The 105,866-nt window shown below is 44.7% G+C and overlaps 4 protein-coding genes and 3 long non-coding RNA genes across 18 annotated transcripts; 3 read left to right on the top strand and 4 right to left on the bottom strand.

The window, feature by feature from the left end:
- Positions 1-19,692: 19,692 nt before the first annotated feature.
- LOC118560226 lies at positions 19,693-21,280 on the bottom strand. Of its 6 annotated transcripts, none has more exons than XM_036131128.1 (5): positions 20,889-21,280; positions 20,672-20,790; positions 20,456-20,546; positions 20,200-20,338; positions 19,693-20,111 (listed from the first exon to the last, which is right to left on the bottom strand). In XM_036131128.1, exons 1-5 carry the CDS (start codon positions 21,030-21,032, stop codon positions 19,888-19,890), a joined length of 717 nt encoding a protein of 238 aa, XP_035987021.1. In that variant the 5' UTR covers positions 21,033-21,280; the 3' UTR covers positions 19,693-19,887. The 6 variants fall into 6 exon arrangements, with proteins under 6 accessions (XP_035987021.1, XP_035987022.1, XP_035987019.1 ...); XM_036131129.1 differs by having other exon boundaries at positions 20,200-20,546; positions 20,878-20,997; positions 21,077-21,279; XM_036131126.1 differs by having other exon boundaries at positions 20,200-20,285; positions 20,456-20,790.
- A 2,738-nt stretch (positions 21,281-24,018) lies between these two features.
- Positions 24,019-25,047, bottom strand: LOC118560240. Its single transcript, XR_004929204.1, has 3 exons — positions 25,025-25,047; positions 24,175-24,349; positions 24,019-24,093 (listed from the first exon to the last, which is right to left on the bottom strand). It is a non-coding gene; the product is annotated as an uncharacterized LOC118560240 (long non-coding RNA).
- Positions 25,048-29,418: 4,371 nt separating this feature from the next.
- On the bottom strand, positions 29,419-48,839 carry LOC105924396 (2-acylglycerol O-acyltransferase 2-A-like). 2 transcript variants are annotated; one of them, XM_036131112.1, is made up of 9 exons: positions 48,372-48,465; positions 44,581-44,759; positions 44,449-44,509; positions 40,759-40,902; positions 31,976-32,106; positions 31,786-31,829; positions 31,612-31,702; positions 31,272-31,380; positions 29,419-29,909 (listed from the first exon to the last, which is right to left on the bottom strand). In XM_036131112.1, exons 1-9 carry the CDS (start codon positions 48,463-48,465, stop codon positions 29,755-29,757), a joined length of 1,008 nt encoding a protein of 335 aa, XP_035987005.1. In that variant the 3' UTR covers positions 29,419-29,754. The 2 variants fall into 2 exon arrangements, with proteins under 2 accessions (XP_035987005.1, XP_035987006.1); XM_036131113.1 differs by lacking the exon at positions 40,759-40,902 and having other exon boundaries at positions 48,372-48,839.
- A 6,054-nt stretch (positions 48,840-54,893) lies between these two features.
- LOC118556310 lies at positions 54,894-65,287 on the top strand. 4 transcript variants are annotated; one of them, XM_036131094.1, is made up of 8 exons: positions 54,897-55,144; positions 55,444-55,608; positions 57,208-57,633; positions 58,858-59,406; positions 59,484-59,883; positions 59,955-60,023; positions 62,974-63,048; positions 63,131-65,287. In XM_036131094.1, exons 3-8 carry the CDS (start codon positions 57,214-57,216, stop codon positions 63,976-63,978), a joined length of 2,361 nt encoding a protein of 786 aa, XP_035986987.1. In that variant the 5' UTR covers positions 54,897-55,144; positions 55,444-55,608; positions 57,208-57,213; the 3' UTR covers positions 63,979-65,287. The 4 variants fall into 4 exon arrangements, with proteins under 4 accessions (XP_035986988.1, XP_035986989.1, XP_035986987.1 ...); XM_036131095.1 differs by lacking the exon at positions 55,444-55,608 and having other exon boundaries at positions 54,894-55,144; positions 59,958-60,023; XM_036131093.1 differs by lacking the exon at positions 55,444-55,608.
- Position 65,288: 1 nt separating this feature from the next.
- LOC118560248 lies at positions 65,289-67,194 on the bottom strand. Its single transcript, XR_004929214.1, has 2 exons — positions 67,017-67,194; positions 65,289-66,904 (listed from the first exon to the last, which is right to left on the bottom strand). It is a non-coding gene; the product is annotated as an uncharacterized LOC118560248 (long non-coding RNA).
- Positions 67,195-70,071: 2,877 nt separating this feature from the next.
- Positions 70,072-91,199, top strand: LOC118556311 (sodium/potassium-transporting ATPase subunit beta-2-like). The gene is made up of 8 exons (XM_036131119.1): positions 70,072-70,177; positions 75,560-75,688; positions 80,331-80,435; positions 80,729-80,808; positions 83,016-83,141; positions 83,855-83,914; positions 87,312-87,407; positions 89,069-91,199. The coding sequence occupies exons 1-8, from the start codon at positions 70,072-70,074 to the stop codon at positions 89,231-89,233; spliced, it is 867 nt and encodes a 288-aa protein (XP_035987012.1). The 3' UTR covers positions 89,234-91,199.
- LOC118560233 lies at positions 84,511-87,302 on the top strand. Of its 3 annotated transcripts, none has more exons than XR_004929190.1 (3): positions 84,511-85,363; positions 85,398-86,357; positions 86,531-87,302. It is a non-coding gene; the product is annotated as an uncharacterized LOC118560233 (long non-coding RNA). The 3 variants fall into 3 exon arrangements; XR_004929191.1 differs by having other exon boundaries at positions 84,511-86,357; positions 86,531-86,643; positions 86,978-87,302; XR_004929189.1 differs by having other exon boundaries at positions 84,511-86,357; positions 86,531-86,852; positions 86,897-87,302.
- Positions 91,200-105,866: the final 14,667 nt, after the last annotated feature.

The raw sequence follows: 105,866 nt of genomic DNA, 5'->3' as shown, positions 1-105,866 counted from the left end.
CCTAACCCTAAACCCTACCTAACCCTAACCCCACCCTAACCCTAACCCTAACCCTAACCCTAACCCTAACCCTAACCCTAAACCTAACCCTAACCCTAACCCTAACCCTAATCCGGCTTGAGGAGAGGATTACAAAGAACCAAGTTTGAGCTGGCTGCCACCTTCCTACAAGGACTTATCACCTTTTTGTCTCGTCAAATTTTGACAATTTTTGCATATCTCGAGAACCGTAAATCCTAGAGAGATGGGGACACTTCCAGCGTGTCCAGAGACCCCAAAAATGGGGAGGCGGAGCTTACTTCCATCCCTCTATCTCCTTTTGTTTTTTAAGAAAAATTCATTTTGTCTCGTCAGGACATGGTTGTTATCCTATAACCTAACCCTAACCCTAACCCTAACCCTAAACCCTAACCCTAACCCCTAACCCTAACCCTAACCCTAACCCTAACCCTAACCCTAACCCTACTGACTCAGGACACTCTGAAACGCACTCTGGTAAGGTTCCCACAAGCACCTCAAACCAAAACACTTAGCGCAAATTTTCAATCTGGCCTGGTTGAGACCATGTTACAGATTGACACATGTGCCTTGACTGGACACATTCTCACTTACAGACTGACCCAGACCCTATCCAGACCTTAACCACTCCCACCTGTGACGTCATCCAGGACCTGTTCCAAACGACTCAGGACACTCCAAAACGCACTCCAGTAAAGTTCCTCAAACCACCCTCCAACCACCCACACTTAGTCAAAAAAATGACCCAAGTCTCACCATGTTAAATTCTTTTTGTCATGAAAGTGGGGCATGTTGGGTATCTGGGAATCCGGCTTGAGGAGAGGATTACAAAGAACCAAGTTTGAGCTGGCTGCCACCTTCCTACAAGGACTTATCACCTTTTTGTCTCGTCAAATTTTGACAATTTTTGCATATCTCGAGAACCGTAAATCCTAGAGAGATGGGGACACTTCCAGCGTGTCCAGAGACCCCCAAAAATGGGGAGGCGGAGCTTACTTCCATCCCTCTATCTCCTTTTGTTTTTTAAGAAAATTCATTTTGTCTCGTCAGGACATGGTTGTTATCCTATAACCTAACCCTAACCCTAACCCTAACCCAATGAATGGGAGTCAATGGCAGCTATGTCTTAGGAATCAGCCACACCCACCAAACTTACAAGCGTTTGTGGGTCCCCTCAGACAGACTCTCTGGCCCAAGTATGGACCCTGTACCTCTTATACTTTTGACTTATTTTGAATGATCGCTTGACTTTTCTGGTTTTCATCCCTTATCCTAGTCTGAGACATGAAAATGACCCAAAATTCTGCCACCCAGGAATACTTTCTACTGACTCAGGACACTCTGAAACGCACTCTGGTAAGGTTCCCACAAGCACCTCAAACCAAAACACTTAGCGCATATTTTCAATCTGGCCTGGTTGAGACCATGTTACAGATTGACACATGTGCCTTGACTGGACACATTCTCACTTACAGACTGACCCAGACCCTATCCAGACCTTAACCACTCCCACCTGTGACGTCATCCAGGACCTGTTCCAAACGACTCAGGACACTCCAAAACGCACTCCAGTAAAGTTCCTCAAACCACCTCCAACCACCCACACTTAGTCAAAAAAATGACCCAAGTCTCACCATGTTAAATTCTTTTTGTCATGAAAGTGGGGCATGTTGGGTATCTGGGAATCCGGCTTGAGGAGAGGATTACAAAGAACCAAGTTTGAGCTGGCTGCCACCTTCCTACAAGGACTTATCACCTTTTTGTCTCGTCAAATTTTGACAATTTTTGCATATCTCGAGAACCGTAAATCCTAGAGAGATGGGGACACTTCCAGCGTGTCCAGAGACCCCAAAAATGGGGAGGCGGAGCTTACTTTCCATCCCTCTATCTCCTTTTGTTTTTTAAGAAAATTCATTTTGTCTCGTCAGGACATGGTTGTTATCCTATAACCTAACCCTAACCCTAACCCAATGAATGGGAGTCAATGGCAGCTATGTCTTAGGAATCAGCCACACCCACCAAACTTACAGCGTTTGTGGGTCCCCTCAGACAGACTCTCTGGCCCAAGTATGGACCCTGTACCTCTTATACTTTTTGACTTATTTTGAATGATCGCTTGACTTTTCTGGTTTTCATCCCTTATCCTAGTCTGAGACATGAAAATGACCCAAAATTCTGCCACCCAGGAATACTTTCTACTGACTCAGGACACTCTGAAACGCACTCTGGTAAGGTTCCCACAAGCACCTCAAACCAAAACACTTAGCGCATATTTTCAATCTGGCCTGGTTGAGACCATGTTACAGATTGACACATGTGCCTTGACTGGACACATTCTCACTTACAGACTGACCCAGACCCTATCCAGACCTTAACCACTCCCACCTGTGACGTCATCCAGGACCTGTTCCAAACGACTCAGGACACTCCAAAACGCACTCCAGTAAAGTTCCTCAAACCACCTCCAACCACCCACACTTAGTCAAAAAAATGACCCAAGTCTCACCATGTTAAATTCTTTTTGTCATGAAAGTGGGGCATGTTGGGTATCTGGGAATCCGGCTTGAGGAGAGGATTACAAAGAACCAAGTTTGAGCTGGCTGCCACCTTCCTACAAGGACTTATCACCTTTTTGTCTCGTCAAATTTTGACAATTTTTGCATATCTCGAGAACCGTAAATCCTAGAGAGATGGGGACACTTCCAGCGTGTCCAGAGACCCCAAAAATGGGGAGGCGGAGCTTACTTCCATCCCTCTATCTCCTTTTGTTTTTTAAGAAAATTCATTTTGTCTCGTCAGGACATGGTTGTTATCCTATAACCTAACCCTAACCCTAACCCTAACCCTAACCCTAACCCTAACCCTAACCCTAACCCTAACCCTAACCCTAACCCTAACCCTAACCCTAACCCTAACCCTAACCCTAACCCTAACCCTGACCCAAAATTCTGCCACCCAGGAATACTTTCTACTGACTCAGGACACTCTGAAACGCACTCTGGTAAGGTTCCCACAAGCACCTCAAACCAAAACACTTAGCGCATATTTTCAATCTGGCCTGGTTGAGACCATGTTACAGATTGACACATGTGCCTTGACTGGACACATTCTCACTTACAGACTGACCCAGACCCTATCCAGACCTTAACCACTCCCACCTGTGACGTCATCCAGGACCTGTTCCAAACGACTCAGGACACTCCAAAACGCACTCCAGTAAAGTTCCTCAAACCACCTCCAACCACCCACACTTAGTCAAAAAAATGACCCAAGTCTCACCATGTTAAATTCTTTTTGTCATGAAAGTGGGGCATGTTGGGTATCTGGGAATCCGGCTTGAGGAGAGGATTACAAAGAACCAAGTTTGAGCTGGCTGCCACCTTCCTACAAGGACTTATCACCTTTTTGTCTCGTCAAATTTTGACAATTTTTGCATATCTCGAGAACCGTAAATCCTAGAGAGATGGGGACACTTCCAGCGTGTCCAGAGACCCCAAAAATGGGGAGGCGGAGCTTACTTCCATCCCTCTATCTCCTTTTGTTTTTTAAGAAAATTCATTTTGTCTCGTCAGGACATGGTTGTTATCCTATAACCTAACCCTAACCCTAACCCAATGAATGGGAGTCAATGGCAGCTATGTCTTAGGAATCAGCCACACCCACCAAACTTACAGCGTTTGTGGGTCCCCTCAGACAGACTCTCTGGCCCAAGTATGGACCCTGTACCTCTTATACTTTTTGACTTATTTTGAATGATCGCTTGACTTTTCTGGTTTTCATCCCTTATCCTAGTCTGAGACATGAAAATGACCCAAAATTCTGCCACCCAGGAATACTTTCTACTGACTCAGGACACTCTGAAACGCACTCTGGTAAGGTTCCCACAAGCACCTCAAACCAAAACACTTAGCGCATATTTTCAATCTGGCCTGGTTGAGACCATGTTACAGATTGACACATGTGCCTTGACTGGACACATTCTCACTTACAGACTGACCCAGACCCTATCCAGACCTTAACCACTCCCACCTGTGACGTCATCCAGGACCTGTTCCAAACGACTCAGGACACTCCAAAACGCACTCCAGTAAAGTTCCTCAAACCACCTCCAACCACCCACACTTAGTCAAAAAAATGACCCAAGTCTCACCATGTTAAATTCTTTTTGTCATGAAAGTGGGGCATGTTGGGTATCTGGGAATCCGGCTTGAGGAGAGGATTACAAAGAACCAAGTTTGAGCTGGCTGCCACCTTCCTACAAGGACTTATCACCTTTTTGTCTCGTCAAATTTTGACAATTTTTGCATATCTCGAGAACCGTAAATCCTAGAGAGATGGGGACACTTCCAGCGTGTCCAGAGACCCCAAAAATGGGGAGGCGGAGCTTACTTCCATCCCTCTATCTCCTTTTGTTTTTTAAGAAAATTCATTTTGTCTCGTCAGGACATGGTTGTTATCCTATAACCTAACCCTAACCCTAACCCTAACCCTAACCCTAACCCTAACCCCTAACCCTAACCCTAACCCTAACCCTAACCCTAACCCTAACCCTCAGGACACTCTGAAACGCACTCTGGTAAGGTTCCCACAAGCACCTCAAACCAAAACACTTAGCGCATATTTTCAATCTGGCCTGGTTGAGACCATGTTACAGATTGACACATGTGCCTTGACTGGACACATTCTCACTTACAGACTGACCCAGACCCTATCCAGACCTTAACCACTCCCACCTGTGACGTCATCCAGGACCTGTTCCAAACGACTCAGGACACTCCAAACGCACTCCAGTAAAGTTCCTCAAACCACCTCCAACCACCCACACTTAGTCAAAAAAATGACCCAAGTCTCACCATGTTAAATTCTTTTTGTCATGAAAGTGGGGCATGTTGGGTATCTGGGAATCCGGCTTGAGGAGAGGATTACAAAGAACCAAGTTTGAGCTGGCTGCCACCTTCCTACAAGGACTTATCACCTTTTTGTCTCGTCAAATTTTGACAATTTTTGCATATCTCGAGAACCGTAAATCCTAGAGAGATGGGGACACTTCCAGCGTGTCCAGAGACCCCAAAAATGGGGAGGCGGAGCTTACTTCCATCCCTCTATCTCCTTTTGTTTTTTAAGAAAATTCATTTTGTCTCGTCAGGACATGGTTGTTATCCTATAACCTAACCCTAACCCTAACCCTAACCCAATGAATGGGAGTCAATGGCAGCTATGTCTTAGGAATCAGCCACACCCACCAAACTTACAGCGTTTGTGGGTCCCCTCAGACAGACTCTCTGGCCCAAGTATGGACCCTGTACCTCTTATACTTTTTGACTTATTTTGAATGATCGCTTGACTTTTCTGGTTTTCATCCCTTATCCTAGTCTGAGACATGAAAATGACCCAAAATTCTGCCACCCAGGAATACTTTCTACTGACTCAGGACACTCTGAAACGCACTCTGGTAAGGTTCCCACAAGCACCTCAAACCAAAACACTTAGCGCATATTTTCAATCTGGCCTGGTTGAGACCATGTTACAGATTGACACATGTGCCTTGACTGGACACATTCTCACTTACAGACTGACCCAGACCCTATCCAGACCTTAACCACTCCCACCTGTGACGTCATCCAGGACCTGTTCCAAACGACTCAGGACACTCCAAAACGCACTCCAGTAAAGTTCCTCAAACCACCTCCAACCACCCACACTTAGTCAAAAAAATGACCCAAGTCTCACCATGTTAAATTCTTTTTGTCATGAAAGTGGGGCATGTTGGGTATCTGGGAATCCGGCTTGAGGAGAGGATTACAAAGAACCAAGTTTGAGCTGGCTGCCACCTTCCTACAAGGACTTATCACCTTTTTGTCTCGTCAAATTTTGACAATTTTTGCATATCTCGAGAACCGTAAATCCTAGAGAGATGGGGACACTTCCAGCGTGTCCAGAGACCCCAAAAATGGGGAGGCGGAGCTTACTTCCATCCCTCTATCTCCTTTTGTTTTTTAAGAAAATTCATTTTGTCTCGTCAGGACATGGTTGTTATCCTATAACCTAACCCTAACCCTAACCCAATGAATGGGAGTCAATGGCAGCTATGTCTTAGGAATCAGCCACACCCACCAAACTTACAGCGTTTGTGGGTCCCCTCAGACAGACTCTCTGGCCCAAGTATGGACCCTGTACCTCTTATACTTTTTGACTTATTTTGAATGATCGCTTGACTTTTCTGGTTTTCATCCCTTATCCTAGTCTGAGACATGAAAATGACCCAAAATTCTGCCACCCAGGAATACTTTCTACTGACTCAGGACACTCTGAAACGCACTCTGGTAAGGTTCCCACAAGCACCTCAAACCAAAACACTTAGCGCATATTTTCAATCTGGCCTGGTTGAGACCATGTTACAGATTGACACATGTGCCTTGACTGGACACATTCTCACTTACAGACTGACCCAGACCCTATCCAGACCTTAACCACTCCCACCTGTGACGTCATCCAGGACCTGTTCCAAACGACTCAGGACACTCCAAAACGCACTCCAGTAAAGTTCCTCAAACCACCTCCAACCACCCACACTTAGTCAAAAAAATGACCCAAGTCTCACCATGTTAAATTCTTTTTGTCATGAAAGTGGGGCATGTTGGGTATCTGGGAATCCGGCTTGAGGAGAGGATTACAAAGAACCAAGTTTGAGCTGGCTGCCACCTTCCTACAAGGACTTATCACCTTTTTGTCTCGTCAAATTTTGACAATTTTTGCATATCTCGAGAACCGTAAATCCTAGAGAGATGGGGACACTTCCAGCGTGTCCAGAGACCCCAAAAATGGGGAGGCGGAGCTTACTTCCATCCCTCTATCTCCTTTTGTTTTTTAAGAAAATTCATTTTGTCTCGTCAGGACATGGTTGTTATCCTATAACCTAACCCTAACCCTAACCCTAACCCTAACCCTAACCCTAACCCTAACCCTAACCCTAACCCTAACCCTAACCCTAACCCTAACCCTAACCCTAACCCTAACCCTGACCCAAAATTCTGCCACCCAGGAATACTTTCTACTGACTCAGGACACTCTGAAACGCACTCTGGTAAGGTTCCCACAAGCACCTCAAACCAAAACACTTAGCGCATATTTTCAATCTGGCCTGGTTGAGACCATGTTACAGATTGACACATGTGCCTTGACTGGACACATTCTCACTTACAGACTGACCCAGACCCTATCCAGACCTTAACCACTCCCACCTGTGACGTCATCCAGGACCTGTTCCAAACGACTCAGGACACTCCAAAACGCACTCCAGTAAAGTTCCTCAAACCACCTCCAACCACCCACACTTAGTCAAAAAAATGACCCAAGTCTCACCATGTTAAATTCTTTTTGTCATGAAAGTGGGGCATGTTGGGTATCTGGGAATCCGGCTTGAGGAGAGGATTACAAAGAACCAAGTTTGAGCTGGCTGCCACCTTCCTACAAGGACTTATCACCTTTTTGTCTCGTCAAATTTTGACAATTTTTGCATATCTCGAGAACCGTAAATCCTAGAGAGATGGGGACACTTCCAGCGTGTCCAGAGACCCCAAAAATGGGGAGGCGGAGCTTACTTCCATCCCTCTATCTCCTTTTGTTTTTTAAGAAAATTCATTTTGTCTCGTCAGGACATGGTTGTTATCCTATAACCTAACCCTAACCCTAACCCAATGAATGGGAGTCAATGGCAGCTATGTCTTAGGAATCAGCCACACCCACCAAACTTACAGCGTTTGTGGGTCCCCTCAGACAGACTCTCTGGCCCAAGTATGGACCCTGTACCTCTTATACTTTTTGACTTATTTTGAATGATCGCTTGACTTTTCTGGTTTTCATCCCTTATCCTAGTCTGAGACATGAAAATGACCCAAAATTCTGCCACCCAGGAATACTTTCTACTGACTCAGGACACTCTGAAACGCACTCTGGTAAGGTTCCCACAAGCACCTCAAACCAAAACACTTAGCGCATATTTTCAATCTGGCCTGGTTGAGACCATGTTACAGATTGACACATGTGCCTTGACTGGACACATTCTCACTTACAGACTGACCCAGACCCTATCCAGACCTTAACCACTCCCACCTGTGACGTCATCCAGGACCTGTTCCAAACGACTCAGGACACTCCAAAACGCACTCCAGTAAAGTTCCTCAAACCACCTCCAACCACCCACACTTAGTCAAAAAAATGACCCAAGTCTCACCATGTTAAATTCTTTTTGTCATGAAAGTGGGGCATGTTGGGTATCTGGGAATCCGGCTTGAGGAGAGGATTACAAAGAACCAAGTTTGAGCTGGCTGCCACCTTCCTACAAGGACTTATCACCTTTTTGTCTCGTCAAATTTTGACAATTTTTGCATATCTCGAGAACCGTAAATCCTAGAGAGATGGGGACACTTCCAGCGTGTCCAGAGACCCCAAAAATGGGGAGGCGGAGCTTACTTCCATCCCTCTATCTCCTTTTGTTTTTTAAGAAAATTCATTTTGTCTCGTCAGGACATGGTTGTTATCCTATAACCTAACCCTAACCCTAACCCTAACCCTAACCCTAACCCTAACCCCTAACCCTAACCCTAACCCTAACCCTAACCCTAACCCTAACCCTCAGGACACTCTGAAACGCACTCTGGTAAGGTTCCCACAAGCACCTCAAACCAAAACACTTAGCGCATATTTTCAATCTGGCCTGGTTGAGACCATGTTACAGATTGACACATGTGCCTTGACTGGACACATTCTCACTTACAGACTGACCCAGACCCTATCCAGACCTTAACCACTCCCACCTGTGACGTCATCCAGGACCTGTTCCAAACGACTCAGGACACTCCAAAACGCACTCCAGTAAAGTTCCTCAAACCACCTCCAACCACCCACACTTAGTCAAAAAAATGACCCAAGTCTCACCATGTTAAATTCTTTTTGTCATGAAAGTGGGGCATGTTGGGTATCTGGGAATCCGGCTTGAGGAGAGGATTACAAAGAACCAAGTTTGAGCTGGCTGCCACCTTCCTACAAGGACTTATCACCTTTTTGTCTCGTCAAATTTTGACAATTTTTGCATATCTCGAGAACCGTAAATCCTAGAGAGATGGGGACACTTCCAGCGTGTCCAGAGACCCCAAAAATGGGGAGGCGGAGCTTACTTCCATCCCTCTATCTCCTTTTGTTTTTTAAGAAAATTCATTTTGTCTCGTCAGGACATGGTTGTTATCCTATAACCTAACCCTAACCCTAACCCTAACCCTAACCCTAACCCTAACCCCTAACCCTAACCCTAACCCTAACCCTAACCCTAACCCTAACCCTCAGGACACTCTGAAACGCACTCTGGTAAGGTTCCCACAAGCACCTCAAACCAAAACACTTAGCGCATATTTTCAATCTGGCCTGGTTGAGACCATGTTACAGATTGACACATGTGCCTTGACTGGACACATTCTCACTTACAGACTGACCCAGACCCTATCCAGACCTTAACCACTCCCACCTGTGACGTCATCCAGGACCTGTTCCAAACGACTCAGGACACTCCAAAACGCACTCCAGTAAAGTTCCTCAAACCACCTCCAACCACCCACACTTAGTCAAAAAAATGACCCAAGTCTCACCATGTTAAATTCTTTTTGTCATGAAAGTGGGGCATGTTGGGTATCTGGGAATCCGGCTTGAGGAGAGGATTACAAAGAACCAAGTTTGAGCTGGCTGCCACCTTCCTACAAGGACTTATCACCTTTTTGTCTCGTCAAATTTTGACAATTTTTGCATATCTCGAGAACCGTAAATCCTAGAGAGATGGGGACACTTCCAGCGTGTCCAGAGACCCCAAAAATGGGGAGGCGGAGCTTACTTCCATCCCTCTATCTCCTTTTGTTTTTTAAGAAAATTCATTTTGTCTCGTCAGGACATGGTTGTTATCCTATAACCTAACCCTAACCCTAACCCTAACCCAATGAATGGGAGTCAATGGCAGCTATGTCTTAGGAATCAGCCACACCCACCAAACTTACAGCGTTTGTGGGTCCCCTCAGACAGACTCTCTGGCCCAAGTATGGACCCTGTACCTCTTATACTTTTTGACTTATTTTGAATGATCGCTTGACTTTTCTGGTTTTCATCCCTTATCCTAGTCTGAGACATGAAAATGACCCAAAATTCTGCCACCCAGGAATACTTTCTACTGACTCAGGACACTCTGAAACGCACTCTGGTAAGGTTCCCACAAGCACCTCAAACCAAAACACTTAGCGCATATTTTCAATCTGGCCTGGTTGAGACCATGTTACAGATTGACACATGTGCCTTGACTGGACACATTCTCACTTACAGACTGACCCAGACCCTATCCAGACCTTAACCACTCCCACCTGTGACGTCATCCAGGACCTGTTCCAAACGACTCAGGACACTCCAAAACGCACTCCAGTAAAGTTCCTCAAACCACCTCCAACCACCCACACTTAGTCAAAAAAATGACCCAAGTCTCACCATGTTAAATTCTTTTTGTCATGAAAGTGGGGCATGTTGGGTATCTGGGAATCCGGCTTGAGGAGAGGATTACAAAGAACCAAGTTTGAGCTGGCTGCCACCTTCCTACAAGGACTTATCACCTTTTTGTCTCGTCAAATTTTGACAATTTTTGCATATCTCGAGAACCGTAAATCCTAGAGAGATGGGGACACTTCCAGCGTGTCCAGAGACCCCAAAAATGGGGAGGCGGAGCTTACTTCCATCCCTCTATCTCCTTTTGTTTTTTAAGAAAATTCATTTTGTCTCGTCAGGACATGGTTGTTATCCTATAACCTAACCCTAACCCTAACCCAATGAATGGGAGTCAATGGCAGCTATGTCTTAGGAATCAGCCACACCCACCAAACTTACAGCGTTTGTGGGTCCCCTCAGACAGACTCTCTGGCCCAAGTATGGACCCTGTACCTCTTATACTTTTTGACTTATTTTGAATGATCGCTTGACTTTTCTGGTTTTCATCCCTTATCCTAGTCTGAGACATGAAAATGACCCAAAATTCTGCCACCCAGGAATACTTTCTACTGACTCAGGACACTCTGAAACGCACTCTGGTAAGGTTCCCACAAGCACCTCAAACCAAAACACTTAGCGCATATTTTCAATCTGGCCTGGTTGAGACCATGTTACAGATTGACACATGTGCCTTGACTGGACACATTCTCACTTACAGACTGACCCAGACCCTATCCAGACCTTAACCACTCCCACCTGTGACGTCATCCAGGACCTGTTCCAAACGACTCAGGACACTCCAAAACGCACTCCAGTAAAGTTCCTCAAACCACCTCCAACCACCCACACTTAGTCAAAAAAATGACCCAAGTCTCACCATGTTAAATTCTTTTTGTCATGAAAGTGGGGCATGTTGGGTATCTGGGAATCCGGCTTGAGGAGAGGATTACAAAGAACCAAGTTTGAGCTGGCTGCCACCTTCCTACAAGGACTTATCACCTTTTTGTCTCGTCAAATTTTGACAATTTTTGCATATCTCGAGAACCGTAAATCCTAGAGAGATGGGGACACTTCCAGCGTGTCCAGAGACCCCAAAAATGGGGAGGCGGAGCTTACTTCCATCCCTCTATCTCCTTTTGTTTTTTAAGAAAATTCATTTTGTCTCGTCAGGACATGGTTGTTATCCTATAACCTAACCCTAACCCTAACCCAATGAATGGGAGTCAATGGCAGCTATGTCTTAGGAATCAGCCACACCCACCAAACTTACAGCGTTTGTGGGTCCCCTCAGACAGACTCTCTGGCCCAAGTATGGACCCTGTACCTCTTATACTTTTTGACTTATTTTGAATGATCGCTTGACTTTTCTGGTTTTCATCCCTTATCCTAGTCTGAGACATGAAAATGACCCAAAATTCTGCCACCCAGGAATACTTTCTACTGACTCAGGACACTCTGAAACGCACTCTGGTAAGGTTCCCACAAGCACCTCAAACCAAAACACTTAGCGCATATTTTCAATCTGGCCTGGTTGAGACCATGTTACAGATTGACACATGTGCCTTGACTGGACACATTCTCACTTACAGACTGACCCAGACCCTATCCAGACCTTAACCACTCCCACCTGTGACGTCATCCAGGACCTGTTCCAAACGACTCAGGACACTCCAAAACGCACTCCAGTAAAGTTCCTCAAACCACCTCCAACCACCCACACTTAGTCAAAAAAATGACCCAAGTCTCACCATGTTAAATTCTTTTTGTCATGAAAGTGGGGCATGTTGGGTATCTGGGAATCCGGCTTGAGGAGAGGATTACAAAGAACCAAGTTTGAGCTGGCTGCCACCTTCCTACAAGGACTTATCACCTTTTTGTCTCGTCAAATTTTGACAATTTTTGCATATCTCGAGAACCGTAAATCCTAGAGAGATGGGGACACTTCCAGCGTGTCCAGAGACCCCAAAAATGGGGAGGCGGAGCTTACTTCCATCCCTCTATCTCCTTTTGTTTTTTAAGAAAATTCATTTTGTCTCGTCAGGACATGGTTGTTATCCTATAACCTAACCCTAACCCTAACCCAATGAATGGGAGTCAATGGCAGCTATGTCTTAGGAATCAGCCACACCCACCAAACTTACAGCGTTTGTGGGTCCCCTCAGACAGACTCTCTGGCCCAAGTATGGACCCTGTACCTCTTATACTTTTTGACTTATTTTGAATGATCGCTTGACTTTTCTGGTTTTCATCCCTTATCCTAGTCTGAGACATGAAAATGACCCAAAATTCTGCCACCCAGGAATACTTTCTACTGACTCAGGACACTCTGAAACGCACTCTGGTAAGGTTCCCACAAGCACCTCAAACCAAAACACTTAGCGCATATTTTCAATCTGGCCTGGTTGAGACCATGTTACAGATTGACACATGTGCCTTGACTGGACACATTCTCACTTACAGACTGACCCAGACCCTATCCAGACCTTAACCACTCCCACCTGTGACGTCATCCAGGACCTGTTCCAAACGACTCAGGACACTCCAAAACGCACTCCAGTAAAGTTCCTCAAACCACCTCCAACCACCCACACTTAGTCAAAAAAATGACCCAAGTCTCACCATGTTAAATTCTTTTTGTCATGAAAGTGGGGCATGTTGGGTATCTGGGAATCCGGCTTGAGGAGAGGATTACAAAGAACCAAGTTTGAGCTGGCTGCCACCTTCCTACAAGGACTTATCACCTTTTTGTCTCGTCAAATTTTGACAATTTTTGCATATCTCGAGAACCGTAAATCCTAGAGAGATGGGGACACTTCCAGCGTGTCCAGAGACCCCAAAAATGGGGAGGCGGAGCTTACTTCCATCCCTCTATCTCCTTTTGTTTTTTAAGAAAATTCATTTTGTCTCGTCAGGACATGGTTGTTATCCTATAACCTAACCCTAACCCTAACCCAATGAATGGGAGTCAATGGCAGCTATGTCTTAGGAATCAGCCACACCCACCAAACTTACAGCGTTTGTGGGTCCCCTCAGACAGACTCTCTGGCCCAAGTATGGACCCTGTACCTCTTATACTTTTTGACTTATTTTGAATGATCGCTTGACTTTTCTGGTTTTCATCCCTTATCCTAGTCTGAGACATGAAAATGACCCAAAATTCTGCCACCCAGGAATACTTTCTACTGACTCAGGACACTCTGAAACGCACTCTGGTAAGGTTCCCACAAGCACCTCAAACCAAAACACTTAGCGCATATTTTCAATCTGGCCTGGTTGAGACCATGTTACAGATTGACACATGTGCCTTGACTGGACACATTCTCACTTACAGACTGACCCAGACCCTATCCAGACCTTAACCACTCCCACCTGTGACGTCATCCAGGACCTGTTCCAAACGACTCAGGACACTCCAAAACGCACTCCAGTAAAGTTCCTCAAACCACCTCCAACCACCCACACTTAGTCAAAAAAATGACCCAAGTCTCACCATGTTAAATTCTTTTTGTCATGAAAGTGGGGCATGTTGGGTATCTGGGAATCCGGCTTGAGGAGAGGATTACAAAGAACCAAGTTTGAGCTGGCTGCCACCTTCCTACAAGGACTTATCACCTTTTTGTCTCGTCAAATTTTGACAATTTTTGCATATCTCGAGAACCGTAAATCCTAGAGAGATGGGGACACTTCCAGCGTGTCCAGAGACCCCAAAAATGGGGAGGCGGAGCTTACTTCCATCCCTCTATCTCCTTTTGTTTTTTAAGAAAATTCATTTTGTCTCGTCAGGACATGGTTGTTATCCTATAACCTAACCCTAACCCTAACCCTAACCCAATGAATGGGAGTCAATGGCAGCTATGTCTTAGGAATCAGCCACACCCACCAAACTTACAGCGTTTGTGGGTCCCCTCAGACAGACTCTCTGGCCCAAGTATGGACCCTGTACCTCTTATACTTTTTGACTTATTTTGAATGATCGCTTGACTTTTCTGGTTTTCATCCCTTATCCTAGTCTGAGACATGAAAATGACCCAAAATTCTGCCACCCAGGAATACTTTCTACTGACTCAGGACACTCTGAAACGCACTCTGGTAAGGTTCCCACAAGCACCTCAAACCAAAACACTTAGCGCATATTTTCAATCTGGCCTGGTTGAGACCATGTTACAGATTGACACATGTGCCTTGACTGGACACATTCTCACTTACAGACTGACCCAGACCCTATCCAGACCTTAACCACTCCCACCTGTGACGTCATCCAGGACCTGTTCCAAACGACTCAGGACACTCCAAAACGCACTCCAGTAAAGTTCCTCAAACCACCTCCAACCACCCACACTTAGTCAAAAAAATGACCCAAGTCTCACCATGTTAAATTCTTTTTGTCATGAAAGTGGGGCATGTTGGGTATCTGGGAATCCGGCTTGAGGAGAGGATTACAAAGAACCAAGTTTGAGCTGGCTGCCACCTTCCTACAAGGACTTATCACCTTTTTGTCTCGTCAAATTTTGACAATTTTTGCATATCTCGAGAACCGTAAATCCTAGAGAGATGGGGACACTTCCAGCGTGTCCAGAGACCCCAAAAATGGGGAGGCGGAGCTTACTTCCATCCCTCTATCTCCTTTTGTTTTTTAAGAAAATTCATTTTGTCTCGTCAGGACATGGTTGTTATCCTATAACCTAACCCTAACCCTAACCCAATGAATGGGAGTCAATGGCAGCTATGTCTTAGGAATCAGCCACACCCACCAAACTTACAGCGTTTGTGGGTCCCCTCAGACAGACTCTCTGGCCCAAGTATGGACCCTGTACCTCTTATACTTTTTGACTTATTTTGAATGATCGCTTGACTTTTCTGGTTTTCATCCCTTATCCTAGTCTGAGACATGAAAATGACCCAAAATTCTGCCACCCAGGAATACTTTCTACTGACTCAGGACACTCTGAAACGCACTCTGGTAAGGTTCCCACAAGCACCTCAAACCAAAACACTTAGCGCATATTTTCAATCTGGCCTGGTTGAGACCATGTTACAGATTGACACATGTGCCTTGACTGGACACATTCTCACTTACAGACTGACCCAGACCCTATCCAGACCTTAACCACTCCCACCTGTGACGTCATCCAGGACCTGTTCCAAACGACTCAGGACACTCCAAAACGCACTCCAGTAAAGTTCCTCAAACCACCTCCAACCACCCACACTTAGTCAAAAAAATGACCCAAGTCTCACCATGTTAAATTCTTTTTGTCATGAAAGTGGGGCATGTTGGGTATCTGGGAATCCGGCTTGAGGAGAGGATTACAAAGAACCAAGTTTGAGCTGGCTGCCACCTTCCTACAAGGACTTATCACCTTTTTGTCTCGTCAAATTTTGACAATTTTTGCATATCTCGAGAACCGTAAATCCTAGAGAGATGGGGACACTTCCAGCGTGTCCAGAGACCCCAAAAATGGGGAGGCGGAGCTTACTTCCATCCCTCTATCTCCTTTTGTTTTTTAAGAAAATTCATTTTGTCTCGTCAGGACATGGTTGTTATCCTATAACCTAACCCTAACCCTAACCCAATGAATGGGAGTCAATGGCAGCTATGTCTTAGGAATCAGCCACACCCACCAAACTTACAGCGTTTGTGGGTCCCCTCAGACAGACTCTCTGGCCCAAGTATGGACCCTGTACCTCTTATACTTTTTGACTTATTTTGAATGATCGCTTGACTTTTCTGGTTTTCATCCCTTATCCTAGTCTGAGACATGAAAATGACCCAAAATTCTGCCACCCAGGAATACTTTCTACTGACTCAGGACACTCTGAAACGCACTCTGGTAAGGTTCCCACAAGCACCTCAAACCAAAACACTTAGCGCATATTTTCAATCTGGCCTGGTTGAGACCATGTTACAGATTGACACATGTGCCTTGACTGGACACATTCTCACTTACAGACTGACCCAGACCCTATCCAGACCTTAACCACTCCCACCTGTGACGTCATCCAGGACCTGTTCCAAACGACTCAGGACACTCCAAAACGCACTCCAGTAAAGTTCCTCAAACCACCTCCAACCACCCACACTTAGTCAAAAAAATGACCCAAGTCTCACCATGTTAAATTCTTTTTGTCATGAAAGTGGGGCATGTTGGGTATCTGGGAATCCGGCTTGAGGAGAGGATTACAAAGAACCAAGTTTGAGCTGGCTGCCACCTTCCTACAAGGACTTATCACCTTTTTGTCTCGTCAAATTTTGACAATTTTTGCATATCTCGAGAACCGTAAATCCTAGAGAGATGGGGACACTTCCAGCGTGTCCAGAGACCCCAAAAATGGGGAGGCGGAGCTTACTTCCATCCCTCTATCTCCTTTTGTTTTTTAAGAAAATTCATTTTGTCTCGTCAGGACATGGTTGTTATCCTATAACCTAACCCTAACCCTAACCCTAACCCTAACCCTAACCCTAACCCTAACCCTAACCCTAACCCTAACCCTAACCCTACCCTAACCCTACCCTAACCCTAACCCTAACCCTAACCCGTTTTACTCAGCATAGATATAACATTCAAAAACAAAAAAACACACAGCGTCCCCTAGTGCAGCATTTCATAGACCACGGCTGGGATGCACTCTCAGCACTTGTGCTGGAGTGTAACCCAGCCTGGTCTGCAGCCCAGAGGAGAAGGGCTGAAAGGATTTGGATCCACAGGTTGGACACGCTCCTCCCAAGAGGTCTGAACGAGAGGTAGGCTCCACGGGAGATGCTCCTGACAGGACGTGCCCGTGCACTGGGGGGAGGGAGGGGTCGAGGGGGAGGGGGGAAGAGGGTTTGGGCCCTCTGACCTCTGACCTCTGACCCTAACCCAAAACCCCAACCCTAACCCGAATCCTAACCCTAACCCTAACAGAACCACATATAAGGAAGAACAGAACAGAACAGGGGGTGCCTAATCTAAATTAAAGACGCTACAGAAAGGAAAAGACCTGAAGAAGACTAAAACAAGTCGAAACGTCGTCAAAGGGGAAACAGAAACCCAGGGGAAAACAGAAACGAGATGAAACGGAAACCCCAAGAAACAAAGCGCAACAAAAACAGAAGGAAAAACAGAAAACTAAGAAAAGGAAAGCAACCTAAAGAAAGAGTGCACACAAACCAAATTAGGAAAACATACCAATTAAAGGAAAGTAAGGGACGCTGAAGGTAGACAGAAAAAAACATTTATTACTTATATAGCCAAGGCGAACCCAAGCATATATAAGAGAGTCCGGGCCCTCAGATGAACGGCAGGGTGGAGCGTGCACCTCAGTCTCCCCTAGTGGGAGACTGCTCATATCCCCTCACCTAACCCTTAACCTAACTTCCTAGGGACTATATGCCTAAACCTAACTTCCTAGGGGCTACATGCCTAAACTCAACCTAGGAATCCTTGGCCAAACCCAATTTCACCGGTTTAAGGCCTCATCCTGAACCCTGTTGATCCAGCCCATCCTTGGATTTTTAGAATAAATAAATAAATAAATAAATAAATAAATAATAGATAAATAAATTAATTAATACACAATTGAATAAATACTATACATTTGAATAAATAAATAAATAAATACTGTACAAATACATATACAAATTAATAAAATATATACACTATTAAAGAAAAAATGTGCATCACTAAAGCAAAAAATGATATAAGGGCCACTCACAGCCTATTCTGTATTGTATACACTTGTAAATATTGTAAATTCTGTAAATACTGTACATAGTCCATCATTTCCGACGTTATCACGGATGTTTACGACTGTGTTTTCGACATCTTGGTGCAATGGACGGCACCAACACGACTTGTTGTTGTAGTCCCTGAAATGGTCACTAGATGGCAGCAGCAGTGGTCAAGCAGAACCAGCTGTCCGGACTGTAGTGGTCACTGCGCAGGCCAGCAAATTGTATCTTTTTTTGACCAATAGTGGACTGTTTATTGTAACGGCTACTGATTTCAAAAAATGTTCAAAACATGCTGCTATATAAAGCCGATTTTGTATTTCTGTCAGTTGAGACAGCAAGCAGCCTGATGAAGGTCCATTCCGGACCGAAACGTTGCTTCATGTTTGCTGTCTTGCTAGCTTGCTATTAAAAGGCCATAAGGCCAAAAAAAGAAGCTGAGTCAGTTTTTTATTTTTATTACTTATATAGCAGTCTTTTACAGTCAGCCTAGATAAATAAATAGTTTATTTGATGAGTTCGGGATGGCTTGGGAACGTTACCCGGATCCAGATGATGGATGGACCACCGTCCAACACCGCCGGGGCAGACAGCGCCGATGGCAGCCGGCGAACCGTGAACGCCCCGCCCGCGGAGACGTGCCGGACAACCGGGGTCCTCCACCGCAGCACTGGAGGCGAAGCTACGCTTCCGTGACCCGGGGCCGCCCCGCAAGCCGCAGCAGGAGCTTCCGTCCACCGCGGAACCGCTACCAACCGCACCGGCAGCCCCGCCCACGCTCCCGCAGCCGGAACTGGAACTCGGCACCACGGAGGGGGCGTCACCAGCAGCAGCGGCAGCGACAGCAGCGGAACCGGTACGTGCCCCGGGGACAAAATTACGGCCCGAACCGTAACAATTACCGGCAGTCTGTGGACCCGAACTTCAGCGAAAAGGTCCGAGCCCTCCACAGACTGCTGAAGGCGACACACCATCTTAATAATGTGTCGCGGGATGACCGTGATCCGCCTGCCATCCAACGCATCACGGACAGTCTGGCTTCCACCATCAAGCCAGCTCATCCCAGCCAAAAAAACCCTGGATTTGATCGAGGGAAACGCCAGGAACTGGGCGTTTAACACGATCACAATCCTGAGGAACCATTACGCGGAGGTCCGCGCGGCGGAGAAGCGGACGCTCCTCAACCTCGGTGGCGATCTCCTGGCTCCGCTGGAAGTGGCTGTCAGATGGGCGCAGCGGAACCTGGGCAGGAGGTTCAACCTGGGGACGGCGGATGAGGTCCAATTATTCCTGGTTGAAGAGGAGCAGGGGGCAGCTTCTCCATCATCCTCCTCACGATCGCCCGCCGCTTCGCCCGCCGCCTCCCCCGCCGCCCACGTCGCCCCATCGCCGTCTTCCTCCTCTTCCTCCAGCACGTCCCCAGCACGCCAGACGGAACCGCGGGACCAGGACGGATCACCGCGCCACCCACAGCCTCCACCGCGCTCACCATCTCCTCCATCCGCTGAGGCGCGCGGCCTTCCTGCGCCTCCCGGTCCCGTGATGACCACCCCAGCGACCGGGGCGACGCCTCCTCACAGCGGCTGGACCCCGCCAGCAGCGATCGACGAGGGGAGCGACGGAGGGACAGCACCCCCTCCTCTTCCTCAGCGCCAGCAGAGATCCTGCAGCTCATGCAGGAGGGCCTGCCCTGCTCCGGGGACGCCGCAGACGGCTCCTCCTCTTCCTCCTCTTCCTCCTGGGACGACAGCGTCCCCCACAGCTGACGGGGACCTCTGCAGCACCTCTGATGTCCGCCAGGGGGAGTTGAGCAGCCAGGAGGCTGCAGAGGCAGCCACAGCCTCCCCTGCACAGTCGCAGGCCTCCAGCTCTGCAGAATTTAAGAGGGGGTCTTTATTGGGACCCAGGTCGACTGCCCTGCACCGGAGACTACAGATCAGCACCCAGAGGAGACTCACCTTTGGCTCTAGGATGCGGACCCCGGTCCCAGCTGCGTCTTCCTCCAACGGTGAGACCTCTGCTCCATCGGATGCTCAGGTAATGGCTGCAGCCAAACATATAGTGACCCTGAATAAAACCCGGGACTGGTCTCTTAACCTGCATAAGAAATATGCTGTGGTTGGGGATTCTAATGTGGGCAGGCTGCCCGCCATGAATAACCCTGATGTGCAGGTTGACAGTTTTCCGGGTGCTAGGTGGAAGCACCTGACCCACCTGCTGCAGAGGACACCGGTGGCTGAGCACGTGGAACGACTCATCCTGTCCCTGGGCATCAACCACAGGGCCCAGCGGGACAAAAAGGCGGCTGTGAAAGAGATGAGGGCCGCACTTAGAGCAGCCAGGATCACCTGTCCTAATGCGGAAATCTTTGTGCCGGTTATTAACTTCTCCCCGCAGCTGCCGCTCCAAGAACAGGTAACCCTCACGTACCTGAACAGCCGCATTTCACAGCGCAGCCACCACATCCCGGCGCTGGAGAAGAGGGCCTTCACAGTGACCGGGGACAACGTCCACTGGTCCAAGGCCACGGCGTCTCGTATCAAGAAGCACTGGAGTGAGTGGTTAAATTAGATGGCCCCAAGAGCCTGCAAAGGCAGGAGGGGCACTCTAATATTGTAAATAAGAATGTGTGTAACCTCTCTAAAACCTTTGCTTTGAGTGATGCACAGTGTTCCCTCTTAAACAGGGGTTTAACCTTTATTCCCACCCAGGCGAACAATAACAGGGATAAAATCAAAACGTTGATGAGGTATGACCTGCAAAAATACCACAGAAGGGTTAAATTGGCCATCTACTATAAGGATAATATTGATAAGAATAAAAATGAACACTTACCTTTTATGCCGGAGTCAGACTGGTCTCCTCCAATGGGCTCTCTCCCCCCTGAGGTGGAGAAATTGATTTCCCAGGACCTAAAATATTTGGACAAAAAATTCAAATTTATTAAACCCATACCTAACCTAAATATAGAAGAAACAGAAGCTCTCAAAGAACTTATGAATAATAATAATATTGTCATTAAACCTGCTGATAAAGGCAGCGCCATTGTTATTATGGACAGAGAGCAATATCTATGGGAGGGATACAAACAGCTATATAATGAGACATATTATAAGAAATTAGACACCCCTATTTATATAGATACACCCCCACTAATTAATAAAATCCTGGAGACCCTGCACAAAAAGAAATTCATTAATGCAAAGCAGAAATCTTACCTGCGGGGCTCCTCTGAACCCAGGGCAAGGAGGTTCTATCTGCTCCCTAAGATCCATAAGGAACCTGAAAAGTGGAGCAAACCATTTCAGATCCCGCCTGGGAGGCCCATAGTTTCAGACTGCGATAGCGAATCATATCGAACGGCAGAATTCATTGATCATTATTTGTACCCTCTCTCAATTCGGCACCAAAGTTACATCAAGGACACTTATGATTTTGTGGAAAAAATCAAATCAATCTCTTTACCTCAGGACTCTATTCTATTTACCATTGACATTGACAGTTTGTACACAAATATTGATATAGATGAAGGAATTGGCTGCATTAAAAACATATTTTTGAAATATCCCAATTCGAGGAGGCCAGACAGAGAACTCATTCAATTGTTAGAGATTAATTTAAAAAGAAATGACTTTATATTCGATGGCCAATTTTTCCTCCAAATCAAGGGTACTGCCATGGGCAAAAAGTTTGCACCGGCCTATGCAAACATCTTCATGGCCGAGTGGGAGGCCGGGGCCCTGGAGTCTTGCAGGAAGGCCCCCCTGCATTACTACAGGTACCTGGATGACATCTGGGGGGTCTGGACCCATTCGGAAGCAGAATTTCAAGAATTCCTCCAGCACCTAAACACTTACAATCCATCCATCAAGGTTAAGTCCACCACCAGCGTTAAAGCGGTCGACTTCCTGGACACCACCACCTACAAAGGAGAACAATTTGATACAACACATAAATTAGATTTAAAGGTTTTCTTTAAACCCACAGACACACATGCTCTTTTATTCAAAACCAGTTACCATCCAAAACACACATATGCGGGCCTTATTAAATCCCAGCTCCTCCGATTTCACAGAATTTGCACACAAAAATCAGACTTTGAGGAGGCAGCTAGGACGCTATTTTCAGCGCTTTATAAGAGAGGATATTCCAGATCCTTCCTGAGAGCATGCAGGAAGAGCTTCCTAGACTCCAGACCCCCCGATTCATCACCGATGATCCCCCTGATCACTCAATTCTCCTCTTCAGCAGGACGCTTTGTTCATGGTGTCAAACAGAATTTCACCAAATTCCAATCTGACACATCCTTGCTACCAAACCACAGGATAATTGCGGCCTACAAAAGAAATAAAAACCTGAGGGATTTCCTCGTCCGTGCTGAGGTAAGGCCTCTAAAGACACCAAAGGCCAGAGGTCAGGGTGGATTCTTCAAACAGCTGCACTGGGTTAGGAACAGATTTAACAACACAATTTTCAAATCAGACCGATCAGGACACCCTAAATCAAAAAATTGTGTTTATTTGATAACATGCCAAATCTGTAAGATCCAGTATGTGGGTGAAACGGGAAACAGCCTCTTGACCCGTTTTACTCAGCATAGATATAACATCCAAAAACAAAAAAACACACAGCGTCCCCTAGTGCAGCATTTCATAGACCACGGCTGGGATGCACTCTCAGCACTTGTGCTGGAGTGTAACCCAGCCTGGTCTGCAGCCCAGAGGAGAAGGGCTGAAAGGATTTGGATCCACAGGCTGGACACGCTCCTCCCAAGAGGTCTGAACGAGAGGTAGGCTCCACGGGAGATGCTCCTGACAGGACGTGCCCGTGCACTGGGGGGAGGGAGGGGTCGAGGGGGAGGGGGGAAGAGGGTTTGGGCCCTCTGACCTCTGACCTCTGACCCTAACCCAAAACCCCAACCCGAACCCTAACCCAAAAACAGGGTCTGGCATGGAGAGGTGTGGAATGATGACGGCCCAGTGCTGAACTGAAGACAGAGGGAGGTTTAAATAGAGCACTTTACAGGTGAAACAAGGGTCTGACTAATTACCTGGTAAATGATATCAGGTGTGACTGACTGCTGAGGAGGTGAAGTGAAAATTGACAGAAAATAACTGATGACTGAAAACTAACAATAAATAAAGTCAAACCTAACCCAAAAGAGATGAAAAAATGAAAACAGAAAAACAAAGCCAAACCAAAACTCAACCATAACAAATATTCTTATCTGTAATATGAATTTGTGAAATGTAATATATGAATTTGTAAAACATAATATGCTTTCTTTGGGGCATAACCAAAATGTACCACTGACAAAAAACACTGCTATGATGTAATTTTAACTGTATTGAAATGTTTTTGGTATTATATTTTGTCTATGTTTAAACTTCAATAATCTGTAAATTCTCCAAAAAGTATGTTTTTTTTAACAAATTCTTACTGTCAAATTAAGAGTTGGATTTGGTTCGGCGTTTTACAACATATAAATGTACATTTTAACACTGCTATGATGTCATTTTAACTGTATTGTAATGTTTTTTGTATTACAATTTATCAGTGTTAAAACTACAGTAATTTGTAAATTCTCCCAAAAAGTATGATTTTTTTTAACATATTCTTACTGTCAAATTAACAGTTGGATTTGGTTCAGATTTTTACAACATATTAATGTAAATTACACATGGCTTCATTGTTTTTGTATTTACAGTTTTTTTATGTCACGATTTTACAGTGATTCACTGTTAATTCCACGGACATTTTTTACAGTGTAGGCCAGAAACTGGGACAAATTCACCAGGTAGGTCTTCACTGTGTTCTCCGCTTTTCCACCATTCTGCAGATGCTCTGGCCACCTGCACAGAAATAAATAATTTGAATCTTTTTTTACATGGGGACATTTTATCTTACCTAAAAGGCATCACAGACATGCTTACTGGTATATCCTGGACATATTGGGAAGGAAAGTCCAATTCTGGAGGATTGGCTGGCCCTTGGTTATAAACGAAAGGAAAGCCATGATTCTACCCACTTTGGATCTTTGATTTTCGATCCTTTTCCTCAGACCACGGGAGCCTTTGAGGTGCTGCCAATATTCGGCGATGTATTCCACTGAAAAACAAACAAAAAAAAAGGTTTCATAATGAAGTTTGATTCTCAACACTTAGAAAGTATTTTTTACAGTTTGCGCAGACTTCCAGAAGGAACACCGGGTAATTTCGTTCAGTAAGACCCAGACAGAGGCCCCTATATTCGGATCCAAACGTTAAAACTCCCCCTTACGCTTCCCTGGTTCCATAAACACTTAGAAAATATTTTTAAAAGTTTGCGCAGACTTCCAGAAGGAACACCGGGTAATTTCGTTTATTAAGACCCAGTGAGAGGCCCCTATATTCGGATCCAAACATTAAAACTCCCCCTTACGCATCTCTGGTTCCATCAACACTTAGAAAATATTTTTTAAATTTTGCGCAGACATCCAGAAGGAACACCGGGTAATTTCGTTTATTAAGACCCAGTGAGAGGCCCCTATATTCGGATCCAAACATTAAAAAAAAAACCTTGTGCGTCCCTGGTTCCATAAACACTTAAAAATTATTTTTAAATTTTGCGCACACGGTATAGCAGACATCCAGAAGGACAGGGGGGGGGGGTCCCGCTGCTGCAGCCCCGGCCCGAGGCACTGTCCTCGGACAACTCTGACAGCGCCCCCTTGTGTGCGCCTGGTTCTCAACACTTTGAATTTTTTTATATAGAAAAAATACAGCAATCAGTGACATTACTTACAGATGCTTGGTGGGAATTTTGGGGAAAGCCCTTTGACTTCTGTTGATGTGCTGCTGTTCTTCATCAGGAGAGAAAGATTCACTCCTCACCAGAGCATCAACGTCCACACTTGGAACCGGGGCTGTGGATGCCTTTTGGCGGACCTGTTAAATAAAGGTTTAGTGCTAAGTTTTCTGGTTCTGCCGGTACAACCAGGCCTAAGCTATGGAGCTATCCTGCCCAGCACATGTGCTCTGATCCTGGGTAAAAGTCATCCGCATCTACCCGCTGGTTCTGCCGGTACAACCAGGCCTAAGCTATGGAGCTATCCTGCCCAGCACATGTGCTCTGATCCTGGGTAAAGGTCATCCGCATCTACCCGCTGGTTCTGCCGGTACAACCAGGCCTAAGCTATGGAGCTATCCTGCCCAGCACATGTGCTCTGATCCTGGGTAAAGGTCATCCGCATCTACCCGCTGGTTCTGCCGGTACAACCAGGCCTAAGCTATGGAGCTATCCTGCCCAGCACATGTGCTCTGATCCTGGGTAAAGGTGCTGCTAGGTAATAAACATTTTACATATCTCTTCCAGTCGTTTGTTTTTTTTGCCCTTTCAGCCCATCTGTGCTGGTACAGCAATTTCTTTCTTAGTTGCCCCAAGTCGGATGTAAGCTGGAGGTTCTTTGCCTCAAGCTGTTTGCACGAGATGCAGGATGAAGGCGATGGTTGGTCATCAAGGGGTTCTGATGTTGGATGATACCGATTTGCTTCCTCTCTTGCTATTGGGTCCATGTGTAAACGTGAGACCATCGGAGGGCTCGGGTTTGTGGCGCTCAAAGCTCGCAGCATGTGCACCGTTACCTGGTACTTCAAATCGGTTATCACCTGGGCTTTCCTCTCCCCCTCCATCTCCGGGTGAGCTTGAGCAATATGCCTGTCCAGCCTTGTGCTAGCATAACTGCAGCCCTCCACTGGACAGGGCATTTTTCTAATATCGACCCTCCCACTACTGTACTTGATCAATATTTCTCGCTCTTCTGAATTTTTAATGCCATGACTATTTCTTAGGTGCCTGCCTATATAGGTAAATTCAGAACGGCAGAGTGGGCAACAAACATTATGCTTTGGGGGCGCCATGTTGATATGAGAATCTGAAAAATAAGATAAGACAACACGAGCTGTGTTAATATCTCAAAGCCAGGAACAGAGCCCCATTTCCCAGCGTGATGCATAAGAGCTTCACAACTTACCGTGTGAACAGTGGAGGGGAAAGAAGTCCACTCTGGTCCTGGGCTGTTAAGTACTGCTCCTCAGTCATTCGTTGATTGGCATGTTAGGTACCTACAGCTGCCTTCTGCTCATGCAATCAAGAGTGCAGCAAGTGGCTGCAGGTGTACCAAGTAAAGCCTCCTGAGAACCGGGGGAAACACTGAGTCTCCACATCAGACCCTGCACCCACCCCTGCTACCAGCAACCAAGCCCGGGCACCAGCGCACACACACACACCCATGGACCATGGAGCGCCAACCTCCATAGACTTCACATCCAGCCTAATCCTACACCGAAATGTCAAAATCCGCTCTCCCTGATATTTTGCTGCAATGCTTGACAATCCATGGGATTTAACATGTGATATTTGGGTAAAAGGGGCCAAATCGCCTAACCCAAGAGCGCCGCAAGCGGCCACTGTAGGCCACCCGTACTCCCAAGCCCCTCCCAGATGGGAGCAACAGACCCTGGAGTCAGACCCACCAAGCGCCCTACTCCAAGTGCCCCCAGAGCCCCAGGAACCCCTCCATCCAGCCACTGCGCCCTGCAGGACGCAACCCACCGCCCCCCATTCCACTAAGTGACGGTGTTGATCAAAGGAGCCCAAAGAGATCGATCAGATGTGGATGCAGATGCTGTCTCTAGATTAATATGATCCAACAAAAGATCTCTATACTGATTGATACTGAGATTCTCCTTACTTTTCCAATTCATGAGGATAGTTTTCTTTGAGATACATAATGCAGTGAAAACCATGTAAACTATTTCTTTTTTCAGAGGACTTTCCTCAAAATTACCGAGCAAGCAAACTGATGGGGAAGGGCACCTTGATAAGTCCTTACATATCTGTGTCCAGAACCTCTGGACTGGTGTGCATAACCATAACGCATGAAAATAATTATCAGGATGATTGCCTATGCAGTGTGGGCAGATATTAGATTGTGCCAGACCCATCTTGAATAATCTTTGTCCTGTGTAGTGTACTCTGTGAAGGATTTTGTATTGTATTGGTTGTAAGTTGGTGTTTCTAGTCAATTTGAAAGTTCTTAGACAAATCTGAGCCCAGAAATTTTGTTCAAAGCTGACTGATAAATCCTCTTCCCATTTCGTAATAGGAAGAGATATTGAATCATCTATTTTAGTCAGTGTCCTGTATGATTTAGACAGTAGTTTGGGGGGGGGGGTGGTGGGGGTTAAATCTAGGAACTCTAATATATTAGTTGGGATTTGTAAACCACCTTTAAAATGCTTAAATTTTTTTCTAATTATAGATTTAAGTTGTTCATATTCCAAGAATTTATTTTTACTAATGCCATATTGCATATTTAGGTTAGCAAAATTTATGAACTTGGTTCCGTCAAGTAGATGTTTCAGATATTTAATACCTTTATTCTTCCAGTATGTAAAGTTTATCATTTTATTATTTTGTAGGATATCAGGGTTATTCCAGATAGGTGTACGACTGCATGGGATAAGGGATGACTTTGTCATTTTAAGGAACTCCCACCATGCTGTCAGAGTAGAACTAATGTTGATATATTTGAAGCATTTATGCCGTTTTATATTTGAGCTAATAAACAGCAAATCTGAAATCATGATATTATTGCATATTTTCTGTTCTATATCTATCCAGGGCTCGTCTACTTATGGAAGTTAGGCAAATCTAGTCCCCCTCTGTCTTTAGTTTTCTGTAGCGTCTTTAAGCTAATACGGGGTGGTTTATCTTTCCAAAGAAATTTAGAGATTGGAGAGTCTAGAGATTTAAACCAGTCAGATGATGGTTTATTGGGGATCATTGAAAATAAGTAATTAATTCTAGGTAAGACCATCATTTTAATTGAAGCTACCCTACCCATAAGTGAATTTGGAAGCGATTTCCATCTATCCAGGTCTTCTTCTATCTTTTTTAAAAGGGGGATGTGGTTAAATTTTACTAAATCCGCTAGTTTAGACGACACAGTAATACCCAAATATTTAATATTTCCTGATTGCAAATGTAAATCTAGGGGGTTTTGGAAAGAGCAATTAATTGGCAGTACCGTAGATTTAGACCAATTTATAGAGTAATCAGAAACTTTTGAGAAGGATTCTAGTAATCTAATTACTTGAGAAAGGGAAGAGTTTGAGTGCTGAAGATAGAGTAATACATCATCAGCATAAAGACTAATCTTATGCTCTGTATTCATGCATTTTATACCTTTAAAAACATTTGTTTGTCTAATTGTTGCTGCTAGAGGTTCAATTAAAAATGGCAAAAAGTGAGGGGGAAAGCGGGCATCTTTGCCTAGTAAAACTGTTCTACTGAAACAGCATTAGTTAAACTCTTTTAGTCCAACTGTTTTTAATGTTCTATTTTATTTCCACATTTTATTCCCACTTGCTTTAATTCTGTTTTATTTTCCTATATTTTAATCATGTAAAGCACTTTGCATTGTCTCTGTACTGAATTTTGCTATACAAATAAATTTTCCTTGCCTAGTCACATTGCTAGTTTTAGTAAAGTGACTCCTAAAACGAGTAGGTTGGAAGAAAAACCTGTGACATTACCACAGTATGAACCTTTTTCAATGCCTGGCTGGTTCAAGGATGGAGGCTCGGTTGACGGTTCGTCTTGCTCGCCTTCAGCTGGAGAAAGAGGATCATGAGTGGGAATTTCAGCTTCGTAGACAACTGGAATTGAAGAAGCTTGAGTTTTCCTCTCCACTGTCGCTTCATGCTTGCTCAGTATGAGGGATTGCTGCAAAGCCATGTACAATGCAGACGACTCTCCCTGTGGCTCTACGCTTCTCCAGGAGTGAATGCTGCTTGTCGGGACTTTGAAGCAATCAACTGGTTTCCTCATATAGGAAATATTTTTGACTAATCTGTATAATCTGATTGATTTTTACTTTATTAAGTGCCTTGAGATGACATGTTTCACGAATTAGCACTATATAAATAAAATTGAATTGAATTGTATGCACACTATTTGACATGTGGAGGAGGACTCAGTTCCCCCAAACTAACCCTAAAAAAATGTTAACTGTGTGTACGCTTTTAAATAATGGACTTTGTTTCTTGTTTTTGACCCTTACAGACTCAGAAACCCCCATTGACATCTCTTTATGCTGATGGTATTGATCCAAACAGAAAAACAGAGCCCTCAGGAACCTGTAAATGTGTTGTATTATCCTGGGAAAAAATCATCAGAAACAGTTTAATGGAGTCCAGGACAGACGGTGCTCTTGCTGACACCTTTCTGAGGATCTTCTGACCAGCAGGACTTGGCCCGTTAAGTTCTGCAGACTCAGGTACTCCCCTCTGCTGCTCATTTCCTCAGTACAGCAAACCATGTTCTTCAGGTGGGAACCTTCAACAGTCCAGTTTTCTGCAGTCACTGTTTTTTTAATAGCTTGAGATTAAAGCCAGTCAGCCAATCAGACATCAGGATGACAGTCAGCTGACAACAGTGTCAGAGGTCCACTGTACGAGAACATACATGGTTCATATGAAGGTGAGGTGCTGATCTTCTTCCAGACCGTAGGTGCGTTTGTTCTCCTCAAACAGCTCCATGAGGCTCTGCAGGTAGACCTTGTGGAGACCATCAATGTCCTCTGAACTGGGACACGAAGTCTGGCGGACTGGGATTGGCTTCCCAACTGTGGAGACACAAAGGGAAAAACTCGGGATCTTTATGGTTAATCAGAGAATGGAGCAACTATCTGTGCTCCAGACGAAGAAAGACCAACATATTCTCAAAAGGGACCTTTCCATCCGAAAAAGTAACTTCCTGTTCCCAGGGGGCGTGGCCTTGATCAGATAATTATTCCACCACATATGATCGTGGCACAGTGGTGCAGTGGGTAGTGCTGTTGCGTCGCAGCAAGAAGGTTCAGGGTTCAAATCCAACCCTGGGTCTTTCTGCATGGAGTTTGCATGTTCTCCCTGTGCATGCGTGGGTTCTCTCCGGGTACTCCGGCTTCCTCCCACAGTCCAAAAACATGACTGTTAGGTTAATTGGCTTCTCCAAATTGTCCTTAGGTGTGAATGGTTGTTTGTCCTGTTTGTCTCTCTGTGTTGCCCTGCGACAGACTGGTGACCTGTCCAGGGTGTACCCCGCCTCTCGCCCAGTGAACGCTGGAGATAGGCACCAGCAACCCCCGCGACCCCATGAGGGATAAGCGGTATGGAAAATGGATGGATGGATGGATATGACCGTTGGGTATCTCAGAGGGATCAGTAACACCAAATTTGGATAAATTTGGCCATTCCACCTAAAAGTTACAGCTCTTTGAATTTTCTGGCGAGAAGGTGAACTTTGAGGCCTGGCCTGTCTCTTCAACATGCATGAAAACTTAAGATTTTAATAACTTTAAATCCCATGTGACTGGACTGCATTTGAAGCCGATAGCTCAAAATCCATGGGAGATTTTTAAAGTTCGACATGTAAGAAAATTAAACATTGCAAAAAATTACACTTTGACCCAAAATGGCGGACTTCCTGTTAGCTTTAGGTCACACCTCCTAGAGATTCTTTTTCCTTAATCGAGGATATCTACCAATATACCAAATTTACAATTGCTAGGGTTTACCAGTTTCTGTAACTCACATTAGAAGGTGCTGTGGAGCTAATTGGCCACGCTCATTTTGAATACCAATTAAATAATAAAATTTCACGCTGGGGACAATTTTTGGTAAAGTTTGGTGAGATGTTTAGGCCTCCAGAAAGGCGCTTCTTTTCAGTGGACAAAAAAAAAAAATAAACAGAATAACAATGGCCTGGGATAGACTGGCGACCTGTCCAGGGTGAACCCCGCCTCTCGCCCATTGAACACTAGAGATATGCACCATTAACCCCCATGACCACAACAGGTATAAAGCGAGTAAAAAAATGGATGGATGGCTGATGGATGGAATAACAATGGCTACGTAGCGCTTAGCTGCTCGGGCCTCGTGAAGATGTTCTGGTCACCAGAATCTAGTGGATCCAACTTGGTGGATGGATCATTAAATCATCTTACCGACAGTGTGAATAGGCTTCCTGTAGGGAATCAGACCGAAGCTGTACTGGAAAACCCCTCTGGCGTGAAACACAGGCATCGCTACTCCCATGATGCTCTGCAGCCGGTTCTACTGACAAGAGAACACTCAATGATCTAAAAATATGACCTTCAGAGCTTAGGTTCATCAACAAAGACCCCATCCAGCCCTTTTCTAGACCAAAAGAGAGAGAACTACAGAGAGACTATGGCTCTGATATTATTACAAGCAAAAAACACCATGTTGAGCTCAGCATAGAAAACAACTATCCACCAAATTATCTGTGTAACTCGGTGTGTGTTGGTGCACAGGGTGTGGGACCTGCAGCTTCCTCAGGGGAGATCCCGCCGGGTTCTCCATCTGATCAAAAAGCTCGTTTTCTCCAAAAGAAAAGACCGGAACCAGCTGAGCTCTGGAGAAACAAACACACGTGGCCATTAGCGGCCCAACAATACACCAGAAACAAGCTCCGCCCACTGCACTGCCTCCACCCACCCGTGTTTCAGGGCCAGCTTGATGAAGCCCTTCCTGTTCTTCACCTGGAAAGCAGAGACATCATTCCATTAGTGACCAATCAGACAGCACAACTGGTCTGAGCTCCGGGTCAACGTTCAGGACCTGGTTCCACTGAGTGTTTCTGTCACTTTCTGCCTCTTTAGGCGAAGGCGTGATCATATAAACCTACCTGCAGAGTCAGAGCTCCAGGCCGAGCATCCAGAGCTTCAGGGGCTCCACCCACTGCAATGACAGCCACGTTACCTCCCTCAGGACGGCTGACCAGGTGGGACAGACTGGACTTACAGCTGGACACCAGCCCTGAGGGGACAGACAGGACATCGCGTAGAACCAATCACAATCTGTATTTGTGGTGCAATTAAATGCCAGTACAGTTATTTAATGTTTAATGAAATAACTCTGTCAGGTGAATTTTAGGTCAACTGGGCTTTCAGGACAAGAGATGGAACAGTGATTTGAGCTATGTCGTTCTCTACCAGCAAACTCTGCACACATTTGGAATAAAGAAGAAACAACTTCTCTTCAAACATTTTATTAACATTTATAGGGGAGTGGTGGCCTAGTGGTTAGAGCACAGAGCTTCGGTCCCACAGGTTCTGAGTTCAACTCCCACAAGCTGCCATTCTGGGTCCCTGAGCAAGACCCTTAACCCCCAATTGCTCCCCAGGCGCCGCACAGTGGCAGCCCACTGCTCCCCAAGGGGATGGGTTAAGATGCAGAATGAATTTCTCCATTGTGAGATCAATAAAGTTCAAAAAAATTCCAATTATTATTGTTAACAGAAATAAATCAACTTCAAGTCAAACGTATTAGAGTTAGAGCAGCATATTTTTCATCATTTATTGAGGAGAATAAAAATAATCCTAGATTTCTCTTCAGTACAGTTGCCAAACTTACTCAGAGTCACATCTCCATTGATCCATCCATTCCCTTAGCTCTTAGCAGTAATGATTTTATGGGATTCTTCATAAATAAAATTGATTCCATTAAAAATAAAATAATTGGCATCCTCCCAAACATGATTACCTCGTCCTCAGTAAGTGAGGCAGCGTTGGAGGAATCTTTAGAACCTGCGCAGTGTCTGAACTGTTTAAAAGCAGTAGAGCTTTCTGAGCTATCTAAAATTTTAGCTTCATCTAAACCTTCTACCTGTATGTTAGACCCAATCCCAACCAAGTTGTTTAAGGACTTCCCAGACTTTCCACTATCTAAATTCTCCCCTGCGTTGTTATGGTGAAATTGCACAGACCTACTCCCCCCTGCCTCCTCCCCCCCGCAACACATCCGTGGAGGCGAAAGTGATAAGACTTTCCATCAAGGACACTTGCCTGCTGGCGGGACGGCGTTCATGGACATACAATATTCCACACAACATGCTCACACCACTGACTTACATTTATCTCATGGACTTACACACCACAAATGTCAAATGTTCTCCTGCTATTATGTGTCTCGTTATATTTGAGTTTTTTTTGTGTAGGATTTCTCATACTGTATCTTGAGAGGTTAGAGTATGAAAAATTCTTCTCTTTTTTTCTCCCTCCACTTCCTCCACGTTTTAATCTTCCTTCAACAGATTCAAGGGCAGCGCCCTGTGTTCTCCGTGTAGACGGGGTCTGAGGCAGTTTGGAGGAACGCTCCTAATGGCTACGCTGATGTAGCAGCGGCCGACTGGCTGCGTTCCTTAGCAATGCAAGGCCTCAGTCAATCGTTCCCCCAAAATGTTTGTTAAGTGTATGTAGGGCTGGGCAAAAAATAGATTTAATCGATTTATCGATTTTGTAGTTTAAAACGATTTTTATTTTGCAAACTCGAGTTTTTTGTCAAAATTGTTTTTTCGGACTTTTCCGCGTTTCTTCCTTGTGGGTTACCGTAGCGCGATATTATGAGCCACCCCCCGCCCTGCGTAAACACAAACAACATGGCTGCGTGTAGCAGAGAACTAACGTCAAAGAAAGGCACGGGTAATTCCGTAATTTGGAACTGGTTTGGTTTTGATGCAGCAGACCAAACACAGACGAAGCCTTGCTGCAAAATTTGTTTCAAGGCTGTTGCTACTGGAAGCAGCAGTACAACAAATCTTTTCCAGCACCTGAGGAATAAACATCGCGAAGAATGGGAGAAGTGCAGCCGGCTCCGTAGCGAAAATGCCTCCTCTAGCACACCTGCTAAAAAGCAAACTACACTTCCTGAGAGCTTTACAAACTGTGTGCCTTATGATAAGAAGGGAGCGCGATGGAAAGCGATTACAGAGGCGATCACGTTTTATATTGCCACAGACATGCTGCCAATTTATTCTGTCGAAAAGCGAGGCTTTAATCACATGTTGAAAGTATTAGATGCGAGGTACGATGTCCCCAGTCGCAAGTATTTCGCCGATGTATCGCTGCCTCACCTGTACAATACAACTCGGGAAAAGATCCGCTGTGAGCTGGAGGAGATGCAGTTTTACTCAGCCACAACGGACCTGTGGTCCAGCCGGACGATGCAGCCATATCTGAGTCTGACGGTTCACTACATCAACAATAGTTGGACTCTGCGCAGCATCTGCCTTCAGACAGCGTATTTCCCCGACAACCACACTGGTGAGATAATTGCCCATGGCTTAAAAGACGCTCTCAGCTCCTGGGGACTTTTGGAGGAACGACTCGTCTGCATGACAACGGATAGTGGCACCAATATCATAAAAGCCCTTAAGGACAACAACTGGCCCAGCTTGCAGTGTTTTGGCCACAGACTCCACAATGCTATAGGTAAGAGTTGGTGTAAGAATAAATAGGTGCACATACTTGCACATTGTAAAGTATATTTCAATAATATATATATTTATATAATATAATATATAATATATTTCATAATTTAATAGCCAGAATATGTTATATATTTCAACAGGTTTACACACAGACATAAATTCATATTTACAGTTTATCTTAGTTTATTTACATAAATAAACCTGACTTTTCCTTAATCTGCAATGCATTCATTATACATTATGTATTAAACTGTGTTATAGCTATTAAAATTGTGATAAAAGTACAAAACAATTTTGAAAACTCACATAATCAAATATAGTTTGGAGTGACAAAGTATTCTAAATATCTTTTCACATTTATTACAGAGAATGGTGTGAAGGATCCAAGGATCGATCGGGCCATAGGGGTCTGCAAAAAAGCTGTATCAGCCTTCTCCTACAGCTGGAAAAAAAGGCGAGACATGACAGAGGTGCAGGCTGAGCTTGGACTTCCCCAGCATCTTTTGATCTCAGAATCCCCAACACGTTGGGGGTCTCGTCAAAAGATGATTGAGCGCTTTCTTGAGCAAGAGAAGGCAATAACTCGTGTCCTGGGTGCGGACAAGAAAACGCGTCATCTTGTTCCCACGTGGCAAGATTTGGAAGTATTAGAAGCCACCAACAAAGCAGTGAAACCTCTCCAGGACTTCACTGATGCACTGTCAGGGGAATCATATGTCAGTGTGTCATGCATCAAACCAGTGCTGCATTTGTTTAAAACAAGTCTCCTCCTGCCAGAGGAGGAAGATTTGGAGCTGACAAAAACAATCAAAGCTAACATCATGCGTTACCTCGAAAGTAAATACTGTGATTTGGAGAAAGAGGAACTTTTGGACATGGCCACACTTTTAGACCCGAGGTTCCGTACAAAATACATTGATGCTAGCAAACTGGAAGTTGTCAAAAAAAGAGCAGTGTCTGAGATCGCTGCTCTCTGCAACTCTACCACAGAGGAAGCTGGTCCCTCAACTGTTCAAGAGAACACCCCGCCAAAAAAGAAAATGACTCTGGGTGCCTTCTTTAAAAACAGTGCTCCATCCACCACGCCACACCCACAATCTGAGAAAACAAAAATTGAGACTGAGCTTGCAACATATTTCCTTATTCCAGACATAGAGCCAGACACAGATCCTCTTGAATGGTGGAAGCTGCATCAGCCAAACTTTCCAAGGCTAAGCTTACTGGCTAAAAAATATCTTTCTATTCCAGCCACTAGTGCCCCCTCAGAGAGGCTATTTAGTGTGGGTGGGGGAATAGTTACCTGCAACCGGGCCTGCCTTAAGCCAGAGGTTGTGGACAGGCTCATCTTTCTTGCAAAAAATGTTTAGAATGAGCATGCACAATGTTTCAGAGATCTAACAAGCATGTGTTTTGTTGTTATAGATGAAAGTTTACATTTGTTCACTCTTTGAGCAGGCTTTATGTCTGCCACAGGCATGTTTCATTTTTTTATATTCACACTATACTGAGAAGAGTTTATTTTTTCAATTGTAATGTTATATGTTACAAAATTTGTAATTATCTGATTTCTTGAACAGAAAATTTAAGCTATTGTGAAGTTACTTGAAGTTGCACTTTTCCTTAAACCTGGGTTAAAGCTTAAAATTGTTGAATGACAGAGCCTTATTTACTTCTTGTTTTGGGATTCTACGCATCTTGACTCTTGAGGAGAATCATAGCAATAAAGTTGCACTTTTGACACTATATCTGATGTCTTCAGTCGTTTTTAAGTGCATTGGAAAAAAAATCGAAAATCGAATCGAAACTCGAATTTTTCTTTAAAAATCGAAGATTTTTTTTTTTGGCAAAATCGCCCAGCCCTAAGTGTATGTGATGGACGGTTGGACTGGAACTGAACTTTCGACTGCAATGCAAATTGTAGTTGACAATAAAATTGATTGATTGATTGATTGATTCTAAGTCATCATGAGACGATTCTGTGGCAGAAAACCACACTGGACACTTTCCATGCCTTCGCCCCAGAGGCCGTCCTGTAGCTCTGGTTTGGCGGTAAGACGAACAGCTTTACACTACGTCCACTGGCATCAATAACAGTTTTATCCAGTCTGCTTGTCATAAGCAACACCTGGCTTGTTTTTTATTAAGTCACTGCAGTTTATTAGGCTTGTTTTCAACCACAAAGTCTCTTATTTAGGCAACAAACTAAGAAAGATTTACCTTACAGTCCCACAAAGGTAATGTTTTGTTTCTGTGTTAACCTATCAAACAGACAGAAAAGCAGGAATTAAACAAAATAAACCCTGTTACCATTTGGGTTTTGTTGTTGGTTTAATGTTGTACTTCCTTTTATTTAACTGGTTCAGCCAGCTCAGTTCACCTCTCAGTCACCACCCTCTCTGTCTACCTGTCACTCACCTGTCACCTGTCAACCAATCAGTTCGTTCCTCTTCTAGTCACCAGCCTTCTTCTGATCATTCTCACCTGCCTCCTGTAATTAGCCTTCGCTCCGGTTCACCTGTTCACATCATTACTTATACCTGCTTCTGTTACCTGCTCAGGGCCAGATCAGTTTCCAGCCTGTTGGTGAGTCTAGTCCAGCGTTCCATTTAGTGTTGACCTGTTGATACAACCCAGTTTAGCCTATGGATTTTCTGAGCCAGCTTGTTTCCTGTGTTAGTGGTTTTTCCTGCCTGATCTGCCTGTTTAGTCTGACCTGGTTCTGTTTTTGGATGACCTGACTTTTGCCTGATCCCTGTATGTTTAGCTCTTCTCATCTGTGTACCGTTCTGGACTGTATCTGACCAGCGAATCTGCCTGTCCTCATCCAGCCAGTTTGCTTGTTTGTGTACCGACCTTAGATTTCTTATTTCTGACCACCGACCCTACCTGTCCCTGTCTTCAATAAACCTGTGAAGTCTTATTTGTCCGGCCTGAATACTGGGTCCTTCTGTCCTTGTTCCTGACATCCCCAGGATATTTAGACAACACTATAAGACAATAACTTTAACTTATTAAACTTTAATTTATTGGTAAAATGGGTAATTTGAGTGTAAGTTACCTTTTAAAGGCTGTTTTTACCTCTGATTAAAACCAGGACGTTCCTTTGACTAAAACCAGGACGTTCCTCTGACATAAACCAGGACGTTCCTTTGACTAAAACCAGGATGTTTCTCTGACATAAACCAGGACGTTCCTCTGACATAAACCAGGACGTTCCTCTGACATAAACCAGGACCTTCCTCTGACATAAACCAGGACCTTCCTCTGACATAAACCTGGACGTTCCTCTGACATAAACCAGGACGTTCCTCTGACTAAATCCCTTCCAGCTTTCCTTCCAAAGAAATCTTTGGCACTCTGAGGGGAAAACAGGCACTAGTTCATCTTTTCTACCTTTGTGAAGCAAATCTATTCAACACTAACAGTGAGAAAAGCTTCAGTGTACAGGGTTCCTACAGCATAAGGCAAGTTATATTCAAGACCAACTTCAGGGGAATGTTGGTCTAGTGGTTAGAGCAGTGTGCTTGCACTCAGAGAAGGATGCAAGTACCCGGTTCAATCCCCACTGCCTGCACTCTGAGTCCCTGAGCAAGACCCTTAACCCCAGATTGCTCCCCGGGCGCCGCACAGTGGCAGCCCACTGCTCCCCAAAGGGGATGGGTTAAAAGCAGAGAACACCTTTAGTTGTAATGTATGTTTCAATGACAATAAAGATGATATTACTATATTACTATAATAAACTAAAAAAAAATGCTTGCGACAACTTTATCCAAATGTTTATTTTAAAATAAACCATTACTTTCTGGTCCAGTAGAATGTTTCAAAATTTGAAAAACTTTCCATATAGGAAGAAAACTAAAAACACACAAAATAAAGTTTTTTTTAACAACTATTGAACTGAATTCATGAACTTTGTTTTGTTCCCTAGTAAAATAAACCATAAATCAGTTTTAAAAACCACAACCTAATCAGTGCTAACTCCTCTTGTTAACTATGGCATGGTACTGCAGGCTTTCTTCAGTTCCTCCTCCACCTGTTGCAACTTTAACATTTTGTCTTTATATCGTGTTTGATTTGGTGCTAAGTTGTGCCATCACCGTGCCAGACGTTCTCTCGTCACTTTGTCAATTTTTGTTGAATTTACACTTCCCCATGTTGTCCAGATAAAAAGTGGTGCATCTCCCCATAGCTCCGGCCACAACATCGTTTTTATTGGTCTCACTATTGGGACAGAACCAATAAAGGGTACAGCAAGCCTTTCGGTGAAAAAAAAATAGTTTCAGTTTGATATGGATTAACAAAAAAAATCCTATTTATGATGTGGTAACAAATTTAAGGCCTATGAATGATTTAATACATTTTAATACCAATTAAGACCTTATTTTTATACTGTAGAATTCAATGCCTTTTAAGACTTTTTAAGGATCTGTAGGAGCCCTGGTGTAGAGATCATTTTCAAAGTTAAATTCATGAAGACCAAACTATTTGTTAGTAAAACTTTTTATATTTTCAGGGTACTTTTAAATTCTAACTAATTTTAAAAGCACATAATCAGTTTTTATCTCAAGCAACACTTTGACATAGCAACTTTTCCTTAGACTGGGATAATATTTAACCAGTAGTATCTGCACTTTGACTCATGTAATGAAGCTGGGGAGCTTGTATTTAATATATTTCTGGTATTTCATGTTATTTTATTTAACACTGTCCCTGGATTTTCCTATCAAACACCCTGGATGACCTTCAGTATGAATTCTTCTCTACACCTAAACCTGCTCGGCCAATCTTGAAGCAGCTGTAGTTCCCCAGGTGGCCACCAGGTGTCAGTGTCAGATCATTGATCAGAGCTGACGTCAGGCTGTTACCTGTGCAGCTAGTGTTACTCTCCAGTCCACCTGACCCTCACCTGTCTTCACCTCACCTGTCCAGGAGCTCAGCTCAGCAGCTTACACCATGTGACCCCACTCAGAGCTGAGCCAGCCAATCAGAGAGCCTGTTGCTGCCTCCTCCTGCTGCTGTGACCTGCAGCCCACTTTCGCTGTGGACACAGTGGGAGTCTGTCTGGACCCTGAAACGCTGATGAAACTGCTCACATGTCCATGTGTAACAGAGGTCAGAGGTCAAAGGTCAATGATGTGCTGTAATCTGGAGCAGAGCTGCTGAAGAAACAGTCAGAGCTGATCTGAGGTCAGAACTAAAGTCCAAACCCAGAGTCCGTTCAGGACATCGGGATCTCTGAACTGGCACGGGTCCGTTACCTTAGTCCATCAGAACCAGCACTGGGTCAGGGTCTCCATCTGGCTTTATGAGGCTGACGTTGATGTTAGCTCCATTCCATCCTTTTTCCATCCAGGTTTCTGTTAGTATCCAGAACCAGAACATTTGCTAAAAGCTGGTTCTGGTTCTGCTTCGGTCGGTTTCAGGTGTCAGCTAACTTCAGACAGGCATTCTGAGACGGCTTTAGTTAAAGTCGACAATGATCTCCTACCAGCTGACGGAAAATGTTCTGTACTGATCCTACCGGACCTCGGGTTTGATACCCTCCACCTCCAGGTTTTACTGGACCTGCTGAAGGTTCTGGTTGGTGGTTCTGGCTCCGCATTGGACTGAGCCAGTCCGCCTTAGGACCAGATTCTCCTCTCTTCTACTAGAACCTATGTGGTTCCACAAGGTTTGGTTCTGGGTCCATTTGATTTCAACATGGTTCTGTTAGCCGGTACTTGTAGTTTTTATGTATTTTAACACGTTGAGCTTTAAATACAGAACCAGACAAAGAATATACGACTTGTTGCTAAAGATGTGAACAAATGTCAAAGGTTCCTGCAGAGTTGGACCCAACAGGATTCACTCAGAGGTTCTGGGGTTCTGGTTTCAGGTCCGACCCGCAGAGTATCAAAATGACTTAAACCGTCCAAAGAAAAAAGAAATTGAAAGGGTCCATTTTCAGTTTTAGTTCTGAGGGCTTCTGTGTGGTTCTGTGGGGGTTTTGTGTGGTTCTGTGTATGTGGTTCTGTTGGTTCTGTCAGGTTCTATGTGGTTCTGTGTATGTGAGTGTTTTCCGCTGAATGTGACCAGTGATTTCTCCTGAAATATATGAATTCAGAACCACTGGTCTCTGATCGGACCACAGCCCATCGGACCCCAGTTCAGTCGTTCCTGCAGGACCCAGGCTGGACCAGGGAGAACATCAGAACACTGACCTCCACACATGATGTACTCCCTGAAGAACGGCACTCGGAACCAGAAGGGCAGCATCAGCAGGTGAGACCTGAGACCCGGAAACAGACGGGAGAACCCTGTGGCCTCGGTGCAGAAGTTCCCGAACCCGCCGGCCACCAGAACCCCTAAGATAAACCAGAACACAGGTGGAGAACAGGTCAGAACTTTCCTTCCATCAGGTCGTCGTCTTAGAGTCCCTGCCTGTAGATTAAACCGCTATAAGAACTCATTTGTTCCGCTTTTAATTAAAGCAACAAATAGCATTAAGCAGTTAATTGTGGAATAGGCAACAGTATTCAACATTTAAACTGACACATGCTTTTATTTTTATTTTTTTTTATTTTATTTTTTTTCAGTATCTCTTAAAACAGATTTTTTTAAAGAACGGTTTTTATACATGTTTATTTATTATCATCATCATTATTATTATTTTTTCTCTTCTTTCAAATATTTATTGTGAATATAATGTAACATGCTCCTTTATGTATCTATTTATTGTCTTATAATGGAATTTTTTATAGTAGTGTTATGTGTGAATGCAGTGTGACACATAGTTTGGACTATGTAGCAGCCAGAGTCTGTAACCCAAATCAAATTTCCTTGGGACAATAAAGTTTATCTATCTATCTATCTATTTATCTATCTATCTATCTATCTATCTATCTATCTATCTATCTATCTATCTATCTATCTATCTATCTATCTATTCTAACCCATGAATCTGCTCTGGTCTGAATTCAATTCAATACAATTCGATTTATATAGCGCCAACTCATGAAACATGTCATTTCAAGTCTCTTTCCAAAGTCAGACTCCATCAGATCCTCCAGGTTGGTGAGAAAGTTTCCTCTCTAAGGAAACCCAGCAGGTTGCATCAAGTCTCTCCAAGCAGCATTCACTCCTCCTGAAAGAGCGTAGAGCCACAGTGGACAGTCGTCTGCATTGTTGATGGCTTTGCAGCAATCCCTCATACTGAGCATGCATGAAGCGACAGTGGAGAGGAAACCTCCCCTTTAACAGGGAGGAGAACCTCCAGCAGAACCAGAACCAGGCTCAATGTGAACGCTCATCTGCCTCCACCCACTGGGGCTTAGAGATGACAGAGCAGAGACACAGAAAGCTCAGAAGCTCACATTGACCCAGGAGTACTTTCTATGTTAGAGAAGACAGAGCAGAGACACAGAAAGCACAGAAGCTCACATTGACCCAGGAGTACTTTCTATGTTAGAGAAGACAGAGCAGAGACACAGAAAGCTCAGAAGCTCACATTGACCCAGGAGTACTTTCTATGTTAGAGAAGACAGAGCAGAGACACAGAAAGCTCAGAAGCTCACATTGACCCAGGAGTACTTTCTATGTTAGAGAAGACAGAGCAGAGACACAGAAAGCTCAGAAGCTCACATTGACCCAGGAGTACTTTCTATGTCAGATGGTAATAGTGGGTCATCCAGCTTTTGATGTCATCAAGACATGACTGCAGTCGAAGTAACTGATTGGATTAATCAGGATTTATGAATAAATATAGCTGAGTGTCATCAGCATAACAGTAGAAATTAATCCCATGCTGTCTGATAATTTTGCCAATCGGAAGCATATATATAGTAAAGAGAATTGGTCCAAGGACTGAACCCTGTGGTACTCCACAGGTGACCCTAGAGTTTGAGGAAGATTTATTATTAACATGAACAAACTGGAATCTGTCTGACAGATAAGATTTAAACCAGCCTAATGCTTTTCCCTTAATCCCTACAGTATGTTCAAGTCTTTGTAGGAGAATATTGTGATCAACTGTATCAAATGCAGCACTGAGATCTAACAGGACAAGTATAGACACAAGTCCATTATCTGAGGCCATGAGAATATCATTAGTGACCTTCACCAGAGCTGTTTCAGTGCTATGATGAGCTCTGAAGCCTGACTGAAACTCCTCAAGTAGGTCATTACTTTGTAAATGTTCACAAAGTTGATTAGCAACTACTTTCTCAAGAATTTTAGATAAAAAAAGAAGATTAGATATAGGTCTGTAGTTTACTAACTCATCTTGATCAAGAGATGGTTTCTTAAGTAAAGGTTTAATAACAGCTACCTTAAAAGCCTGTGGTACATATCCATTTACCAAGGATAGATTAATCATGTCTAAAATAGGACCACTGATCAGAGGGAATACCTCCTTAAACAACTTGGTTGGGATTGGGTCTAACATACAGGTAGATGGTTTAGATGAAGCTAAAATTTTAGATAGCTCAGAAAGCTCTACTGTTTCTCAACAGTTCAGACACTGCACAGGTTCTAAAGATTCCTCCAACGCTGCCTCACTTACTGAGGACGAGGTAATCATGTTTGGGAGGATGCCAATTATGGAATGGATCAATGGATGGATCAACAGAGCTATGGCTCTGGGTAAGTTTGGCAACTGTACTGAAGAGAAATCTAGGATTATTTTTATTCTCCTAAATTAATTATAAAAAATATGCTGCTCTAACTCTGCGAAGGGTCTTGTTATACAACAATAGACTGTCCCTCCAGATTAGGTAGGATTCCTCTTGGTGTGTAGAGCGTCATTTTCTCTCCAATTTCCTAACATTGTGCTTCAAGGAACGCAGCTCTGAATTAAACCAAGGAGCCAGCTTCCTGTAAATAATCACCTTCTTTTTCAAGGGAGCTACATTGTCTAATGCAGAACGTAATGAGGAAGTCACATTGTTAACCAAGACATCTATTTGTGAATGGGAAGAAACAACATTGCTGCCATCTACAGGGCATTTCTGCAATACAGAGGATATTAAAAAGGGAACAGACTCTTTAAGTTTTGATACAGCATTATCCGATAAAGATCTACTATAATGGAACCCTCTTTTTGGGGTGGAGAACTCAGATTAAACTCAAAGGTTAATAAAAATGGTCAGATAGGACAGGGTTGTGAGGAAATACTGTTAATTCTTCACAATCAATGCCATATGTCAGCACAGGGTCTAAAGTATGGAGCCAAGAGTGCGTCGGTTTATGCACATTTTGAGCAAAACCAATTGAATCTAGGATAGTTTTAAACCATCCCATAATATCAAGGAGGCTCTCCTACTGGAAGGAGAACCTCCTCCTCAGTCTCAGTTCTCCTCCATGATGGTCCTGGTTCAGCTCCATCCATCTTCCCATCAGCTGTGACCTGCTCTCCACAGCATGATGCTGCCACCACCGTGTTTCACTGAGTGCTAATTAGTAACCATGGTTACTATTTGGTTTCATCTCTGAAGCTTAGCTGGCTGTTATCAGGGGCGGGTTAGATTAAAGGGGACGGATAGACACCCCCCGCTGAGGGTCAGCAGGAGGCGCTCCATCAGAACCTAATGGATCAATCATCATCCTATGGAAGGTGTCCAACATGTGACATGGGGCGGTTTCAGTTCCTTTTAATGACTCTGTGTGGTCCCTGAGAGCCCGGTTCTGAGGTTCTGGGTTCTGATGGAGCAGCTGGGAGGAAACGGTTGGAGCTGATCATGGGAGGACACCTCTGTACCGGGGCAGGCCTTGGTAGAACTCCTGCAGAACCATAAGCAGAACCTCCTGGTGGTCCGTCATGAAGTCAGCAGACAGAAATGGGACTAACTGGGACACCTGGGAGGGACAGGTACAACGCAGACAGGTGTGTCTCACCGCAGACAGGTGTGTCTCACCGTGGGGGTGGAAGCCAAAGATGTAGTTCTTGGTCGGGTCCAGATCGACAGTTTTCACCAGCTGCAGAAACAACAGAGATCCATCAGTGATCAGTAACCGGACCTGGAAGGAGGGACCGGTTCTGGGCTCACCGTCAGCGGGAAGTAGTCCCGGAAGTACTCCCACACGGTCCAGTTCCTCACCCACCGGGACCGCCGGCCTCCTGTGGTGGGCGTGTCCCAGTCCAGCCACAGCCAACCGGCGTACAGCAGGGCCCCCATCCACCAATCAGAGAGAGCCAGGAGGACGAAGGCAGCCAGACAGCACTGAGCTAGAACAGAGAGACGGATAACTGGACCGGGCGGCGCTGACCACTTAACCGGACCGGGTCATTACACTGGATCACTGGTTACTGGCTGGTTCTGGTACCTGCACGCCTCCCTAAAAAGCGGGATCTCTGCAAACAGCTGGGGGTCCAGGAGGTGCAGACGATACTGAACCACCTGAGCCCGACTGACCCTGACCGACCCAAAGAACCTTCCTGATAGAACACCCAGGGGTTCTGGCTCAGGTTCTGCGGTGACCAGTTAGTTGGACCACCACCTGTTCCACCCATACAACCAGTTTCTGATCTCACCAGAGGTTCCTGGACCTTTTATCCCGACCCTTAAGTTAAAGGTTCTGTTCAGGTTCCCTGATAATCTGCAGATCCAGGTGTCCTTACAGAACTTTCAAACTTTCTGATCAGAACCCACCAAACTATCATCAGAACCTTTTTAATGTGGAGCTGAGGAAAAGTTTGTATGGCTGCAGTTTCCCCCTACAGCAGGAAGAAGGGATCAATAAATGTTTGGACCGACCAGAACCTCCTGCACTGACAACCTGTTTAATGACCGTATAGAACCTGTAGAAGAACCTTTGGATCCATCAGAACCTCCTGCACTGATAATCTGCTTAATGACCGTATAGAACCGGTAGAAGAACCTTTGGATCCATCAGAACCTCCTGCACTGACAATTTGCTTAACTACCCTACTGAACCAGCAGAACCTGTAGCAGAACCTTTGGACCATCAGAACCTCCTGCACTGGCAACCTGCTTATTGACCGTACAGAACCTGTAAAAGAACCTTTGGACCAATCAGAACCTCCTGCACTGATAGTCTGTTTATTGACCCTACTGAACCAGCATAACCTTTAGAAGAAGCTTTGGACCAATCAGATCAGAACAGAACCTGTAGAAGAACCTTTAGATCCATCAGAACCTTCTGCACTGATAATCTGCTTAACTACCCTACTGAACCAGCAGAACCTGTGGAAGAACCTTTGGACCGATCAGAACCTCCTGCACTGATAATCTGCTTATTGATGCTACTGAACCAGCAGAACCTGTAGCAGAACCTTTGGACCAATCAGATCAGAACAGAACCTGTAGAAGAACCTTTAGATCCATCAGAACCTTCTGCACTGATAATCTGCTTAACTACCCTACTGAACCAGCAGAACCTGTGGAAGAACCTTTGGACCGATCAGAACCTCCTGCACTGATAATCTGTTTATTGATGCTACCGAACCAGCAGAACCTGTGGAAGAACCTTTGGACCGATCAGAACCTCCTGCACTGATAATCTGCTTAATGATCCTACCAAACCAGCAGAACCTGGAGCAGAACCTTTTGACCGATCAGAACCTCCTGCACTGATAATCTGCTTAACTACCCTACTGAACCAGCAGAACCTGTAGCAGAACCTTTGGATCCATCAGAACCTCCTGCACTGACAATCTGCCTAATGACCCTACCGAACCAGCAGAACCTGTGGACCGATCAGAACTTCCTGCACTGACGCTCTATTTAATGACCCTACTGAACCAGCAGAACCTGTAGCAGAACCTTTGGACCCATCAGAACCTCCTGCACTGACGCTCTATTTAATGACCCTACCGAACCAGCAGAACCTGTAGCAGAACCTTTGGACCATCAGAACCTCCTGCACTGACAACCTGCTTATTGACCGTACAGAACCTGTAAAAGAACCTTTGGACCAATCAGAACCTCCTGCACTGATAATCTGCTTAATGACCGTATAGAACCGGTAGAAGAACCTTTGGATCCATCAGAACCTCCTGCACTGACAATTTGCTTAACTACCCTACTGAACCAGCAGAACCTGTAGCAGAACCTTTGGACCATCAGAACCTCCTGCACTGGCAACCTGCTTATTGACCGTACAGAACCTGTAAAAGAACCTTTGGACCAATCAGAACCTCCTGCACTGATAGTCTGTTTATTGACCCTACTGAACCAGCATAACCTTTAGAAGAAGCTTTGGACCAATCAGATCAGAACAGAACCTGTAGAAGAACCTTTAGATCCATCAGAACCTTCTGCACTGATAATCTGCTTAACTACCCTACTGAACCAGCAGAACCTGTGGAAGAACCTTTGGACCGATCAGAACCTCCTGCACTGATAATCTGCTTATTGATGCTACTGAACCAGCAGAACCTGTAGCAGAACCTTTGGACCAATCAGATCAGAACAGAACCTGTAGAAGAACCTTTAGATCCATCAGAACCTTCTGCACTGATAATCTGCTTAACTACCCTACTGAACCAGCAGAACCTGTGGAAGAACCTTTGGACCGATCAGAACCTCCTGCACTGATAATCTGTTTATTGATGCTACCGAACCAGCAGAACCTGTGGAAGAACCTTTGGACCGATCAGAACCTCCTGCACTGATAATCTGCTTATTGATGCTACTGAACCAGCAGAACCTGTAAAGGAACCTGTGGACCGATCAGAACCTCCTGCACTGATATTCTGCTTAATGATCCTACCGAACCAGCAGAACCTGTGGAAGAACCTTTGGACCGAATCAGAACCTCCTGCACTGATAATCTGCTTAATGATCCTACCAAACCAGCAGAACCTGGAGCAGAACCTTTGGACCCATCAGAACCTCCTGCACTGACAATCTGCTTATTGACGCTACTGAACCAGCAGAACATGTAGCAGAACCTTTGGACCCATCAGAACTTCCTGCACTGACACTTTATTTATTGACCCTACCGAACCAGCAGAACCTGTAGAAGAACCTGTGGACCCCTCAGAACCTCCTGCACTTACAGTCTATTTATTGACCCTACCGAACCAGCAGAACCTGTAGAAGAACCTGTGGACCCATCAGAACCTCCTGCACTGACAATCTTTTTATTGACCCTACCGAACCAGCAGAACCTTTGAAACGATCAGAACCTCCTGCACTGATATTCTCCTTAATTACCCTACCGAACCAGCAGAACCTGTGGACCTATCAGAACCTCCTGCACTGATATTCTGCTTTATGATCCTACCGAACCAGCAGAACCTGTAGCAGAACCTTTGGACCCATCAGAACCTCCTGCACTGACGCTCTATTTAATGACCCTACCGAACCAGCAGAACCTGTAGCAGAACCTTTGGACCCATCAGAACCTCCTGCACTGACAATCTGCTTATTGACCGTATAGAACCTGTAGATAAACCTTTGGATCCATCAGAACCTCCTGCACTGATAATCTGTTTAACTACCCTACTGAACCAGCAGAACCTGTAGCAGAACCTGTGGACCCATCAGAACCTCCTGCACTTACAGTCTATTTATTGACCCTACTGAACCAGCAGAACCTGTAGCAGAACCTGTGGACCCATCAGAACCTCCTGCACTGACGCTCTATTTAATGACCCTACTGAACCAGCAGAACCTGTAGCAGAACCTTTGGACCCATCAGAACCTCCTGCACTGACAATCTGCTTATTGACCCTACTGAACCAGCAGAACCTGTAGAAGAACCTGTGGACCCATCAGAACCTCCTGCACTGACGCTCTATTTATTGACCCTACTGAACCAGCAGAACCTGTAGCAGAACCTTTGACCCATCAGAACCACAGGCAGGACTTACCCAGAGCCAGGAAGGAGAAGACCCACTGCAGGACGGCGGCGGTCTGCAGCCTCCTCCGCAGGGGAACGTTCAGCGGGGCGAACTGGATCTTCATGCCGGGGGAGGAGCGGCTGAGTCCGGCTGGGAGAGCAAAGAGGAGCCGCTGTTTGTCCCGGGAGCTGGTCGGTGTTGGAGCCTGTCCTCCTGCAGGAGCTGCAGATCTCCTCCTGTGAACCAGCAGCAGATCTCCTCCTCCTTTAACTCCTCAGCAGATCTTTGTCTTTAAATCAGCTGCAGATCTTCTTCCTTTCCTGTAACACATCTCCAGATTCCGAACTCTCGAAACTACAAACTTTCTACACGCTGCTGCTTCCTCTGCGCATGCGCACAGCTCAGCCCAGGGCGTGTTCCTGTTGGCCAATCCGTCCTGTTGACCAACTGCTGACGTCACGCGGGAGCGCGCTTCACCGAGAGTCAGACGTGTTCACATGCGCTGCCATGGCAACAGAAAAAGAGTCTCAACAGATGATGATGATGATGATGATGATGATGATGATGATGATGATAATGATGAGTTTATTGTCACTTTGTGTCACCATGGTGACATTACCTTTGATTTCAGTACTGAGGTGAAACCACAAAGAGCTCCATGGTTGTTCTCCATGTCTGTTCTGCATGGCTGTTTTCCGTGGTTGTTCTCCGTGGCTGTTCTCCATGTCTGTTCTCCATGGCTGTTTTCCGTGAATGTTCTCCGTGGCTGTTCTCCGTGGCTGTTCTCCATGGCTGTTTTCCGTGGATGTTCTCCGTGGCTGTTCTCCATGGCTGTTCTCCATGGCTGTTCTCCGTGGCTGTTCTCCATGTCTGTTCTCCATGGCTGTTTTCCGTGAATGTTCTCCGTGGCTGTTCTCCGTGGCTGTTCTCCATGGCTGTTTTCCGTGGATGTTCTCCGTGGCTGTTCTCCGTGGCTGTTCTCCATGGCTGTTTTCCGTGGATGTTCTCCGTGGCTGTTCTCCATGGCTGTTCTCCATGGCTGTTCTCCATGGCTGTTCTCCGTGGCTGTTCTCCATGGCTGTTCTACGTGGCTGTTCTCCATGGCTGTTCTCCGTGGCTGTTCTCCATGGCTGTTCTAGACGTAGAACCTGCTGAGCAGGAAGTTAGCCTGGGTTTAATTTTAGTCTCAGGTTTAAAACAGGAAAACTAAATCAGCTGTTATGTTGCTGCACAGAAATGCTGCTGATGTCATTCTGCTCTGTGACAGTAGGAGGCGCTGCAGTTTAAATCAAGATGAAGACACCCTGCCTTATGGGTCATAGATATCCATAATAAAGGCTAGATGTCTCGTCCGCGCTGCTGGCCAATGGGGGTCGACGTCCGCACGTGGCGGCCATCTTGCCACAGGCAGCTCGCTCATTCGTAACTATTGTGTTTCAATGGCGCATGTACTTAAACAACCATAACTTCCTCAATTGTCTAACGATTCTCAAACTGTTTGGTTTGTTAAACAAAAGTCAGACATGTAGTTATGACACTGCACACTTATGAATAATTATAACCATGGAATTTTATATGAAAAGAACATTGAATAGAACCACTGAGCTATATAATACACTGGAGTGCTAATCACCGTCTGTTTGAACGAGTCGCTTTGAAGCCACCAGCCGCCATATTGGTACTCCCTATTTCCCCTCAGTAACTAGGGAATATGTGCGCTACAGCATCGAATAACGAGGATTTTCTCATGTTCAGGGGGGGCTTAAGACTTTTAAAATGTCAAATGCCATATAGTTTTATGTTATGTTCTAAAAATATCAAGTACCGAGAAAGTCATGTGCTGAAATATTTTGTATTTTATTCATTTAAATATATATGTTTAACATTTATAAATATATAAATGCCAATATACAAAAACTTATATTTACATATGTGTATACATATATATACATATATACATATACACATACTTATATATACATATATATATATTTAATATGAATAACATGTAAAATATTTCAGCACCTAATTTCCTAGTAGTAGATAGTGTTAGTACATCCACTGACTGTAGAATTACCTGTGAAACGTTTCACACAGCCAGAAAACTGCTTGTTGTTGCAACCAAATCCTATGGGATTCTGTGAGAGTAGGGAGTAGCAAGATGGCGGCTAGTGACTTCAGTTTTTCGGCAAAATCAGCACTCCAGTGTATTATATAGCTCAGTGAATAGAACATACAGGTGCAATAAATATACACATGCACAAGGTATTTATGTTAAATCAATATATGCTATTAAAACTCAGTGTACAGAATGGCAACATGATATATATATATACACATATATATATATATATATATATACATATATATATACATATACACATATATATATATATATATATATATATATATATATATATACATACACATATATATACATATATATATATATATATACATATATATATATATATACATATATATATACACATATATATATATATATATATATATATATACACACATGTATATATACATATATATATATATATACACATACATATATATATATATATATATATATACACACATACATATATATATATATATACACACATACATACATACATACATATATATATATATACATACATATATATATATATATATATATATATATATATATATATACATACTTTTATTTGGGTGTGATTAATTATTTCACAGTCCTAATTTATTTATATTTACATACATACTTTTATAATATGAATATTACTGTTATAATAAAATATGAAATACTGACAAAAAAGGCTTATTGTGTGGCAACCTCTTGGTGTAGAAGCATAATCCAGGTTTCAAATTAAAGGTAACACTTTGAAGTTTCATGTAGACTATTCGGATTATATATCAGGAGTAATTACACAAAAGTTCCTATTTTTAAACCATTATAAAAGTGACATTTATTTGCTATAAAAATTGGTACAATAGTCCCCTTCACAAGTATATATAGATGTAGCATGTTGAAATCCCCACCTACACTACTGTGATGGTATACACATGGAAGACAGAGATTTAAAAAATTACCCAAAAAACATAGCTTGGCTAATGCCCTTTGAAAAGGATGGTTTTATTGAGCTTCTGTTGCATGTTGTTCCTCTGTAAGCTAAGGTTAGTTATTTTGGCAATGTGGTGCAGCCTTAACTTAAAAAAACAAGGACACAACCAACGTTAACAGCGTATGGTGGTGGCTGTCTTTGCCATAGACAGGTCTGACGAATGACCCACTCTGCTGCCCTGACTACCATCACTGTGCCTTCTGATGGAATCACCAGACCTCCAGTGTTTTTTTAACTTCAGCAGGTGGTAGCTCTGGTCCTTGATGGCAGATGCAGCATCTGTTACCAAGCTGGCACGGCAGACATCACAGGACAGCTTCTTCAGAGCCTGTCGCTCAACAAATCCTGAAATAAGAGTTGGTATATTAAAATAATTTATAATAACCATGGGGAAATTAGGGGAACATTTATTTTTTTGGACCATTGTGAGATTGATTTCCCTCAAATTTACACCAAAGAGTAATTGTCATACAATCGTTATTGGTGTCAGTAAAACCTATATAATTGACCAGTGGTCTCAGCCTTGATAACTTGCGCAAGTAGCCGTGATGCACAACTATGCTGCATGATTAAGTCATTTTTCAACAAGAAAATCTGCAATTTTGACAAGTTCAAGCGTCAAGAATTATAGCCACGTTCATAACGTTTGTAAGAAACCAAACTGTTTGTAAATCCGTCAAGAATTCAATGAGATAAGAGTATTTGTGTTCGTGCTGATCACTCACCTTACATTAGGTACCACAGAGCACGCCAGAAAGCTTGCCTGAGGCAAGATGGCCGCCGGTGATGACGTTTGAGACTCCGCCGTAAGACATCTAGCCTTTATTATGGATATCTATGTTATGGGTCCCCTGCACTGAGCTCTATTATACACTGGAGTGCTGATTTTGCCGAAAAACTGAAGTCACTGGCCGCCATCTTGCTCCTCCCTACTCTCACAGAATCCCACAGGATTTGCTTGGAACAACAAGCAGTTTTCTGGCTGAGTGAAAACGTTTCACAGGTAATTCTACAGTCAGTGGATGTACTAACACTATCAACTACTAGGAAATTAGGTGCTGAAATATTTTACATCTTATTCATATTAAATATATATATGTATATATAAGTATGTGTATATGTATATATGTATACATATGTATACACATATGTAAATATATGTTTTTGTATATTGTTATTTATATATTAATAAATGTAATACATTTAAATGAATAAAATGCTAAATATTTCAGCACATCTGACATTTTAAAAGTTTTAAGCCCCCCTGAACATGAGAAAATCATCGTTATTCGATGCTGTAGCGCACATATTCCCTAGTTACTGGAGGAAAATAGGGAGTACCAATATGGCGGCTGGTGGCTTCACAGCGACTCGTTCAAACAGCGGCTATTAGCACTCCAGTGTATTATTTAGCTCAGTGGTCTCCTGCCAGCATTATGAGGTACCGGTGGATACCAGTACCGCCACTGTGAGGGCAGGTTCTGTTGGAGGATCTGCTTCAGAACATCTTTTACTTCTTTCCAGAACGTTTAAGGAAGGAACCAAAATAGACGTGATAACATAGAGCATTTATGACTGCAACACTTTCTCCTCCATTGCTCCAGCATGAACCAGAGTGTCTTCATCCATCTATGATACAACTTCTGCCCTTCTAAATAATCATTTTCCCATAAATATAATCACAGGTAAGTTAGTCGCCCAGCTATTTCTAAATATTCATATTTAGTCACCCAGCTAGTTCTAAATAATAAATGTCCTATAAATATAATCACAGGTGGGTTATTAAGTTACCCAGCTAATTCTAAATAATACATTTCTACATAAATAAAATCTTATATTATTAGTTATTTAGTCACCCAGCTATTTCTAAATATTCATATTTAGTCGTCCAGCGCGTTCCAGGCCCGTCTCCACCCAGGCCCCGCCTGTGTTATTATGGTCCTGGTCAGCTGTGCATAGACCAGCAGAGCCCCTTCTGTCTGAGTGGCAGATAAAAACTGAGGGTTTCAGAGAGGAAACTAACTGTGGACAGAAACCCAGGCCTGGATTATCTAGAAGCTGCTGGACCTGTCCGTTTCACGCTCTGCTGGGAGGCTACTATGGCTACTACGGCTACTATGGCTACTGTGGCTACTATGGCTACTACGGCTACTATGGTTACTATGGCTACTATGGCTACTATGGCTATAATGGCTACTATGGCTACTACGGCTACTACGGCTACTATGGCTACTACGGCTACTATGGCTACTATGGCTACTATGGTTACTATGGCTACTATGGTTACTATGGCTACTATGGCTACTATGGCTACTACGGCTACTACGGCTACTATGGCTACTACGGCTACTGTGGCTACTATGGCTACTACGGCTACTGTGGCTACTACGGCTCATGTCCAGGTCTTTGGAGGAGAGGTGGTCTATAGTGGTTAGAGCAGCTCGCTCTGACAAGGTTGCAAGTACCAATCCCCAGTGCCTGCACTCTGGGTCCCTGAGCAAGACCCTTAACCCCACACTGGTCCCCAGGCGGCACACATGGCAGCCCACTGCTCCCCATGGTGATGGGTTAAGATGCAGAAGATAATTTCTCCATTGTGAGATCAATGAGGACAGCCGTTTAGTTTTCCTGCAGACAGAACACGACTTTTCTGTCAGGACAGGCAGAGTTTGTGTTACAGTGAAGAGTCTTTGGATCTGACTGCCTGTGTGATGCTTTTTAATACTTCAAAATATAAATATCTTTGATAACATTAAAATCATTAAATGATAACTAATATAAATATTATTTTGCAACATTAATGGATATTCTGACATAACTGGAGGAAACGGCCAGTAAAACTAAGTTCCATGTAAAATCAGATTAATTATGTTAAATAGATGAATCCTCTGTAGAAGTGGTTCTGTTTAGAGGAGAGTCTCACTTTAAGAATAATAAACGCTGGTCCACCTTTACACCACGTACTCCTCATTATGACCTGAGGTACTGACACCAGACTGACCCAGACTGACCCAAAACTGACCCAGACCGACCCAAAATTGGCTCTGACTGACCCAGATTGACCCAGACTGACCCAAAACTGACCCAGACTGACCCAAAACGGACCCAAAACTGGCTCTGACTGACCCAGATTGACCCAAAACTGACCACAAACTGACCCAGACTGACTCTGACTGACCCAGACTGACCCAGACTGACCCAAAACTGAACCAGACTGACCCAAAACTGACTGAAAACTGACCCAGACTGACCCAAAACTCACTCTGACTGACCCAGACTGACTCTGACTGACCCAGACTGACCCAGACTGACCCAAAACTGAACCAGACTGACCCAAAACTGACTGAAAACTGACCCAGACTGACCCAAAACTCACTCTGACTGACCCAGACTGACCTGGACTGACACAGACTGACCCAGTGATCCAGAACTCCAGCTCTGCTGGACTCACCAGCTGACACCAGCCTGGCCCAGATGTTCCCAGCAGGTTTTGTCAGGTTCTGAACCAGTTCCACCATGCCAGAACCGGGAGGCTCAGCTGCAGAGAGACGCTGGGGAGCAGAACCTGGCAGAACCGCAGGATCACCTGTCGGAACCGGTCCAGCAGAGGGCAGCACAGCACCGGCGCTACAGGAGAAGAAGAAGAGCTGACAAAACAAAGAAGAAGAGTTCGGAGTCGTTCCTAAGGTAAGGATGGTTCTGTTTGGTTCTGTTGGGTTCTGTTAGGTTCGGTCCCTTCCTCTGTGGGTCCTCAGCTGCGGCTCCGTCTAGCTGCTGTCAGCCTGGTTCCGTTACCGGACAGGTCCAGGTTCTGGTTCTATCTGCGGCCGAACCGGGTTCGCTGGTCCCCGTCACACCTGCATCTGTGTGGGTCAGTCCAGACACGGTTCTGATCGGGGCGGTTCGGGTTAAGGCCCGGTTCTAGAGAGGAAGAGAGGAAACGAGCATTGGGGCGGACTCCATTGACTAAACGTCATATTTTACAGTCCCGGCGGTACCAGACCCAGTTCCAGGTTCCGTTGGGTTTTTATGGGTCACAGAGCAGAACCTGGTACAAAGCCCGACAAATCGGCACCCAGAACCCGGACCTGCACGTTGGTACCAGCCCTCCAGAGGACATCAGAACCACAGGTTCTGATCACCGGCTGCAGGTTCAACAGTTTGTCTGAATTTAAGTTTTTATCTGTTTTTATCTTTGCTTTATTTTTACTTAGTGAATAGATTTTTTATTTATTTTGTTGTTGGTGCTGCTTTCACCTGTGCAGGTTTCACCTGTGCAGGTGTTTGGGTCAGAACTGCAGATTATTTCACCATTTCTTGTTTAATGTAGCAGCAGCATATGAACTATCCTGAGGTCCGCTCACACCGTTGTCTTTGGTACCGATCCGGGGTTCTGGGGTCAGTTCTGGGGTTCTGGGGTCAGTTCTGGGGTTCTGTGGTCGGTTCTGGGGTCAGATCTGTGGTCAGACCCGAGGTTCTGGAGTCAGTTCTGGGGTTCTGGGGTCAGATCTGTGGTCAGATCCGGGGTTTTAGGGTCGGTTCTGTGGTCAGATCCGGGGTTTTAGGGTCGGTTCTGGGGTCAGATCTGGGGTTCTGGGGTCAGTTCTGGGGTTCTTTGGTACCGATCCGGGGTTCTGGGGTCAGATCCGGGGTTCTGGGGTTCTGGGGTCAGGTCGGGGGTTTTGGGGTCAGACCTGGGGTTCTGTGGTTGGTTCTGGGGTTCTGGGGTCAGATCCGGGGTTCTGGGGTCAGTTGTGGGGTTCTGTGGTCAGACCCGGGGTTCTGGGGTCAGTTCTGGGGTTCTGGGGTCAGTTGTGGGGTTCTGGGGTCAGATCCAGGGTTTTAGGGTCGGTTCTGGGGTTCTGGGGTCAGATCCGGGGTTCTGGAGTCAGATCTGGGGTTCTGGGGTCAGTTGTGGGGTTCTGTGGTCAGACCCGGGGTTCTGGGGTCAGTTCTGGGGTTCTGGGGTCAGTTGTGGGGTTCTGTGGTCAGACCCGGGGTTCTGGGGTCAGTTCTGGGGTTCTGGGGTCAGTTGTGGGGTTCTGGGGTCAGATCCAGGGTTTTAGGGTCGGTTCTGGGGTTCTGGGGTCAGATCCGGGGTTCTGGAGTCAGATCTGGGGTTCTGGGGTCAGTTGTGGGGTTCTGTGGTCGGTTCTGGGGTTCTGTGGTCGGTTCTGGGGTTCTGGAGTCAGATCTGTGGTTCTGGGGTCGGTTCTGTGGTTCTGGGGTCAGATCTGGGGTTCTGGGGTCAGATCTGGGGTTCTGGGGTCGGTTCTGTGGTTCTGGGGTCAGATCTGGGGTTCTGTGGTCAGACCCGAGGTTCTGGAGTCAGTTCTGGGGTCAGATCTGGGGTTCTGTGGACGGTTCTGGGGTTCTGGGGTCAGATCCGGGGGGTTCTGGGGTTCTGGGGTCAGATCTGGGGTTCTGTGGACGGTTCTGGGGTTCTGGGGTCAGATCTGGGGTTCTGGAGTCAGATCTGGGGTTCTGGAGTCAGATCCGGGGTTCTGGGGTTCTGGGGTTCTGGGGTCAGATCCGGGGTTCTGTGGTCAGTTCTGGGGTTCTGGGGTCAGTTCTGGGGTTCTGGGGTCAGATCCGGGGTTCTGGGGTCAGTTCTGGGGTTCTGGGGTTCTGGGGTCAGATCTGGGGTTCTGTGGTCAGATCCGGGGTTCTGGAGTCAGATCTGGGGTTCTGGGGTCAGATCCGGGGTTCTGGGGTTAACCTGGTTACCTGTGTCCCTGTGTGATGCTCAGGTCGTCATGGAGACCGCTGTTGCCATGGAGGAGGATGCTGACGTAGCCCCGGTGAACCAGGCCGAGGTCCAGCCTAAAGCCGCGTCCAGCCAGGCCCGGCGCCGGCCCGTAGGGAGGAGAGTCCAGAGAGGAAAGAGGCGGGGCCTGGCGGAGAAGAGGCGGGGCCAGAAGCTGAAGAGGCGGGGCCAGGAGGCGGAGGAGGGCGTGACGGTGAAGAGGACGTGGGGCGGGAAGCGGCGCTGGGACAAGAAGCACTACTGCGTGTTCTGCCGCCGACCGCAGGTGAAGATCTCCCGCCACCTCCTCAGGAAACACGCCGACCAGCAGGAAGTGATGGCTGCCGGCGCCCTGCCCACCGGGTCCAAGCAGCGCCACCTGCTGCTGGAACACCTGCGCTGCAGAGGCAACTACCTGCACAACATCGAGGTGGGTCTACGTCAGGAGATGTTTCTGGGACTTCCTGAGGATCCAGATTTCATGGGGTCTAGCAGGTGATTGGTTCTCAGGATAATGTTCTTTTTGGCCAGCTTTTCAAAGACTTCATTACAAGAGAAGTGAGGATTATAGACCTGAAGTCATTCAGGGTCTTTGGGTGGTTATTTTTCCCTATAGGAACTATTATGGATCGTTTCCATAGATCAGGAACTGTCTGAAGGGCCATAGACAAATTGAAAATGTGTTTAAAAATCGGACCAAGCTGCTCTGCACAGCAGGACAGCAGACGACCGCATATGTTGTCTGGTCCAGGGCTAGTTTGAACTTTGCAATATTTAAAGATCTTTACCACATTTGGAAGGAAAAACAAGTGGCTGGCTTGGTAGTAGTTAGCAGTTCCTGTTTAAAATCTGAAATCATATTTCCTATCAAACCGTTTGTAAAAGTGTTCAGTTGGGTTACCGTCCAATGCCAAGTTCTTTGAGTTTTTTTATCGTTTATATGTAATATATATGTATATATTATATTACCTTGTGTGGAATGTTGTAAATATATATATAAATGTGTGTATTTCTGGAGCGTGTAACAAAAGTAATTTCCTTTGTGATTATTAAAGTATGTCTGATTCTGTTTAACCCAACCATTGTTTTCACTGAGCCCCATGCTGATCTGGTCACAGAGTCGGTGTTTAAAAACAAAACACTGACTTTGTGACCAGATCTCCTCCTGAACGTCACACAGACGTCAGTCAGGCTCCACCTCCTCAGTCCAGCACCAGACATCTTGGTGAAATGTCCGGTTCTTCTCTGGGTTCTGACCCAAAGGTAAATTCTCTGCCTGGTTCCTGTTTCTGTCCCTTAAGAACATTCTGATCCAGAACATCTGAAGCTGGAACAGAGAGAACGAGCCTTTAGATCTTTGCAGCGCCGTGTTTACTGGTCTGGATAAATCTTCCTGTCTCCGGACCAGACTTGATGCTGCGACCCGGTACCGACCCGCTCCAGAACACCAGAACCATGAGGTTCTGGGGTCTATTTTCTAACTCTCAGGCTGGCATATAGAGAACTAACAGAACCAGAACCTCCTGCTGCTCGCTGTCTGGGTTCAGAGGACCAGAACCTTCTAGTGGTTCTACGATGTCTGGTGTTTCCTGGTCCAGGTCGAACATTTAGACCTTCTCTGTTGACCTTTGACCTGTCAGCGTGTGTCCCTCAGGTGATCCGGCAGGGATGCGGTGAGATCGTCCCGTGGCGGCAGCCCTCAGAGGAGGTGGATGCCAGGAACTACCTGCCCTGCCCGCTCTGCCTGGGCTTCTTCCTGCGGGCCGACCTCTGGAGGCATCAGGTGTCGTGTCGGAAGAAGCTCGCCGCCGACGCCACGGACGTCGCCGTGGACACCACCGACGGCGCGGACACCGCCGTAGACGAGACCGCCGTCGCCGTGGACACCGCCGTCGCCGCGGACACCGCCGTAGACGATCCCGCCGTAGACGGTCCCCCCGTAGACGGCCCCGCCTCAGAGCCCAAGGATCCAGCTGCTGAGACCTCTGAAGAGGCTCCAGACCACAGCTCTGAGCACAAAGACAGCCAGACCCTCAGTTCTGAGCCCGGTGTGGATCAGAACCAGAACCCAGGACAGAACCAGCCTAAGAAGAAGAGCCGGGTCCAGGCCGCAGCGTCCCGCCTGCTGCCCATCTCCAGCGGCGCCTCAGAGAGCTGCAGTGAGATCTTGCACCGCATGAACCAGGACAACGTGTCCTACGAGGTCCCGCCCCTCCCCCTGCTGGGTTTACCTGTCTCTGGCCCCGCCCCTCTCTCTAACTCCTCCCCCTTTCTCCCCAGGTGAAGTCTGACTGGCTGATCTGTAAGTACGGCAACAAGCTGATGGGGAGCCGCGACGGCAGCCGGCGGAGCTACGAGTACGTCAGCCAGAAGCTGCGGGAGCTGGGCCGCCTGCTGCTGGCCGCCAAGTCTCTGGACCCGGACGTCCAGAACCTGCAGGACCTGCTGGTACCGGGTCAGCTCAGCCTGGCTCTGTCTGCCGCCAGGAAGGCCGCCGGGTACCGGTGGAGCCGGCCCCCGCTGTCGGTGAAGACCACCCTGAAGTCCGTCTGCGAGATCGCCATCGGGGAGAGTCTGCAGGACGGAGACTGGGAGGCCGCGGCCAGAACCACCGACTTCTACCACATGCTGGGCCGGGAGTGGGACCACCTGGGCCTGCAGAACCCCGACCCGGACCCTGGTAAGAACCAGCACCTATGAGCAGGGCCAGAGAACCGCATCACAGGACTGACCCACGCTTTCTGTCTGCAGCAGAGGGAGGAGACGGAACCAAAAAACAACCGGGTCAGCCCAGAACCGACAAGAACCCCAGACCCGATGGTGAGTTCTGACTCAGAGGTTCCTCTCCCTGCTGTCGACCAGGGTGGACTTACTTTATAAAGTAACTATAGTTACTAGTTACTTCTCCCTAAAAAGTACCTCAGTTACTGCATCATAATAATAATAATAATAATAATAATAATAATAATAATAATAATAATAATAATAATAATAATAATAATAACTTTATTTATAAACCCATACAAAGAGCTGAACCACCAAAAAGCGATAATAACCCATAATAGTTTCCCATAATAACCCAAATAAAAACCAAACAGATAAAATAGATAAAAACAGATAAACCAACAGAAGAATACATTTAACTACTAGTAACACAGAATAAACGAGTAGATCTTTAACGTAGCTTTAAAACCACCAACAGAACCAGCCTGGTGTCCTGAGGTTGTTCCACAGTAAAAAGACATGAAAAGCCTCAGGTTCTTTAAGGTTCCTTCAGGTTCCTCAGGTTCCTTCGGGTTCCTTCAGGTTCCCTTAGGTTCCTTCTGGTTCCTCAGGTTCCCTCAGGTCCTTGAGGTTCCTTCAGGTTCCTCAGGTTCCTTCGGGTTCCTTCAGGTTCCCTTAGGTTCCTTCTGGTTCCTCAGGTTCCCTCAGGTTCCTCAGGTTCCTCAGTTTCCTTCAGGTTCCCTTAGGTTCCTTCAGGTTCCTCAGGTTCCTCCTCTGAGCTCACCTGAAACCAGGCTGAAGGTAGAGGAGACCCTCACCCTGAGGGTCTGATTTGGTTCCAGTCGTCTATTGTTCTGGGTTCTAGGTTCTGGGTTTGGTTCTCCTCTGTCTCATGGAGGCAGACCCGGCTGCAGAAACAAATTAAAGGGGGGGGGGGGGGGCTTCAGGCTGAACAGTGGCTCTGTGACAACTACAGCGCTGAGAAAGAAACTCTCAATAAAATCCCAAAATCTAAAAAATGTAACAAACAAAAAGCAACAGTGTAGTCAGTGTTACCAAATTAGACAGGTTTCCACCCAATTAGGCTTCTTTTAAACACATTAAGCTGGAACTAAAATAGCTTATGGGCAGGATGTAAACATTTGGGAAGCTTTTCATGAAATTTGTTGGGCTTTTAGAAAGAATTACTAACAAAATATATCAAAATAGTTGTCAATGTCTGGAAAAAAACTAAAACCCATTTAATAAAATGCCATCTCATTGAACTAATTTTACTGGTCGATTTACTTTTTAAATGAATTGAATCTGACATCATCAATGAATAATAGTTATAATGAATAATATTGTTATAATAAAACAAGAAAAGAATAATAGTTAATCGAGTGTCACTATGAAATTGTATTGGTCAATGTAAACGCCCCTAGAGGGTTTGAGTTCTAATGATTAACTTAAAACATTTCATGGCTGTGAAAGAGAAATGTCTGAGCTCTATAAGAGAAATTACGTTTATATTAAGGTAGATTTATTACTCATGTTGGGAAGCTATTGATAAAAGTTGTTTTTCTTTGCTTCAGTGCAGTTGTGTGCTACTGGCATGTTCTGATGTGTTAGAACATGCCAGTGTGAATTTTTACCCCAGTTTAGACTTCAATGCTGATGTTTCAAACAGAAATTAATAGTGCTGCTTCCAGCTCTACTTTGCTTCTTGGTCTCTTCGTCTAATGGCGTACCGCGCACGTGACGTCACCGTCTCAAGAGCAACGCCCCTTTTGCCGCTTAGGTAGGGCATACAGGAGAGAACGCACGGATAACCCAGCTATTACAAGCGCAACAGAACCAGCGATATGACCGACTTTGCAGCCGTTAAACTTTCCCAAGACGATGTCCCAGGCACACGGATTACTGGTCGCACTGTCGAAGAACACACCAACCTTCAGCTCAAACGATGGCTTGAGTGTCGAGGGCTTAAAAAAAATGGAAAACCGGCCGAGTTGATGAACGGTAAGCTTTGTTTTTTTTTCCTGCGCGGCGATCATGGCAGTGTCGGCCGTTTTTTTGTTGTTGTTTGCAATCACCGTCCAGGAATGGGTATATGTTTAATGTTTGTCTCATTTGAAATGTTTTTGAGTAAGCTATCCTGGTAGCAGGCTATCATGTTAGCGCCTGCTACCATGATAGCCTATATGCTATCATGGTAGCAGGCGCTACTTTATTAACATGTCGGCTACCAAAATACTCTTACCTTGACTTGATGTCGCTGGAATTGGGTCAGGATGTTCTTCGGTTGGGCCCTTTCCTCCGACAAAATGCTTGCTACATATGTACTTGAATTTGGTAACTTTTTCCGGGTTGAACTGTTGTGTAGGCCGACCGCACCGGTGTTCCAGCGCTCACATTTCTCCTTGGCAGTCTTGAAGAAAACATCCTTCATATGCGGCCGATCAGCGTAACTCGAGTCGCTGTTGCACGTTCCATAGCAACAATGTTTAAAAACCATGGTCTTAGATTTGGAAAAAGCAGTCGTTTACTGAGTAAAACCAAGGGTAACGCACGTCTCTTTTACAGCAAAACAACGGCGGCTTTCCGGAGTTTGCCCCACTGCGTACCACGTGATGTGAGGTCATCGTGACGTTACGTTTCTAAAAATAGCTCGCGGTACGCTATTGTTTGGTAATCAGACTGAATATCCATCCCTGCCAACACCGACGGTGACCACAGCCGAGCTGCAGCGTCTCTGAAGGCTATGAACGTCTGACCCAGAGACCCGCCCCTCTCAGCTGTGATTGGCTGGCATGTTGCCTTCAGTCGTTGATTTGATTGGTGGAATTGTATGACTGACACATCAAAGATAGTACTAATAGAACGATGGCCACTCTGAGGTTAAAAAAACTGAAAATAAAAATAAAAAGACAGCTTCCAGTCCAGGGTGGGTACGGCCCCCCAATGGCCGCCCCTTCTGCCGGGTCTGCATGGAGGTTCTGGCATGGTTCAGCGCTTTGGTCTCTGGGTTTTACTCATAACCTGACGGATCTGTGTCTTCCTGCAGCTCGCTCCAAGTCGGGGAACACACCTGAGGTCACCTTGGTTCCTCCAGAGTCCAGACCTCCGGGCCTCCTCCCAGGTGGGTCCAGGTCCAGTAGAACCTCAGCAGGTCCATCTGGTCTTTGGTCTCTGAAGGTCTCCTCTGTCTGTTGGTCTTCCAGTTCCCGGTTCCCCCAGGAAGGTCCGGCGCCGGCCCTGGTCCTCTGCAGAGAAGGACGCCATCTGGAGGCACCTGGGGGTCCATGTTCTGCTGCAGACGGTACCGGGCAAGCAGGTGTGCCAGCGCTGTCTGGACCAGGAACCCGTCCTCAGGGGCAGACACTGGAAGGACATCAAGAACCAGGTCCACAACCAGATCCAGAGCCAGAAGAAGCAGCAGTTCCACGCCATGATGGACCAGGAGGAGGCTCAACAGAACCAGAACCAGAACAAGCAGCGCCCCCAGACCTGTCAGGCCCAACTGGACCAGCAGAAGAAACACCCCGATCCAAACCAGCACAAGCAGACCCAGGTGGAACAGAACCATCAGAACTCTCAGTACCAGAAGACGCCACAACACCAGGTCCAAGTGAACCACCAGGTCCAGAATGCCATTCGGAACCAGAAGAAGCAGCAGGACCAGCAGAACCAGGAGTGTCCCAATAAGAAGCAGTTCTTCCACACCAGACTAGACCACCAGGAGCCCTGTGAGGTCCAAATGGACCACCAGAACCAGCAGCTGCAGAACCCGGACACCTCTGTGTTGCCGGTCCCATCGTACGAACCAGACGGACCTCTCCGAGCTCACGGACAGGTTCTGTTGGACCGGGAACCTCCTATCGCTCAGTACCCGGTCCTGCACCGGGCCCTGGGCCACGACATAGAACCGCTGCTGACCAGAACTGACTGGACCGACGAGGTTCTGGTTCAGAACTACCAGCTAAACAGGCCTATGGGCCGGAACCTCGTCCAGGAAGTTGCATCAATCGGACCGCCAACGGGTCCACTCTCTGGTCACGTCCAGTTCTGATGGTCAGGCCCTGTTTGGTCTCAGGTCCGGTTCTGAAGAGACCACCTCCATCTCGGACTGTAGCCTCAGTTCTGTTGGGTTCTGCTCTGGTTCTTTTGGTTTGTCTGAACCTGCAGGGAAACCAGATCCAGAATAACGTCAGGGCGAGGTTCTCTGACTCTTCAGGCACCAGAACTGGACCAGAACTTTGGTGAAGAACTCCGCTGGTAGTAATGGTCTGAGTCATAATTACAGGTCTCAGGTCCAGAGAACCATCAGAACCACTGTCACTTGGGTTCTGATCCTGCCTCAGATATTCTGCAGATCCTGACCGGTTCCTTTAGAACCTTCAGTCAGTCTTATTTCATCACTGAGTTCTGGTGAGCTTGATGAAAGGTTCTGGTTGGTCCAGAGGGTGTGTGTGTGGGGGGTGGGGGTGTAGGAGCTTCAGTAGGGAGGTCCAGACGTCTCTAGTCAGAACCCTTTGGGTCAAAGTTTGATCACCTCAGCTGTGGTTCCTGATCCAAACAGTCCAGGGTTCTGCTGGCTCCTGGACCGGGTCGACACTTGGAGAGCAGATTTGTTCTGTGGTTCACTCTGTTCCCTTCATGAGGTTCTCCTGGGTTCTGTGTGAGCCTGTTACCTGCTGCTGGTACCAGAACCGGTTGCCTCTGAAATAAAGTGGCTCCTGAAGTTGGACTCGTCTGTTTCTTTACCGGGTCTCAGGTTGTCCCAGCAGCACCAGAACCACCTAACTGGAGAAGCAGGTCTTAGATCCCGGGTGTTCTGGTTCTGTGCCAGGTTCTTCTACTAGTGTGACCCACTCTGGAGTTTCTGGATGGATTGTTCTGACCCGCCGTGACCAAGACAGGAACCAAACGGACTCACTAATAAACATTAACTGAGCTTTTAGGAGAACGTGGACCCGGTGTCCCAGCTGGTCGGTAGAACCAGAACGGTTCTAGATTAATTTAGTCCAATCATTATTTAAATCAGAGAATCAGAACCAGTGGCTCCTCATCCTGCAGCACTTCTGTTTCACCAGGAAAGGTTCTGTTTAATATGAAGCGGGATATGAAGAGAACTTCTAGTCAGAGACCCGAGGGGTTCATCCACCAGAACCTTCTACTGGACCAGGGCAGCTTCTCCTGTTTGAATCGGCTTTAGACCCAGAGAACCTGGCTGGACTTTACTGGGTTCTGTCAGGTACCATCGGTGCTGGACCTGCCACCTGATCCAGTTGGATAGAGGTTCTGGTGCCGAACGGACAGATTGGTGCTTATTGTTGGGCTTCAGATAAACTTTATATTGTAATAAATAATTTCTTCTACTTCCTGTTTAAGTGTTTTATTAAAGCTGTGGTAAAGTTCAGGTTCTGAGGTCCGATAGTTTCAGATGTTTGGTTCTGCATTTTTATTTTACCTTTATTTTACCAGGAAGTTCCTTTACCAGGGAGACCTGGAGGCACCAGAAACATTTCATCTAAACATCTAGACGGATAAAACAGATCCAGTCTGGTTAGGCTTAGAGGGGAACGTGATCCTGAAGCTTCGTGGACTCTGAATATTGCTCCAGGCCCGTAGAACAGCAGTGGAAGAAGAAGTTTGGGTCAGATGGGTGGAGAACCTCGGTCCAGTGAGGAGAAGAGTGAGTCGTATCCTCTGCTGCCAGGATTAGGCAGAAAATGGCCGACTAATGAACGTTAGCCAGGGCTTCTGTCTCCTCAGGTGTAGTGAAGGCCAGGAGAGTTCATCTCACAGTGACGGTTCCTGTGATGAAGTGAGGAAGCTGCCTATCTTCAGAACCATCTCAACTCCAGTCGGGTTCTGGTTCAGCCCACAGCACTGGAACACCTTTGGTCAGAGTCACCAAAGACCTGCTGATGGCGTCTCACACCGCCGTACCTTCACACCTCAGCTTTCTGGATCTGCAGCGTTTGACACAGTCGACCACATCGTCCTCCTTCAGCACCTCACCATCGGCCTCTGACTCCGCCCTGAGCTCGTTCCAGTCGTACCTAATAATAAAATTAGGAATAATATTGTCTTTATTGTCATTAAACATATATTACAAAGACATTCGTTCTCTGCTTTTAACCCATCACCCTTGGGGAGCAGTGGACTGCTACTGTGTAGCGCCCAGGGAGCATCAGTCCTGTCTGGGAGAACAGAATGTGTCTCCTTGGGAGGGCCAGAGTCCCAAATCATCGACGTCGTTATCTTCGTTATTGTCATCATCATCATTGAGCACCTGCCTTGAGGAGATAATGACATGAATGGCTGAGAACTTTCTCCAACTTAATGGCTGAAAAACAGAAGCTATCTTAGTTGGCTCACCACACCGGGTCATCTTCCCTAACACACATCACCTTCTCTGGTCAAAACATACCTCTGTCATCTACAGCCACCAAGCTGGCTTTAAAATTGACACTCATCTCACTTTTGACACCGACATTAATCATCTGAAAGACCTGCTTCTACCACCTCTGTAACATTGCCAAACTCCACCCACACTCGGTCTGTCACGTGCAGAACAACGGGTCCACACCTTTATTGTATCATTTACCTCATTGGGACTCCTAGAAAGAGAGCCAACAAAAACTGCTACACTCCCAGAACAGCAGCGCTAGGGTCCTGATGAGGGTGCGTCAATACAACCTCATCATACCCATCCTTCAGTCGCTTCACTGGCTCCCTACCCCACCGACCTCCTCACACCACAGACCTTCTCACACCACAGACCTCCTCTGCCCAAAGATCTCCTCACACCACAGACCTTCTCACACCACCGACCTCCTCACACCACAGACCTTCTCACACCACAGACCTTCTCACACCACCGACCTCCTCACACCACAGACCTTCTCACACCACAGACCTCCTCTACCCCAAAGACCTCCTCACACCACAGACCTCCTCTACCCCAAAGATCTCCTCACACCACAGACCTCCTCTACCCCAAAGATCTCCTCACACCACAGACCCCCTCCTCACACCACAGACCTCCTCACACCACAGACCCCCTCCTCACACCACAGACCCCCTCCTCACACCACAGACCTCCTCACACCACAGACCTCCTCTGCCCAAAGATCTCCTCACACCACAGACCCCCTTACACCACAGACCTCCTCTACCCCAAAGATCTCCTCACACCACAGACCTCCTCTGCCCAAAGATCTCCTCACACCACAGACCCCCTCCTCACACCACAGACCTACTCACACCACAGATCTCCTCCTCACACCGCAGACCTCCTCACGTACCCTGCGCTCAGGAGACAAAGCCAGCTTACAGCCCCCCCAGGACTCGGCTCCATACTATACACTATATATTTAATACACTGTACTACAACCCGTGCAATAATCCTGAAAGAAGTGACTTCTGCTGCTATCACCACCTGAACATATGTCAGTACACATGTATGTATATATGTACAATGTATGCACGTATGTATGTAGGCGTATATATATATATATATATATATATATATATGTATATGTATATATATATATATGTTTATATATATATATAAGTATATATATATATATAAACATATATATATAAGTATATATATATGTTTATATATATATATAGACCTCTATGAGTGTAAATAAGACATCAAATGTCCATTCCTATTTCTTTTTGTATTTTTTTGTATTCTTCTTGATCCATTGTATATATGAAGATTCACTGTAAATAACTGAATGCACCTTCCCTACTCTGCACCTTCTTGTATGAGCCGATGTGACGAGTGAATTTCTCCATTGTGAGATCAATAAAGACTATCTAATCTTATATTATCTTATCTTATGGTGGATCGGAGCTTCTGCTCAGTACTCCTCACCTCTGGACTTCCCTCCCAGACCACCTGAGGGGTCCTCAAACACCAGACACCTTCAAAAAAGGCCTAAAACCCCTTTTAGAAAAGAGGCCTTTTCTTAAATATATTGCCGTGCTTTGGCTTTAAGTCCGTTTAAATCTTGAAATCACTTTAGGATTACTTTTAGCAATGAAAAGTGCTTTATAAAGAAAATTTATTATTATAAGCGCAGTGGACTGTGCTACAGTGTGTCCAAGCAGTGGAGGGCTGAAGAGGCTGCGTTCAGGTACAGAACATCTCCATAGTTCAGGACCGGGAGGAAGGTGGATGCACAAGTCTTCCTCACTTCAGGGATCAAACTGGATTTATTTCTGTAGTAAATCCTGTTAAAGCTTTCAGCTTCATCTGCAGATGTTCAATGTGTGTTGTAAAGTTCATCACCAATCTACACACCTGATATAACAGCCGGCTTTTTCAGTCTTTGCACCAGATATCACCATCATGATATCATGATTTGATGGTCCACGATGGTCCATGATGGTCCACGATGGTCCATGATGGTTCATGATGGTCCTTGACGGTCCATGATGGTCCGTGATGGTCCATGATGGTCCACTATGGTCCGTGATGGTTCATGCTGGTCCATGATGGCCCGTGATGGTCCATGATCGTCCGTGATGGTCCATGATGGTCCGTGATGGTCCACTATGGTCCGTGATGGTCCATGATGGTCCTGGATGTTCCGTGATGCTGGTCCATGATGGTCCATGATGGCCCATGATGGTCCATGATGGCCCGTGATGGTCCATGATGGTCCGTGATGGTCCTTGACGGTCCATGATGGTCCACTATGGTCCGTGATGGTCCATGATGGTCCTGGATGTTCCGTGATGCTGGTCCATGATGGTCCATGATGGCCCGTGATGGTCCATGATGGTCCGTGAGGTCCATGATGGTCCATGATGATCCATGATGGTCCGTGATGATGGTCCACGATGGTCCGTGATGGTCCATAATGGTCCATGATGGTCCTGGATGGTCCACGATGGTCCGTGATGGTCCATAATGGTCCATGATGGTCCGTGATGGTCCATGATGGTCCACTATGGTCCGTGATGGTTCATGCTGGTCCATGATGGCCCGTGATGGTCCATGATCGTCCGTGATGGTCCATGATGGTCCGTGATGGTCCGTGATGGTCCACTATGGTCCGTGATGGTCCATGATGGTCCTGGATGTTCCGTGATGCTGGTCCATGATGGTCCATGATGGCCCGTGATGGTCCATGATCGTCCGTGATGGTCCATGATGGTCCGTGATGGTCCTTGACGGTCCATGATGGTCCACTATGGTCCGTGATGGTCCATGATGGTCCTGGATGTTCCGTGATGCTGGTCCATGATGGTCCATGATGGCCCGTGATGGTCCATGATGGTCCGTGAGGTCCATGATGGTCCATGATGATCCATGATGGTCCGTGATGATGGTCCACGATGGTCCGTGATGGTCCATAATGGTCCATGATGGTCCTGGATGGTCCACGATGGTCCGTGATGGTCCATAATGGTCCATGATGGTCCTGGATGGTCCGTGATGCTGGTCCATGATGGTCCATGATGGTCCGTGATGGTCCATGATGGTCCATGATGGTCCGATCAGTTGTTTCTCTGTATAGAGAAACAGCAGCAGGGATGTTCATGTCCTCCTCAGAAGAACAAAATCTAGATGTCGCCTCCTGGAACAACCTGGGTCGTAGATTCTGGTTCGGTTCTGCTGGGTTTTCTGCCATGATGTTTCCTCTCCTGACCATCTGCCTCAGTAAATGTGTGGTTCCTCCTCCTCCTCAGATCACCTTTATGTCCTTTATGTCAGTTTTATTGTGACTTATCAGCAGAGGAGTTTAAACATCTTCTAACCTTAAACAGTGAAGCAGTAAAGCTTCAGGACTGCTGATCTTTGACAGAAACTAATTTACTAGTTTATATTTGAGCCTCATTACTTATTGAATCTGTGACGTCAGCATTCTTCTCTTGAATAAAACAAAAAATATTGACTAATGAATAAAAATGTTAAAGGTTTTAATCAGAGGATGTAAGATGTCGGCTCTGTTACGTCACAGTGAATCGGGGGCGGGGTCTCGCTGACAGCTGTTCTGTGATAGGCTGTGTGACGTCACTGCTGCAGGGTTTAACGCGGCGTCTCTGTGTCCTTCATCATCACCTCCATCACCCTCCTCACCCTCGGTGTCCGATCGATCCTCGCAGCATCTTCATCCTCCTCATCCTCAGCGTCATGTCCGGATCAAAGGAGGAGCCGCGGCGCGCGTCCGGCGACTGGTGCCGGTTCTTCTGGGACCCGCGCACGCACGAGCTTCTGGGCCGCACGGCCACGAGCTGGGGTGAGTGCGCGAGACCGTGCGTGGGCGCGTGGGCGCGTAACCTTCAGATGGAGCAGCTGGACCGGCGGTTCTGATCCAGACCGGCTGCTTGTTGCTGCAGCGATGAAGGCTGCAGGGCCCTCCTCTTCATCAGCGCTTATTGAGCCTCGGTGACGTCAGCTGATTGGCTGATAGTGTCTGGATGATGATTGGCTGATAGTGTCTGAGTGATGACTGGTTGATGTAATTCTGAATAGTTCTGTCTGGTTCTCCCGGCCCAACTGGATCAGGTTCTTCAGAAAGTTTCTCTGAAAGTTCTGACAAACAGAACCAATGACATCAGCAGAAGTTGCTGTTCTGCTCAGAAACAGAAGTGGTTCTGTCGGACCTCCTCTACGCTTCTCATCGTGGGCATCCTGCCCACCATCAGAACCGGTAACAGGTTCGGCCCGGTTACAGGTGACCTGGAGATCCTCAGTCTGAGAAGTTCTGTTTACATTTCTGGTCCAGAATTTTCTTCACAAAAGGAATCTATTGGGTTGGAGTGAAGCAGAACCAGAACAGATGTTCTACGGGTCGGTGGAACATCCTGAACAGAACTCCGGTCCATCACAGGACAGCAGAGACGGGTCAAATGTTCTGTAGAACCGCTGGAGTATTTAGCTTTAGGGTAAAAGCTGGTACCAGGTCTAGATCCGGTTCTGATTCTACAGAATTTATCATCAATCTCCTTCATGGTTGTCCAGTGGATCAGGTTCCAGACACTCACAAACAGAACAAACAGAACCCGGTTCAGACTCATCATGATACCGGTTCTGGGTCAGCGATGTTCTCAGCCCAATAAAGACCCAGAGGATTCAGAACAGGTTCTGGTTCCCCTGTTCCTGATATGACTTGGAGAAAACTAGAACTTGGTTTCAGATGTCCAGATGACCAAAGTTCTGATGGACTCAGCAGTCTGGCCTCAGATGGCCTCAGATGGTCTAACCCTAACTGGTACCGGTTACATGCTTAGACTTAGACAACTTTATTTGTCATTATGTATGCACAGAGTGCGCACAGAACAAAATTTCATTGCATACAGCTTGTAAATTACAGTATAAGGTGCAGCAGTGAAATGTAGACAATGCAGGAGAAAGAGACAGTGTGCGATCACAGTGTACAGGAGAGTATTTTTAAAACCATTTGTATGTGCAGAACTGATTGTGCAAAGGGCATTTGTGCAAGAATGCATTTAGAAACTAAGAGTTCTGCAGCATTTGTAATGCTAGATGTAGATGCAATGATGCAAATGTGCAAATATGCAAATGTTGTGCAGAGTTTATAGTTTATACTTCAGCAGTTCAACAGTCTGATGGCAGCAGGGAAAAAGCTTTTGCAGAACCTGATGGACCTGCAGCGGATGCTGCAGAACCTCTTCCCAGAGGGCAGCAGGGAGAACAGTCCATGGTGGTGGTGGGGGGGGGGGGGGTCTCTGATGATGTTACGGGACACACAGCGCTGAGATGAAATGTCTTTGATGGAGGGAAGAGGAGCCCCGATGATCCCTTCTGCTGTCCTCACCACTCTCCTCACGTTCTTCCAGTGGGAGGCACTGCAGCCTCCACACCACACAGAGAGACAGCTGGTCAGAATGCTCTCTATGGTGCTTCTGTAGAAGGTCGTGAGGATGGGCGGGGGCAGGTGGGCTCTCCTCATCCTCTGCATGAAGTACAAGCACTTCTGTGTCCTCTTCTCCAGTGACGTGGTGTTCACAGTCCAGGTGAGGATGTTCGTGATGTGCACCCCCAGGAACTTGGTGCTGCTGACCACCTCCACAGCTGAGCTGTTGATGAGCAGTGGAGCTTGGTGAGGCCGGTTCTTCCTGAAGTCGACGATGATCTCCTTCGTCTTCTCCACGTTCAGGATCAGGCTGTTGTCTCTGCACCAACCCACCAGCTGCTCCACCTCCTCTCTGTAGTCCTGGTCGTTGTCGTCTCTGATCAGGCCCACCACCGTTGTGTCGTCTGCAAACTTCACGATGTGATTGGTGGTGAACCTGGGGACGCAGTCATGAGTCATCAGAGTGAACAGCAGGGGGCTCAGGACGCAGCCCTGAGGGGAGCCCGTGCTGAGGGTGATGACATCAGAGGTGTTCTGATGACCTGGACTGACTGAGGTCTGTTGGTTAGGAAGTCTAGCAGCCAGTTGAAGAGGTGTGCTGAAGCCCAGATGCTCCAGTTTTCCCACCAGATGCTGTGGGATGATGGTGTTGAACGCTGAACTGAAGTCCAGGAACAGCATCCACACGTGCGTGTTCTTCTTCTCCAGGTGTGCCAGGCTCAGGTGAAGAGCAGAGGAGATGGCGTCCTCAGTGGAGCGGTTCCGTCGGTAGGCAAACTGGAACGGGTCGAGTGTTGGGGGGAGACTGGAGACGATGTGTTCCTTTACCAGCCTTTCAAAGCACTTCATCATGATGGGAGTCAGTGCAACAGGCCGGTAGTCGTTGAAACAGGTGACTTGAGGTTTCTTTAGCACCGGAATGATGGAGGCAGACTTGAAGCATGCTGGCACTGTGACTTGCTCCAGCGAGGTGTTAATAATGTCTGTGAGGACACCAGCTAGCTGACCTGCACACTCCTTGAACACCCGCCCAGGTATGTTGTCGGGGCCTGGGGCCTTCCGCGGGTTGACTCTCCTCAGAGTCTTCCACACGTCGGCGGTGTCAAGGCAGAGGACCTCCTCTTCCTGATGGGGAACAGCTTTCACTGCTGGAGTGCTGTTTAGTGCCTCAAACCTCCCAAAGAAGTTATTTAGTCCATTGAGGAAGTCAGCATCAACTTCACCCACCAGGGGGGGGGGGCGTGTTGTATTCAGTGATAGCCCGTATGCCTTTCCACATGCTCCTGGTGTTGCTGCCGTCATGGAAAAGCTCCTGGATTTTCTGACTGTGGTTCTGCTTCACTAGCCTGATGGCACGGTTCAGGTTATGCTGGTTGGCATCATGAGGAAAAAACAAACAGAATGACAAATTCTGACATAGGTACTCGGGTTAAAGCTTGGGTCCAATCAACGGACCACTGAGCCTGACCAGAACCGCTGTTCATGATTAGAACCACTGAGCCAGATCAGAACCACTTCTGGATCGAACCGTTGAGAGCAGAGAAACATTTCTGTCCAGCCAGATTCCCAGATACCGTCATTGGGTGTTGAACCAGCATCTCTGCTGCCTGAAGGCACTCAGGCACTGACTCTTAGCAGACAGAGACCCGCGGCTGCCAGCAGCTGGTACTGCTGGTACCAGATTCAGGTTCTGCTGGGTGATGGACCCTGTGATGACGTCCTAACGGACCAGGTTGTTTATTTAATTCTCTAATTATTTTAAAATATTAGAATAAAATGTTTTCAAATGTAAATGTCCTTGTTTAGATTATGTTACATCAGAGCTGCTACATGGAACATTTACAGTATTTTATTTAGATTTAACTATGAGCTCGGCAGGCTCTGCACTTTGGACCAGAACCTGAACACAGTGGACCCACGCAGAACCAGACCATTATGTTTAATTCTGCTAAATAATTAGATTTATGTTTATGATCTGATGTTACCTTTATGATATAGTGAAAGCAGGTTTGTTCTGCTGCTGGACAGCAGATAATAATAATAATAAGTATTATTATTATTATTATTTATTTTATACAGAAATCTGTTTGTTTTTCATCATGGGCCAGATCAGAATCATGATCAGAAATACTTTAACAATCCCAGAGGGAAATTACTGTTCCAGTACAACCGCCATCACATACATCACAAACATTTCAGGGGGAGACGATTTACTGAGGCCTTGCTGCCAAGGACACCGCCTTACACGGTGCCCACAGGGCGCTGCCATTACTCTGTGGAAAGATAGAGGCAACAATAGGAAGGAGGAATGGCGCCGATGTCTGGCAGACTGGGCCACGCAGCTATGGCGCTAGCATAGCTCACCACCGTCAGGGTGTAAATATGAGGCTCTTTGGGGTCTTCAGACTAGTTAAAGCTGTTCTACTACAAGCCATTAATGTTTAGGGCAGCTACCTGTCACAATGCTCAGGTGTTTGGTTATTTATTAGTGCTTAAGTTCCTTAATTTCAGTTAGAGTTTGGTTTGTTTGCCCTTCTAATTTCCCCCCAATTCTGATTCTACAGAATTTATCATCAATCTTTTCCAGCTGCATGTATTTCAGTTGATTATCTCACACCTGTGTTATATCCAGTTTGATTATTGTCCAGCATATTGTTAGTTATACTATAATAATCTCATAATACTCATCCTCAGTAATCGAGTCAAGCAGTTTGTAACATTCCTGAAGTTCACTAGATTAAAGTTATTTACCTCGTTTAGTGACTCTGCATCACCTTCGCTGCTCCGTTGGTCCTCGACCCCCATAAATCATGATAGAGACCATTTTTACACTGAGACTCTGGTGCTGCGTCATGTCAAGGACTACCTGTTCTGACCTTTGACCTAGAAGAGTCAGAGTTCACCTGAAGCTCATGTAAAATAAGCACATTTAATGCTTTTAAGACATTTTAAATCTATAAACATTCTGATTAAAATGAAGAGCAAAAATAAAAATGTTAGCTGCAGCTCCCTGTGGGTTTTGCTGTTTTTAGATCAGGCTGATGGGCCACATATGGCCCTTAGTGGCTTCCTGGAGCCCCTGGTGTCCCCTGGTCTGGTCAGTTTATTATCCAGTCATCATCAGGGTCCAGGACATCTTTGATCCCTGGAACCTTCCCTGCTAATTCTCCTTCGCAGGCCTCCCAGCAGCGCTGCATCCACATTACGAGCATCACTGTGGTGTTTACCGCAGCATCAGGGTGACGCCTCACACCTGGTCACCATCATCTGCAGCCCTGTGGTCCACCCAGGGTAACCCTACACCAGGACCAGGAGGCTGATGGTAGAAACCCTCATCAGATGATGGGTGGACCTTAATTTAGGGTTTAAACTGGATTATGGACATTTTTGTTCAGGTGAAAATGATGTTAGCACGCGTTATAAATGAGGTCCCAGGATGTTATTAGTGAAGACCCCATGTCTTCCTGTAGGGGGGGGGGTTCTCTCTGCAGATGTTCTCCTGACTCTACGTGTTCTTCTCTGAGGTTCATGGCTGAAGGTCCCAGCTAACTGATCATCTGGTTAGAGGATCAAACTGATCTAATGATCAGCAAGAGGACAGGACTTCAGGTTCCCCCCCCCCCCCCCTGCACTGGTAACCCCCCCCCCCCCCCCGTCCTTGTCCCCTCCCCCTCCACTCAGCCTGAATGTGGGTCATCATGAGGATCAGAGTCCAACACAAGAGGATTATAGACGGATGACAGCTGGAGGGGGGGGGGGTGATGTATTGGAGGTCTGGCTGACGCTGTGCTGTCTCCTCAGGTCTCATCCTGCTCTTCTACCTGATCTTCTACCTGTTCCTGGCTGGAATGTTTGCTTTCACCATGTACATCATGCTGCTCACCCTGGATGACTACAAGCCCACCTGGCAGGACCGGCTGGCCACCCCAGGTGAGCTAACCCCCCCCCCCCCCCAGGTTATGGAGCTGCTGTAACCGGGTCTGGACGTCTCCTTCTGCTGAGTCTTCTATGGATGAATCGTTGGTAGCAGGCTCACCTGGACAAGAGGAACCCAGGTGTTCTGGGCCTGCCAGTCCACCTGGAACACACCTGTAGCCAAGCTCCACCCACTCAGTCAGGCTACTCAGCTGGACCTGTTATTATCTGCGGTTCTCAGTGACGGAGCCAGGATGTTTTATATGGGTGGGGGGAATGGTAATGCTACCCCCCCCCCCCCCCCCCCACACACACACACACAAAAGGGTGTTCGATAGACGGACAACTGATAAAGGTTATCAAACCAGTTCCAGTTAGGAAAACGACCAACTTCACCATCACAAGTACCTTTAAAACAAAGTAGTGCATCAGTTAAAGTTATTTCTTAATAATTATAAATAAATAAAAAAGTTCCCTTACCCCGAGACCATTAAGTTACATTTACTGCATAAAAAAGAGGAATTCATGACTTAACATTCTCTAATAAACGTCTCTCTGGTTAAACTGCAGCGAGCCGCCTGTACACAGTTCCACTCAGTCATGTTTAGAACTCACAAATAAAGTTACAGATCTAATTAGGAAATAAATATTTCTGTCTTCAGTCCAAACTTCAACTATTATCTATTCCAAGTCAGCAAGCCAACTTGTGAATACCTGACCAACCTTATATTCCTCACAACAAAACCAGGAGTGATTACATAGGGAGGGCATAATCCAAAAACTTAATTTGTTAGAAAGAAATCCACTAAAACATGCGTAGAGCAGAGATGTCTCTGACTCCATCCTCCATGTCTCTGACTCCATCCTCCATGTCTCTGACTCCATCCTCCATGTCTCTGACTCCATCCTCCATGTTTCTGACTCCATCCTCCATGTCTCTGACTCCATCCTCCATGTCTCTGACTCCATCCTCCATGTCTCTGACTCCATCCTCCATGTTTCTGACTCCATCCTCCATGTTTCTGACTCTATCCTCCATGATTCTGACTCCATCCTCCATGTTTCTGACTCCATCCTCCGTGTCTTTGACTCCATCCTCCATGTCTCTGACTCCATCCTCCATGATTCTGACTCCATCCTCCATGTTTCTGACTCCATCCTCCATGTTTCTGACTCCATCCTCCATGTTTCTGACTCCATCCTCCATGTCTCTGACTCCATCCTCCATGTTTCTGACTCCATCCTCCACGTCTCTGACTCCATCCTCCATGTTTCTGACTCCATCCTCCGTGTCTCTGACTCCATCCTCCATGTCTCTGACTCCATCCTCCATGTTTCTGACTCCGTCCTCCATGTCTCTGACTCCATCCTCCATGTTTCTGACTCCATCCTCCATGTTTCTGACTCCATCCTCCATGTTCCATCCTCCATGTCTCTGACTCCATCCTCCATGTTTCTGACTCCATCCTCCATGTTCCATCCTCCATGTCTCTGACTCCATCCTCCATGATTCTGACTCCATCCTCCATGTTTCTGACTCCATCCTCCGTGTCTTTGACTCCATCCTCCGTGTCTTTGACTCCATCCTCCATGTCTCTGACTCCATCCTCCATGTCTCTGACTCCATCCTCCATGTCTCTGACTCCATCCTCCATGTTTCTGACTCCATCCTCCATGTCTCTGACTCCATCCTCCATGATTCTGACTCCATCCTCCATGTTTCTGACTCCATCCTCCGTGTCTTTGACTCCATCCTCCATGTCTCTGACTCCATCCTCCATGATTCTGACTCCATCCTCCATGTTTCTGACTCCATCCTCCGTGTCTTTGACTCCATCCTCCGTGTCTTTGACTCCATCCTCCATGTCTCTGACTCCATCCTCCATGTCTCTGACTCCATCCTCCATGTCTCTGACTCCATCCTCCATGTTTCTGACTCCATCCTCCATGTCTCTGACTCCATCCTCCATGATTCTGACTCCATCCTCCATGTTTCTGACTCCATCCTCCGTGTCTTTGACTCCATCCTCCATGTCTCTGACTCCATCCTCCATGATTCTGACTCCATCCTCCATGTTTCTGACTCCGTCCTCCATGTTTCTGACTCCATCCTCCATGTCTCTGACTCCATCCTCCATGTCTCTGACTCCATCCTCCATGTTTCTGACTCCATCCTCCATGTTTCTGACTCCATCCTCCATGTTCCATCCTCCATGTCTCTGACTCCATCCTCCATGTCTCTGACTCCATCCTCCATGATTCTGACTCCATCCTCCATGTTTCTGACTCCATCCTCCGTGTCTTTGACTCCATCCTCCATGTCTCTGACTCCATCCTCCATGTTTCTGACTCCATCCTCCATGTCTCTGACTCCATCCTCCATGTCTCTGACTCCATCCTCCATGTTTCTGACTCCATCCTCCATGTTTCTGACTCCATCCTCCATGTTCCATCCTCCATGTCTCTGACTCCATCCTCCATGTCTCTGACTCCATCCTCCATGATTCTGACTCCATCCTCCATGTCTCTGACTCCATCCTCCGTGTTTCTGACTCCATCCTCCATGTCTCTGACTCCATCCTCCACGTCTCTGACTCCATCCTCCATGTTTCTGACTCCATCCTCCATGTCTCTGACTCCATGCTCCATGATTCTGACTCCATCCTCCATGTTTCTGACTCCATCCTCCATGTCTCTGACTCCATCCTCCATGTCTCTGACTCCATCCTCCATGTCTCTGACTCCATCCTCCATGTTTCTGACTCCATCCTCCATGTCTCTGACTCCATCCTCCACGTCTCTGACTCCATCCTCCATGTCTCTGACTCCATCCTCCATGTCTCTGACTCCATCCTCCATGTCTCTGACTCCATCCTCCATGTCTCTGACTCCATCCTCCATGTCTCTGACTCCATCCTCCATGTTTCTGACTCCATCCTCCATGTCTCTGACTCCATGCTCCATGATTCTGACTCCATCCTCCATGTTTCCGTCACTAATGACGTCAGAGTTAAAGGCTGGAATCAGCCCAGCAGCTAAATCTTCTTTCCTCCCTGATAGAGTTCTGCTGACCCAGTAAAGGTCAAGGAGCAGGAACTACGATCTAGGATCCCCAGCTAGGAGCTAGGAGCAGCAGCTAGGAGCTAGGAGCAGGAACTAGGAGAAGGAGTTAGGAACAGAAGCAAAGCTACAAGCTTTTATTAGAACATTTGAGATGCAGCCTGTGTTTTACTTTGCCACGTGTCTAACTTCCTGCCCGACTCATGAGTTTCCCATCAGATTGATGGCAGCTTCAACAAAAACAGGCCCCTGGTCTAGCTTGGTCAGACAGACAGAGATGCCTGTCTGACCACTCAGCGTACTCACTTCAGCGTATTCTAATTCCTACAGATGTCATAGGACCCAATTTTCCTTCAGGTCAGATGCCAAATCAGATTGTTTTGGCCTTAACCCAGAGCATGCATTCAGATATTATTTAGTGATTATATGTTCTAAATGGTCTACTAATCACAAAGACAATTCACTTATTCAGTGTTGCGGTATCTAATTCAGTGAAAGAGGGAGTTGTGCATCCAGGAACGTTTGCAAGATGTACCACTTCATGTGACCGTGCAGGATCAATGAGCCGCATACTAATCGTTTCTCTTTAAATGTTTCTTTTTAATGAGCTTCAGTCTGTGATTAGTTCTCCAACCACGGGTTGGTTCTCTTTAACGAGCGTCCTACTGATTGGTTCTCTTTAATGACCTTCATACTAATTGGTTCTCTTTAACACGCTTCCCACTGATTGGTTCTCTTTAACACGCTTCCCACTGGTTCTATTTAACGAGCTTCCCAGTGACTTGTTCTCTTTAACAAACATCCTACTGATTGGTTCTCTTTGACGAGCTTCCCACCGATTGGTTCTCTTTAACAAACTTTCTACTGATTGGTTCTCTTTGACGAGCTTCCCACTGATTGGTTCTCTTTGACGAGCTTCATACTGATTGGTTCTCTTCTACAAGCTTCCTACTGATTGGTTCTCTTCTACAAGCTTCCTACTGATTGGTTCTCTTTGACGAGCTTCATACTGATTGGTTCTCTTCTACAAGCTTCCTACTGATTGGTTCTCTTTGACAAGCTTCCCACTGATTGGTTCTCTTTGATGAGCTTCCTATTGATTTGTTCTCTATGACAAGCTTCCCACTGATTGGTTCTCTTTAACAAACTTCCCACTGATTGGTTCTCTTTGACGAGCTTCCCACTGATTGGTTCTCTTTAACAAACTTCCTACTGACTGGTTCTCTTCAAAGAGCTTCCCACTGATTGGTTCTCTTTGACGAGCTTCCCACTGATTGGTTCTCTTTGAGGAGCTTCATACTGATTGGTTCTCTTTGACAAGCGTCCTACTGATTGGTTCTCTTTGAGGAGCTTCATACTGATTGGTTCTCTTTAACAAACTTCCTAGTGATTGGTTCTCTTTACCAAACTTTCTACTGATTGGTTCTCTTTGACGAGCTTCCCACTGATTGGTTCTCTTTAACAAACTTCCTACTGACTGGTTCTCTTCAAAGAGCTTCCCACTGATTGGTTCTCTGTAACGAGCTTCCCACTGGTCAGTTCTGTTTAACTGTCGTCCTGCTATGATTGGGTACTCAGCATTCTCCTTGTGTTCCAGGGATGATGATCCGTCCTAAAGGAGACCAGCTGGAGATCCGGTATTCTGTGGCAGACACTGAGAGCTGGGACGGCTTCGTCCAGAACCTCAACACCTTCCTGTCTGGTATGGTGCTCCTCAGCCCATCAGTTAGAAAGATGTTTCACCTGGATTAGAAGTCGTTTAACAAACATCACAATCTGTCTGTCTGTTTTTAACTGAGGCCTCTGTCTTCACCTGATCACTGCCACCTGCCCTGTCTACCTGTCCTACCTGTCTAACCTGGCCTTTCTCACATGTTTCCACCTGTCTAACCTGCCCTGTCCTACCTATTTCTACTTATCTTGCATGTCCTACCTATTTCCACCTGTCTAACCTGTTTCCACCCATCTTACCTGTGCTTTTCTAACTGTGTCCAGTGTACAACGACAGCTACCAGGTGCAGCTGAACGATGACTGCCCTCCTGATCAGTATTTCATCCAGGAGGACAGTGGAGAGGTAAACTGAACCATTCCCAGTAACACCTGTTGATCTGAGTATAAGGGGAGGAGTGAGCTGTGCTATAATCTACCTGCTGGTGAAGACTCTGTCATCCAGGTCACGATAAACCCAGAAAAGGGTTAAAAAAGAAAACAACTGGACTTTTATTCTGAAGCCAAAGATGTTTCGCTCCCAAACTTCCTCAGTTCAAAATGATATCAATGATGTCATCTGCCTTCGTTGGTGCTGGACGGTTTGATGTTCTGTTCATCTGGTTGTCTCCATCATCCACACAGCACGCAGAAGTTAGAGATCCACTAAAGCATCAGATTCTTCTGATCGCTGTTTACTGACTGTTGATCTGTCAGTCCTGGAAGCAGCTGCCAGCAGGATGAGGATCTGCTCTGGGTTTCACTTTTAGATAAGTTAAGGGTCAGGGTTAGGCAGAAAGCAGTTAGTATGGAGACAACAGTTAACTCAGGGACACTAAGGATCTGTGTTGGGGGTAACGCGTTATAAGTAACGCGTTATAAGTAACGCGTTACCTGCGAGTAGAATTAGAAATATTTAAAGAAGGCATATGGACAATATTAAACCATGAGAAACAATGCCGTTGCTGCTGAAAACCGCAAGAGAAAATTGTTGAAAAAGTCAATGCATCGCCGATATGAAAGATATGTGATGGAGAATTAAAGTTGTTTTCACCACACTTCACTGTTCAACACAAAAGGGGGAGTATGTGTGTGTGTGTGTGTGTGTGTGTGGGGGGTGCATTGAATGGACATGGCAGCAAAAAAATTGTAAAAAAAATAAATAAAAAGGCCAGAAACGAAAAAGGTAATGCAATAGTTACTTTTACTGGTAACTAGTTACTTTTATAGTGGAGTAACTAGTAACTATAACTAATTACTTTTTCCAAGTAACGTGCCCAACACTGCTAAGGACTCAGAGGCTGACATAGATTCTACATCATGGACTGATTAGGGGGAAATGGGTTAGCGTGTTAGCTTGGTCAAGTCCAGAACATGGTGAGATATTCTCCACCAATGTCATACGGTTCACCCCCTTTCATGGGGGGTTCTATATAACGATTACATAAGTGATGATCAGGGCTCTCCCAGCTTCTGGTACTGTCCAGAACTGAAGCTGTAAACAATCCTCTGGCTTGTTAGATTAAATATGTTAAAGAATAGAGAGGTCTACAACAGAGTGGAACACTATTTCAGGGTAAAGGACCTGGGAGAACCTGGTATATTCTACACAGATGCATCACTTGTATTAATAATCAGCATCAGGGCTATCAGACTGACCCTGGTGGCAAACATGGACTCCACTTTCATCGTAGAAAGTTCTGATCTTTAAAATTAATCTAACTTTATTCTCACTGTGAACTGCCCTGAGGCTGAAACAAACACTGAAATGTTCTGAAGTTCTGCCCAAAGCCAATAGAAAGCAGGTTCTGATGTGATGTTGATGAAGGAGTTCTTCAGCCAGTTTGATCTGTGGACTGAGCTGCTGAGGGGGAACCAGTCACTGTGTTTGATGTTGGAGTTATTCTGTTTCATTTTACTCTAAAACATCAATACTTTTCTGATAACTAATTCTGTTCATACAGTTAATCAATAGCCATGATGTTAGATTAGATTAGATTAAACTTTATTGTCATTACACAGGCACAGGTACAAGGCAACAAAAGGCAGTTTAGGTCTAACCAGAAGTGCAATAGCAGCAAGTGCAGGATAAACAATGGTTCCATAAGTACAGGACATGGGTTATTACTGAATAAAATGAGCTGTAAATGAGCATTAAATTACAAAAATATCTGAAAAACTGAATATTTGAACTCAGCCATGATAGATCCAAAGAAAACAAGCTAATGTGGGGGGGGGGGGGGGGGGGGGGGGGGGCAGAAATGGGCAGTGCACAGGAGTACGGGTAGTACCGGCCAAATTAACACTTTACTGGTTCATTGTTCTATTTAAAGCCTACAAGGACAATACTGTCACACAATGATGTTATCCTCAGGTGACCCTCAGGTGACCCGCGTCCAACCACACGGCGGCGCTCCACTCAGTCAGTCTGGTACCAGATCTTTGATGTCCTGAGATCTGAATCCAATGTGTCGTCTCGTTGTCTAAACTACTGTAAAAAAAAAACTACGGGATCCAGATACCTCTGACCTCACTGACTCCTCCCCTCTCTGTCTCACCTGTCTGTGCCTACAGGTGAGGAACAATCCCAAACGGTCGTGTCAGTTCAACCGGACCATGCTGGGGGACTGTTCAGGGATGGTGGACCGTTCCTATGGGTACAGCAAAGCTCAGCCCTGCGTCCTGATAAAACTGAACCGGGTAGGTTACCTGCTGACCCACCACGCTCTGAACACCTGTGACCACAGCAGGTACGGCGTATAACAACAGGAAGCAGTGGACCTAACTGTGAACTGAGCCTGGCTGGACCCGTTACAAGGTTAACTAGCTGAATGGGTCCACAGTGGTTCTGTTCAGGATGATTTTACAAATAAATTTTAACTCTGACTGCTTTGGAAAAATAACACAGAAGGTGGTCTAGCTGGATCTCATCAACCCTTCAGGTAGGGACCCATCAGCCTGAACATTAAGAGTCTATTCATGTTGGCCGTTCACTGAGCCTGGTTCTGGTTCTGCTGGAGGTTCTCCTCCCTGTTAAAGGGGAGTTTTCCTCTCCACTGTGGCTTCATGCATGCTCAGTATGAGGGATTGCTGCAAAGCCATCAACAATGCAGACGACTGTCCACTGTGGCTCTACGCTCTTTCAGGAGGAGTGAAATGATTGTGTATTTCTTTGTATAAACTGGATCTGTTGTGAAATTGGCACCAAGTTCAGTGAAAACATAGACTAACCCTTTTAAACAAACAGCAGCAATTCTTCAGAATTGGGTTCTGTTGGTTCCTCTAGAGACCACCAATATGTCTGTAAAAGCCAGAGATATTTGGGCGATTCAGCGGAGCATTTCATGACAGTACACCTTCTGGTGGGGGCGCTGCATCAGACTGAAGCCTATCCTCTACCTGTGTGTGTCCAGGTGATCGGGATGTTACCTGGGAAGGACGGACAGTCTCCTTATGTCAGCTGTGGAGCCAAGGTCTGACTGAGCCGTTTCTGTTCATCTGCCTCTGAGTCCATCTGTCTGGGTCTGAACCCGTGTGTCTCCATGTATCCATGTGTGTCCTCTGTGTCTTCAAAGTGGGGAACGATGAGTGGGTGAGACCTCTAGAAGACAGAGCATGCTAACCAGCAGAGAAACAACTGTAGAACTATATTAGAACCTCAGTCTGTAGAACCTCATCACACTTTTTATTCTGTATTAATACAGATCAGGCAGAACATAATGACCACCTGGTTAATAGTGTGTCTGTTCTTCTTGAGCTGTTTAATCAGCCAGTATGGCCTCCATGTACAGAACATCCTGCAGGTACACGAATGGACAGATTTATGTAAACACCTCAGACGCTGATAGAGGTCATGGGGGAAAACGAGAGGTTCTTATTATCAGCAGCAAAGGGTTAGGGTTGGGGGGGGTCGTAGCCGAGTGGTTAGAGCAGCTTGCACTCAGAGAAGGATGCAAGTACCCGGTTCAATCCCCACTGCCTGCACTCTGGGTCCCTGAGCAAGACCCTTAACCCCAGATTGGTCCCCGGGCGCCGCACATGGCAGCCCACTGCTCCCCAAGGTGATGGGTTAAAAGCAGAGAACACATTTAGTTGTAATGTATGTTTCAATGACAATAAAGATGATATTATTATTACTATTACAAAGCTTAGGAAGGTGAGATCTGCCAGGATAACGTTCACCTGGATGGCAGGACTCCAGGTTCATTCAGCAGTGGGAGGACCCATAACCTGTAAGCTGGTGGTCATCGTTTTATGGCTGATCAGTGTACGTTCAGTAAATAACTTATTTGAGGGCAATGACAACTGATCACACCTACTGATGAGTGGAAACTCTAATTTTAGCACAATGTATAACAGCCCCAGTGTTTTCAGCCACTTCAGTCATGTGGAAAATTTCAACAGGTGTGAATAATTTTTCACGCCACTATTCTAATAATTATATTTTCCAACAATTTGGTAGAATCCAAACATATCTATGTTTAAATTAAGTTTGTAATTTCTGAAGTAAATTAGATTAGTAAATAGATTTAAGTGAGTTATTGTGAGCACCAATGCAGGAAAACACTGTGAGCTCCAGTTTTGGGAAATTCAAAATACTCTTCTGAAAAATAAAGAAACAGGTCTAATAACAGGTCTAGTAATGGTTTAATAACAGTTAAAATCACCCTTAATAACAGGTTTAATAAGAGGTCTAGTAACAGATCTAATAAAATGTTTAAGAACAGGGTTACTAACAGGTTTAATAACTGGTCTAAAAGATCTAACAATTATAGGTCTAAACGGTTTAATAACAGCTTTAATGAGGGTTTAATAACAGGAAATAACAATCTTACTAACAAGTTTAATAACGGGTTTAATAACAGGTTTCTTAAAAGGTTTACTAACGTGTTTACCAACCTGTCTAACAGGTCTAATAACAGGTTTAATAATGGGTTTAATAACAGATAATAACAGGTTTAATAACGGTTCACTTACAGGTTTAATAACGGGTCTAACATTTCTATTAACAGGTTTAATTATAGGTCTAATAACAGGTATATTAGGAGGTTTAATAACAGGTATATCACCAGTATAATTACAGGTCTAATAACAGATCTAATAACAGGTTTAATAACAGTTTAATTACAGGTCTAATAACAGGTTTACTAACAGATTTAATAACTGGTCTAACAGATCTAATAACAGGTATTAACAGGTATATTACCAGTTTAATTACATGTCTAACAACATATCTACTAACGGGTCTAATAACAGGTCTAATAACATAATAACGGGTTTACTAACAGGTTTAATAACGGGTCTAACGGATCCAATAACAGGTTTAATTATGGGTTTAATAACATATCTAATAACAGGTTTAATTACGGGTCTAATAACAGGTCTAATAACGGGTCTAATAATGGGTTTAATAACAGGTTTAATAACAAGTCTAATAACGGGTCTAATAACGGGTCTAATAACAGGTTTACTAACAGGTTTAATAACGGGTCTAACGGATCCCATAACAGGTTTAAATATGGGTCTAATAACATATCTAATAACGAGTCTAATAACAGGTCTAATAACATAATAACGGGTCTACTAACAGGTTTAATAACGGGTCTAATGGATCCAATAACAGGTTTAATAATGGGTCTAATAACATATCTAATAACAGGTTTAATAACATATCTAATAACAGGTTTAATTACGGGTCTAATAACAGGTCTAATAACGGGTCTAATAACAGGTTTAATAACAAGTCTAATAACGGGTCTAATAACAGGTCTAATAACGGGTCTAATAACAGGTTTACTAACAGGTTTAATAACGGGTCTAACGGATCCAATAACAGGTTTAAATATGGGTCTAATAACATATCTAATAACGAGTCTAATAACAGGTCTAATAACATAATAACGGGTTTACTAACAGGTTTAATAACGGGTCTAATGGATCCAATAACAGGTTTAATTATGGGTCTAATAACATATCTAATAACTGGTCTAATAACAGCTCTAATAACATAATAACGGGTTCACTAACAGGTTTAATAATGGGTCTAATAACATATCTAATAACAGGTTTAATAACATATCTAATAACAGGTTTAATAACGGGTCTAACGGATCCAATAACAGGTTTAATTATGGGTCTAATAACATATCTAATAACGGGTCTAATAACAGGTCTAATAACATAATAACGGGTTTACTAACAGGTTTAATAACGGGTCTAACGGATCCAATAACAGGTTTAATTATGGGTCTAATAACATATCTAATAACTGGTCTAATAACAGCTCTAATAACATAATAACGGGTTCACTAACAGGTTTAATAATGGGTCTAATAACATATCTAATAACAGGTTTAATAACATATCTAATAACAGGTTTAATTACGGGTCTAATAACGGGTCTAATAACAGGTTTACTAACAGGTTTAATAACGGGTCTAATAACATAATAACAGGTTTACTAACAGGTTTAATAACGGGTCTAACGGATCCAATAACAGGTTTAAATATGGGTTTAATAACATATCTAATAACAGGTTTAATAACGGGTCTAACAGATCTAATAACAGGTATTAACAGGTATATTACCAGTTTAATTACATGTCTAACAACATATCTACTAACGGGTCTAATAACAGGTCTAATAACAGGTTTACTAAAAGGTTTAATAACGGGTCTAATAAAATAATAACGGGTTTACTAACAGGTTTAATAACGGGTCTAACGGATCCAATAACAGGTTTAATTATGGGTCTAATAACATATCTAATAATAGGTTTAATAACGGGTCTAATGGATCCAATAACAGGTTTAATTATGGGTCTAATAACATATCTAATAACATAATAATGGGTTTGTCTCTGTGTGCAGAAGGAGGACAGTGAAAAGATGGGACCTCTGGCTTATTTCCCTGTTAATGGAACCTTTAACCTCATGTACTACCCGTACTACGGGAAGAAGGCTCAGGTACGTGAGAGTATGCATGAAGTACTCAGTGTACTTTGAAAAGCTGAGGGAAATCCCTCTGTGTAACGTATTCAGGTACAACATAGTTAACTGGCCCCTGTATTCATTTACAGCCAGAACTCAGTAGAGACTGGAGTTGTTAGCCAGTAAACCTCTTGGTCTAAAAATCAGAAAATACTTAAATTGTTTCTGTTTTCTTCTGGTCTATTCAAGGTTTATATTTTTAATATAATGTAGATTATCATCAGTTCTGGTCGTCTGGACCCACTAACCTACATGTTTAGGTGTGTCTCAGCTCGGCCACACCAGAATCAAATGATTGCATCAGTTCCTCAGCAGCCATCAAGAGCTGCAGATTCCTCTTCATCACCAATTTATTAAAGACAGGTGTGGAGGCAGGAAAACACCTAAAACATGCAGGACAGCGGGTCCAGAGGACCAGAGTTTAAAACCACTGCTCTAGCAGATGGTGTTCCTCAGGGTTGTGTAACTGGACCTGTTCTATTCTGATTCTATTCTCATTTTTAAACCCCCGGAGCTCTGGATTATTGGGATGCATCACTTTGAATTTATATTTATTTTCTAACAAAACTGCTCAGTAGAATTGTTTCACTCAGACTACAAACTTTATAGTGAACTTTTGATAAATCAGTCAAACTCAAGATTTCTTTAAAGAATTTGCTCAGTCAGCACCAGGCCTGTTCTGCTGAGTTTGTCCTCCATTATTGTTTAAAGGGAGATTTATGATGCTGGTTTTATGCAGTGCTGAGGTTGATGCACCACACCTACTGTTGTCCTGCACGGCCGGCTTTATTCCTGAAAACTCACAGCTGTGATGGATCACCGTCCCTGCCTGTGATCTGGGAATGACCAGAGGAAACTCAGATTTAGCTTGTTTTTGAAGATTTAGAGTGGAAAGGTTTTGTGACCAAAGACTTAAGACTTTGACTTAGACAACTTTATTTGTCATTTTGTATGTACAGAGTGCGTACAGAACGAAATTTCGTTTGCATACAGCTTGAAAAATCACAGTAAATTGCAGTAAATTACAGGATAATGTGCAGCGGTGATTTATGTAAACAACTGAAATGTAAACAATGCAGGAGAAATAGACAGTGTGTGATTTCACGGTGTACAGGTGAGTATTATTAAAACCGTGTAATATACGAATGTGGTAGTCCATTTTTGTGGCTTCAGCAGTTCAACAGTCTGATGGCTCCAGACATTGTCACAACCCCTCAGCTTGAACCTGAGCTCAGCTGAAGTTTAGATTTCAGTTTCATTTCCTGTTCTATGCAAGCTGTCAGAGTTCAGATCATGTCAGCTGACCTGTTTCTGTTTTCTGTCTCTGATTTCAGACTCTTATTTAAAGATGAACTGAGTTTCTTTTTTAAATCACTTTGGATCAGATTTTATTTCATTTAAGAATCTCCCTTTTGTTTTCTGGTGTTTGCTGCTTTTAACTACATCAGTGTAAACTGTGGGTTTGGAAGAGGTTGTTAATGAATGAACCGCTCTCAGCCAACTGTGTGGTACCACAGATCCTTATGTTCCTGAATCACTGCTACAGATCCAGTAGATCCATGTTTACAGGTGGATAATAGATTATAACCTGAGTGGTGAATCAGTGACGCTAACAGCTGATTTCCTCTGTATGTTAGGTGAACTACACTCAGCCCCTGGTGGCCGTGAAGTTCCTGAACGCCTCTCTGAACACTGACATCAGCGTGGAGTGTAAGGTGGTGTCTAACACTCTGCTGGCTGGCAGTGAAAGGGACAAGTTTGCTGGACGGGTTTCCTTCAAACTGAGGATCAACGACCAATAAACTCAGAGATGCACAACGACCTGCTGGAGCTGCAGAACCAATCACTTCACCTGGATCATCACCGATTTCTCTTCTAGAGCCCCAAACTGACTAGCTGTTTATCTGCCAACTACATGAAACTTTCACCTACCAGATCAGTGATGCATTCACTGATCAGATGTGTGAAATATTCACTGACCAGATCCGTGATGCATTAACTGACCCCATCTGTGATGCATATAATGACCAGATCTGTGAAACATTCACCTACCAGATCAGTGATGCATTCACTGGTCATATCTGTGATGCATTCACTGACCAGATCTGTGATGCATTCACTGACCAGATCTGTGAAACGTTCACTGACCAGATCAGTGATGCATTCACTGACCAGATCTGTGATGCATTCACTGACCAGATCTGTGAAACATTCACTGGTCATATCTGTGATGCATTCACTGACCAGATCTGTGATGCATTCACTGACCAGATCTGTGATGCATTCACTGACCAGATCTGTGAAACGTTCACTGACCAGATCAGTGATGCATTCACTGACCAGATCTGTGATGCATTCACTGACCAGATCTGTGATGCATTCACTGACCAGATCTGTGAAACATTCACTGACCAGATCAGTGATGCATTTACTGACCAGATCTGTGAAACGTTCACTGACCAGATCCGTGAAAGGTTCACTGACGAGATCAGTGATGCATTCACTGACCATATTCGTGATGCATTCACTGACCAGATCCGTGAAAGGTTCACTGACGAGATCAGTGATGCATTCACTGACCATATTCGTGATGCATTCACTGACCAGATCTGTGAAACTTTCCCCTACCAGATCAGTGACGCATTCACTGACCAGATCTGTGAAATATTCACTGACCAGATCCGTGATGCGTTCACTGACCAGATCTGGGAAACATTCACCGATCAGATCTGTGATGCATTCACTGACCATATTCGTGATGCATTCACTGACCAGATCTGTGATGCAATAACTGATCATATCTGTGATGCATTCACTGGTCATATCTGTGACACGTTCACTGACCAGATCTGTGAAACGTTCACTGACCAGATCCGTGATGCATTCACTGACCATATTTGTGATGCGTTCACTGACCAGATCTGTGATGCAATAACTGATCATATCTGTGATGCATTCACTGACCAGATCCGTGATGCATTCACTGACCAGATACGTGATGCATTCACTGACCAGATCTGTGATGCATTCACTGACCAGATCTGTGATGCAATAACTGATCATATCTGTGATGCATTCACTGACCAGATCTGTGACACGTTCACTGACCAGATCTGTGAAACGTTCACTGACCAGATCCGTGATGCATTCACTGACCATATTTGTGATGCGTTCACTGACCAGATCCGTGATGCATTCACTGACCAGATTTGTGAAACGTTCAACGACCAGATCAGTGATGCATTTACTGACCAGATCTGTGAAATGTTCACTGACCAGATCCGTGATGCATTCAGTGACCATATTTGTGATGCATTCACTGATCAGATCCGTGATGCATTTACTGACCAGATCTGTGATGCATTCACTGACCAGATCCGTGATGCATTCACTGACCAGATCTGTGAAACGTTCACTGACCAGATCCGTGATGCATTCACTGTCCAGATCTGTGATGCATTCAATGTCCAGATCTGTGATGCATTCACTGACCAGATCTGTGATGCATTCACTGACTAGATCTGTGACGCATTCACTGACCAGATCTGTGAAACATTCACCGATCAGATCTGTGACGCATTCACTGACCAGATCAGTGATGCATTCACTGACCAGATCTGTGATGCATTCACTAACTACGTCTGTGATGCATTCTCTGACCATATTCGTTATGCATTCACTGACCATATCAGTGGTTGACAGGGTTAAGAAGGAACAGACCAATGAGAATGCACAAACACTGTGATGTCACTGCCACTGCAAACCAATCAGACAACGTGATATCCAGGTGTTGAATAAACTGCATGAATTAAACCAAATTATTTAACAGACATCTCACACATTATAAACCTCATTTTATTTATACACAATCTTAATTTATTTGTATCTGTTAATGTTTTTGACTATTTATTTAAATCCTATTTATTGAGACTTGTTAACATTACTGCAGTTAAACTTCCTACAATCAGATCAGAAACTGGTTCAGGCTGAGATTAAACTGAATTATATGTAGAATTTAAGCCAGAATAGAGCAAAGCATCAAAATAATCTAAAATGTTTAACTCAGAAACAGTTCAGTCATGTTAAAATAAACGGGAGCAGTTCTCACATTAAATGGCCTGTATAGAGCTTTATCAAATCCAAAGGAACCAGTAAAAGCGCTTTAGACTACGTACATTCACACCCTGACGGTGGTGAGCTACATCGTAGCTGAATAAAACCACGAGGCTCTGATCACTCAGGTTAAGCCTGCCTTTATTTCTTATCCTGGATATCTAAATTCTGCTTGTGAGAAACAACCCTCAGTTCATCGATCTAAACAGAATAGTTTGTAAACCAAATCATTCTCATGGAAGTAAACTAAATAAGAAAGCAGGTGATCTCTGGTTCAGTCTGAACAGAAACAAATTAGAAATCAGAATAAAGCCGAGCTTTGCTTTAAATTTGCTGCTCTTAAGCTTCTGCCTCCTCCTTCATTGTCATTCTAGTAAATTAATGAACAACCAATCAGATTCCTGCTTCAGTAACTATGGCAACAGAACATTCAACATATCCTAATCTAGTCTCTTTGTTTTCACTGTGGGTGCAGCTTGTTAGTTAATTAGATAATCAATTAGGCAGTAAAGAGTTAGCTTAGATAACGAGTCAAAGAGTAATTGCCATTTATTGTATTTTGTTTACTGTGTTTGTTTACGTTGTTTTTGTTTAGCATCAGCACCGCGGGGCTGAACGTGGCACCAACACCTTCTGTTGTCCCACCTGGACACGCCCTCTTTACCTGCACTATCACCAACTGTCTTCCTTTAAGGACCAGCCAATCAGATGGCCCTACTGTGTGATGTCATTGCTGTAACCTGTTTGTGATTGGTTGAATTATCCCGCCTGAAAATGTTCCTCTGTTTGTTACACAATAAAAAAATAAAGATAATGAAGAAAACCAGGCACTGTCTCTGTGGTCAGCCTATCCTGAGTAGAACACAGAAACCCTGAGTAGATCTACTGCCCTCTGTCGCTCTGAGTACATTTTCCTGAATTGACTTTTCGGGGCAGGGGTCTCTTTCTGTATATCTTTGTATTTGCAGCAATATTGCATATTCTAAAAATTAAACAACAGAAATACATTAAAAAAATACATTCTTTTTAGTTTTTTTAATATCAAAAATGTTTCCCAGTTGTGGTTAGGGAAATAAAAATATATAAACCATTTCTTAAAGTACATAAACCCCCAGCTATAAACACATATAGGAGTACAGAAACATATTTGATTTAGAATTTTTTTTTAAGTTTGATTTTTTTTTAATTCAATTCAATTCAATTTTATTTATATAGCGCCAATTCATGAAACATGTCATCTCGAGGCACTTTACAAAGTCAAAATCCATCATATTATACAGATTGGGTCAGATTATACACATTGGTCAAAAATGTCCTATATAAGGAAACCAGTTGATTGCATCAAAGTCCCGACAAGCAGCATTCACTCCTGGGGAACCGTAGAGCCACAGGAAGAGTCATCTGCATTGTCCATGGCTTTGCTGCAATCCCTCATACTGAGCAAGCATGAAGCGACAGTGGGAAGAAAAACTCCCCATTAACGGGAATGAAAACCTCCAGCAGAACCGGGCTCAGTATGAACGGTCATCTGCCTCGACCCACTGGGGTTACAGAAGACAGAACAGAGACACAACAAGAGAGACAAAAAAGCACAGAAGCACACATTGATCTAGTAATCTGTTCTACATTAGATGGTAGTAGCGGGTGAGCCGTCTTCTCTGGATGATGTCATAGTTAACAGAACGCCAGACCAGGTGTACCTACTATGAAGAGAAAAGAGAGAGAACAGAAAGTTAAAGCAGAAATGAAGACACGTAAGGCATAATTGAAGAACAGTAGAACTCTATAGATTGAGAAAATTAGACCCTGATGTCCTCCAGCAGCCTAAGCCTATAGCAGCACAACTATAGAGGTAGCTCAGGGTAACATGAGCCACTCTGACTAGAAGCTTTGTCACAAAGGAAAGTTTTAAGATTAGTCTTAAAAGTAGACGGGGTGTCTGCCTCACGGACCAAAACTGGGAGTTGGTTCCACAGGAGAGGAGCCTGATAGCTAAAGGATCTGCCTCCCATTCTACTTTTAGAGACTCTAGGAACCACCAGCAGACCTGCAGTCTGAGAGCGAAGTGCTCTGTTAGGAACATACGGGGTAATCAGAGCTCTGATATATGATGGAGCTTGATTATTAAGGGCTTTATACGTTAGAAGAAGAATTTTAAATTCTATTCTTGATTTAACAGGAAGCCAATGAAGGGAAGCTAAAACAGGAGAAATATGATCCCTCTTGTTGATTTTCATCAGAACTCTTGCTGCAGCATTTTGGATCAGCTGAAGGCTTTGAACTGCATTTTGTGGAGTTCCTGATAGTAAAGAATTACAATAGTCCAGCCTTGAAGTAACAAATGCATGGACTAGTTTTTCAGCATCACTCCTGGACAGAATGTTTCTAATTTTGGCGATATTCCGGAGGTGAAAAAAGGAAACTCTGGAAACCTGTTTAATATGGGATTTAAATGACATGTCTTGGTCAAAAATAACACCAAGATTTTTTACTTTATTACCAGAGGCCAGGTTAATGCCACCCAGATTAAGTGATTGGTTAAGAATCACTTTTTGAATTGAGAAAGCTTCCGGGAGAGGAAGCGAAACGTCTTCAACTACGGAAAACAAGTCCAGTTGCTTTGTTTTTTACCTTTTTTTTTGGATTGGTTAAGAAGTTTATTTTTTGAGGACTCTGGCCCAAAGATTAAAACTTCGGTCTTGTCAGAATTTAGATGCAGGAAATTTAGTCATATGGAAATTCAGTCATATGGAATCATATCCTGTAATGAAATTAACTGAACACTCCCAAAAGAAACACACTTCACATCTTTTTCACCCCAATTTCAATGTAGTCTGTGCACAGAATTATAGTCAATTGTGTTTAGAATTCTCCCCATTAATCTGAACCAACCTTCTTGTTGTTTCCCCTCCAGCCTATGAGAAACCTATTTTAGAAATGTAATAGTTAATGAGACATTTTATTGCAATTCCTCTTTCCTCGTCCTTACGCTGTCCTGTAAGAAAATGCAACGACCACACAAATACGTTACTCTCTGGTGAAGATCCCCTGTCTGTAAAATAAAAAAATTAGTTAATGCAGTTGTGAAATCAAAGTATAGTAACGAGACGCATTTGGGGCCCGTTTGTGCTGGACCAACCTTTTGTCTAAGTTTCCTTGAGACAGTGAGTCTGCTGCCTAACCTTTGACCGTTAAATTTAATCTAGCTTGGTTCCTGGCTTGTTTCCTGGAAGTTAACTAAAACAATGAAAAGCCTCATGTAAGCATTTTTAACAGCGTTATCTGCTCACAAGACTGTCATATGGCCTCGGTGCATCCTGGGATGTACACATGCTCACTGAAGTGTGAATCCACCCTTTGTTCTACATACATCCTCATCTGTTCAGGTCACTGGGTTAAGGTTAACATCTATATTACTTTAAACTACATTATTATATGTAAGTGATTATATTTCCATAACACTGTTATCCTGTAAGAATGTCAGAATGTTCTCTGAATTAAAGATTAAAGATTACCCTCTGTTTATCTCTGTTTTATCCAGTTTTTTGAGGTTTATGTAGTTTTTCTGTTTAATTTAACATTCACTTTATTGTCCTGCTTAAACTGTTTGAGCCTTTTTCCAAGAACCCCCTCATATAATCTATCTATAGCAGATACGTGGTGTCTGACACTCCGCTAATTAAATCTAATTTACAGTTCCGGTCTGTTTTGGGAGTCACTTAACAAACATTCCAGAGAGCCATGGGTAAGGTCTTTTCTGGGGGGTTTCTTTTTGTTTAAACAACCGTTATCTGATTTACAACGCAGTTACATACCTCCGTGGTGTCCTGCACAAGAATCCTTCCTCCGAATTACTTGTGCCAAGGGTTGATATAAAGTTTAAGATCTATATAACTTTACGATATAGTGTTATCATATAAATGTTTATGTCATATCCCTCTGCTTGGAACAAAATTAATTTTGTTACAAAACATTAACAAAGAATAGTATTAGTCACCACAGGGAATCAATTAACTGCAAATAATTATCTGAATTGAAGTATGAAAAACACTGCCCTATATCCTGGATTCAGATCAAAACATACTGCAATTTCATAATCCCACAGATCTACAAGAAGTCCTCCAAAAGTTGTGTAAGATCAGTGTACCCATTGAAATAATAATTGTAAACTAATTTGCTCACAGCAAGTTGATGGTATGAAAATGCTGAACGTTCCAAGGTACTTACATACTGATAAAATATTGGGTTTTACCTGAATAAAACACCTGGTAACTGCAAAGTCTGGTGAAAATCTGATAAGTTTTAGCAGTTATATTGTACAATAGAAAAATCTCAATACTTGAGAGCTATTTAAGAAATAACCTAACAGATACGTTTAACCTATGTTGTTTAGAAACAGAATGTCCCAAGCAGGACACATCTGTGCTTACCGAGAGGCCCATGTAATAAACCTGTCCCTTCAGGACGTTGCAACCCCCCTTGTGAAAATTTATGACATGCAGTTGTCAACCAGAACTCACAGAGACCTAAGTATAAGTGGAGCACGTAAAAGTATTCCCACCCCTGTGGATTGTCTGCTAATAATTGTGATGGTAAAATACACCTTCTGCTGTCAATTATGAGCAATACGGTCCTGGACATAATAGAATTAAAACTCATGTTTAAAAGGAACATATCAGTTATATAGTAAAAAATTTTAAGAGACAGTAGTATATTTTTCAAAACCGCAAACCTGTAGTGTTCGTATCTGCCCAATCGGTTGCCTTAAGAAGTTATTACCTGCACCAATCCATTTGCCTAGAAGCTCAAGAGTTGGAGACACAGATAAAATATTAGAAATCACATTCCATTAAATTTGGTCAAAAGAATATTGGTAGAAATAGAAGTCTGAATTACCTTAACAAAAAGTCTGTTATCAGTCTGTGGTCCTTGAGATGGACTGGACTGACATGTACAGCAGATCAGGCAGAAAAGAGATTGGAGTTTAGACGTCGCACTCACAGCTTCCATGTATGGAACTCCACATTTCGTCCCCCACGTGTTGCAGTGATTCGCTGTCGATGCACCTCAGTGACAAAGTTCTGGTCCACAACTCAGAAACTGGATGAGACATTCAACTCCAGTGTATGCAGACAGTCATTTTTCCTTGACAGCTTAGGATCTGTGCTGTTCATAGGCGTTGGCCATTGTTCCAGGGTGAGGAAACATTGTTCATGGGAGCGTTATCCCCTAGATGGGGCACTGACCTTCTTGAAGGTGAGGTGGTATTAGGACTTCTTGCCAGGATTTAGTGATGTGAAACAGTCCTTGGCCCAGTGTCCAGCGTACGCAACTGTCCCAGATGTGATGGGTGCCGCACGACACACATATCGGCTGTAAATGCTCTGTTTCATTCTTCCAACCCCAAATCGGCACCGATCTGCGTCTCATGTCAGATGTGTCCATACTCCAGAACGAACAGACCTATAACAAAATTAAGATAGAAAAAGAAAAACAGGGGGGAGGGAGCTCCCCCACCTTAAATTAAAATAGAGACAGTTCTCAATGGAATCAGCTGCTTACTGTCACTCCTTCCTATGTGACCAAGTGTAAAATAGAATGTAAAGAGACGTAATTAGTAGTCCAATGTTTATTTACAAAAATATACAATCATCATTATTCAATGTTCTAAAATCTTAAAAATACGGTTAATCGATGGGCTGCATTCAAAACAGGACTAGCGTATACTTTACTGACCTGGAGTAGTTTAAATAATAATAAATATGCAATTTAGGAAACAAAATCAAAATGGCATGGCCAAACAAAAGCCCAAATAAAAACCAAACAAAACATGCAAAGGTACCCCAGGTCAATTCAAATTGACACGGTCCGAAAATCCTATACAGGCCCAAACAATTAATACACAGCCTAAAACTTAACAAAAGGGGAAAAAACAGTGGCGACTCAGTAGCATCCAGATTACTTTGTTAGCATTCCAAAAGGAACTCTTAGTTGAAGAGGCCAGCAGGTGATGACTGATGACTGTAGCTACTACTTGGATGTAAAAAGATATGGTTGTTATTTGCCACACTGCTTTTATGACAGACAGAGTATACATTTACCTTTGTCTGTGTTTGCACCAAACACAAATTAGGCTTAACCACTCAAGTATGATGGCTGCCGGTTGCCCTCTGCACCCAGGTGGAGTGAAAGGCCCAGATTTGCTCCCTCTGGCTTTTAAAAGCTATGCTCCGCCCCCCCAACTTCCCACTTCCTGGTCCACCCTGTCACATTTGCCCCCACTTTGAAAGGTCACCGTCCCGGTGACACATTAGACTGTCATTACTAAAGCCATGGTCTAAAGGACGCAAAAGCAGTTTGACTAGAGACCTGGGGAATAACAATTTCATTAGCATTAGGTCTATGTGTTGAGCGTGGCAGGGGAAGAAACCCGTGGCTCATTTTTCTGATTACGAATCATGTCAGGGACTGGTAGGCCAGGCATCGTAAAAGTTGTAACATTGCATGGATGCTGGCGGGATAACGCATCTGCATTCCTATTTGCTGTACCAGGGCGATATTTGATATCAAAGTCAAAAGCAGCCAATTCAGAAACCCAGCGCTGTTCTACAGCCCCCAATTTAGCAGTGTTTAGGTAGCTCAGGGGATTATTGTCAGTAAACACTACAAACTTATTTCCCAACAAATATTCCCTGAATTTGTCAGTCACTGCCCATTTGAGGGCTAAAAGTTCAAGTTTTCTAGAGCTATAATTTGACATGTTGCGTTCTGTTAGTCTTAGGCCCCTGCTGGCAAAGGCAATGGGTCTTCGCTGGCCATTTTGATCTTGTGATAGAACAGCACCCAGTCCTGCATGGCTAGCATCAATTTCTAAGACAAAAGGTTTAGCAAAGTCAGCATAGCCTAGGACTGGGGCACAGACTAAGCGTTCTTTTAAGGACTGGAACCCCTGCTCACAATTCTCACTCCATTTTTCAATAATAGAGGATTTCCCATGGCCCTTGGATTTATGTTTGCCTCCAAGCACTTCTGCCACAAGACGGTGTAACGGGGCTGCAAACTTTGAAAAACCCTCAACGAAGCGACGATAATAAGAAGCAAACCCAAGGAACGATTGGAGTTCAGTTACAGTTGTTGGTCTTTTCCATTGTGCGACCACATTGATTTTTCCTGGGTCTGTGGCCACCCCATCAGATGATACAATATGTCCTAGATATTTGACTTCATGTTGAAAAAACTGGCATTTTTTAAATTTTAACTTCAAATTATGTTCTTGCAAACGAGCCAAAACCACTTCTAACCTCTGCAGGTGATCTTCAAAGTTGGATGAAAAAACAATGATATCATCTAAATACAGAAGGAGTGATTGAAAGGACTGGTCACCAAAAATGCGCTCCATTAAACGCTGGAATGTGCTAGGTGCATTGCACAAACCAAAGGGCATTCGATTGAACTCAAAAAGTCCAAATGGAGTGCAAAAAGCTGTTTTTGCTTTGTCTTTTTCAGCAATGGGCACTTGGTTATAACCACTTGCCAAGTCAAGTGTGGAAAACCATCTTGCCCCTCCCAAGGCATCTAAGGACTCTTCAATTCTTGGGAGTGGGTAGGCGTCCTTCCTAGTTTTGGCATTTAGGAGCCTATAGTCCACACATAGCCTAATGCTCCCATCTTTTTTCTGCACAATTACTATGGGGGATGCATAGGGGCTACAGCTTGGCTGAATAATGCCACTGTTCAAAAGTTCCTGTACATGCGCTTTAACCTGTTCATATTGAGAAGGGGGAAGCCTCCTATGGCGCTGGCGAACAGGAACGTCATCTAGCAGAGGTACTTCATGCTGCACTAAATTGGTACAACCCAAATCCCCTTCCCCCTGGCTAAAAACAGCTGCATATTTAGCCAACAGTGCTTTCCCTTGTTTTTCCTCGTCAGATGATAACAGAGGCCACGACGCACTATCAACATCAAAGCTGTAGCTGTCTATTGCCAAAGTGGATTGTAATACAGCTACCTGACCCTTCTCCACTTCTTCTAAAGTCACTGAACATGAATGGGACTTAGTCTGAACGACATGCAGCGAACCTAGTGAGGTGTGAGGTTTAAGCCAGGCATCTTGTGATCCCACATTTACAATGGGTATCTCCACTATTCCTCTTTCTGCTGTTAGTAGGGCCTTAGAAATGAGCACACCAGCAGGAAGGCGGCTATCATCAAGGGGCTCCAATAGAACTGAGGGCAGTGTAGTTGTAGCAAATCTTGGGCAGACAACAGAGATGAATTTTAGTGAGCCAGCTGGAATACACACTGGGCGGCCTTTAACCCTAGCTATGCCCAAATACCCCTGGTCATCAAGTGACTCAATGGAGTGACACACTGTCATAGCCTGTTTCCAACCAGGACCAGCTGATTTTAGTGGGGGAAAGTCAAAAAGCTTTGGACCAAGCTGAATGAACAGCTCATGGTAACATAAGCTAATTATGTTCATGCCAAGCAAACCAGGAATAGACCTTTTTTTCTGTTTAAGGTAGGGGTCTTGGGGGCTTTTCACAACTAAGACTCCCATTTTTGGGAGATGCTTACTCAGGACATTTACATCCATCTCAAGGTAACCAATGTAGGGGATACCTAACCCATTCGCAGCTTTCAACTGTAACCAATTGCACTGACGCAACTTGTCTTCACCCTGTGACTGAAAATGTTCAATAAAAAAGTCTTCTGTAATAGTGGAGACCATTGACCCTGTGTCAAGTAGACATGGTACATTTAAACCACCCAGATCAACTTCCACTACAGGACAATCACTCATCAGTTCAGGTGCTTTAACATCTTGGTTACTTGAGCCTGAGCTCTCCCCTCCTGGCGTTTGGCTCTCCACACCAGAGGGCGCTAGTTTTCCTGTGGCCAAGACTGGATTTCTACTGCATCATTACTTTGTACTGTAGCTTGAGGTCCTGAATTTCTGTTAGAATTGGTCGATTGTACTTGAGTCCTACAGAACCGTGCTATGTGTCCAGCCTTATTACAGCGCAAACAGATTGGTTTACCACTGGGTTCAAAGCGATATGGTTTAGTCTCTTTTTGCCCTCTGGGTTGGGCTTGGGGGACCGTGGATGGAGTAGAGAGACCTATATGCTTCATTATAGCATCCAGCTGTTCTTGTTGTTTCAAAAGACAGTCTTTAAGTTCTTTGAATTCAGTGGAAGGTTGTACTGACATCACATTAGTCTCTGCCACTGTATTCCCCAGGTCAGAGTACATACCACAGGAAAATGCTCGTGCCCTATGTTTGTTCACATTTCTGCTCTCCTCTGCCCATTTAATAGCAACAGTACGCAGTACAGAAAAGGACATAGCTGGATCTTGGCTAATGTTACGTTTGAGTTCCCTTCTTAACATATCATCATGTACTTGTTCTATGAATTGGTCGCGTAAGATTTGGTCAGAATTAGGGATGCCCCCTGGTGTTTTAAGAATAACCAAATCCATGAGTGCCTTTAACGAATGAGAATAATCTCTAAGAGATTCCCCTTCTTTCTGATTACGCTGAAAAAATTGAAGCTGTGCTGAAACATAGGACTGGGAACAGCTATAGTTCTCACTAAGAATGCTAAATATTTTTTCTGGTGTATCCTTTTCAGATGTGCTATGAAAATCAATCTCAGCCTTAGGACTCCCCTCCAAGTGATCATATAGGAAGAGAAGCTGTTCAGCTTGTGACATGCGCCTGACTGTTAAGCACCTGCGGGCCTCTTCAATCCATTTTTCAACAGTTATTAAATCAACAGACAATTTACCAGAAAATTTGGGGCATTTACGTTCTCTTGGTACATACAAGAACTGAGATGGTACAGAGAAAGATGCAGGAGGTACATTGGCATTTGCTGATGTTGAAGCATTTGAGTCATCGGACTCTGCTGTTTGTGGCACAGTACTTTGAGAAGCCACCCGTGACCTTAACTGTTCATTTTCAGCCTGAAGCTGTCGTACCTGGTCCATAATGGCTTGAATGTCCTCCATTCCTTTAGGCTCCAATCAGCACCAGTGTCCTGAAGACGATCCTCCGTAGATCTTGATTGTAGATGCCAACCACTGTTTTCTCCCTTCTATCAAACAACTATGGGCCACTAAAGTCTCTATCCTGTCAACAACGCCAATTGTGACCAAGTGTAAAATAGAATGTAAAGAGACGTAATTAGTAGTCCAATGTTTATTTACAAAAATATACAATCATCATTATTCTATGTTCTAAAATCTTAAAAATACGGTTAATCGATGGGCTGCATTCAAAACAGGACTAGCGTATACTTTACTGACCTGGAGTAGTTTAAATAATAATAAATATGCAATTTAGGAAACAAAATCAAAATGGCATGGCCAAACAAAAGCCCAAATAAAAACCAAACAAAACATGCAAAGGTACCCCAGGTCAATTCAAATTGACACGGTCCGAAAATCCTATACAGGCCCAAACAATTAATACACAGCCTAAAACTTAACAAAAGGGGAAAAAACAGTGGCGACTCAGTAGCATCCAGATTACTTTGTTAGCATTCCAAAAGGAACTCTTAGTTGAAGAGGCCAGCAGGTGATGACTGATGACTGTAGCTACTACTTGGATGTAAAAAGATATGGTTGTTATTTGCCACACTGCTTTTATGACAGACAGAGTATACATTTACCTTTGTCTGTGTTTGCACCAAACACAAATTAGGCTTAACCACTCAAGTATGATGGCTGCCGGTTGCCCTCTGCACCCAGGTGGAGTGAAAGGCCCAGATTTGCTCCCTCTGGCTTTTAAAAGCTATGCTCCGCCCCCCCAACTTCCCACTTCCTGGTCCACCCTGTCACACTATATTGTTTTCCAATAACTGTAATTTGAACAACTTTTAGTAATTAACAAACTCAAGCGTTGTTTATCACCTTTCCTTTGAGTCACAGGCAAATGGTGTATCAAATATTGTCTGAGCGAGCGTATCAAGATTGAAATTCATCAGCTGAGATATTGAAGAGGGCACGTTGTTTTTGTTGTTGTAACACTATTACTCTAAATAATTCCCCTAAATTGGACTGATTTATTTAGGATCCACACCTGTGTGTTAGATCCAGCCTACTGATTTTTTTCAGAAGATATCAAGAGTCCCAGTCAAACTCAGGAACCTTCTGCTAAAGTGTATAAAGAAAATGCTGTGTAACTCCATCTATCAAGGAAAAAAAAAAAAAAAACACCAAAGGTACATTTTAAAACAGCTCTAAAATGAGTTATGCGCCTGTGTTTAGTAAATTTTGAAGTCAAATTCTGCCGGCCACAAACAATCACCAGCAACTGATGTTGAAAAGTTCATTCACCAGAATTTGCACATTACCAAATGAACAGAGAAAAAAGATTCCTCGGGCTCTAAATTACTGTGTAACAAGGGCATCTGCATTTTGTGGGACCATGAAAATGTGATTACATATAATGAATAATTTGGGGACCGTCCTGTGATGATCCCGTAATATTGTCTATTTCTACTAGGTTTTGGCGCTCTGCAATATCAGTATCTATAATAAAATGATACACGCCATTAACATTTGTCACAGATTCCTCAGTTTTAGCTGCTTCATTTGAGGATAACTTCAAAACTGACTCATGACTAAATGCAGTGTTAACAAAATCTGTCAAATTAACCGCAATATCCGTTTGCACACACTATTAAGGTACAGTTTAACCTTAACTTCTAACTCTGTGTAGTTCTGCTTACTTGTGTTTTTTTTTTCAGGCCTGCAAGCGAGCAAAAGTTTATAGGGTGGCCATTGCCTGCTCCCTAGGGTTCAGCTTAAATCAGCTAGATTTAAGTCTGATGAATTATATTTATTTATTTATCTATTATAACTAGGGCTATCAAACAATGAAAACCATTTAATCACTATTTAATCGCAAATTATATTTCATGTCTGAAAGTATATATATTCATTAGGCATTTTAAAACGCTATTTTGCAATAGATAATGCTAGTTAAAATTACACTCTAACAGAAGGCATTTTCCCTATTTTGTGTTTTCCCAATTTATAATGCCTCAAACAGATGTTCAATGTTCAGCCAAATTTTCAACAACTTTTCCAAACTTCTAACCACTTTCTAACTTTTAGGCTACAGTTCAAAATAAAAAGTTTTCTCCAAAACTCATCAAGACGCAGCAGTTCATGCTCTCCAATGCAACTCACACATACAGCTTGCAGCCAATACCTCAAACGCTTTACTGCATTGAAATTCTCCTGTACTTCAACAAACATTATTAATGCATCAACCCTTTTTCCAATGATTTCCAAATTCCCCTTTAGTTTTTATTTTCACCCATATTTTTACTTATCACTTTTACTTAACAAAATTAAACTGCACCCCAGTCACTGCTCTTATCTTCAGGCCCATGCACGCGGAGAAATTCACACCCTCATGAAGACACACACACACACACACACATACACACCCCCACTCTCCGCTGAGTTGCAGGGTCCAACCAATCTCTCCTTCTCTCAAAACCATGGATCCCATATTACCGAGACATTCAAAACATCAGACAAGACATAACAAATATAACATTTAAGACAGACAGCCTTGCGCGCGCAGAGGGTCTCCTTTTAATACCCTTCCACTCGACGAAACGTTTCCTTATGTTAAAATCTCCTCGTCTGATCGTCGTGCTCAGAACCCAGTTCTGTCGCTAGAGAACAATTTAAATGTTCTCCTGGGGCCCCTTTTGTTAATCTCTTACCTTCTATAACAGCTCACCATTTCAGGGTCTTGCTGCTCTTAGCCTCACCTTAAAGATGTTACGTATCTCGGCCGTCCTATCGCTACGTTTCTGTGGAGAGTCCCCTTTCTCCGAGGTAACGTTCCACCCCAGTCTTAAAATTCACCAGACTCGTCAGTCATGGTGCAGAGGTGACCAAATCTCGGGACTCTTTTTATTCTTTGTATTTTATCTTTTTTATTTGATTTTAAATAAGTTTTTTGCAATCTCAACATTTAAGTTTCTCAATTGTTATTCTTTAAAGTCTCAACAGTTAAGTTTCTTGGCTGTTATTTCTATTTTCCTTCCCATACAGCCTCACCATCTAAGATTACTTGCCATTTAATTTTCTATCTAATTTTACGTTTTTCTGACGCAAACAAACACATAAATCCCATTCAATCATTTCTCGGTTTCAACATAAATTCCATTCAAACCTAGTTATACCGTTCAGCCTCTGATATTTTGAGAAGAAAGCTTCTCATTTACAGCAACACTTGATTTAGCCTACATCTAATCTTTAGCCAATAGGAGAATCAAAATCTCCTTACTTTTTTTCGGGTCGACCCTGTTTTGCTGCAAGTGATTACTTCTTCGTGCCCAAATTCAAAATGTTCCTCCATTTTAATGTCAAAATCCGGGTCACGGCTGACCAAATTGTGATTTATTTATTATTGGCCTAATCCTGCTTCGCTACTAAAGGCCCATTTTTACCCCGGTTTAAGATTTGACAATAAAATAAGGAATCATTGATCAGAGGTAGAACGGTTTAAATACATATTTAATTCATTGAAATTAAATATGGAGACAGAGTACATACCATTACAAGATGTTGTTCTCACCGGTGGATAAATCTGTCTGTCTGAAGTAAGTTTTACCAAGACATTCCTTTTATTAACTTTAAACTCCTCCTGCATGGCTCAGAGGGAGGATGACTGACTCCCTCTCCTGCTGACCACCCCCTCGGGGCAACAAAACTCCACGTCCATCTTACGCTGGAGCAGGAAAGGACAGACCCCCCTCTGCTTTCCTCAGCAACCCCAACTAAGATATATTTTTAATTCTCAACACTCCCTGGCATAGGGAGACACTGCCAGCCAATTCAATGATAAGTCTATCACTCCTGCAGCTTCACACTTTCTCAGAGTTTCTCTCTAAGATCACCAACCTGGAGCAGACCAGATGCAGGGGCAAAGATCCTGCATGCGAAACAGCTCGGTGTATTTCTCCTCAGCCTTTACAAGGAAGCGAACCCCAGATGCTGCTGGACAGCCACCAGCAGAACCTGCTGTCGAATTCTGAGGAAAACCTGTTTTGATCGTGACTGCAACTGGGTCAGAGACCAGGCCTCCAAGCTGCCGGACACGCTGTTTGCACATAGTTGCTAAAACCCCAGGCTTGCACACTGCTGAACAAACCAACAACGTTCCTGCTTTTACGTCCTTCCTTGGAACGGCCAAAGTGGACAAAACTCACACATGAGGCACCAACAGGTTGGGCAGGGAGCTGAGGGTGAAGTTAAAAAGGTTTATTAGGAAATGTCTTGTAAACC

Source organism: Fundulus heteroclitus, unplaced genomic scaffold, assembly GCF_011125445.2.
Source record: "Fundulus heteroclitus isolate FHET01 unplaced genomic scaffold, MU-UCD_Fhet_4.1 scaffold_41, whole genome shotgun sequence".
Classification (NCBI taxonomy): domain Eukaryota; kingdom Metazoa; phylum Chordata; class Actinopteri; order Cyprinodontiformes; family Fundulidae; genus Fundulus; species Fundulus heteroclitus.
The sequence above is the reverse complement of the archived record's forward strand: the minus strand, read 5'-3'. Positions and strand labels throughout refer to the sequence as shown.

What these genes read in the sequence shown, in the direction of transcription:
- LOC118556311 (XM_036131119.1), top strand. Translation starts at nt 70,072, where the DNA reads ATGTCCGGATCAAAGGAGGAGCCGCGGCGCGCGTCCGGCGACTGGTGC. An exon ending in CCTCAACACCTTCCTGTCTG is followed by an intron (nt 80,436 to 80,728) that starts GTATGGTGCTCC and finishes AACTGTGTCCAG; the next exon opens with TGTACAACGACAGCTACCAG. An exon ending in TCCAGGAGGACAGTGGAGAG is followed by an intron (nt 80,809 to 83,015) that starts GTAAACTGAACC and finishes CTGTGCCTACAG; the next exon opens with GTGAGGAACAATCCCAAACG.
- LOC118560226 (XM_036131125.1), bottom strand. Translation starts at nt 21,032, where the DNA reads ATGGCCAATTTAACCCTTCTGTGGTATTTTTGCAGGTCATACCTCATC. An exon ending in GTGCATCACTCAAAGCAAAG is followed by an intron (nt 20,791 to 20,888) that starts GTTTTAGAGAGG and finishes CACTCACTCCAG; the next exon opens with TGCTTCTTGATACGAGACGC. An exon ending in TCCGCATCCTAGAGCCAAAG is followed by an intron (nt 20,112 to 20,199) that starts GTGAGTCTCCTC and finishes TAAATTCTGCAG; the next exon opens with AGCTGGAGGCCTGCGACTGT.
- LOC118556310 (XM_036131093.1), top strand. Translation starts at nt 57,214, where the DNA reads ATGGAGACCGCTGTTGCCATGGAGGAGGATGCTGACGTAGCCCCGGTG. An exon ending in CAAGAACCCCAGACCCGATG is followed by an intron (nt 60,024 to 62,973) that starts GTGAGTTCTGAC and finishes GTCTTCCTGCAG; the next exon opens with CTCGCTCCAAGTCGGGGAAC. An exon ending in ACCTCCGGGCCTCCTCCCAG is followed by an intron (nt 63,049 to 63,130) that starts GTGGGTCCAGGT and finishes TTGGTCTTCCAG; the next exon opens with TTCCCGGTTCCCCCAGGAAG.
- LOC105924396 (XM_036131112.1), bottom strand. Translation starts at nt 48,465, where the DNA reads ATGAAGATCCAGTTCGCCCCGCTGAACGTTCCCCTGCGGAGGAGGCTG. An exon ending in GGGACTACTTCCCGCTGACG is followed by an intron (nt 44,510 to 44,580) that starts GTGAGCCCAGAA and finishes TTGTTTCTGCAG; the next exon opens with CTGGTGAAAACTGTCGATCT. An exon ending in CTCCCCTGAGGAAGCTGCAG is followed by an intron (nt 31,381 to 31,611) that starts GTCCCACACCCT and finishes TCTTGTCAGTAG; the next exon opens with AACCGGCTGCAGAGCATCAT.